The sequence below is a fragment of the Rhinatrema bivittatum genome, unplaced genomic scaffold (assembly GCF_901001135.1).
Source record: "Rhinatrema bivittatum unplaced genomic scaffold, aRhiBiv1.1, whole genome shotgun sequence".
NCBI lineage: Eukaryota > Metazoa > Chordata > Amphibia > Gymnophiona > Rhinatrematidae > Rhinatrema > Rhinatrema bivittatum.
Window position 1 is genome coordinate 276,476 of NW_021820488.1, and position 121,896 is coordinate 398,371.

The 121,896-nt window shown below is 41.0% G+C and overlaps 1 protein-coding gene and 1 long non-coding RNA gene across 2 annotated transcripts; one reads left to right on the forward strand and one right to left on the reverse strand.

Moving 5' to 3' along the window:
* Positions 1-5,331: 5,331 nt before the first annotated feature.
* On the reverse strand, positions 5,332-95,781 carry LOC115081669 (vitellogenin-1-like). Its single transcript, XM_029586093.1, is given in 35 exon segments — positions 5,332-5,646; positions 12,571-12,729; positions 16,112-16,274; positions 16,608-16,702; positions 17,028-17,125; positions 18,257-18,428; positions 20,821-20,953; positions 22,428-22,534; positions 22,537-22,565; positions 22,651-22,793; positions 24,771-24,816; positions 24,935-25,013; positions 25,016-25,069; positions 28,652-28,834; positions 35,781-36,000; positions 38,722-38,869; positions 44,320-44,505; positions 46,304-46,397; positions 46,490-46,679; positions 48,406-48,525; positions 48,619-48,726; positions 48,812-48,936; positions 52,272-52,369; positions 54,264-54,481; positions 63,040-63,258; positions 63,571-63,696; positions 68,065-68,230; positions 72,521-72,678; positions 72,782-72,935; positions 82,214-82,362; positions 82,502-82,666; positions 86,469-86,720; positions 94,285-94,436; positions 95,168-95,188; positions 95,742-95,781. Coding segments are annotated over 35 exon segments (4,689 nt in total). The 3' UTR covers positions 5,332-5,527.
* Positions 95,782-116,808: 21,027 nt separating this feature from the next.
* LOC115081671 lies at positions 116,809-121,617 on the forward strand. Its single transcript, XR_003853852.1, has 3 exons — positions 116,809-116,944; positions 118,114-118,297; positions 121,458-121,617. It is a non-coding gene; the product is annotated as an uncharacterized LOC115081671 (long non-coding RNA).
* The last annotated feature ends 279 nt before the right edge of the window (positions 121,618-121,896 follow it).

Genomic DNA, 121,896 nt, shown 5'->3' on the forward strand with positions numbered 1-121,896 from the left:
AATAATCAATTGTGAAAAAGCCTGTTCAAACAAATAAGATTTTAGTGACTTCCTAAATTTAAAAAAATCTTTCTCGAGATGAATATTAAGAGGTAATGAATTCCAAAGGTGAGGAGATAGGTAAGAAAAACAAATTACACATGAGCTTTCAAAATGAATATTACGAATAAAAGGTAGCACTCACTCAAAGTTCTTGTTGTGAAGATTGTAATTGACAGAAAAAAATATTATTTACAGAGGTTGATAGTCTATGCACATGAATATAATTCCTTAGAAAGATGCATAAAAGTACTTTTCATCTAATGTCCCGACAAAGATGGGATCTGATGAAACCTCGGGATAGACTGCTTCAGGGGAATGTGTGTGATGCCTGTTTGGCTTTACTATATAAAGAGTGGAGAATGTTCCAGTACTTGGAGTTTCTTGTTCAGCAGTGTTCTGTAAGAATGACATGGTGGTCCATTCCCCAAAGGGTGGGTCAGGGTAGAGCTGCTATAAAGGCTGACTCCAAGAATCCCGGGGAGGAGACAAATGAAGTTCTTGGATTGAATAGATATATATCTTGGAAGAAGACTGAGGAGAAGCAGCAGCGAGCTGTGCTCTGCCTTGAATTCCAGCAGATCCACAGGAGAGGGGTTCTCTCTTGTTAAGGAGAAAGAACCAATCCAGGAAGATTCAACCCAAAGGGAATGGAAGGGGATTTTGTTCTGGTCAAGTCAACCATTTATGAATAATTGTTTGTACAAGTGGAAGATTCGTTTGATAATCTTAGGGAGGTTTGAAGTTACTGAGGCCTTGCTTAGGAGTAATAATGGAGTCCAGTGTGACTTAAGCACAAAATAACTCTGGAGATGTGATTTTGATAACCTGAAGACCTGTCTTTGGATTTTTGCTCTGGGACTGTGTATTTTATTTTTCTTTTTGGACCTACAGACTTTGATTCTTCTAAGTAAAATCTATACTTTGGTTTGGAACACAACATCTTGCGTGTGGATTATTTGTTAGGGTGTGATCCTCATAGGACTCTACAGGTATATCATGTCCCCTTTTCCTTCAGTCCTGCAATGAGTGGGCCAGTACTCAGCAGGGTTGGGAAGTGTGGCCATTTCCAAAGGGTTACACGTGGAATACTTTGAGAATGATTGATGTGCCAGGGAGTACCATGTATCTTCTCCTCTGTAAACTAACATCAAAATATTGTTTTGTGCTTTAGGGCTAACGCTGGCTAAGACAGCCAGGTAAATTGTGAAGAGTTCATGCAGTACAAAGGAAGAAGAGAGATGGAGCTATGCACCTTCTCGTGTTTCTCTAGCATTCCAGTAAAATACACTGGGGTAGATTTTATAAAAGTACTCCCGCGCATACTTTTGTTCGCGCACCAGGCGCAAACAAAAGTACGCCGGATTTTAATAGATATGCGCGTAGCCGTGTGCATCCTTTAAAATCCGGGGTCGGCGCGTGCAAGGCTGCCCAAAATCGGCAGCCTGTGCGTGCCGAGCCGCGCAGCCTGCCTCCATTCCCTCCGAGGCCGCTGCAAAATCGGAGCGGCCTCGGAGGGAACTTTCCTTCCCCCCCCCTGCACCTTCCCCTTCCTTCCCCTACCTAACCCACCCCCACAGCCCTATCTAAACCCCCTACCTTTGTTGCACAAGTTACGCCTGCCCGGCCGCTGGCGCGCCATGGTCCGGTCCGGGGGCTGGTCCAGAGGCCGTGGCCATGCCCCCGGGATGCCCCCGGGACACCCCCGATGACACGCCGCCCGTGACATGCCCCCAACATGCCCCCCCGACATGCCCTCGATGACGTGCTGGCCGCGACACGCCCCGACACGCCCCGACACACTCCCGACATGCCCCCCAGGAAAGCCCCAGGACTTATGCGTGTCCCGGGGCTTTGCGCGCACCGGCAGCCTATGCAACATAGGCTCGGCACACACAGGGGGAGCTTTGGCCAGGTTTTCGGGGGGTACGCGCGTATCTTACGCGTGTACCCCTTTGAAAATCTGGTCCACTAGTTCGGACTTTGCTTAAATCTGTTGAAATTGTCTTAGTTCATACCTACCGAGCACAGCTTTAGTATTAATGTTCAACGGTATCGACAACTACATTTATTAAACAATCAACATTGCAACACCACCACTTTTTTTTTTTTTTTTAATTAGCCTCACTATCATATGTTACCAAGCTATTTTCAAAGCCTTTAGCTGTTAGGCCATACAAGCCTGAACATGTGTAATGACCTAAGGGGAAACCTCCTGATCAGGCTGCTGCTCTGAAGAACTGACCAGACATTCCCCTCCTCAGTTATCACTCAAATGCTGTCCCAAACAGCCAGGCCCATCCATTTGATCACCATTGTTAAGTTATTTGAATTTCAATTTGTTTGATTTAAACTGATTGTAATCCACCTTGAGGCCATTCTTGGTAAAAGGAGGAATCAAATGTCTATGAATGAACACATAAATAAATTCATATCCTTGCATACCCTTTTGTGCTGCCACCGTGCCACATTGGGTTGGTAATTAATTTCTATGCTGTTGCTACTATGTCAAGTCACTTCCCCGCCTCACTAAAAAAAAATCCCTTCCCCCATACTAGCTAGGGGTTTTTAAGGCCGGAAGTGGTTTGCAGCCATTTTAGTGCTATGGATCTCTCCTGTGTTCATCTCCCACCTGTCCACTCCGTTGCCATCAGCGCAGGTTAAAGTAGTAATTGAGCCATTTATTGTGTGTCTTAAGTTAATAGCTCAATGGCTTTTGGAGAGGTAGAGGATGGAGGTGACAGACATGGTCTGCCCATGTTGATGTATCTAATATCTATATGAAATTACAACACTGCGTATATATTCTCTGTAAGTAATGCTCTTTGCATATTTATAATTTGATTTTGCCATGCTTTTAATACATTTCACCAATGATGTATTTACCTGATTGGTTTATCCATTGCTAGGCATTTCTCTCTGTTGTTGATTTATAAAATCATTTTTTCAAAAGATAATGGTACCTCTATCTCTTATCTATTTGTTTTTGTACACTGAACGTGTTTTGTTCCCTTTTTTTTTTGGTTTGTTCTTATCTAATTGGTCCTTCATAGTTTATTATGCAGTCATGCCATAAATGTGGTGATAAAATGAATTTCTTTCCAGCTTCCATGCTTTTCAGACAGACTCTGGTAAAGCAAATGTACCCAAGTTTGTGCGAGGAAATAGCACATACCAGCTCTCACTCCAGTAAAGAATCTGCTGCAAGTGGCTAGGGATAGCAGGTCCCAGGTGGACTCGACGGCAATCTCTTTGCTTCATCCATTGTTATCTTTTCATGTTTTAGGTCTTTTGTGACTTGCTAATGTGAAGGCATGGATGCTGTCATTGCTGTGATCAGTTTCTGTGCATAAATTGGTTACAGTACCTTTGTGGCAATAACCACGGTTGTCCTGTGTACGTTATTTGTGCTGCACTCCTAAGATCTTGTTTTGCACTTAATGGAATTTTCTTGTAGTCATGACATTTCATGCCTTGGTTCTCTTCTGGTGCTACCTGGGTGATTCTACATTAGAATTTTGTTGGAAAGATAGTTATCCAGTTGGCCCTCTACTTGAGGGTCCGATGTTATAATGTTGCTATGCTTTGAGCTCCTCATGTTGCAGTCAATGTTTGCACATGCCATGCTTAATCTCTCTCTACCTCTTCCTTTGTCCTCCTCTGCTTGAACTAAAGCATGCTGTACTCTTTGCAGGTTCATGTTTCCTGATGGTTTAGTATTCTTCCTTAATAAATGATTTTTCCTTTCTCACCTACAGAATGACATTCCTGCGCTTAGGAGGGAGGAAGTAAGACAATTTCTCCATATTACCAAGAAATAAGCAGCAAGGCAATATGCTACTCCCAAGGCATAGGCAGAGGAATCGAAACCTTTTCTGATCAACAGTACGTCCTTGGGTTAGGTGTTTTCTGTTTGTAGTTTTGTAGTGTCCATAGTGATGCATACCTGAAAGATATAAATAATGCAAAGGAAGTTCTAAAACAAGAGCCCTTAGTATAAGGCTCAAAGGGGGCAGGCTCGAGAGTAATGCAAGAAAATATTTCTTCACAGCAATTGTGGTGATTCATGAAACTACCTCCCAATGGCAGCGATAAAGGCAAAAACAGTAAGAGAATTTAAGAAAGGGGTAGACACTGAAGATTCTTAGTTCTGGGGATAACCCTAATGAATATGCTTGAAACAGATTTGTATACAATTAAGAAAGTGTGCATGCAGATCTCTTAGGGGTGTCCTGAAAACTCGAATCGTCAGGGGTCATTGAGGGGCCAGAGTTCCCCACCTCTCTTTATCCGTGTGTGATACAGTATTGAATGCATGGAGGAAATGTGCAGTGTGAACAGGGATGAGAGAGAAGGATTACCAAAATGAATGCAGGAAAAAGAAGATTCAGATTAGGAGACTGGAGGTGGTGGCTCTGTTACAGGGGTGCTTGCACACCTTTTTTTCCATTTGGTTTTGTTTTTCTTTTTGTTTCAATTGTTTGTTTTATTGCAAATGAAAAAAAGAAATGTAAACCCTGAAAAGAGCAACAAAATGAACAAATCTCAGCTTCAGCTGCTGTGCCATCTCTCCATCTGTAGGCTTTGAAGACTCGAGAGGCAGGAGTTGATCCCCAGCTGCTCCTGCCCTGCTGATGTAATTATAGAAAGTGGTGCTGGTCAGCCCATCTGTATTAGGAATAATTGCCCTACAACAAAATGGCGCTGGCTGATCTGACACAAATATACTACAGTTATCCCTGATGGCGTCAGCCTCGGGTCCACTGGCACCATTTTCTACAATTGCATCAGCGGGGCAGGAGTGACTGGGCATCGCTCCTGCCCCTGAAGAATCTTCTAAGATTATGGATGGGGTAAGAGGATGGGCCGTGGATTGGGGCATACGTGGGGGTGGGTCCAGGATGAATTAAAAAAACCCAAAAAACCCAAAATAGAATTTATTTCCCCCCAAATCTGGCAAAGTATAAAACTGACTGTTAAAAAGTAAGTCCATGTAAAGCAATGGTGTGTGCTATTGGTGCCTGCAGTTACTAACAGCTTGCTCGCAAGAATCTGCAACTGTATAGCAAATTATACCGGCTAGATATGAAACATCTGCTTCTTTATTGTGTATAAATGTAGGTGATAATACTTTTCTGTTCATTGGTTAACAGAGAAAATTGAAAAGGCTGGAAATAAGTTATAACCTTTAAGATTTTATAGTCACATTTAGGAGAGAAAAGGGATAGCTCTGTTTTGCATGATAAAAGTGATTTGTATAGCAAGCAGAATTTCAGGACAACGTAATGCTTAACATGATTACTTTATTGTTAAAAAAAAAAAAAGTCTATTAACATGAATTAAATACAGAATTTGGCAGTACATCTGGAGCCACACAGATGCATTTATGACCTGTCAATCCATGAATCGTATTTCATAAGATGTTGCTCACATGGAACGCATTCTGTTTATTGTTCCAGTTACACGGTTTACACCTAATTACCGAGTGCTATACACCAGTACACTCAGTAGTGCAGGCACAATTAGTGTGGGCTTCCACCTCCTCTATTATATCCTCTGATTTCTGATCCCTGCTTCTCTGCCACTCAGCCAGGCTTACAGCAGAATCTGTGAAACAGATAATTAGCTGATTAGCTTTCAGCAAAATAATATTTATGATTCTGTTTAGTGTTATCAGCATCAGGGCCTTGGAAACGCAATCATTCCTTGCAGGCCTTTACCGCTTCCCCTGTTTCCAGCATCTCATTCCCCAAGGGTCCAGAATAAAGGGCCGTAACTGCAAATGCACTTGACTAAACATGCCACATATTTTTTTTTGAATGTTTGAATTACAAACCTTGAGCTGCTACTATTAATATAAATGGTGTGCATCTTCTCTCTGCCCTGACCTGTACTAGAGCTTAACCTCAGAGCAGTCTGGGGAAGGCCAGGCTAGGACTGCACACTGTACAGTTCAGAAACAGAGGTCTACATTTCAGATGCTCGGAAATATGGTACATTGTTTGAAAATGATCATGGATACTCGATGGCACTTAAAGGAGGAATAGGAAACTGTAGCTCTTTGGTTCTATCCTCTTTATTGCAATGCACTTAACCATGCTCATTGTACAGTATTTCCTGAGGGGACACTGCCAAGTGTTAATTTACCCTTCAACAGCGTGTGTTGTTAAGGCTTCATTTTAAACATTCAAAAGTATATAAATACAGTGAAAGGATAAAAGAACTTTCTCTTTTTGTATTTACACATCTATGTGCAAGCTTTGTGTTCCTTGTAGCCATATTTCCAAGGAACTCTCTTTATGCATAGAGAGAGAGAGAGAGAGAGAAATCTTTATTGCACAGAGTTTTGAGTCGGTGTTTACTATGTTAAGTAGTTACTAGGATGCTGACAAAGGTAATATTGTTATTAAATCTGCATGGACCATTAAGATGAATGCATAATCAATTTTTAGTTAATTACAAGACAAATGTTTTGTAGTTGTAAATAAATACATTAAGGGTCTGATTTACTAAAGCTTTTTTCCCCATTCTATGTCTATTGGAAAAAAAACCTTAGTGAATCAGGCCCTAAAATACATATATACTTATACAATAAGTATATCTACTGATGGGCGTTAATGCCCATGTTAAATGCACATTAAATGTTATTGTTATGGATGTTAAGCTAACGTGCATGCACTGTGTGCATTAATGTGTGTTATTTGTATGTGTATGAGTATTACCTCCAGTTTCCCTGACAGTAACACTATTTCACATGTAAATGCCCAAAAGTTAAAAATATATATTTTAATTATCTGATTAAGTATTAATGCTGTCTATACTAGCCTTCTTAATAACTAATCTATTTTAATATGGCCTACTATTAAGAACATAAGAATTTGCCATACTGGGTGAGACCAACAATCCATCAAGCCCAGTACCCTATTTCAAATCCAGTTCACAGGTATCTGGCAAGATCTCTAACAATAAACAGATCCTATGCTGCTATTGTACAGTTATAAGTAGTGACTATTTCTTAAGTCTACTTGCATAATAACAGTTTATTATCTTCTCCATGAACTTGTCCAAACCTTTTTTTAACCCAGCTAAACTGTCTTAACCACATCCTCCGGCAATGAATTCCAGAGCTTAATTGTGCATTAAGGGGCAGATATTAAAAGCTACGCACGGGCGTAGATTTGTGTGCGCAACCCGGCGCGCACAAATCTACACCTGATTTTATAACATGAGCGCGCAGCTGCGCGCATGTTATAAAATCTGGGGTCGGCGCGTGCAAGGGGTGCACACTTGTGCACCTTGTGTGCGTCGAGCCGCGCAGCCTTCCTCAGTTTCCTCCGAGGCGCTCCGAAATCGGAGCGGCCTTGGAGGGAACTTTCCTTCCACCCTCCCACCTTCCCCTCCCTTCCCCTACCTAACCCGCCCCCCAGCCCTACCTAAAATCTCCCCCTTACCTATAACTTAGAAGTTGCACCTGCTTCCAGGCAGGCGTATGTTGTGCACGCCGGCCGATGGCTGGCCCACAATCCCAGGCACAGCGGCAAATGGCCACTGAGCCTGGAGGCTCCAGCCCCGCCCTGCCTCGCCTCTGGACCACCCCGCCCCACCTCTGCCCTGCCCCCTTTTTCAAGCCCTGAGACATATGCACGTCCCAGGGCTTGTATACGTCGCCAGGCCTATGCAAAATAGGCTTGGCGCACGCAGGAGGGGTTTTAAAGGGTTATGTGCGTATATTATGCGCATAACCCTTTTAAAATCCGCCCCAAGTTAAAAATAATTTTATCTGATTTGTTTTGATTGTGCTACATACTAACTTTATGTAGTACCCCCTAGTTTCTGTACTTTTTGAGAGCGTAAATGGCCAATTTACATTTACCATTTTATTCCACTTATGATTTTATAGATCTTTATCACATCCCCCCTCAGCCATCTCTTCTACAGTCTGAATAGCACTAACCTCTTTAGCCTTTCCTTATAGAGGAGCCATTCCATCCCCTTTATCCTTTTCAATACTCTTCTCTATACCTTTTCCAGTAAAACTATATCTTTTTTGAGATGTGGTGACCAGAACTGCACACAGTTCTGGTCATCACTTCTAGGTGCGGCCTCACGATGAAGCGATACAGAGGCATTATCTACACCTTGGGACTGTTACCTATCTAGTGGTCATAGTAGGCTGCATTAATTTGGGCCTTAAGTATCTGAGTAAACTGTTGACCTCCCCCAAACACATCGGGGGGGCCTTCTACAAAAGAAAGGATGGGGGGGGGGGGTGGTTGTAGTAATGGTGATGGCTGAGGTGGGGGGGTCACAGGCTTGGAGGCCCAATTTCGGTTGGCCAGGGGTTGGGGGTAGAGGATCCAGCAGGGTCCAGAGGCATCATTCCAGCTGGCTCATGTTCAGAGGCTCAATTTTATGTTGCCAGGGTGAGGAAGTTTGTTATGGAGTAGGGGACCTGGAGGCTTGTATCTGAGTCTGTGGCTGGTGAGAGGTTTTCCCTGCATTCATTGAATCAGTCAGTGTGGGGAAACCTGGGCTACTGAACATGACAGCATTATCTTGCTCATGCTATTTTTAACATGGTCATGGTAACACTGCCATGTTCTGCGCATCTCATTAGTCTGGCACATTGGACGTTAAAGCCTGATCTAGCAACGGCATTTAAACCAGCAGGTAACTTGTGTTGTTATGCTGGTTGGAACAAAGACCCCTGAATGTGTAATTAAGTTTACTGAAATGAAGTCTACCTTTTTTAAATCAGTGTCTTGAACAGTGCGTTCTAAAACCTTGTTATACAGTGTTAAATGTTACACTCTGTAAATCGAGCTGATGCACCTCATCAGTTTTGTTTGGAGAATTACTGTACTTCTGATGCTTAACCACCCTCAGCTAAGAACCAGCCGACTCTACAGGCCTCTCCTACAATAACTACCTGTAGTTGGGCCACAAACCCAGCTAACCTTTCACGCTTACCTAAAACCAATTACTGTGAAAGAAGATGCCATAAACAAGCACATAAGTTCCTAAACATTAAACCTGCATTATCATCAGTGACACGCCCTGCAGACTTATTACTCCCTGAGGGTATCCTTCTAGTTTAATTTGGGTTAAATACGGTACTGTATATGCACTTGCTAGTACTTAGTGCCTTCATTAATTAGATCCTCAACATTGGGCAAACCTTTATATCCAGTCAATCAGTACAAGCATAAAAAGTTAGCATACATGAGTTCTCAAAACTAATAGAAAAAAAACATTAAAGCCACTTAGGCAATTATTTTCCACTGCTCTTCCTCACAATTTGGTGCTACAATTTTCTAATATGTAATAGAGAAAACTTTTTGCCTAAGCATTGAATTTGACTATAATGCCAAATTGCTACTAAACGAGAGTTAATTAGTAGGCTACGTTATTGAACGATTCAACATACAGTTTGCAAAAAGAAAAGACTAGACATGCTAAACAGAATAATTAGCAGTCCAAGTAAGGATGTTTTAACATGAGTCACAGGTGGTTATTCATTATTACAAGCAAGAATGCAATTTGCATTTCCTTTCATGATTATTCAAATGTCTGAATATGCTGCTCAGTCAAGAAATAATACAAAGTCATCAGCACCTCAATGATACGTCTGCTTTTAAAAACTCAAGTTTACTCCAACTGTCTTCATTCGGACAAAGCTTTTTGGACATGCATGCTGAAAATAGCTGGTCATACCGCTACCGCTACCCCCTTCAGTTCTCTAGTTTTTCTCACAGTCAATACTCTCATTAATAATGCAAGATATGTTAAGTAGTTTATGTAAGCTGAGGACACTGAGTGGTTTGAGAACATCAATTAAAAGAACTTGTGTCCCTTCACCAAATCTTATTTTTATAATTTTTAGAAACTATTCCAATATAAGGCTACATTCATTAAATATAACATACAAAGCAAAGGTAGCTTTTCTGCTAGAAAAGTAAATATCTCCTTTAAAATTATCTTTCGTCCCCAGTTTACAAACATCAACACCTGGAACCTGTTGACTCCTCTTTGCCTGCCTTCCCTCTTGCATGCTCTTCAAGGAATTAACTTGGACACAGCAATGGTTTACAAGGGACGCAGCCAGCCTTCTTCAAGTGATGGCAATCATGAGACCTGAGCCACCGCTAAATTCACTTTGATGCTTGGCCAAGCCAATCTACCACATCCCAGCAACGTGTTACATTCCACCCACCTAGGTTTCAAGTAACATCTGGCAGACTACTGCCACAAATTGAGCGCCTCTGCCATGTCCCAGCAGGTACTTGCCTTTAAATATGATCCCCCAACCCATCTGCGCTACTGACTCTTAGTGTGACAGCCCCTTCCTCACTGCCTATCACACCAACAGCAGCCTTGGAGGAATTACCAACCAGCCGCAATGCAAATATCAAGTCCCCCATAACAATAAAATGGCTTGGGTCTCCGCCCCCACCAAGCTGTGGCAAACAATCATATTAAGCATAACAAGAATACGATGCTTACAACAATGGATAGGAGTGGGTGAGAGGGAAGTCAAAGCTACGAGAAGCAAAAAGAGGAGGGTGTCCTCCCTTTATTTTTGCAGGGGGACAATCCCCATTCCCTTGTCTTCCTGTGGATCAGCATCAGCTAGTGTCTGCCATTCTGCTTCTGCTTTCATTTGAGTTGCTGGCAGAAGAAGGGGAGGTCAACAAAAGTGAGAAATAAGGGATCGCTCCACTCCAGAACCTCTCCCGTCTCTGACGGTGTCCCAACCAGTGCCCCATCAGACTAGATCAGGCGAGCCGTGGAAAAGTCACTCCTGCTTGATGTGCAGGTGAAGACCAGCACCTGGGTTCAGCCCTCACCACCTCGCAGTAACAGGAGATTCGAGCCGTGGCTGTTAAACATTCAGGGGTAAATTTCTGAGGATGTGTGTATGAGCCCTGCAGCTTGGGAATTAATGGGCATATGCAGGGCATGGATAGCCGGGCCCCACGCACATTGTGCAGGACTCAGCACCTCCTCACCTTCCCCTTCCTGAGTTTCCTCTTTTGAGTCCTTCCAGTCTCTATCTTATCCCCAGGCTGAATGAAATGGGGAGGGCCTGCATAGAGATCTGGATGTGACTCACTTTGAGTGTTGGGAGCAGCAGCAGTGAAGGAGCTGTGGCAGCCAACATTAAATGATCCGACTGCACCAACTTCTGCCTTCTCTTGAACTTGCTATAAAGGGAATTGGTCCACTGTGACAAACTCTTGTATATCTCCACCCCCTCTCTCCCTTTGTTTTAACATTTCAATGCATCCCTAGTTCTTTTTTTTTTTTTTTTGGGGGGCCTTCTGAATCCTCTCCAGATCTGCACAGCCTGCTTCATAGAAGATGGCATGCCACCCGACATATTTGTGAGAGCAAGCGTGCCTTGGGCTTGAAAAGACTGGGACGCACTGCACTAGGGCATCCCATGCGATGCTGAGAGGAGGATGGCTTGGGCTTGGACATCTTTATGTTTTCATCAGCTGGGATCTGGCCTGGCCTCTTTCCACTACTGCTGCAACTTTATTTCCTTGCATTTGTATGTAAACTCGCCTTAGGATGCTGTGTTAGTTTCCTTCCTTTTCTTTCACTTCTTCATTGTTATGTTTACTGCAAACATTCTGTGTTAAGCAAGGGACATTACAGGACAAGCCACGGATTCTTTTTTAACCCAGGAGTGCAAGGAAACAAAAGCAGGCAAAAGTGTTATTCTTCCTGCCACTAGGGACTAGTGATGTGAGAATAATTCAAGCTGTTACTCGAGCCAGATGAATTTCAGCCTGGTTTCCAATTTACTGGAATTTTCAGATTTTGCACAGATTCACCAGGACAATTTTGGGGAACATCCAAGCAGATCTATTGAAATTTGATTCGGCTTCAACAATTCGCAGAAATCCGCATCAGCTAAGCCTATTGTGGATTTTCCCCATCGGCAAAATCATCCTAAACTTGATTTGGGGAAATCCTCATTAATTTTAGAAAGTTTGGCTAATTAATTTGTCAGTCCTGCATAAATTCTTGCAGGACTGATAGTTAACAGTTTTTGTAAAGTTCAAGCAAGTCAGTGCTGAGACATAGTGGGTCATAATTCACTATAAGAAGGTTTTATATTGCATTGCAGCAGCAGCATGTAATAGTGACAATTTGCAGTGGATTGTGCATGTGTTTTATATGCTATAAATCTTATTGTAATGTTATATATACACTTCATATTCCCTGAAGAGTTGCTGAAGGAATTCTTGTATTTTGCATTTGTAATGAAAATTCTTAGTACATTTTCTTGTCAGAGAATACTCTAATCTGTAAGTTTTCAATTTATTGCAATCTTAAATTTGAGAGCTACCAACTAAATCCAAGTTATGAATGATAATGTAAGCCAATTCTACCTTTATTTTCTCTCTATACAAAGCATTCTGGGATTTCTTTTGTTTTATCAATGTAATTGTCCCCTTAGTTTTCAACATATAAAAACCAGATGCCTACATTTGTTAGTCTACCTTGCTTACTGCTATTTACCTGTTGGGAAACAGTGGAATCCACTCTTGAGTGAGGTTACTTCTGTTGGTGTGCAACCTTTCAAACACTGTAAAACTGGATCAATGGAATAGCAGGTGGACTCCTCTCCATTAGCAATTTGCTTCTCCAACTTCACAAACTGGTGGCTCAGATTGCACTCTGCAGAAAATCAAATGATGAGGATATGACAATTTCAATACAGTTTACAAATGAAAATTCAGCCTTTTATTTTTGAAACTTCCTGGTATATATAATTCAGTTAATTATTGGACACTGGGGACTGTAACATAGTGTATAGGAGACAACAATGACTAAGTCCAGTACTATATTCTCAGGGACACAGAAGAAGCAAACTGATAAAGTCGACAGGAACTAAAAACAAAAAGGCCAATGAAATGAAAAGGGAAACCCTGGGAAGAGCTCAAAGAGATTGAGGAACTGACCTTTGTCCTCCAGCAGAGGACCACATTGGCAGGCCTAGAAAAAGTTGGGGAAATTGCAGGCAGATGCCATTCCACTTGGAAAGACACAGAAGCAGAAACATAGGTGTTGCTGAAGAAATTCACAGCCAGTAAAAAGGAACCAGAGAGTAGGATTAGGAAAAGGGTAAACAGTGGAGTGCCTCAGGGATCTGTACTTGGACCAGTGCATTTCAATATATTTATAAATGATCTAGAAAGGAATATGATGAAGTGAGGTAATCAAATTTGCAGATGATACAAAATTATTCAAAGTAGTTAAATCACAAGTGGATTGTGATACATTACAGACTAGAAGATTGTGACACATTGCAAGACTAGAAGATTGGGCATCCAAACAGCAGATGAAATTTAATGTGGACAAGTGCAAGGTGATGCATATAGGGAAAAATAACCCTTGCTGTAGTTACACAATGTTAGGTTTCATATTAGGAGCTACCAGCCAGGAAAAAGATCTAGGCATCATAGTGGATAATACTTTGAAATTGTCAGCTCAGTGTGCTGCAGCAGTCAAAAAAGCAAACAGAAGTTTAGGAATTATTAGGAAGGGAATGGTTAATAAAACGGAAAATGTCATAATGCCTCTGTACCGCTCCATGGTGAGACCGTACATTGAATACTGTGTACAATTCTGGTCGCCGCACCTCAAAAAAGATATAGTTGCAGTGGGAAGGTACAGAGAAGGGTGACCAAAATGATAAAGAGGATGGAATGGCTCCCTTATGAGGAAAGGCTAAACTGGTTAGGACTGTTCAGCTTGGAGAAGAGATGACTGAGGAGGGATATGACAGAGGTCTTTAAAATCATGAGAGGTTTAGAAAGGGTAAATGTGAATTGGTTATTTACTCTTTCGGATAATAGAAGGACTAGGGGGCACTTTATGAAGTTAGCAAGTAGCATATTTAGAACTAATTGGAGAAAATTCTTTTTCACTCAGCATACAATTAAGCTCTAAAATTTCTTTCCAGAGGATGTGGTTAGTGCAGTTAGTGTAGCTGGGTTTAAAAAAGGTTTGAATAAATTCTTGGAAGAGACATCCATTAACTGCTATTAATCATGTTGACTTAAGGAATAACCACTGCTATTATTGGCATCAGTAGCATGGGATCTACTTAATTTTTTGGTACTTGCCAGGTAGTTGTGACTTGGATTGGTCACTGTTGGAAACGGGATGCTGGGCTTGATGGACCCTTGGTCTGACCCAGTATGGCAATTTCTTATGTTATGTTCTTAAATATAGCTGAATTCAGTATCCAGACATGGACATGTAGAGACAGTGATATGATTAGTGTGTGCCACTTAAACTGCCTTGAATGGAGAAGTGGCCAATGGTGCAGTAGATATTAGAGGGACTCTGAGCCTTAAGGATCTTAGGATAAGAGAGCCTAGAGGACACTTGATCACTTTCCCGCTATCAGACAGAAAAATTTTACTTTTGTACTCTTAACAAAAATATAGATGAGAACTAAAACTAAATTAGCTTTTCAGCCAGAGAAAATATTGCAGTGAATTATCAAGCAGCAGCAATTGTAATGACAGCAACGGTTTCTATAGCAGCTAGCCTAAAGCAACTGAACAGCCAGGGAGAGTTAATCCAGACTTTGCTGCAGTGTTCCAATGCTGAAGCAAACCCCATAGTCACTGGAGAAGCACAGCTGATGAAAATGGGATCACTGATGATATGGTGGCTTACCTCATGAACTGGTGGCAACTGACACAGCTTGGCCATTGCACTAATGGGCTAAGCATCTTGCCTCCTTTTTGATCAGCAAAGTGTAGGCTGTGTACCATGCTCTGATATACACAAAGGCTAAGGATTATTATATATTAAAAGAAGTCATTCTGGGCCACTTAAGGCTGACTCCTGCAACACACTTAGAACTAATGATGAAACTGCATGTGCTTTTTCAGAACTTGAGATCTACATTCTGGTGATGACTCAATTCCACACAATGTTCTAGAGAAGAAGTTACTGAGCTGATGGTGCATCATCAATTTATAGAAGCTCTTCCCTCATAAACGCAAGACTATGATCAGAAGAAATCCCCCCCCCCCCAATCCAACTGAAAAATGCAGTGAGGCAGATTTTTAATCCCATGCGCATGGGGTACATTTGTGCACGCTACCCGGCGTGCACAAATGTACATCCGATGGCTTTCCCCATTCCCTCCAAGGCCGCTCCGAAATCGGAGCGGACTTGGAGGGAACTTTTCTTTCGCTCCCCCCCACTATCCCCTCCCTTCCCCTATCTAACCCACCCGCCAGCCCTACCTAAATCCCCCCTACCTTATTTTATTTTTCATGCCTGCCTCTTGCAGGCATATCTCGCGCGCAGCGAACCTCCGGCACGGCGTCTGTGCTGGAGGACTCAGGGACCGCCCCCTTCCTGCCCCTTTTTCAAAGCCCCAGGACAATATGCGCGTCCCTGGGGCTTGCGCGCGCTTGCCGAGCCTATGCAAAATAGGCTCGGAGCACGCAGGGGCAGGTTTTCGGGGTTACATGCATAAGTTACACACGTAACCCTTTGAAAATCTACCCCAGTATGTTTAGCTGAGAATTTCATGGAAACTATGTCAGGCCTACAAAACCCAGAAGTAGTACAGTGCCCCAGATAGAGTGGGATGTAGAGCGAAGTCAGATGCTGGCAGACATGATAGAGGATCTAAAACAGGCTGCAGGTTTTTAGCAGTGGGATCAGGATTGTGAGGTACAAGTGCGTGGTTGATGATATGTTACAGTTGGTCACTAGCACAAGGATGCCAATTCATGAGATGTTGAGTAGTTCAGATATGCTCGAAAAAGACTACTCTGCAAGTACTTGTCAGTAAGGATTCTTTAGCACTTCAGAACTCTGGCAGTAGTCATACGATGTTAAGACCAACCCTAATGGACCCTGAGAAAGATGCACATCCCATGAAGCTATTCTGTATCCATGATAAGGCACAGATTCATTTCATTTTATTTATATGCCTACTCCTTTTGATACATTTTTTTGTGATATTGTTTCACCAACAAATGCACATTTATTTATTGGGACTTTTCACAATTTATACTATATTAACCTCCAGCAGCACAGGTACTCCCTGGCAGTACCCAGGAATGCACAAAACTGGAACAGCTCAGTGCGTTCTCCCGATTGGGCTTTTGGAGATCATTCTTCTTTTGTCCATCATCATTTCCACAAATCCCACAGGTTTTTCCTTTCATCCATGATGGAACAGTAACCTAGAAAACCGACAGGCACAGTTATAAAGGAATATGTAGATGTACAAGAAAGCTAGATATTACAATGGAATAATGAGGCTTCTCTCAGTTACAACTTGGTCTACAGTAGATGAGTTGAGGACTTGATATAAAGCAATAAATATAAAGATATAAACCCAGACAGGAAAATTTCATACTGAAGAGCATTATCAGGATTAAAAACAGCAAATAAAACAGGATTTTTTCCTCCTTTCCCTCTGTTTCCAACAATGAGCATTTTCTAATCAATAATTCTTGTTACTTTAACCTATTACAGGTCTCTTGCTAGAATACTAAACTGATAATTTGCAATACCTTTGCTGTTTCACCATCAAAAGTTATCCTTTCCAATCCAAATTCTGGGGCTTCTATGGTAATTATTGATTCGTTCCTCAAAATTTTTATGTGTTCTACAAAAGAAGCCACAATTGGATTTCTATAATGCATTTTACTTTGAAGATATTTTAAAAAGCAGAAATAAGCTAAATATTTTAAATTCACAATTGTTTAATATTCCATAACAAAACAATTCTATAATTGTACAAAACAATTCTATAATTTTAGTTCAGTATTATCGGTGTGTCTTTCATGCAACCAAAAAAACTTATGAAGTAATAGCATTACTATCTTGAGTAGATGTTCAGGAACCAGAGATACACTACAGCTTTTAAAGCTTCCCCGATGTTAAAAATATATTTAAGTTCTTTAGAGAGTAAAGAATACCCCATACTGTACCTTTATGATTCTCATAGGTATCGTTGTTCAGTAGAGTTAGCATTCCATTGAAGAGCACATGGAGAGAAGGTGAGGTAGACGGATATATTGTAATCTCGCTATTAAAAAAGTTTGAATATATATATTATTGAAATGCAGGAAATATTAAAATGAATACATTACAATATTTCAAGTAGTATATGAGATGAAACTAACGTTATGTTTTTGCAGTATTAGGCTTTCATGATGTGTACAAACACCCAAGATTTGCTGATTTAAGGCATATGTACTAGTAAAACACTGCTTGCCAAACACCTTTGGCCTTAGTTTCTAAAGGCCATTAAAGCAATTACATCAATAGTCTTGAATGGGCAAAACCTTGTCACAAGAATCCATTTCAGACAAGGCCCCCAAATCTTTAGCTCAGTGTGTGCACTTTGGCTGTGCTTATTGCACTTAAAATGACTTTTTGAAATGTTTGCTGAGTAGTAAAATATGTAGTCGTGTTTTTATTTTTTTAATATTATTCAGTATACTATGGGGTAGATTTTAAAAGGTTGCGAGTGGGTGTACATGTGTGCACGCTACCCGGCGCACACACATGTACGCCTGATTTTATAACATGCGCGTGCATATTATAAAATCCTGGGTCGACGTGTGCAAGGGGGTGCACAATTGTGCACCTTGCGTGTGCCGAGCCACACTGCCTTCCCCCATTCCCTCCCAGGCCGCTCCGAAATCGGAGTGGCCTGAGAGGGAACTGACCTTCCCACCCCTTCCCCTAACCTTTCCCCCCCCCAGCCCTACTCTAACCCCTCCTGACCTTTATTTTACCTTTTGTGCCTGCCGGTCGACTGCCGGCACATGATCCCTGGCACAGTGGCAAATATGGCCGCTGTGCCGGGAGGCTGACCCCGCCCCCCCCCCGTCCCGGACCGTCCCGCCCAAGTCCTTTTAGTAAAGCCCCGGGACTTACACGCATCCCAGGGCTTTACGTGCGTCGCCGAGCCTTTTGAAAATAGGCCCATCGCGTGTAACCTTTTTAAAATCCGGCCCTATATGTAGACACTGCTTATAATATTTCGTCAGAAAGTAAAAAGTACATGTACACAGAAAAGTGCTGCTAATAACGCATAATATGAATTTTCTCTCATTACTAATAAGTGTGTACCAAGGTGTCAGTATATAAAATTACCTAGAAACTTTTTGCTAAGAACAGTTCTACTTACAAAGAGCCCCCAGTTTAACTTTAAGTGCAAAAAGTAGCAGATGCCTGTTCAACCTTTTTCATTAAAACAAGGAACCTCAGGTCATTGGTACAGTCTTGTGCTATTACAGAATAACAGTTTGTAGAAACGATTGGACATTTCATTTTTTGTTTGTCGAATGTCTCTAATTTCCCTTCATTCACTACACATTCAGCTGTAAAGAGAAACAAAGGTTAGCATTAAGGGTTGATAGGTTTACAGCATTTTTGTTTTTTTTTTTACATAAAGCAAAATGTGAGAACAACAAATCGGTGTGAATGTCCATGAACTATAATTTCTAGCAAGAAAAGAACTAAATATACATGCAGTGAATGAGGAAAACCTCAAATATATAGAACGATGAAAACAACATACAGAAGGAAGGGAACATGAAAGATTTCTAAAAGAAGCTCTGCATAATTGACCTACAGAAAATAGAGATCCAGGCAGACCTGGGAAAGCTGATGGTGATTTATAATGAGGCCGGAACAAGCACTGCTACATAACCCATGATATATATGTCTACAAATGGATATTTCTTTAAGTCATGATGAAAAATCCAAGCATTCATCTGCTTGGCTTCATGACCTAAAGAAAAGTCTAGTTATAATTTTGACAATTATTATGGGTCTTCCTTTTCTTTTTTTGGATTCTTTGTGATAACTTTCATTAGATTAACATAAGAATTATCAAAGAATGATTTAATAAATACTATTAGAACTACTAGCAGTCTCTTTTCTCTTTCTCTCTCTCATTTATCAAAGCAATCTAACTGACTGGTGAATCATGAAAGTTAACTTGACCTACCTCAGCATAGCATAAATAGCTTCTGAATTTTAATGTGCTTTAAATACCAGTTATCATGTCCACCACGCTATAATAAACAATACTCAGAACTATTCATGAAAATATACTATGTAGAGCAGAGCTCAAAGGGGATAGTTTATTTTCCTTCCTCACTTTGACCTAGTCAACATCATCATCATCATCTTTATTTTTTAGACATCTTCCCATTTCCACAGCTAAGGTGACTTACACAAATGTATAAAATGTAACATTACATTTGTTAAAACATTAAATATCAGTTTCAAATTTATAAAGTTCAATAATCCTTCTGCCTTTCAAAATTAATTGTCTGCAATCACAGTCTACACAGCCTGATTAAATAACCAGGTTTAAAGAAATTTCTTAGAAATCTGCAAATTTGACATAAACCTAAGTTCTTTTGGCAAGCAATTCCAGAATGATCGAGCTCTACATGAAAAAGCATGCTGACGAGTCCTTGTTAAGTGAGCTAATTTAGCCTCTGAACTAGATTCAAGACTCGGGCTGGAAGACAGCTCCTAATCCATTCTCCCAAATAATTAGGGGTCAGATTATTTAAAACTGTAAAGATTAAAAAGATTTTAAACTGTATTTGAAGGAAAGCAGCCAGCCAGTAGAGGTCCGTCCACATTGGTAAAACATGTTCTCTTCTACTGATTCCCCTACCAGCCAAGCTGCACTACTCTGAATCATCGCGACCACCGGCACAGCGGCAAATATGGCCACTGTACCTGGAGCCTGACCCCGCTCCCCGGACCACCCCACCCAATCCCCGCCCCCTCCCTTTTTGTAAGCCCCGGGACTTAGGCGCGTCGGTGGGTCTTTTGAAAATAGGCCCGGTGTGCGTAACCCTTTTAAAATCCGGCCCTTAGGTTTTTAGCATTAAATTGTAGTTAGACCATTCCTCAACCTTCACTAGATCCATCCTGCCTTCACTAGATCCTTCCTGGGTTTCTACCCTGTTGCAGATTTTAGTATCCACAAAAAGACAAACCTTTTTTGATAGTTGTCCCATAATATCGCTTATGAAAATGTTGAAAAGAACAGGTCCAGGAACCAATCTCTGCAGCAAACTGCTAGTAACATCCCCTCTCCTCAGACTGAACTCCATTTACCACTACGCACGGGGCATGGGCTGTTGGTGCATGCAGTCAAGCTACATCCTGCTACTATTTCCTGTTACTGCTTCCATCACTGCACCAGGTTCTGACCCTATCACCAACCTCACATATTGGAATAGAGGAGAGGGTTGTGAGGGTCACTGTGGCAGAGGAATGGGGTATATGGAGAGGAAGGTTCTATGGTGAGAGAAGAAAGAGGAAACTCTATTAGCAGAATGGAGGGCTGGACCAGGCAGCACCATCTGTAGCTTCCTGCTGTTCCATGGATACTGGGCATTTCTGTGGCAAGGGAGACATTTTGTGGAGCTTGCTGTGGCATCAGAGCAAACCAGTGACTTTGCTAATGATGCATTTTGCCTATAAAAATTCTATAATAATTTAGAAATATTATAACAAGAATTTGATATGGATAGTTTTCTACTTTTAGCTTGAAGGATTTTGGTGAAATCAAAAGTCTAAATGCTACTGTACACTAGATTCATGATTCATTATAGACCTTAGACACAGAATGGGGAAAAAAGTCTTAATGAATCAGACCCTAAGTATTAATAAGAAGTCATCTTTTTACAGTACTGCAGTGATCAACATCTGATAGTTTTCATATTCTACAAGCACATTTACCTTGGCCTTTGCTGGCAATCATCATAGCTATTTCTTGAAGGTGATTCCAACTAGGCTGTTGAGGAAGGTGCATTGAGTATTGTGCCAATGGAAATGCAAATGGAACTGGAATTGCCTGTTTATAGAAAGTTACCTGGGAAAAAACAGAAAAATGCTGAAGTACATAATAAACTATTCTACCTCATAAAAAACAAAACAAATCCACAACATAAATTGGGACGATCCAGTGACTCAATAGCAGCGATATACACTGCTATGTGGAGGACCTGGACTTAGCTGCTTGACTAGGGCGCTCTTCCTTAGGCTAGCAGGGCTAGAGATATCACAGAGGCCTTGTGGGAGAGGACATCCCAGCCATTGCATAATAGTGACACCTAGTGGGTAGATTTATAGACCACAATTGTAAGCTGCAAGACTAAAAGACCCCCCCCCCCCATATCAAATGTCTAGTGAAAAATACTTTCACAAAACTAGAGACAACTTCTTAATATGACAAGAAAAGGTATACTCTGTGTTATAATTGGTTGAGCATAATTCAAGATTCACACAGAAAATTATTTAGTACAATATAGTAATCCTTAAAATGAAGAACTACAAGGTCAATAATAAGTAAACTGGTGAACTGCAGAGTTATCTGGGTAAAATTACACAGATAACTTTAGGCTGGAGGAGCGTGAGAAAGTAATTATGACACAAAAATGGTTTTTTTTTTCCATGTTAGGCAAAACTTATAGAATACACCCTTGACTACGGACTTCACTTGTACATTTAATGAGAGATTAGCTACTACTACTGCTTGATTTCTAAGATGTTCGACTCTGGGGATAGAACACTGTTCAAATTTGAGAACAGGAATATCATCAAAAGGCAATCTGCTTAAGACCATTAACCCTCTCTTCCCTGTTATCAGACATCCACTACAGAATGTTTGTTAGACATTTTGTAACCATTAATAATGCATTGGCCACTGTGGTTGAAAAGGGAATGAAAAATTGATTTTCGAACACATACAATCTCTGCCCCACTCCCATGTTTGCAAGTAGGGCCCAGATTGGGCAGAGGTAAATATTGAAAAGTACTCCAAAAGAACAGAGTCCTGCAGCATTTCAGGTCCTGACAGAATATCAACAAGATGATGCAAACCAAATTCTTTCTTGTTGGGAGTAGTCAGCCACATAAAGCATAAACTATTTCAATATTGTAGCTGATATTTCAAGATTCTTAAATGGGTTCTGAAAATTCAATGATTAAATGTCGTCATATGCAACAGATACATGCAAAAGAACCAGCAGATACTTTTTATCAGTGTCAAAACTTCTCCTAAACCTATCCAGGCTGGGAAGTAGTGGAATCTGGGTGCTATATGACAGATGAAAGCCCAGCTGAAATTGGTCAAGTACGTTATTTGTATCTATAAAATCTTGGCTTTGTTTAACTACTGCCCCTTTGATAATGGACGGTAGTTTCCCCCATAGACACAAATTTCATTGTACATCTGCCCTAATTGCATGAAAATTTTACCTGAGCTTATTCTAGTTCAAAAACACTTCATAATCAGAAGCGATACTTTGGCTTTAGAAAATCATATATTTTCACAAGAAACTTACCCCTGGACCTTTAACAACTGTAGCAATTGTTTGTGGAGATGTAGCAGCTACCCTTACTACAAGCTGATGAGATGGATTATTCTGGTAGGTTTCTGAAAACCCCACAGGAGGCTTATTCCAGGAACAAATGCCATAGCCCTAAGGGAAAAGGAGATGTAAGGTCAACTGGACCATCCTCTAAGCGCAGGCTGCTGTAGCAGAACTGGTCATGACGGTGAATTACCTGCTAGCTACAGCCCTCATCCAGGGTGGAATCTTTCTCCACTTCATCTTTAGCTGTGCTGCTGGATTCTCTGCGAGCTGGCCTGTGGAAGCCTTTGCTTCAATTTTGTAGTCCTGACACTCCTGACCCCATCTGATCATTGCCTGAAAGACAGAATAGAAAAATGTGAATATTATGGGGCCTATGCACTGAGACCCTCCCATGCCTGCTAAAGAGGTCCCCAGTGATGTTAGCAGGAACGCCATATTGCAAGTTAGCTTTCGTGAGCACGTGGGAAATAGCACAATATGCTATTCTCCATGTGCTATTTAGCACATGCTTGCTAAGATCCAAAATGTAATACCCACCTCTGAGTAGGTATTAACGTTTTAGCGCACTCCTGTTAGCTTGTTGATGCTCATTTTGTCATGACCTAATGCCATTTGGTGCATAGACACTAGTAGTGCATAGAAGCTGAAGTTTTATGAGAACATAAGAACATAAGAAATTGCCATGCTGGGTCAGACCAAGGGTCCATCAATCCCAGCATCCTGTTTCCAACAGAGGCCAAAACCAGACCACAAGAACTTGGCAATTAATAGCAGTGGCTATTCCCTAAGTAAACTTGATTAATAGCCGTTAATGGACTTCTCCTCCAAGAACTTATCCAAACCTTTTTTGAACCCAGCTACACTAACTGCTCTAACCACATCCTCTGGCAACAAATTCCAGAGCTTTATTGTGCATTGAGGGCCAGATTTTCAAAAGCATTTACTCGAGCAAAACTGGTTTTTGCTCGAGTAAATACACTTTACTCAAGTAAGTGGGCTTTTCAAAATTGCTACAATATATGCCATTGAATTGTCCATAGGATTTACTCAAGTAAGTGCACTTTACTCGAGTAAATAGCTTTTGAAAATTGCTACGATTGTATGTCACATTTACATGCGTAACTCCTTTGAAAATGACCCCCCTGAGTGAAAAAGAATTTTCTCCGATTAGTCTTAAGTGTGCTATCCACACAACCAATCATTCCCGACAGCGCTGGCAGCGCTTGCCAGGCCATGTTAATGTGCAACTCAAACTCACTGGGCCTGATTTTCAAAAGCATTTACATGCTTAAAACTGGGTTTTTACAAGCGTAAATGCACTTTACCCATGTAAGTGGGCTTTTGGAAATTGCTACAATATGTGCCATTGAATTGTCAATAGGTTTTACCCACATTATAGCAGAATGATGCTATATTTATAGCAGAATGAAGTCGCAAAAAAAAAACAAACAAAAACCAGGGGTGAGGGAGTGATAGTGGGTAGCTGGCTGCATCACGGCGGTGCAGTGTTGTCCTCCCCGGTGTGGCCATGCCGCACACTATTGTCCCCATATTGCCACAGGAAAGGTGGTGGTGTTTCCCGCTGTGCTACCGGCGATAATGTGGAAAACATCGGCCGGCAGCGTTGCCAGGCCATAATCCAACCCAAATCCTGCCCACACTCCTCCCCATCCCCTAATTAGCATGGCATTGCTGTGGTAACGGATCATTGCAGGACAAAGTGACCCTGTTAGTGTGTCACAAGGTGACATTTTAGTATGCAGGGCACATTTTTTAGGATGGCAAGTTAAAACATTTTTATTGTAAGTTTTAATATATGGACTCCTAGATCAGTAATTAGTAATTTTACCATTTTGACAAAACATGCTTTCTTTTTAACAAACTTCTATATAAAGTTCTCAAACATTTCTGGGTTTTTTTTTCTCTCTGTAAAGGAAGTAAGCAAAGAGTAGTGCTGGTGTGGAGTGGAGTAAGCAGAGAGGGTAGATGGCTATCTGAAAATGGATGGGAAGCTAGAACATTCCTGATAGGTGTGATGGTACAAGGTGAAAAAAATCATTTTTAGAGTAAAAGTGGGTTTTGAGTGGGGTGTGTCTGAGGGAGCTCTCCACAGAGGTTTAGAGAGCAAAGGCTCAGGGCTAGAATATTAATTTTTGTAAGGTCTCCCTCTTTCTTTCTTTTGTCTCTCACTATGCTGCTCGATAGAGCCTCATGGCTAAATAGATTTTGCCATCTGGTATACAGTAGAAATACTCCTCTTACACCTCTATTTGGCACGATCATGGGTACTCAGTGAAATTACTGTGATACTCTTCTCATTTGGTTAGGTTGCAAATAGCCTGACTTTGTCACAATGCTGATTATTAGAGACATATTCAAATGAATCAACTATATTAACACATTGCAAATAATATCCACTGTTTTTGTGGAGGAAAATCCCTAGTTTTGCTCATTTCAACGAAGTGAATTTTTACCAGCGCTTTGTGATCTCTTGCCACAATAACATCTGTACAGCTTTCCAAATGCTCTTCTTAGCAAGAGGAACTACGACCATTGCATTCGGGATTTGGCAGATTTTGAATCAAGGTATGCCGTAGCTTGGTAGCCGTCTTCTTGCCATCACTCCTAATGGCCCGAGCTAAAAGGGTTCGTAAAGCCAGGTGATACTGTATCTTCAAGAAGTGTCGACTAAAAAGGCAAACAAAAACAAATAGGCAGTCAGGCGTACATTACAGCAGTAGCCACAGTACAGGACCAAAGATGAACGTGACGTTATGAACGACTAAATTTCTTCTTGCCGGGAGCATACAGCTTCAATTGTTAATCTTAAAATAATTAAAGAAGCACTTTCACTTTTAAACTTATCATAGGTACAAAGTACCCACAGATGTTTACGGCTACATTTGTGCAGGTAGGGGTTTTGGTGGGGTGTTTTTTTTCCTTCAAAGGAAAACACTTTTGCATAGAGGTGGAAATGCAATCTACCTGCATTATTTTCTGATCCCTCCTAAAAACATTACCCTGGGGAACTCATCCCATAATGAAGTTAAAAGTATCTGCGTTGTGGATTAGCACACGGACTTTTAGCCGTATTGAAAGAGAGCTAAAAGACACTCAATTTGCATATGTAAATTGCCATTTACCTGCATAAATGACTCTGAAAATTGCCTTCTGCTTCTCACCAAACGTTCTTCACCAATTTCATTGAAATAACAATAACTACATCTTGTGTTTTTTTAAATAGTTTAAAGCCCCTGCATATCTCAGAAACTTATATAAACACACTTTTGTTTGTTTTACTATGGGCCGGATTTTAAAAGCCCTCCGAAATCAGAGCAGCCTCGGAGGGAACTTTCCATTCACCCCCCTGCACCTTCCCCTCCCTTCCCCTACCTAACCCCCCCCCCCGGCCCTATCTAAACCCCCTCCTTACCTTTATCTTAAAAGTTACTACTGCCTCCGGGCAGTAGCAACTTCCGTGCGCCGGTGCGGCAGGCCCCGACACAGGCCGCTGTGTCGGGGCACTCGGCCACACCCCTGAGCCGGAAACACGCCCCCGGACACGCCCCGGACATGCCGCATCACTCCCAACACGCCCCCCCAACACACCCCCCCGGGCAAGCCCCGGGACTTACACGCGTCCCGGGCTTGCGCGCGCCACCGAGCCTATGCAAAATAGGCTTGGGGGGGTTTTAAAAGGGTTACGCATGTACCTTATGTGCGTAACCCTTTTAAAATCCGGCCTACTTGTGTACCTATTTTTGCTACAGTGCAATTTTTTAATTTAAAGAGGTATACACACTAATAGAATTTTGCAGATACCAAAACTAAGCATTAACAGGATGCACAAGTATTTGTTTTGTCCACTTTACAAAATATAACCTAAAATCTGAATGTTATAAATGGTAATTTAAGTATCTTTCTGGCCATCTAAGGGGTGATTCTTAAGGCATTAAGGCAGCACATGCTCTATTCCTTTTTTAGATTATGTCTCTGTGCTTCCGCCTTATGCCTTTATTTCGTTGAGACATCATTTCTCTTCAGCTGTCTCCCGACTCCCTGCTTTTTTATTCTGCATATTTGGTGAAGAGAATGTTATTTTGGGTCAATGATAGCTTCCTTCCATGCTACTGTGCTTTGCTGGGGGTGGTCAGGTCTTCTGTTTTTGCCATTAGTAGGTAATGACATAAATTAGAGTTCCTGTACCATTAAAAATCTCAGTATTTTTAAAGATGAGAGTAAGAAAAAAAAAAAATGATCATGGTTCGGTGTTAGTTGTTGGGTTTAAACTAAAGCAGTCTGAATCAGAGCACAAACTTGTCTGAGCGAGAGATTCTGTCACGTGCAAATGGAGCACTTTCAGAAAATTATAATTGTTTTTGGAGGCACTGAAAGATATGGATTTATTTATTAAATTATATATTTTAAATACATTTATTTTCTGTAAAAAACAATGAGTAAGTGGTGAAATTAATCTGACAATTGCTATGAAAAGCTATTGATGTATTAAAGCATTGATACAGCTTTGAACATTATTATTATTTTTACTGCTGTAATTCCTAATGCAGGACTGGAACATTCAGGTGTTATGAAAATTAAAATCATGAATTATAAAGTCACCTCCTCTTCTGAAGTGGAACGGGAGCCACTGCTGCTACTGGAATGGGAGGAAGATGAAGATTTGCTCTTTGATCTTCTTCCTCCATGCTGCAATATAGAAGTAAATATATAATGCAACATGACAGTAATTCATGCACTAAAGGAATTACAGAAAGATACTTATTTAGGTGAAACAGAGAAAAAGAAAAATAACTGTACCTCAAGCAGATGTTTTAGGTAATGCAAAGTGCCACTTTTAATGCTTGATTCATTAAAGACTTTGGGGCCCGATAAAATAACACAGGGATGGCCAAATCTAGTCCTCGAGAGCCACAAACAGGCCAGGTTTTTCAGGATATTCACAATGAATATGCATGATATAGATCTGCGGCCAATGGAGGCAGTGCATGCAAATCTATCTCATGCATATTCATTGTGGATATCCTGAAACATGGCCTGTTTGTGGCTTTTGAGGACAGGAGTTGGCCACCCCTGTAATAAGGCATACTGAGGTTTGCACAGGTGTTTAACTCCTGTTTTAGTGTGCATTTTTCCTTGGTAAGTTAACCCTGGTATTTACCCTCTGAAAGAAAATGCATACTAAAACAGGAAGAAAAATCAGAGCTAAATGGGTGCAGGTTGCATGCAAATTCCTTGGAAAAAGAAGGCATTAGGTATTTCCCAGCAATGCAGGGAAGTGTGTTAAAGGTGGAGAACTTAAGGCACATTTTCTTAATGCTGGAAATTAAAATGGTAGGTCAGAGTAGGAGCACAATAACTCACATTTCTGGCACTATGTTATGCTTACTGCTGTGCCTTTTGTTGAATTATGTTATTATGTTCTCTTGCATTAAGAGGTTGTTCAATGTATGCACCACCATATATCTAATTTCTACCTATCAAACAATGATTTGTAGATCATTATTATTTTAAAGCAGTAGTACTAGCAAATAATTTTAGGTAATATAGGGGCCTATGCATTACAGCTTAGCATGTATTCTAAGGCCATTTAATGTGCATGCTAATTAGCGTGCTATACATAGGGATCCTAACTTTCAAACCTATCTGTAGTACAGCATTTGCAAGTTTAAGTGAACATGCAGAAATGTATTCTAGTATTTGATAAAATACAGCAGAGTTCTGTATGCAGAAAATATTTCCAATGAAAGAAAATGCATACTTTTTCTACCTATTTTATAAACATGTGCATATTATTTGAGGTGCATAAAAATAAATATCTTACATGTAATAACTTTGCCAGAGAGAAATATTAAAATAGATATAAGTAGATGCAGTATTGAACTGGACATACCAATGGCCAGGAGTTTGCTTGAACTGAAACTGATAAATTTCTGGAAGAGGCAATTCCCTGCAAAATTTAAAAACGGAAATATAAATGCAATGGATTCTTGTACTGAAGAAGAATCAGTGCGCATCCCAGTGCTGACGCTATCTCTTACCCATTCTTCTGCGCTGTTGCTGTCCTCCTGATTCTTGGGCGCATGCTTAGGAAGTTTCTCCTTGCGATACTTAGTGGCACTGCTCCTTTGGCTACTACGAGCAGGAGTCCTGCTGTTGTGCTTCCTGTCAGTTATTTGGCTGGTGCTTGGAACCTTTAGTGCTATAGCGGCGGCTGCTGCTGCCACTGCTGCTGCTGTCGCTGCTGCTGCTGCTGCCGCTGCTGCTGCTTGCTCGCTGCTGCTGCTGCGGCTTTCGCTTACTGCTCTTTTCGCTTTTGCTGGCACTTCTGCTGCTTGCTGCTGCTGCTGCTGCTACTTAGAATTTGAATGCATAGGTTTCTTTTTGCTTTTAGTGTTCTCTTTCCGGTGCCACCTATTGCTCCTCCGGCTGCTTCTTTTGTGTGGTCTTCGGATCTTCTGATTTTCGTGAACTGTCTTTAGAGGCTGTTTTTTGCCTTTTCAGATTTACATATTCACTTGTTTTGCGTATATTTTCCATCAAATTCATCTGACATGTTGTTTAACATCCCACTGGTAGTGGAATTATCAGAAGAGTTTGAAGATGCTGGGTAATTATTTAAGTTTTCCTAATGGAAGAGCATACAGAACAGTTTTATTGACATCATATGCTGCAATTTTTATTTAAATGTACACAAGTGCTGTAGAAACAATACATTTTACCTACTTGAAAACCATTATGCCTGCTTCTATCTGTGCACAGAAATGTAAAATATAATGTCAGATAAGGACCTCAAGGTCCATCTAGTCTGCCCAACTCCTTTTCTTATGCAGTGCCAGTTCACGACTTACAGTAATTGAAAAGAATAAATTTACGTTGGATGCAAATCCATTGCTACTGTATTTTGTGGTCAATAATAATTGTTTTCAACTTTAAACTTGGAGTATTGGTGATAACCATAATTAGTTCTTTTTAATTGTGAGATGTCAGCACCGTGAATTATACTATTCACAATCATATTCCATCATGAAATCTAGGGACATATAAACATTGTGTTAAAATGCTGGATATAAGTAACAGGGTTGTCCTATGTATGGAGAACTGTCTTCAAGAAACCATAGTTCAGGATTCCCATTTTGCTTTCTGTTTTATTAATTTTTACGAGCAGGACAAGTGTATTTGCATGCATCTCCTTGACGTACCTCTGACTCCATCTTCACCATTGAGGATCTCTTCAGTTTTGTGAGGCTGCTTTGTGGATAGGGGATTCACTTTCTTTTTGGTGCTCCTCTACATTTTCAGTCCTGACTAACGCACCATTTTTGTGGCAGCCTCAGGACCCAGACTGAAATTCTATTTGAATTTTATCAACTGATGCGTCTGTGAGACCTAAAACAACAAAATGTTTAGTATTATGTCGAAAATGTATTCCACTGCTTTCTAAAATGAATAACATGGGAACAAAGAAATATGCTGTAAAGATGATTTGCTCTAGCAATTTATGACTTCTGTTATATATGAACCAAAGTCTGTGATTTTGATACCAAAAAATGTTCATGATTTGGTCTTAGTGTGGATTTGTGAAAATCTTATTTTGGATTAGTTAAAAGTAAAAGAATGTATGGTATTTATCTCTCAATTGTTCAAAATGCTTCAAACTTTGTTTTTCACATCCCTTTATAGTATTAGCAGGCAGGAACATGAATTCATCAGCTGATTTCTTTGCTAGCATACCTTGTACATTCAAATGAGTAAATCATATCAGCTAGCACTAGAGAAACACTATTCCAGGGGTGGCCAACTCCAGTTCTCAAGAGCCACAAACAGGTCTGGTTTTCAAGATACCCATAATTAATATGTATAAGATATATTTGCATACCTTGGAAGGCAATGAAATGCAAATCTATCTCATGCATATTCAAATATGGATATCCTGAAAACCAGGCCCTGTTTGTGGCTCTTGAGGACTGGAGTTGGCCACCCCTGCACTATTCTATTCTACAAATAAAGAAAAAAATGAAATAGACAGAGAAACAGAGGGGGATAATTTCAGAAGACATGCTCACAGATAAAGCTGTGGTTTACCTGCAGAAATGGGCTTTTATAAAATTGTTCACCCGCTATGCAGGTGAAAAATATACACATACAGCTATAAGTGTGTATTTCCACCCCTCAGACCAGAGAGGTGTTTCCAGGGACAGGGAAGTCTGAGTTATATGCATTATTTTTTAAAATTAAAAAATAAAATAGGTGCATACATTTTGCTGGGAAAACTACTCACACACATTTACCAGGTGTAAAACATGTGTGGGTAGTTTTCCCAAGGTAATTTAAAGCGTATTTTTGCTTTAAAAATTAGCATAAAATCTGTGGGTCAAAAGTAACCATGGTCTTTGCATTCTTTGAAAATTACCCCTTAAATCACAGCAAACCTTAATTACACAGGCCCCATAATCATAAAAACATATTTAAATGTCATATAAACAATATCTCTCAAGTGAAGATACAATTTATTTTCTACCTTGGTCTCTTCTTCTCTCCTTATCGTCTCTCGTCTGATCCTGTCTAACTTTTCCAGACTCCTGTCTTGGACTTCCTTTTCATTACTTTTCCTTCTGTATCTTTTTGCCCATCTCCATCTCTTCTACCCCCTCTTCTGTCTCTCTGATATTTATCTTTCTTTCATTTCATCTCTCTCCATTCCTCTTTTCTCCACCTCTCTCTCTCTCTCTCTACCATTGCTCTTTCATTCCTTATGTATTATTTATTTATAACTTTTATATACCGAGGTTCAATTAACAAGATTAATTATCACTTCGGTTTACATTACAACCAGCAAAACAACAGAGACAAGTCTTGTTTTACAATGAACAGGGTAGAAAAATAACCTGGATAACATGAAATGGGTGAAAGCAGGTATAGAGACATGGGTCAATATAACTTGGGCGAAAGCACATCTTTCCCTTTGTTCACATCTTACTCATCTGATTTTCTTGTCATCACATCCCTCAACCTCCCTTTCCTATTCTTATATCCCTCTCCTCCCCCTCCCATTCCTTCAGACTCTCTCTCTCCCTCCCCATCCCAGCCACTCATCTCCCTTAGGAGGTTACAAATCTTTCAAAACTGAGTTCAAATGGAATTTCAGATTTGTGTGTATATGTGTTATATGAAAGAGAGCATAGGCATGAGAAGCCTGTGTGTGTGTATGAAAGAGATCATGGAGTGAGAAGCCTGTTTTTGGTGTGTGTATGTGAGAGAGAATGGGAGTGAGATGCCTGTGTGTGTGTATGAGAGAGAGAATGGGAGTGAGAAGCCTGTGTGTATGTATGTGTGTGTGTGTATATGAAAGAGAAGCATTGGGCTGCGAAGCATGTCTGTGTATTTGAAGAGCTTAGGAGTGAGAATCCTGTCTGTGTATGTATGAGAGAAAAAATTAGAGTGAGAAGCCTGGGTGTATGTGTGTATGAAAGAGAGCATGGGAGTGAGTAGCTTGTCTGTGTATGTATGAGCAAGAGCATGGGAGTAAGAAGTATGTGTATGTGTGTGTGTGTATGAGCGAGAGCTTGGGAGTGGAGAAGCCTATCTGTGTATTTATGAAAGAAAGCATGTAGATGCGAGAGACAGTGGTGTGAAAGAGAGCATGTGGGAGTGGAAGCCTGCATGTGGGAGAGGTCGTGTAAGAGAGCCTGTGTGTGTGTTTGAGTAGAAACCTTTTGGGGTAGATTTTCAAAGAAGGCGCTGTTGGCGTCTTTTGTTGGCGCTCCAGGCGCCAACAAAGTACGCGGGATTTTAGTAGATACGCGCGGAGCCGTGCGTATCCACTAAAATCCTGGATCGGCGCGCGCAAGGCTATGAATTCTGTAGAGCCGGCGCGCGCCGAGCCGCACTGCCTACCCCCATTCCCTCCAAGGCCGCTCGAAATTCGGAGCGGCCTTGGAGGGAATCCTTCCCTAACGCCCCTCCCTCATCTTCCCCTCACTTCCTCTATCTAACCCACCCCGCCCGGCCCTGTCTACACCCCCCCCTTACCTTTCTCTCCGGGGATTTTACGCCTCCCGGAGGGAGAAGTAAACTCCCTGCGCGCCAGCGGGCCTCCTGCGCGCCGGGGCCGCGACCTGGGGGCGGGTACGGAGGGCGCGGCCACGCCCCCGGGCCGTAGCCATGCCCCCGTACCTGCCCCCAAAACGCTGCCGACACGCCCCCGAAACGCCGTGACGACCGGGCCCGCCCCCCAACACGCCCCCGACACGCCCCCTCGGAGAACCCCGGGACTTACGCGAGTCCCGGGGCCCTGCGCGCGCCTGTAGGCCTATGTAAATAGGCTCACCGGTGCGCAGGGCCCTGCTCGCCTATAATCCGCCCGGTTTTGGGTGGATTAGGCAAGCAGGGCTCTGAAATCCGCCCCTTTATGTGAGAGTGAAAGCCTGTGTGTGTGATGTGGGAGCCTGGGGTAAAAGAGAGTGTGTAGGAGTGGGAACCTGCGAGTGAGATCCTGCATGTGAGAGAGAGAGCATATGAGAGTAGGAGTTTGAGTGGAAGGCCTGTGTTGTTGTATGAGAGAGAGAGCATGCAAGAGTTGGGAGGCCTGTGTGAGGAGAAAGCATGTGTTTGAGAAAGTGCATGTGAGAGAGAATCTGTGTGTGTGTCCTGTGTGTGTGTGAATGAAGGAGAAGGAAAGAAGACAAGAGGAGAGAGAATAAACAGAAAGAATAAAAGATACCCTGAACAAAGGAATTAGGAAAAAGACAGACAAGGTGCACAAAGAGATTGGACCAACCGATTAGAACAAAAATCAGAGAACAAAGGTAAAAAATTTTTGACTTTCAGCAATTGGAATATGCCATCTTTGGGAATGTGCTTTTCTTATATATTTGTATTTTGCTGTTTCTTCAGTATTCCAGTGTTCACAGAGGCTGAGGCTGATTTCTCAGGCTTTCCATTTCAGTTTTGACTGCATGTTTGTTTCCAATTTATAGCCCTTATTCTGTATTAGGTAAGGCTCTGTCTGTGTTGCACATATGTGACAGAAGTGCAGTATTTTGGTTAGCGTGTAGTTTCGCTGTAGGAATTTGTAGCAGTTAATCTTGTTCTGTATGCCCACTACGTAGAGTATTAGTGTTCTAGGGCTTGGTGTAATGTTTGCCTCTGCTGCCTTTTGTAGATAAAGTTGCTGCTGTTTGAGGTCCTGAGAGTTACAGCTATTATGGTATGGCATGGGAAGGTTCTAGGTGTTGCTTTTTTTTTATTTGTAGGGATTTGTCCTTACTTCACAGAGGGCCGGATTTAAAATAGTTACGCGCGGGGCATAGATTTGTGCGCACAACCCGGCACGCACAAATCTACGCCAGATTTTATAACATGCGTGCGCAGCCGCTCGCTTGTTATAAAATCCGGGGTCGGCGCTCGCAAGGGGATGCACACTTGTGCACCTTGCGCGTGCTGAGCCCTAGGGGAGCCCCGATGGCTTTCCCAGTTCTCTCCGAGGCTGCTCCAAAATCGGAGGGGCCTCGGAGGGAATTTTCCTTCCACTCCCCCACACTTTCCCCTCCCTTCCCCTATCTAACCCGCCCCCCCAGCCCTACCTAAATCCCCCCCTACCTTTATTGTGTTATTTGCGCCGGCCGAATGCCGGCGCACGATCCCCTGGCACAGCCGCTGTGCCGGATACCTCGGTCCTGCCCCTGGACCGCCCCCGGACCGTCGCCCCGCCCCTTTTTCAAAGATCCGGTACATATGCGCGTCCCGGGGCTTGTGCGCGTCATCGGGCCTATGCAAAATAGGCTCGGCGCACGTAACCCACCTGCGTGCGTAAATCCAACCGGATTTATGCGCGCAGGGCTTTTTAAATCTGCCCCAAAGTGTTTGGCATTGGAGGGAGATTGTTTTGCTGTCACTGAGGTGGCACCAGCAATTGAATATATATTTTTTGCACGTCCTAGTTCTGTTCTGCACCTGTTGCAGATCTTAAGTTCTTATTATGATGATTATTGCAGTTTTGTTGTAATTATGATATTCCCTGCATATTTGGAAAGAGGATTCATAAAAGAATACATTGATATTTGTTTTATTACGTAATTGGATCTGATGTTTCTGTTAAACCTCTGTTACTTCTTGTATGATGTATATTTATAAACTGCAATAAATATAAAATAAATTAAATTAATATAGATTAATAGGGTATCTTTAATACTGGTAAGTACTTGAAATAATAGAATTAAAATATTTTAAATCCACACTCATGATGAAACTACTTAGAAATCCATCGTCAGATGCACTCTAAGGCATTATTTATTGATAAGAGTACATATAGTAGACTTGTAAGTCAACTGCCACCCATGTTAACCTTGAGCACCCCAAAAAATTCATTTCTGGCTATGCCACTGCACAAGACTGCTTTCTGAATATAGAAATACCTAGAACTTAATGATGATGTGACAGTAGGGGCCATCACATTTGCTTATTTTCAAATTATCTCTTCAACATTTTTCATATCTCACCATTTTCTTATTCCTTTCTCTCCTATCAACCATTCGCCAAGCCCCCTATCTCCCCTTGAACCTTTGCCCCAATCCTCAGAGTGCTTCTTTCTCTCCATCCCACCTCTGTCTCCCTTACTCTCTCACCTCTGCCTCCCTGTTTCCTCCAGGACTTCATTTCCTCATTCACTCCCTCTACTCCCCAAAACTGATTGCCCCTTTCCTTCTGTTTTTCTCTACTCCCGCTTCCTTGATCCCTGTCGCTTTCTCCCCAAGGATTCTCTTTCCTCTCCCGATAAGGATTCCCCTTCTCTCTTCCTTCAGAGGTTTAGTTATACATTTTTTAATGAAAAAACATTTGTGAAGCTATTTTTGTGCATTATTTATTGTTACATTCATAGTTAATAAGCTGCTTTGCATAATTTTGCATCACAGGGGCTCATTATCAATGAATTTGCAGAAAAAAAATCACTTGTGAAAAAGACTACATGAAAAAAAGCTGTTTGCAAAGTCAGGTGCTAAATTTTGCATGCCAATAGGGAAATTAGTACATACTATTCCATTTAATGCATGATATTTGCCATTTTAGTGCACAAAGCCCACTAATCTTGGTTGACCAGAGTGACTTTTTTTTTTTAGCCATGATTGATCATGCTACAGTCATTGTTCATTTATGCTTTTTTTTTTTTTCCATAAGGATTTGTACAAGAAATCCCAAGATCACTAACAAAATTATTTCAGGAGCTTTAGTACCGAGCTTGCTAAGTTCTGATTGTTGTTCCTTCATATTTTGTAGCAAAGAACATACTGCATAAGTACTTACTTGGCTTTAAAGTTATTTTATAAAAATTATCCCCAGACAGAAAATAGAAAGGAGAATCTTCTGATAAATTGAGCATTGCAGCTTTCCTTTCTAGGCACACTTTCACATCCAAAGCAGTTGCTTTAAAACACGTAGAAGAAGCAACTTGAGCTGGATGATAAGATGGTTGCTCTGTGGAATCAATAGCTTCCTTAGAAATAATTTCGGAAGACAGTCGTCCCTATCAAAGTAAGAAAGAATGGATTAACATTTTTCATGTGCTCATGTGTCAAAACTGTTCAAATCTCAGACAGTATTTTACATTGTATCTCTTCCTTGCATCATGCGGTATGCTGAGGTCCACCATCCTAGATTTTACTGACATTAGATTATCCCCATGAATAAACATGAGAAAATGCCAGGTTGTCTATTTGCATCTGGCTGTAAATTACCCATGTCTTTCTATTATTCCTTTTCATAACAGTATTAAATTCCAGCACTGCAACACACAAGACAAAACAAATTAATGAAATGATATCACTTTGTAATAAGCAGTAGACACGTGACTTCCTTGCATTTGCACACTGCTTCTGTCAATAGATTTTATAAGTGAGAACCCTGATTTTCTCTCCACAGTCCTATTCTTATTAAATATTATTATATGCTGAAAAGGGCATATTTCTCAGAAGAGGACTGTATATAAATGCTCTTTAACATACAACTCCCTCACAACCCATGAAGAGCATTTATGGAATCAGTAAGGTACGTCATCTCTTACAAGGCTTCCCCTTTTTGTAATCTTACAACTGAACATTTTATAATATACTGAAACTTGTATCTTCGCCTCATACCTTTTGTTAAAAGGTTTTATTATTGCACATTGAGGGAATTTTCAAAAGCATTTATGTGCATCAAATGCAATTTTATGTGCATAAATGTTTTTGTTTTTAAATCATCCTGGTTGTTGTATGCGGAAAAGCATGCGTGGAAGCAATGTCGCATGGTCTTTAAGCCATACTTGAAAGTGGTGCTCCTGGGGGCAGGGGAAACCAGTCACACACACACTTTTGATTTTCAAAAGGGAAACATACACATTTATTGCTTGTACCCAAAGAGGCATAAATGTATGAGCGTAAGCCGCACAGGTCTATGTGCAAAGAATTCATTTAGTCTCTCTGCTATGGCTTCAGGGTCGGATTTCCCATAATGCCAACTTAGGCCATGGCCTAGGGCGCAGCAGACAGGGGGGCGTATATACAGCAGAAATAACAATCAAACATTTACAAATTTTTCAGTATTATTTTGAAAAGGCCATATAAAATGCTGTTTTTTAAATTTACATCCATATACTTTAAATAAATTGAGCGGTACATTTATGTTGCCCGTCTCTACAGTTTGCGCTGTCTTGCTCAGTCACAGGCAAAAAGCATTTGCTATTTCTCTCTCACACACTCAGCGTAAACCACGTGTTAAAGGAAAATTCCAGATTTGGCGTTACAGTAGTGATTCCAAGTGACTCATTACGCTCATATCGCTTGTCTTCTACATATCTACTGATAATAGGTACGTAAAATATATCGTTACTACTTTTATATACTGTTTTGTTAACTCAGGGCTAAAAGCCATTAGCAGAAAAAGTTGACGGGGGTGTTCGCCAAATTATAAGAGGGCTGCGATTTTTATTAAAAAACATGAAACATACACAACTTATGGCTTCTTTATGCAGCATCATTTAATGTGGTGTAATGTAAGTTTGACACAAAATGCAAAAGATTTCAATAAAATTCTATAATGTCAGATGAGAATCGATGTAAATCTTCTGCATTTTATGTCAATTTTATTCGCTGTTTTTTTGTATCGAATACGCCATCTGGATGAATAATTTGAACTAACCAAAGAAGAAATCGTCGTACCTTGTATGGGTTATATAGGCAGACATCTGCATTTTGCAGGCTGGCCTGACCCGAACCCGCGGGCCGGGTCGGGTTCAAAATATTTCAGCGCAGGTCAAGTGGGACAGAAGAACATCCGCGGGGCGATGCAGGTCCCGTGGGCTGAAATTGTTTTTACTGGTTTTGGTCCGTTTTATTTTATTTTGCTTCTGGGTTCACTCATCGCAAGTTTAAAAATGTTTCAAAAATAAATTATTACATATTAAATTGAAAATTATAAATCAACTTTTGAGGGGGAGGGGGACGCAGAATTGTGCTTTGGCCTAGGGCATAGAAATGTATAAATCTGGCCCTGTATGGTGCTCCTTTTACCCCTTGATCATCTAATGGTCCAACTGACTCCCTCTCAGGCTTTTAACCTTGAATGCACCTGAAAACGTTTTTATTATGAGTTTTTGCTTCCACAGCAAGCTTCTTTTCAAATTCTCTCTTTGTCTTTCTTATCAATGCTTTGCATCTGACTTGCTAGTCGTTATGCTATTTCCTGTCATTCAGATCCCTTTTCCGTTTCTTGAAAGATGTTCTTTTAGATATTATAGCTTCGTTCACCTCACCTTTCAACTATGACAGTAGTCGTTTAGCCTTCTTTCCACCTTTTCTAATGCGTGGAATACATCTGTTCTGGGCTTCCAAGATGGTATTTTTAAACAACATCCACGCCTGAGCAGTTGATCTTTTCAGTTTTTCCTAACCATTTTCCTCATTTTGTCTTAGACACCTTTTTGAAAGTCCTTAGTGTCCTAGTCAATTTCTTTTCCACAGAGTTTCCATGTCACCATTATTAGTCTTTACACAACTTATGTTGTATAAAGACTAATAATGACCACAGACTAAACATTTTTTATTCAAACTATGTTAAAAAGTTAAAATATAATGGGTTACTAACAGTTTCCTAAGAGTGCCATTATCCTTGATATTTAAAGAAAAATTAAGGCTAGTCTTAATAACTGACAACTGATTTGCAGAGGACAAAAAGAAATATCCAATAGTGACATTCAAACATATGTTACCATAGTTCCAGAAACTTCTCTTGCTGACATTTTTCCTGGATTGAAGGGCTGCTTTAGTACATTTGGAATTATCTCAGCTGGCACAACTGGAATCATCCTAGCAGAAGCTAAGTCTTCAGCATTTCGTACTACAGCATATGCACTGGACCTGGACAGAATATGAAGGACAGTAGTATAGTTTGCAGATTAAAGTGTAATTCTAAAACAGTGTTTTAACTTTGGTTTTCCAAATAATGCCAATAAAAGGTTATTAGATGTACTGAAAGAAAAAACCACTTTTATCACAAAGTAATGAAGAATTCAGTATTATTGTTGAAATTAGATGCTTTTCTTTTTAATTTCTTGAGTGAACCTAATCTATTGTTGTAAACATTCATTTTTCTTTTCTATATTTCAGAAGAAAACTTCATTACAAATACTGTCTAGCATCAGGAGACAGTCAAGAAAATACCTGTGCATTGGGAGGGTAATTTTCAATAGTCTGTGTAAGTCATCACATACATGCTTAAGTCAGTGTGTTTACAGCAGGGGGGTAGGCAACTCAACTCCTTGAGTACTGCAAACAGGTCTGGTTTTCAGGATATCCACAATGAATATGCATTATTGGTGGTGGGAGTCACTTAGTTTATAAAATACCACATATTTCTGCACCAAAAGTATGTGCATATGTTTCAATAAAAAAGTGAAGATCCGTGTATGTAAAAAAGCCCTTTATTGAAATTAGCCCGACTCTGGCCGAGTTTCGATCTTTGGTCGAGAGCTGCCTCAGGGGCAACTAGAAACAAATATATATACAATATTAAGAAATAAATAAACATACATAAATAAATAAGAAAATTAAAAAACAACATACATGGGTGTTCAAATGTTAAAAAATGATACAAATGATAACATGTATGTGTTTAGACAACACAATGGAAAACAGAAACAATGTGGAAAGAGGAGAAGCAGGGCACAATCTGTATACAGGTGTAATTACAAACAATAGTGGTGGAAATAGATGGGAATGCACTGGAGAGGATTGCCTTGGTGTTAGTGTAAATCATGATGCAATTATTATGATTAAAATGTGATAGAATACCAGGGAGTAAGGTGCTTCGGATATGACATGGAAGATAAAAAATGAAAAATAAAAGAATAAAAGTCGCTTACTATGTGTGGGCAGGACTTATTGCATACCTGCAGGGCTAAAGCCACAATATTAGTACATCCACTTTGGCTTTAGCCCTGCAGAAGTTACTGCCATGGGAAACTTGCTGGGCAGACTGGATGGACCGTTTGGTGTTTTTCTGCCGACAATACTATGTAACTAATGATCTTGGACAGTCACTTTGAGACTAGGTTATTGTAAAGTCTTATATGCATGACTTCCAAAGAAGGCACTTAGATGTCTTCAGATTCTCCGCTGCAAAGATTTTGTTAATAAAACATCTGATCTCCTCACTCCTTTTATTATGGAGTTTGCATTGGTTACCAATTGGTAGTCAGATGAATTATTGTCTATCTAGATCACTCCATTCATCAGATCAAACTTTACTCTCTTTGCCAATTCTTTATGAGATAAATTTTATTTCTACTAGGAATCATGTATTACGTTTTTTGGGGCCTTATCTGGATTTACAAGTGGAACTGAACAACTTTACATTCCAAAACAGCTGAAGACCTGACTCTTTTCTAGGGAAGATAGCTGATGTAGAAGGCAGGGCTGGATTTAAGATTACGGGGCCTATAGGCAGAGGACTTGGGATGGAGGTTTTTGGCCCTCTGGAAATCAGAAAGCAGCAGGGGGAGTCCCAGGTTTTGGGCACTCAGAATTTGGTCCCCTAGGAATGAGCCTGTGATGCCTATGCCTAAATCTGGCCCTGGTAGAAGGAACAGAAGCCTGAGGATTTAGTGGTAGAAGTCCATTTGATCTTTTTAGAGAGGATGGGTTTCTTTGAGTGACAAGTGTGGGGAGGAGAGGAAGTGGTTTGTTTTTATTACTATTGTTTTATGTGATTAAATGTGTTATTTTGTATGTCTGTAATAAATATTGATTATTCACTCCATTTATTTTTTTTAGAATGAAGACGTTACTCGCTCTGAGGCCCTGGTAGTTAGACCATGTAATAAAATGGAACTAATTAACTAAATAAATAAAGTGTAAAAGGAAAGATCCCACTAGCACCACTCCTTGGAGAGTTGGCACCCTCAGATTGCAGTGGGCAGACAAGATTCTCCAGGCTCCGATTCCAAAATCCTACCGCATCACAAAAGTGCAAACGTTTATCAAACCTAGGGCACTTCTCAATGGGAGTGCCAAACCTCCTAACACACTTACTGATCTCACTAATAGGGGCAAGACCTGTTCAGACCACTGCTCCTACATTACTGGCACACCAGGTCTGTTGAGGCCATTGTGGCCATAATTACTTCATTAGTAAGGGGCAAATTTTGGGGTTCTCTTACATAAATATTTTGCCTTCAGATACAAAATGAGAGAAAACCCTTAGTACACCTGGCCAGAGGGGTTGAATTAGCATAAGTTTTAAACAAGGTGAGCAAATAAAAGATTTACATTTATTTTAATAGATGTTTTGTACTTTTTTTTAAAGATACCGTAATTGAATTCTGAATGATTATGAGAAAAGCATGAATGGACAGTAGCTCAGGTTGAAAACTCTGATTATTGGCACTATGGCTCACAAGTTTCAGACTTTGATTAATTCAACCTCCTTTGTAGGAGTCATATTGTCATATTGAAGGCTAAGATTCCAAAGAAGGGCCCTGAGCTAGTGGGGCAAATGGTACAATGACTGACACAGTGGTTGTCTTGGCCATCCCTCTCCTTCTCCTCACCGAGTGCCTTTCTTTGGGCTTGCACTAGCAGGAGGATGAGCTGTGTTGGATGGGGTGGCCAACCCTGGGCAAAGAACTAGAGCCGATTGTGGAGAAAGAGCTAGAGCAATTTCCTAGAATCATCAGCTGGGGAAGGGGATTAAGGCAAATGCAGATCAGCAGTATCCACGCCAACAGAGAAAGCCATCCAAAGAAAATCTTTCCTGTGCAAGGAAGAGAATATTTCGCTGGAAGCCCCAATGGAGAAAAGGCATGCACAAAAGAAGCTTTATTCCTTTCTCTTGGAGCTCAGAACTTGCAGCCATTAGCAGTGGAAGGTGAGATCATGTTCACTGGATGGGCAGAACTCAAAAAACAATTGGCCACATTCATGCTGGCTCGCAGGATGGAGACGTCAAAGCATTCAACTTGCTAGATTAGCCTCCATTAACACCCCATCAGCAGAAAAGAAGGTTGCTGCTGAAATACTAAAAAGAGGGCACTAGAGAGCCAATGGGGAGACAAGTTGGGCCGGCCCTGAAGGGGACCTGGATCAAATTGTAGAGTCATATATTAGGACCAACTGGGAGCTATGAGGACCATATTCAGTGAATGACTGGCTAAGAAAGCTAGCTAGATAAAAATATCCAGCAAACGTAGCTGGGATATTCAGCAGCATTGTTGTGCCACTGAATATACCTGGATACGATTGAGTTAGCCAGATAAGTTGGAGAAGTATATGAGGTAAATTATGTGCTCAAACAAATGATGCTGGTTGAAGCCCATTGCGGGCAAGAGCCTGTGGATTAGGGTTTGTGAGCACTGTTAAATCTGATACTTTGCCTATTTGTGGTGGTCCTTTGGATGTTGTGGGATTTTTCTGTTATTAGGAGAACTGTCGAGCTCAATATATCTATGGTTAGTCTGAATAATGCCACATATCCAGCTAAGTTAACCGGATAAGTAGTCACACTTCAGAATGCCACCAAACAATGTTCCTTCTAATGTTTGAAAGGCCACGTGCACAAAAATGTTCTTTGGTGCAGCTATTTATAAGCTGTGAGCCGGTATAATGCAAATAACATCAGGATTTCTTGTGTGCACTATAGCCTGAATTTTAAAAGCCCTGCACACACAAACTCCCGATATGCGCAGAAGTGCCGGGCCAGAAAAAAGGGGCGGGCCAAGGGGAGGGTCTGGGGGGCAGGGGGCAGGCTGGCATGCGCAACTTACTTCTGCTCATTAGAGCAAGTAAGTTAAAAAATAGGGGTTAGCTAGGGTAGATTAGGGTAGGTAGGGGTGAAGAGGGGAGGAAGATTAGGTAGGGGTAGGGAACTGGGAAAGCCCAATAGCTTCGCCGTGCGTAATTGAAAATATCCCCCCCCCTGCACATGGAGGAGGCCACCTGCCCGCACTTGCACACAAGAACATTAAAATCTGGCGTGCGTGTGTGTATGGGAATCATATTTTATAACATGTGAGTGCTGACGCACCCATGTTATAAAATAGCCGCGTCCAGGTACGTGCGCAGGGAACGCGCGTGGCCTTTTAAAATCTACCCCTATGTGTATCTGTGTGCACAGTTTTCATGACCTGTGTGCATGCACACATCTTTGAGGCAAAAATGCCCTGTCCCACCCACTACTTAGATGGATAACTAAGTTATCCAGCTAAGTAGCGGCAACCAACCGCGACCAAATATTTAAACGCTACTAGTTAGCCGGATAAGTCCGAACATCAGCCAAGCAGCACTGAATATTGAGCCAGATGTAAATTCACTATGAAAATCGAGGTCCTACCTCTCAAACATGACCTCATCACGCGGGACTGTGTGTGTGTGTGTGTGTGTGTGTGAATCTGAATTCTATTTTCAGTGTATATTTGTGGTATAGTTTATATAACTAGGAGTGGGCAGTAATCGCAGATGTGTCAACTGCTTGTCTGTCTGCAAAGTCCAAACATGGATACTTTTATGACAACTAGAGGCAAGCATGCAAAAAAAATTTGGTTTCATTTCGATTGCATTTTATTTCATTTGTTTCATGTCTCTTTTATTTCTTTTTGTTTCACTTTTTTTTTTTTTAGCATGCGCTATTTGCAAACAGCATGAATAAAGTAACAGAAACAAAACAAAAACAATTGTTCGTATGCTCTATCATTTCATTTAGAAAATGACATTTCCTGTATTGTTTCAAATGATTGTACATCCCTACGGCTTAGACGAAGGCCTGTTTGCATGCACTATCTGAAGAATATTGCTCTTAAATCAGGGAAGCTGGTGCATCATGCTCCTGGTCTTGCCTTATTTGATTGTCATCTAAATACCCACCTTTCTGAAGCTGCTTTTAAATCTTAACCCCTGCTTACAGCCTCATTTAATTTTTAACCATTGTCGTAATAAATGAAATTTCCAGTCTTCTTTGCCCTATATGTTTTTCTTGCACATTGTAAGTTCTTCCGAGCAGGAACTGTCTCTCAGATATTTTTTGTAAGGTGCTCCTTATGTCAAAATAGTGCTATAGAAGTGATAAGTAGCAGTAGGAGTAAGTTCTGAATTTTGACAAATCGACCATTTTGAACTCTGTTCTCAGAATGCATACATTTTAACCTTAGATTTTTAAGTATACAAATATTTAACAAAAACAATAATATTTTGCTTACGTACTTTGAATATGCTATATGTTTTCATGGGATTCATGACATATTTTGTGTGAAGAGCTGTTTAAAAGCAGCTAATATAATTTTATAAGCTCAAATGTTGCACAAAAATATAAAACAAACCTTATAGAAAAGACTTCATTTTCCTGGCTGCATGGTGCAATATCAGCTTTGAAATTCTGATCTCTAATATTCACCGCAGCAGCAAAGTTCACAGGGAGCTTCACACGAATTTTCCCCTGTACTTCCACTCTTGTCTGAATCAGGTTTGTGTTTATTCCAGTTACTGCTACTATATCTTTGGCGATGCTGAGAAAGGAGGAGAAAAAAATGATGTTACTTACTATTAAAAAATCCCAAATTTGTGCCTTCTTTAGCGCCCCATTAGGATCCCTACTAAGGTGAGGACTTGTAGAAAAGCTGAGAGGCACCTTCCATCTGTGCCACAACACCCCCATGTTAGGCTGCTACAATGGTTGTATCCTGTGTCTATAGAAGTCAGAGTCTCCCAGAAGAGTTGTAGCTTTCGGTGCAAAAAGTCCTTTAAGAGATCCCCTTTTCCTGGAAAAATCCTAAGCCTAATTCAATGGAACATGGGTTTGTGGAGGTTTAAGAGACTTTCTAACCGACTTTACCTCTTGAGGTTTATTATGGAGTTTCGGTTTGAAAGGAATTTTTTCCACCCTTCCTTTCACCTTTAGGGTTTGGTTTTTTTTTTTATTTCCCCGCTAATTCATTCAGTCCACGAGAGTCAGCGCTCACACTGAAAAAAATCTTGGAAAAGGTGAGGATACTCATCCAGTATCCATAGGAAGCAGGAGAGAGGAGAAGTGGTGGCATCTGCAAGGTGCCCTCTCACAAGCCTACACCCACCCGGTATATACCAGAGAATCAACGAGGCTTCCAACTCACCCCAGGTTGACTGAGCAGGCTGATCCAATCCTGGTTTCACCCCATTACGATTCTCATTGATTTCCCTACAACTCCATGCATGCAACGAGGCAAAACCAGGACTGGGGTAGCCTGGGGTGAACTGACAACCCTACACCTAAGCAATACAAAACAGAAACAGGGGAATGGAAGAAAAGCATCCAACCAGAGATACACCATTACTCGGGTACTATTTATGGGGAACCGTACACTGTTAAGAGTCCTGTAGGCCCTACATTCCAGTTGGCATAGCTGGTGGAGGCCCTAAATTTCCAAAAGGAATAAAGGGGACTCTAGTAATAGAAAGGAGGGATCACACAGTTACTGATTTATGTATTTATTTCTGGATTGTGAATTTACCACAGGAAAAAGTATATTTTATGTCAGATCTTTTTTATTGCATAAGTGAGTCAATAAAAGTGATATGTTGGAATACAAAGCAAGTGACTCTCTGGTTTTTTTTTTTAAGTGCAGTTGAAAATTGACACAATCAATGTATTAGGCCCTGGAAAATATCTTCCCTTCCCCCACCCCCAATGAAGAATCCACTGAAAGGCGCTTGAAGAGAGTGGATTGCGGCTGTCTATGTGATGACTTAGTCAATATGATGTCAATATTCAGCTGCTATATAGCTGAACGAGTTAGCTGGATAAACATATCTGACTAACATGTCTGGGATAGTCAGTAGTGCAGCTGCGCCACTGAATATACCCAAATAACGAAGAGCCAGCTGAAAGTTAATCTGGCTAACATTAAACCTGCTCAATAGCAGGTCTAAAGTATCCAGCTATCTTACTGCCTGATTCACTGAGGCTTTTCTCCCATTCTTTGTCTATGGGAAAATACCTTGATGAATCAGGCCCTTAGCCAGGTAAGTCTGAATATTGCCCCTTATCTGCTTAAGTTAGCCGGATAAGTAGCTCCTCCCAGGAATACCCTCATCCCACCCACCACTTAGCTGGATAACTATTTAGCTGGTTATGTAGCGGCTGCTGAACATGGCCAGATATTCAAACAGCGCTGTTTAGCAGATACATCTGATTTGGTAAAGTGGCATTGGATCTTGGGCCGTATATTTTATGCGACTGAATCTTCACGTATTCCCTGAGTTTGGGGTTACACTTCTATTCAGCGTTATGAAATTCTTAAACCGGATGATAAAAAAAAAAGTCATTACCTGAGAGCCACTTTAGAATGCAGTTTAATGTTGGCATTGAGCAACTGAGCCAGGCTGAAATCTGGAGCTGGAGTAGGTGAAATCTGTGCTTTCACTTAGACAGAGAAAATAATTTAAAAAAAATGGGTTCATGCATAATATTTAGCTACGTGTACATTTTCCAGGCACATTTTCAGTTTCTCTTACCATTTATTGCAGCACTTGTGACAGATGTATAGTACACGCTTGTTTCCAGTGGCAGTCCTACGCATGTAGGTATAATGTGCCGAATTTCAGTAGAAAACAGAGATTTAGACCAATGAGTGTCCACACCTTCTTGAAGCTGGTTTACGAACTTCTTTACTGGGGAAAACTTTCCATCTGGTTTGTAGAATGCCTGTAACAACAGTGTCTCGATGTCATGAGAAGTGTCTACTTCTGATAATGATTTTGAAAAATAATTAAAGTTTATAGTTTGGAAAAAAAACAAACAAAATTCCAGGACAAGAAGGCATGATAGAGAGGTGGCACTCCTTTACTGGGACTCTGTCCTTTTAAGTAGGGTACCCTCTCCCAGATATCTAATTCAGAAAGTTTAATTCCCAGATAGCTAATTCATTTAGGTATGCTCTTCGTTTATAGAACTCTGCAATGTCACTTCTTCTGTGCAGGGACTTCTGGACTTAATTATGGAGGTGATTTTATTCCCTAGGTTTGTGATTATGAATACTTTATGATACTTATGATACTTACTATAGTTACGTTTTCTAATAATGTTTCTTATCACTCTGCTTTGCTGAGATGTTATTGTTAATACTGATGTTTAAGTTTATATCCACTGTTAAAAATGTTTAATGTATGAAGTTGTTCATTGTACACCGGAGTGAAGGCTCCTCGCTATACTTCGGTATAAAAAAAGAATCTAAATAAATAAATAAATATGAATAACCAATTTGCAGAGTTCCCATCACCCAATCCTTCTGCTGATTTTTCTCCTACTATAGAAACACTAGGATTCTCAGCGGTAGCCCCTTCTCCAATCCATGAGAAGAAGCACATGTTAGTTCTGATATTCCTCTTGGGGATTAGTTTACCAGAACCTCAGATTGACGGTATTGAGATGATGCCACTATTGTAGACTCATCAATCTCTAATTAAATTTTCTTTAAATTTAGAATAGCTGGACCCTATGAGAATCTCTAAAGAGATCCGATACAAGAAAAATCTAACCACTGTGGCACAGAATCCCCATAGAATCAGGTTGATCACCTAGCAGAACCTTGAAGTTGACTCTATGAGCTTTCTGCTGGCTGACCTGGAGACAGACATTTTGGACTAACCCATATCTTTGGATGTATGGGACTTCTTTAGTCTGGTAAATGAAGAGAGAAGCTATAAAAGATTATAGATGGTTTGCAACCACCATCCTGCGCCCTCGATCCTTGCCAGTCCCAGTGTCTCCTGCTCCTTCATCTCTCCATCCCTGGTAGTACCCTTCGGACTGATCTCACGGTACTGATCTCTGCTTGTTCTTGACTACTCCTTGATCGTTGCCTGATCTGACCTCTGCCTGGAACTCTGACTATTCTTGATTGCTGCCTGCCCTGACCTCTGCCTGGAACTCCGACTACTTGATCGCTGCCTGACCTGACCTCTGCCTGGAACACCATCTACTCTCATCTGTCACCTAGAATCCGACTTCCTGCTTGACTTGACTATGTCTGATCTGACCTCTGCTACCGACCCTGCCTGGCTGACCACTCTACTCTAAGACTCTGGCCTTGATTCTCGCTATATACTTGGACACTCAGTTTTGGCCTTCTGCGACCTCTGGACTTCCTTGTCTGAACACCGACCACGCACCCTTGTTCGTGGTGGGCACTCCCTTGAACTTTCTCTCTAGGAGACCCTGCGAGGCCCATCTAAGACCAGGCAGCCCGGGTAACCAATGGCTCAACCTGAGGGATCCTCGGGTTGCTATTGGTGAAGCTCCAGCTAGCCTCTGTCTCCTCCTGTGGTCCGGCGCTCTCTGGGTCCGACCGGAGGGCCATACCAATCCTGCACCTGGCCAAGGGTCCACTCCCAGCACAACACATGCAGTCTGAAGTTAGTGTAAGAAGTACCTGCACTGCATACTGTATGACATCCTTATCAAACTCGTCATATAAAAGCTCATGTTCAAAAGCCTTGATGCTGGCAGTTATGAGAGGCTTATCTGCTGGCAGCGCTTTCCATCCAGATAACTATAAAGTAAGAGATAATGCATTAAAATAAAAATGCTGAAACATGATTAAAATAATTGTCAGCATTTTAAAAGTATTTTTATGGTGTCCTACCATCTTCATAATGTCCATAAATTTGTTTTCTTGCTGTGTCTCACTTGTAGGTGAAGATAAGCGTCTTTTCATTATCAACTCTTGGAGCCTTTCAGCTCGAAGCCCAACCTAATTTTGATGGAAATATACAGATAATTTTTTTTTATATGTAAATCTTATTATGAAAAGAAAATTGTAGGAAGCCCTTGTTTACCTCAAAGAGATCAAAGGACATTCCCATGAAATCAGCTCTGACATTGGTCATTAAGGCTGTCGGCAAAGTTGCTGCGGCATTGTTGAATACAGAAAGTTTTGCTGCCAGTCCTGCCATGAGAGAATCTGAAAGAATAGTCAAAAAAAGACATAAAAATAATTTCAAAGCCATATTTTTAAATATATAGGGGTCATTTTCAAAGCTATTTATCTATAAAAACAGGTTTTATCCAGATAAGTGGCCCGTAACTGCTATACCCACATATTTTTACGCCTAACTTTAAAAATACACACGCAGAGATTTTACCTGCATAATTTACATGCATTTTACATTCCCCCTCCATACGTCGGTTTTTTTACGCGTTTAAGATGGGAGATTCTCTAACATATTCTCTAACAACATATGTGTGGCAATGGAATTACCAGGGTTACAAATGTATCTAGCAGTTCACCCAGGTCCATCTGCAGATCATTAAGAACATAAGAAATTGCCATGCTGGGTCAGACCAAGGGTCCATCAAGCCCAGCATCCTGTTTCCAACAGAGGCCAATCCAGGCCACAAGAACCTGGCAATTACCCAAGCACTAATAGGATCCCATGCTACTGATGCAATTAATAGCAGTGGCTATTCCCTAAGTATAATTGATTAATAGCAGTTAATGGACTTCTCCTCCAAGAACTTATCCAAACCTTTTTTGAACCCTGCTACACTAACTGCACTAACCACATCCTCTGGCAGCAAATTCCAGAGTTTAAATGTGCGTTGAGTGAAAAAGAATTTTCTCCGATTAGTCTTAAATCATTGGCACCTTCCTGGCTCTTCAGTCTCATCTCCCCCAGTCCGTATTTCACTTTTAAGACATTTACTATCGCTTACTCCCGATAGAGAGCAGGTATAAATATACAGGAGTGAGCTGCCAAATCTACAGGCATAAAACTCTTAGGGCCTGATTTTAAAAAGCATTTACATGCGTAAATCTGGGTTTTACGCATGTAAATGCACTTTACTCGAGTAAGTGGGCTTTTGAAAATTGCTACAAGATATGCCATTGAATCGTCCATAGGATTTATTCGCATAAGTGCACTTTACGTGAGTAAATGGCTTTTGAAAATTACTACAATAGTAGTTACATTTATGCGCGTAACTCCTTTGAAAATTACCCCCTTAGTAAATAGCGATTAGCATGCATAAATGTCAGCCCTACCTGGGGACACTCCTGCACGACCCCTTTTTTACATGCGTAGATTTACTCATGAATCCTTTTGCACATAGGTTTGAAGTTTACAAAATACCTTGTATGCCAGTATATGCTATTGACATGCATCTGTGCCAATTTTTGAAATCTCTCGCACCTTTTGAAAATTCACCTTTAAAGTAAAAGTTGTGGGGGATTTAGACTATGGGCTAAGGAAGGCTGGGGGTTTGGGACTGGGGGTGGGAGCATTTAAATGCCAGAATATTTTACACTTATTTAAAATTCCTAACAGGGAGGTGGGGCTAGGAGTCTCATTTGACTTCCAAGGTTTTTTTAAATCTATGGACAATGGTGGGGAGGCCACATGGCCCCTATAAAGAAGCAGCCTGGGAGCATCAGGGCATGCATTACTGTCCTAATGCTCCCAGAGAAAGTTGGCCTCATCTCTTGAGCTACCGCTAATTTTTGATCAAATACCACAGCTTGACTATTTCATTGCAAGCCATAATATTCGATTAGCATATGTATAAGCTGATTTGCATGCATTCCTATGTATTTGCATGAAAATAAGCTCCCTTGAATTCCCACATTGCACCAGATTTGCAGTATTGCAGATAACACATTGTATTTGAAATTTTGCATGCTGTCTGAGGGGGTAACACATTTACCATGCAGTAGATGCTTACTGTGGCTTGTTACATCACACCCTAAGGCCTAAATTCATCAAAATGCTATAATTTTCACATGAGCAATGCCTGCAATAACGAAAAGGGGTGTGGCTAGGATAATTTTTGAGTTACTACACTGTACATTATTTTAAATAGTGAGAGAGAGACTCTTTATAAGGCTCCTATAGTAGTCAACTATTTATACCACTATAGAAGGGTCATCTAGTAACTCGAGGTGAGGTTTTGGTGGGGGACTAGGGTTTTGGGGCCAGTTTTACATGCACAGTCAGACGTACGAACAGCACAGTACACATCATCTCACGAAAATGAGATTTCTACAATGTTCTCTCACCCTAGCTTCATGCACCTCTACCTGGTTACTATCAAGCTAGGGCGAGAGAACATTGTGATATACTGTCCATTCCATGGCACCTCATCCTCCTTCTCAAACCCCCATCCCTTTGTAGCAAAATTTACCCCTGATCTCCTGACCCCCCCCACCCCCCCTTTGCATTATCTTAAAATCCCTGGTGATCTATTGGGGCCCGGATTGTTCCTTTGGGCTCTGGGCCAGGTGCTGCCATTTTGAAAAATGGCAGCACCTGGCCCAATTTGAAAAATGGCACCAGCTGGTTGATTTTATACTTTTGCCCCATCACTTGATGGGGCAAAAGCCTGTATGTGGCTAGCTGATACCATACTGAAAATCTAACAAAGAAAAGGTGTGTTCCACTACAGCTTAGGATCTGTAGGTCAAATGATCACACTGTTGTAAAATATTTAAAATTTATGAATGGTTGTTCAAACATTCAAAAGAGCAGTCATCAAGTATTTCAGAGACAAATTAAATCCTGTCAAAATTCAGAGTCAGCTCCCCAAGATGGACTGTGTTTCATGGGAAGCGACATATATTTTTATTTATTTATTTATTTAGGTTTTTTTATATACCGGCATTCATGAACAAGTCACATCATGCTGGTTTACATACAAACAAGGGGTGCAAAGAACAGTAGAACTAAACTGGTGCAAAGGGGAAGCAGTTACAAAAACCCAGGGGTGGAATAACTGGGATAGAGAAAAAAGAGGAACAGTGGGGAGTAGAAGAATTGTATGGGGATAAAATAAATAACTTAATGAATATTTACATATATTCCACAGTTCAATATCTTTACAGACAAACTTATATGAGTTGTAGCTAACTTTCCATAATATAACCTGTCATGTGACTTTTCATGCAAACTGCATTATTTTATTTACATTACATTTACTAATATGAGCTTAATTTCAGTCATTTGAATGCAAATAATCTTATTTCCATTACTTCTTTGTAGTGGGGGGTTTTTTTTGGGAAGGAAATATCACGTGGTATTTAAAATACCTTGGGTTCTCTCTATGTTAAGGCTTTTACTGCATGGCCTAATAAATGACCCCGTTAGTTACCTGAATAACACCAACATTCAGCATTATCTGGCTAACTTTGCTCCACTCCCAGAACTAGTGAAACTGGTGCGATTTTTGAAACGCAAGGGTTTGTCTGACAAAGTGCCAATAAGGATCTTTCAGTTCAGAAAGTTGTTAAGGAATTTCCAGCTTTACCTTTGAATAAATCAGCCTTGATGACACAGCTGTTTGGATAACCAAGTTTGTCAAACTTGGGGCTTAGAATCTTCATGGCTACTCTAGAGGCAGCAGCCCTAGTAAAAGAGCAGTGTGTTAAATACTGAAGAACTAAAAACGAACAAACCCCCAAACACATTAAAATGTACTGGACATCATACATCAGTAATGGAACAGTAAATTAATTTTTCCTTTCTATTCCCATCTAAGCTAATTAAACCCAATGAAAGTAAACTTAGTGAAAGAACACTTAGTTAAATATTGCATAGTTAGAAAAAAAAACATAATAAACTGCTGTGCTGGGTGCACTAATAATGAAACAGTAAATTAATTTGGTCTCGCCTCTCCAAAATCTAAGTTAATTAAATCCACCATTATATATTAGTTGTATAAAAATCCTCACTGACAAGGGTGATTAGCAAAAATAGCAACAGAGTGGAAAACAGTTAAATATTGTTTAATTCCACTTGTACAACCACAAATGCTCACCATTTCAACTATTTCCTACATCACCTAGATCACTATATTATACTTCTGTTGTTGGCACAACATCTGTTGAACTACACAGTCTGAAACATTCAATTTCTATCACTGAATAGCTGTTAAACTTCAAATGCATCTGCCGTGGTCCATATGCAGCATCAATTCAGAGGCTAATTGTTCCTAATTTGCTGCCCATATGACCCAAGCTATTTCCAATTATGCACTATTCTGTGACAGATGTACATAGTAAAACTGAAGGAAATAACTCAGAGTGCACTGTAAAGATTAAAACATTACACACAACAATAAACACAATGTAAAACTAGGCTTATTGTGTTTTCCTGTTGTTCCGGAGTGTAGAGGTAAGCCAGTCACACTGGAAGATGTGTGCATTTGAACCAGGACCTTGCAGACCTGAGTGACAAACTAAACCAAAATGTAGCCTTGAGCAACACAAGATGGAGTCTTCAAACATGTGATGATCCTGGCAGTTTAATAGGGGACTGTGAATAACACAGAAGAGGAGAAACTGCCATTGTTCTTCCTATCAAATATCTGTCTGCACCTTACAATTTGCTGGTACGGTCCGGATGCATGTTTACTGAGTATGCAGCCTTGACCAAGCTTTGTATCCAGCAAGAAAGCCAGCATTATTCACGAACGTCTCCTCTATCTCCTTGTGAACATGCACATATTTTCTGACTGAGACGAAGTCACCTTGGGAACCCACCAATTGCATGTCTAGAGATGGTGGTAACATCCAATCAAAATCAACTTTTGGACCATAACCAAATGTTTGAAGTCATAAGGAAAGAAAAGGTTGCTGAAATTTACAGATGATGAAACTTTTTCTCTATTCCAATGCAAGAAATTGTCCCTGTTTTATTGCTGGCACATAAGACTCTTTTAATGAAACAAAGCTAAGCTTCAAGACTTGGCATCTAACTCAGCCCAACCCTGCTCCATAGCTGTAGACTGCTTACTGCTCTTGCACTAGCCCAAGCCCTGGTAGATTAAGCCATCCCTCTTGTTCATGCCTGTGCAGCTTAGAGGCATTAATTTACATGAGTAGAAATGTTGGAGGGAGAGGAAGGTGGATAGAAAGAAGAAAAAAAAATGTCACTCTACTCTGGGTTTTGTTTTTTTTTTTGGGGGAGGGTGTCTTTTTAAATGGATTAGAGACATTATTTTGAAAAATTAACCTGCAGCTAGTAATTGTGAAAATGTCAGACAATGCACCTTGGCCTGTCAGCCTCTTTTCAGCTGTTTCTTCCTATCTCTATGTGCTTTTGAAGTATCCCTCCACTGACCTCTAAGAACTGATACAAGAAGAGTACAGCGGGAGCAGAAGAGGGAAAATAAGTAAATACATAAGTAAATAAATATATTTCTATCTATCTATATATTATTGAAGTGAATTGTTGTGACTGCTGTGTTAACAAAGCTTAAAAAAAAACAAACCACCAGAATTTTGATTTAAGTCCTCACATTGCTTGGAGATCTGGAGTAGTGCTTCTGCTCAAAGCCTTCAGCTGTGAATATGTGAAACTTGCTACTTGCAAACTGGTTTCTTTAAGTAGAGCATTTGCTACGTTCATTAGTATGACGGTACTGGGCTTGCAATCCAGCAGGACCATAAAGGCTACCATTCGAACCTCAGGGTGGACGTCATGGTTCACAAATATCTGTAGAGCAATGTCTTGCACCTAAACCAGAACATGAGAGATTTCCAGATGGTGATCATTAAACCATGTTTTTAATTTTATCTTTAATTAATTGCATTAATCCTTCATTTGATTTAAGCCTTGCTTTTGTTATTTGTCTTGTGAAAAAATTTTAAAATCTAGGACAATATTTCACCTGAAAGACAATTTTTCCAAGAATTATGTAGTGGTATTCTTTTTAAATAATACAGCCTGCTGCAAATTATTATTTCTATTTTTACATTATGACATATAAAATCAGCCAAATTGCTACACTATTCACCCTTCATTTGCAACAACAGAGAGAACAGCTCAGAAATATACAGCAAAGGCTTTACTTTTATAGATAAGAAATCAACGGGCTCTTAAAACTGCAAAGCCAGAGAAAAATAAAACTCCAGCTTAACAGAATACAAATGTCCAATAAACCAAAGCTTCAATGCAAGCCCTGGAGATGTATACCTTTATTTTTATAAAGATGTACACGACTCTACCATACACATCGCAAGATTCCATATAATACTTTGGTTTTATACCATAAACAATGTGCCCTACCAATATGATATATAGGATCTTCATATATATATATAGGGCATACTGTTTCACATTTTGCTCTTGAAGTAACGATTGTTGCAAGGCTCTGAATTATAATCAATCAATCCACCTTTAGATAATAACCACACATTTTTTAAATATATATATGAATTTTTAACTTTCAATTAAAATTTACTTATTGTATGTCACAGAAGTAAGGGGCCACTGTACGCAGTTTGAATATCTTAAAAATCAATTCAAGTACTGTATAATCGACACGGTCCATTTTCAGAAGTTACTACTTCTTACTTCAGGGGAGCTAGTCGCTCAGACTTCTTCTGGGTATTCCAGAAACACAGCGTCTTTGGAAAGCCCCATTACTGCACACAATATATGGCCTGGCGTCTTTCGAATGGTAAGCGTTGTTCAAATGATTCTAACATTCAACCTTTATTTTGACCCATACCTTATAACTGGGACCTTCGCTTTCAGATTTTATTTTATTTTTCATGGGGATTTCAATATGATAGAGGATAATTTTACACTTTTTGTTCCATGTGTTATAATAATATTTTCCACTGACTTTTTTTCTTTTTCCCATTGAAATTCCCAGGCAAAATGAAAACAAACAGTAATTTTAAAAGGGAGGCACGTGCAAGAGGAAAGACGCAATTTTAAATTGTGCGTGCAAGTATGCGCGTATAATTTAAAGTACCCTTCCCGCACGTATTATGGCTAGGGCTTTAGTGACTTTTACGTGTGGATGCAGGCGGGAGTTTAAAACATGCTTGCGAGAGATAAAACAGTTTTTCCAAGCAGTCCACCAGTTTGCCCAGTTCATATCAAGTCTTCGAGAGCACTCTGGTTCTCCAACCTGTAAGCCCACCACTTGACCCTGAACCCTCACAATGTGCTAAATGCCCTAAACCTCAAGATCTCCAGACTCGCTCCTCATCAGGACCAGAAGTAAAGGTATGCGGATAACCAGTCAATGCGTGCCATGGTCAGCTTTTTTAAAATGTAAACTTAGGTGCATAAGTCTCGGCCCCACCCCGGAACACCCATGCTCTGCCCCTTTTCCACCCCCTTCTTGTTGCCCACACGGGTATGCATGCACGTACTTTGCATCTTAGAATGTGTGTTGCTCACGCGAGGCCCGCATACCCGCAGATGTGGCCATTTTTTACGCAATTGACCCAAAAGATTTCTACTTATAACAGATGGGCTAGAGCCCATTGAATCAGGGTGGTCATGGTTGATAAAAAGGACAGTTGACAGTCTTTCGACTTTGGTTTCAGAGTTATTGCAACCTGTCATGCTTTCTGTATTTGGTGGATTAGAGATAACACTGGGAGAAAAGCAGGTTGCAATCTTCTGTTTGGTGAATATACACTGAGGCCTTGCTTTGGCATTTATTTTCAATGAACACATAGACTTTGCTTTAATATTTAATATCACAGCACAAAACTACTAATCTGTCACTGTCTGTCATGTCATTAATACTATCACTGTTTTTTGCATATAAAAACCAACAACCAGCAAAAACACGAGTCACATAAAAAACTTAAACAGAAAGTGATAGACTATGTCAAACCTAGTGCAAAGATGTGTCATCATTTTCAAAAGGTCCCCAGAGATATTTTCTCTGTTTCAGAAATCCTGACACTGTGCTGTGTTTCATTAAAATTGCTTCAGGGGTTTAATGGATCCTTTTATAATCCCACACATACACAAAAAAACTCTTCAGCATTTCATTTTTGACTTTGAGTAACTTTCAAACTTAAGTGAAGGACCGATGGAAATGAAATGACACAGCATTCTTTCGTGTATGTGTGCGATTACAAAAGGATTCACTCTCGGCCCTCAAGGGCCTCAAACAGGTTGGGTTTTCAGAGCAATCCTAATGCATATGTATCTAATAGATTTGCATGCATACTGCCTCCACTGGATGCAAAACTATCTTAGGCATATTTATTAGGGATATCCTGAAAACCTGAGTCCCTCGAGGTCTTGGACTGAATACCACTGAAATAGTCTTTGGTGAGAATGTTGTCTGCTGATCGATTACTGTATGTGTCATGAGGGCAATCTGATGTCCTTACATAATAAATGTAAAGAACCTTTGCGCCAGATTTTCAAAGCCTTATGTGCGCCGGGCCTATTTTATAAACGCCCGGTGATGCGCGGAGAGCCCGGGTCGTGTCTAAGTCCCGGGGCTTAGAAAAAGGGGCAGTGTGGGGCGGGGTGGGGCAGTCCGGGGGGGTGGGGTCAGAGGCTCCCGGCACAGCGGCCATTTGCTGCTGTGCTGGGGGATCGCATGCCGGCAGACTGTCGGCGTGCACAACCTGCACCTGCCCGGAGGCAGGCGCAGAAGGTAAAACAAAAGTCAGGGGGGTTTAGGATAGGGCTGGGAGGGGGGGAATAGGTTAGGGGAAGGGGTGGAAAAGTTAGATTAGGGGGAAGGGAACAGGTGAAGGCTGCGGGCGTCGGCGAGTGCAGGGTGCTCAATTGTGCACCCCCTTGGCGTGCCAACCCCTGATTTTATAACATGCATGCACCAGCGCGCACCTGTTATAAAATCGGGCATCCATGTGTGTGTGCCGGGTAGCACGCGCACATGTACACCTGTGCGCTTCTTTTAAAATCTACCCTTTTGGTTTTTCCTTATTAAAAGTACCTTAACTAAATGGGGAGGTTCAGAGAAAGTGTTAGTAAAAAAAGAGGTTTGGGTTTTACTCCCTCATGTGGGAGCTGAGGTGGCATGTCCAAACTCTTTATCATCTTCAACCAATATCAATCCTTGTAGATTTTAGTTTGGATTTTGGTTAGGCAGGAGCTTTCTGACTCCGGTCTTTTATTTTTTCTACTTATTAAAGGAGAGGTGTTGTTTTTTTCCCCTTGAGAGTCTGTCTTCCAGTTTGGCTTAGTTGGGTTTTATTTTGCTCTTGTAAACCAATTTTTGGAGACTACCATTGTGAGACCCTTGTGTGTGGTTAAATCAAGGATAGGGAAGATTCTTTAATGTGCTACTATTCCTCCAGGATGTAGACCTGACAGTAATCCAAAGCAGAGGAGTTTCAATTTTAAATTATCTTCCTTTATTGACTATCTCCTCAGTTGGGAACAAGGACGTTTTTCTACCTTGTCTCTATTGATTTTTTTCCCCTTTTTGGAGTTAAAGATTATTTTTGTTTTCTGGAACTGTTCCTTTGGTACCAGTACATCACTTTCCATTCTATTGGAGAGAGTTGTCTTTCACCCTAGAAGAACCTGAAGAGTGGAGGAGTTATCTGTGAGGACTGGAACTCTACCAAAGGCTAGAAAGGGAAGAAGCTAATGGTATTCTGTGAGAACTAGGTTTATTGTGACTCAAGTGAGATACTTGAGTGGGCAGTGCCCACCTGGTACTTTGAAAGGAGTTAAGAATACTTCAGGAAAGGTATGAGGATTGGGATTTACATTCTGATAGATAAATAAACCGAACTGATTTGTAACCTTTTACAAGAATTTCGGTATATAAAACTGTTAAATAATTGGGACTTTATTCTAACCATCTCAAAATGGGAAGACAGCTGATAAAACTGGGACTGAAAAGGAGGATTGAACTATCTTCAATCTGAGTAATCTGAGAAACTGGGAAGAGAAAGCGATCAAGTGTAGGCTTTCAGGGGAATTCAGAGACTTTGACAGAAGAGTGAGGTCACAGGTTTATTCATCTTTCAGCTATTCTATTATTTATTGACTTTGAAACACACATTTACTGCTTTAAATAGTCTTCAGTCATCTAATCGACTATCAGTAAAGAAGTGGAAACCACATTGTTTATCAGTGTGACTTTTGAATGCAAGAGACTATTAACATTACAGAGATGGAAAAAGGGCAAATATTGAGTTGAATGCAAAAATGCCTTTAGGTTAGGTCCCCCTCCCCCACAGAGAGCCCTGGACATTACACTGGAGAAGCTATCCGAGGTGGAACTGAGAGATTAAGAGTGATTGAGAGCAGATAGGGTCCATCTCTCTTTTCTATGTGCTCTTGGGTGCAAGTTGAAGGTTGTGTCCCACCCACAAAGAAACTTGAGGACATGTACCACTATGGGTAACTTATGCAGGGAATACACACATAGGTTATACCAATTTTTAAGGGGCATGTACTTCCACAGATTTCCTTTTGTCAGGGTTGGGGAGACTGGTTAAAGGCAAACTACTGGCTTGAGCAGAGCAGAACACAAAGCACAGTAGGGCAGGGTCTTCAGCTAGCTGGCCACCACTTTCTTGGGTTGACCCTCAGGTTCTTGTGGCCGGTAGGACTTAACTGACAGGAGACTAAAGACAAAGGTGAAGGCCAGCTGTGGTCATGGCTGAGAAGTATGTCAGAAACAAGGAGTTGCAGGACAAGCAGGAACTGGTACAGGCAAATAGGAGTGGACCTAGACAGGAAACAGGGCAGACCAGGGGCCAGGAACTGGAGCAAGGTGAAATATGGCAAGGATGCTAGGCAGGGATGGACAGATCAGAACAGGGCTACACACAGACAAGGAAGGCCACTGGGAGGCCCACAGAGGATAAGGGAAACAGACAAGCAGGTACAACACAAGAAAGCCTCTTAACAGACCACATCAGGAGCAAGAACAAGGCAAGGGACACAAAGGCAAAGAAGGCTACCAGGAGACCTAGACAGGACAGAAACAAGGCAAAGAATACAAGAACAAGTATTAGGCCACCAGGATATCCAACAAAGCAGGAACACAAGAACACAGCAAAGCTAGGGCACAGGCGGACATTTGCATGTGTGCGTCGACCCTTGCTCAGGGACACTGCGATTTTATAATTTGCATGCGTATGTGTACACATATTATAAAATAGCCTGGTCGCACGCACCTGTGTGCCAAATTTTAAGTGGGTGCACGAATGTGCGTGAAAATTCCGCTTCTATCATGGAAGGTGTGGGATTTTAAAAGGGGCGTGCGCCCATGCCATTCCCAGTTTACCAGTTCATCCACCAGTTTACCCAGTTAACAGCTAGGTCCTTCAACCCCCCCTGCTTTGATAGCCTACACTTCCCCCAGTTACTCCAGACCCTTTAAACTCCTCAGAAATGGATCAATCCTTTTATTTTATGACTTACACGTCATCCATAGCAGAAGTAATGTTACACGGCAGGGAAACTCGGCATTTGCTGGGGTGCATAATATTTATGAGCGTATCGTTTGGTGAGGCCCTGAAATCCCCACGCCCTGCCCATTTTTGGAAGTGTTTGAGATGTGCACACTGTGGCATTTAAGTATCTGGGAGCTTCCTAAAATACCAGCAGCATACGCAAGCCCAACTTATTCGCATATCCCCTGATTGATGCACGTACCGGGCTTTTAAAATTCACTTTTAATAGTTTAACCCTATAACAAAGTTTTTGCAAGATTCCCAGCTAGTCCAACTAACCACTAGCAGATGAGATCTCGCCTTCAGGACTAAGACTTAGTTCTTCCCTTCCTATGAATCTATGCTTCTAAGGAAGTTAATTAAATAAAATATTTCAAAGCAATCTCCTTTGAGGAATTTACACTGCCAGTAGTTCAACAATTGACCCTCTCTCCTAATCTTCTTTCTTGGTTCTAGCAATACTTGCCTTTAATACCTTGTCAGATCAAACAGTAGTAACTACTTGCTCAAGAACCATTTCTCTCAGTTGTCAAATTAAGTACGTGACTAGTGCAAACTCATAATTACAAAGTTTAGAATTAAATGCTAACCTTAAACTAGCATACAATGTACAAAGAAAATAATACATTAACCCTCAAACAAAACCTTTTGCAAGATTTAAGCACTTATTCCCACATGTCCAATTTACCACCAGCAGATGAAGGTCCTGCTGTCATTAGGTGCTTTGAAGAAAATGCAAAAATTAAAATCTGAAGGAAGGCAGATTGCTTTTATAGCATCAATTTTGTGCTTTCATATTTTTTCTCCTGCTTTTTTGGGCCTCTAGCTCCGTTGGGATTCTAGCACCATGAGCTTTTACTTGCAACTATGAGAGGGATTTTTCCCCGATTTTAACCACCACCATTCCCCTCCATGTGCCTAATCATCTGTTCATTGTATCAACAGCCCTTTGGCTTGGTACTATGTACCAGTGCTTCTTCTGGAACCCTATAATCATAGTCACCAAGTGTCACTTAAGATATGAGGAGGCCTTTTTTTTCAGTGAGTACTTGCTGATTCTGAGTACTGGCACCTTTTCTCTCCACCTGCTTGATTTGCCCTGTGGTCCTCAAAAATCCCCATGCATCCTGCATGTGAAATCTGGGACCTTTTTTTTTCCCCCCAGAAAGATAGCACTGGATATTAGAGATGTGAATCGTGTCCTCGATGGTCTTTACGATCGATTTCGGCTGGGAGGGGGAGGGAATTGTATTGTTGCCGTTTGGGTGTTTAAAATATCGTGAAAATCGTTAAAATCGTGAGCCGGCACACTAAAACCCCCTAAAACCCACCCCCGACCCTTTTTTTTTTTTTTATTCTTTATTAATTTTTCAAATAATTACAAGCATTTCCATCCTTGCACAGAAAAACAGAAATAAAGTTATACATAATTATAAATCATTTCTAATATAAAGTAATATATCTCCATTATTTAGTCCACAAATCTATTTTAATAAGGGGGGCGGACAACAAAGAAATAAAAGGAAGCTTTACTTAAGAAATCAATCAAAGAAAATGCCAATTGCTTGCACTATTTCAATCTCCTGCCCCCCCAAGCTAGCCAAAAGTCCCTGGGGGTCCAGCGGGGGTCCGGGAGCGATCTCCTGCCGCGAATCATTTTCCGTACGGAAAATGGCGCCGGCAGGGTATCGACTGCAGGAGGTCATTCAGCGGGGGTTCCCCAGGGACTTTTGGCCAGCTTGGGGGGGCCTCCTGACCCCCCCACAAGACTTGCCAAAAGTCCAGCGGGGGTCCGGAATGACCTCCTGCAGTCGAATCGTGTTGGTCTATGGCCGCCGCCATTTTGCGGCCGCCATTTTGCAAAATGGCGCCGGCTGAAGACAACACAATTCAATTGCAGGAGCCCGTTCCGGACCGCCGCTGGACCCCCAGGTAATTTAAGGCATTTGGGGGGGGGGTTCGGGAGGGTGGGGGATTTAATTTAAAGGGTCGGGGTGGGTTTTAGGGGGTTTTAGTGTGCCGGTTTTCCTGCCATTGGTTTAGGGCAAGTAAGTAAGTTCCTGCCCTCCCCCTTCCCCTGATTTACGATTTTTTAACGATAAATCGGGGGAATTGGTATTGTATCGTGGCCCTAACGATTTTTGATGATTTAAAATATATCGGACGATATTTTAAATCGTCAAAAAACGATTCACATCCCTACTGGATATGTGTATGAATCCCTCTGCACTGGGGGCTGTGAGCATTGCCTTGGCATCATCTCCTGCCCCAGTTGCCCCAGTCCCTGAGAAGTGGAGGCCATGATTTGGGGATTGAACTGGGGGTTTTCCACATAGAAGTACTCAGCACTGACACTGAACCATTGGGCTGGTCCCTCTAGTTTCATTTGAAAATTCTCAGCTAGTTTTGATACCTTAAGAGAAAATTGTATTATGTTTATAACTTTGTGAATTGCTTTGGGCGATTTATTGAACTATGGAAAGTGATTCATAAATTTTATTGAATAAATATAATTTGTTTTTTTAAAAAAAACTTGCATCATCCAATTTTCATATTATACAGTGCAGACTGTTAAAAAATGTCATATTCTCACTGAAAATCTAATCCCATTGGCATCTCTGAGAAATTATATTGCTTCACATGGAACCACCCAAGGACTACCTGCAGCTCTTTAGTGATCTGCTCTCTTGCTATAACTTAAACATTGGTGCTAGAGCCAAATATGTATATACTGGGACTATCATCAATGTGTACGCTATGTATAATGTACATTTCAAAGATTGCTTTCATTTTTCAAAAATTAGTAATTCATACTTTGAGAATGTTAAATAGCATAGTATGCTCAGAAGAAACTTCGTATATTATTACCCGTCTATGGTCTTTCTTAGCTATGTTTTTCATGGCCAACATGGCATCAACCTGAACTCTGACTGGAAGATGGGACGCAGCAGATGAAAACGTTGGCAGAAACTTCTGGATGGGCTTGATACTTGCGGGCTGTCCTGCATTCCCAATAGATTTCATGGCTAGGACCATGTCCTTTTCATTGCCGTGGCTGAGAGCCTCAGCCGCAAGATCATGGAGTAGCTGAACAGCAAGAAGGAAAAGGTTATGCAATGCATGTAGCTCTATAAACTCTAACCTCACACATTCCCTTTTCACATCTGTACTTGAGAAATGCTTAATCATTCACATTGTAACTGGGGTTTAGTGCAAGCCCTGCTTGCCTAGTTTGACCTGTGCTAACAGATATTTGAAGAGAAATGCCACACAAAATGGACAGGAATCTCTCATTTCAGGTTTGAAATTAAGCCAGAAGATTTCAATACATAGAGATCTTAAAGTCCTTATTTTTCACTGTAATTAGCTAAAAAAAAAATAAAAATGAAAGTGACGTACTTGGAGAGCCGCTTCTGTGCTGGCAGCATTATTGATACTGTACTTTTGAATGAAGGAGCCATAGCAGAGATATGCCACTTTTCGAATGAAAGAATTTGGTCTTAGATGAAGTTTGGTTATTATTGCCTAAGAAGAAAGCACTTTGTTATTTCAAACTATAAAAAACAGAAAGAAACATAACAAACATTAAGCAACTATATGTAGATGTATGTACTGTATGTTATAGTAATAAATAATCCCTACTTCTCAGAGTTGTAAAAAGGGATTCCTAAGCAAATTACTTAATTCTTTGAAATTTTATAGGAAACACATGACTTTCACTTGGGTCTCCAGCAGAATAAACTGTGATTCCACTAGGAATAGGTGAATTAAAAAAAGTTTGCAGACTCAAAAATTGCATTGCATTTTTAATAGTAAATGTATGTAGTTTGAAGAAATATTTCTATAGGAATAAGCATCCAAAATTTATTTAAATGTCCTATAGACACACAGATCTAAATTTTCAAAGGCTGCAATTATGCATTTAAACTCAAAGTTTTGAGATTGATGATCAAAAGATTAATGCAACTAAAATGGACTTTACCCACATATATCTAATAAATTCCCTACATCTCCACTCCTGACTCCCTTGTACAACTAAAACTTGTACATACAAAATCACTGCATGTACAGATTTAGACTTTCCTCACTCCAAATGATGTCAAATCATCACCAAGGTATACTGTGCTGTTCGTACGTCTCACTCTGCATGTCAAACTGGCCACAAAACCCTAAACCACCACCCAAACCTCAACTCCAGTTATTAGCCGGCCCTCCTATAGTGATATAAATAGTTGAATACTATGAAGGCCTCCCCAGAGGTTCTCTCTCTCTCTTTCTCTCTCTCTCTCTCTCCCTCCCTCCCTCTTTCTCAACATGCAATTTTTATCACAAATTGCATTATAGTAATTTTGGGCATATTGCACAACACACCACTAGGAAAAAAGGTGTAGTTATTTCCGGCGTTAATATCGTATCGTCTGGCGCGATAATGCCCCTCATTTTCATTAATCCCACCCAAACCCCTCCCCAATCCTGCCCCTTTCAAAAATTTGTATTCGCAACATGCAGTACCACGATTATTGCATGGGTTAACGCATGCATCATGGCGTTAACACCATAACGCATTTTGATGAATGACCTTGTTAGCTGTTTATGAACTATAACTGGTTAAGGGCAGGATTTATTAAGGCTTTTCTTCCATTCTGTCTTTGGGACAAATGTTAAGTCAATGGGGCCCTAAATTAGTAGGATAACTTTAGTCCTGCTTAGTTTCCAGCGATGATAGAAGAGTATCATACAAGCGTTATACAACTGTTGCATTTAACAATCTCATTTTCAGCTAGTTTTGTTTATCATTTTACCTTGTTCTTACTTACATATCCAATTGTATGTTATCCAAGTGTTATACAATCATTGTTTTTTACAACATAGTTTGCAACTAATTTTAATTATCAATCACTTTGTTCTTAATTACTATGGCTACCTGATCTCAATACCCTGTGTTATCCAATTGTTATATTTGACAACCTTGTTTTCCTCTAGATTTGTTGATCAATTACCTTGTTATTTAATTTTTCTATTGTAAAGCTCTGTTGCTAAGCTATGGTAAATGGAAACCGATAGGATATTTTTCTAAATTAATGTCGGTATACAAAAATACGTAAATAAATAAATAAATAACCAGTGGGCAAATTACACTTCCAGTGCTGTTTCTGACAGAATCAGAGCTAGAGTGCCGGGAGCAGGTAAGTTTATATCTCGCTTTCGGCAAGGATTAATAGGAATTGGGGGAATGGAGGAGGAGTCCAGGGAAGGGGGTTTGAGGGGGTGGCCCAGGAGGGCCGGGGGGGGGGGGATTTAATTTCTGGTTTTAAAACTAGGAAAATGGTTTTATTTAGACTTACACCTCCTCAATAGCAGAAATAAAATTGCATGGCACTAGACCTGGGTGCACACCCAAACACGAACAAATTTATGTGCACATTTCTTGTCCCCACCCCAGAATGCCCATAATCTGCCCTCCTTGCCCACACCGTCACCGCACCCTTTTTTTTGCCTGAAGTAAGATCTTCATGCATTTGGACTTGTGGGTGCCTCTTAAAACTGGGAGGACACGCATATGTCCTAAATGCATGCACATCCCCCGATTTTGGCAGGCGCATCACTTTTAAAATTCACCTTTTACTGAATATGGACCTGTAACTGTCTCATAACAATCGTGATTTATGTATTTGATTAATAGTAAGTGATACTTTAAAGTGATTTGGGAACTTTCGAGCTAGTGGAGGCCTGGAAAATAAATATATTACATGTTCTTAGAAGTGCTGATCAAGAGGAAACCATACTGTAGGGCCTAGAAGAGACATCTTAAAAACAAAGAATCCACATGGACCACGTCGCGCCCAGCGGCGCGCGTAAAGCCCTGGGACACGTGTAAGTCCCGGGGCTTGAAAAAATGAGCAGGGGCGTGGGCAGTCCAGGGCGGGGCAGGGGCATGGCTAGAGGCCTCTGCAGGGCCGCTGGGCCACTGGGCCGGGAGATTGTGCGCCGGAGTTGGCCAGCGCACACAAGTTGCACCTACCTCTGGCAGGCTTAACTTCTACAATAAAGGTACGGGGGGAGGGGGCGAGAGGTTCTTTAGGGCTGGGGAGCGGGACAGGTAGGGAAAGGGAGGGGAAGGTGGAGGGGGAGCGAGGAAAGCCAGCTGGTCTCCCTGAGGGCTCAGCGCGCGCAAGTTGCACTAGTGTGCACCCCCTTGCGCGTGCCGACCCCTGATTTTATAACATACCCGTGGCTGCGTGCGCAGAAATGTAGGCTGCGTGCGCAGGTTTTAAAATCTGCCCCTTTGGTGAATATAGATTGGACACATGCTTGAATGACTGGGAACGTGACAACCAGGAAAAGATAAGTTAGAAAATAATGCAGGGAACATGGGGTATAATGCATTGAGCTTTTGCAGTAGTGCAAAGCACTGCAGTGCCACTTGCACCTCAGAATAACTTGCATGAAAGCATCGTACCTGTTGTCATCGGCATTTGAAAAACAGCACCAGCAGCAGTGGCCACAAGGAGGTGGAATTGGTACATAAAATGTTTTAACTGTTCTTCTCCTTCTGTGAAACAGACTTAAAGGCTGATAAACCTCAGGGGATGGCCATTTCCACCTTCTGGGCAGTGATAAAACTGGTTTCAAGATATGGTATACATGCCATTAATGTTTTAAAAAGAAAGTATAATTCCAAAACCAGTCTCTGCTGGTGAGGGGGAGGGTTGCTTCTCTGTTTAGAGAGTGGCCCACCAGCGCGAGTCATTGCACCACAAATTCTTATGGCACAGGCAGTTTTGTTAGAAATCCTCTCTTCTAGCTGTCTGCTCAAAGATGTGTAAAACGAAGGCATTCTGCTGACATGTTGTCGCGGATCCCAAGCAATTCATAGACAGCTCGGTTGAAGCCAGTGGAGCTGCTGCAGATTTGCACAGCTATTTAGTATACAGGCTCGTTTCAGACAGACTGTTGTGCAAGGTCTACTGCTCAGCAATTTACACACCAATCAGATGACATATCCTGTCAGAGGTGTGCTGCAGGCCATGGCGCATAAAGGCTTAAGCGCTATTGTCATTGTTAGGACCCCATGAATACATCCACCCTCTCATCTGCTGGAAAGGGTGTGATGGCAATGGCCCAGGTTTCAAGAGTTAGCTTGGGATTTCTAATTCTCTGGTTTATGTCACAAAATTGATATTCTTGTGGCCTCAAAGGAAAGCATTGATTTTTGCTCTTCTTTAGTGTCCCACGAGGGCTGACTATCATTCTACTAAGCAATCCTGCAGGTATTGGAGGAGACAGATTCTGACCACTTGTGTGAAGGGTAAATACATATTTGCAGACAAGCTCATTAGCTGAGAAGTAAATGAGAATAATTACTGCATACAGAAATCACTAATTTCCAAAGAACGGGTCATCTTTGCACGCATTGCCCATGGACATGTGAGAGTTCTCAATGTCAAAAACAAAAAAAGATACCATGATTGTAAATCCGCTTAACACGAAAGTTTAAGAAGCCTTTAACCATTTCAATTCATCTGATCCTATCATAATCATCTCATTTATAGTTGATATTTGCCATGTAACATTCCTTGGTCCTTTGGTTCACTTTGGAGTGGCAAACCAGTCACGAAAGATGGACTGTAAGTCTCAAATTATGTTAAACTAAATTATATGATTGATTTCTACAATGAACCTTAAAAAAAAAATGCCACTTTGGATATTAGATTATGGAATCTACTTTTTATGTATTTTGGATAATTTTTTTCATAATTGCATTTTAAACATTTGCAGATTCATTTTTTTCCCTGTGTTGTTTAAAATGTGCCTAGGGAATATTGCTAACTTTTAATGTGTTTCATAGTTGACTGAACTGGTGAAGAAAGATTAGGAACTGTGAAAGTATACCTTAGCTTCTGCTAGAGCATCCCGATCTGCTTTAATTAAATGTAGGCCCATGAGCAGTGCCTGGGCTGCTTCTAATTCAGTGAGCTCTTTCATTTCAATTTTCTCTCTGATGAATTTTATAGCCATAGGATTAGCAATAGCCGGAACTGCATCCAAAATCCAAGCTCTGTAGGAAGGAAAGCAAGTCAAGAGAGAAGATATTTTCCCTTTCATTGTTTTTAATTTGCCAAAATTACTTTTAAATCACCAATTATATAAGCAGTAATACTGATTTACTAATGTAAACACGATATCTTCTGCTTCCGAGATTGGAAGTGCAGAGATGGGGTCCTGGAGAAACACTGAAAGTTGTCTTCTCTTTTATTATACCAAAAATAAATTATTCAAAAGGTACTGTTGTAGTGAACTTTTGAGATCGTACAGGACCACTGCAATTTTTAAAGCTCATGCACACAGTGTTCATTGGATAGTTCTTACCCAATAAAGGTATATTTCCATGTGGTATGAAAATCTGGAGTGCTCGTGAAGACTGGTTTATATTTCTGGTACTCTACTACCTGGTGTAATAAGAGCCAGTGCACAAGCAAAGACTGTTTCATAGAGCATCCTACTGGAAGACATGATTTGTTTTCCAGTCAATAATGACCGAGTCAACTGAACAATTGCAGGCACTGGAGTGAATTTTCAAAATGTCATGCACAAAAAAGTTAGCATATATGTGCCCAAGTAGCCTCTACTCGCATATTCTAGATTTTAGAAAAATAGAAAATATGCGCATATTTTCACTTTCCAGCGCACATATATGCGCGTAAAAAAGGTGCGGTCTAAGGGCATTCTGGGGCGGGGCCTAACATGATTCGCGTGCAGCTGCTATTTTAAAAGACATTTATGCAGGTTGATTTGCCATCTTCATAAGTGATATTAAAGGTGTTTATTTTGTATTATTGGCCAAGTGGGAGGTTTGGGCAAATTGGTGGTGGTAGTGGGGAGGGGGAGCTCAGACTGAAGAAACAGAAAATTCTCAATGTCCTGGAGAAAGGCTGGGCAAACTGGTGGACAAATTGGTAAAACTGTTAATTTCCTTGTTTTAAAGGTCAACAATTTACATGGCAAAATCTCTCTATACACGAGCAAGTCCTACTTTATTTTCACGTGTAAAATATGCATGAATATATTTTTTATAATAGGTAGCAAAAATACACATGTTCAATGCATTGAGATATGTGCTTTCAATGCATTGCATGCATTTGCATGTAAGCCTGCTTACGCACAAAGGGGTAGATTATAAAAGAAGCGCACGTGGCCTACATGTGCGCATGCTACCCGGTGCACGCACATGTGCACCTGATTTTATAACATGCACACGCAGGGTCGGCGTGTGCAAGGGGTAAATTTGAATGTTCTGTGAATTGGCCTGGATAAATGTAACTTGTTGGGGGGAGGGGGGGCATATTTTAAACAAGGTAGATTTATTAGGCCTAATACCTTTTCAAAGTTGACTCCTAAGCATCTAAGTTACTTTACCTGACCTAACTCCTCTGCCCTTGGGGCACCCACTTTTTGAGTCTGTAGCATCTGAGTGGTGGAAAATCTAACTGCTGAAAAGTGATCCCATATTAAAAAGAGAAGGCTAAAAATGGCAGAAATAAATGGGGAATACATTCCTGTGCATTCTTTTGAAAACAGAGTCTAAAGTGACTTTGAAACCTGGCTTGCCTTTGGATCATATGCAAACTATTTATGAGCCAAGTTAAAAAACAAAAAACAAAAAAACAATTTTTTTGAATGCAAACATGAAATCCAATAAATGTTTTAATGAGATAAACTAGAAGAACTGACCATAAACACTTTTTAAAACTAAATATTATTGGATGAATTTTTAATCGGCCACGCCTGTTAAAAAGAGGGATTACGTGCTGAAGTGCCGGGCCCAGAGAAAGGGGCGGTCCGGGGGGGGGGGGGCGGTCCGGGCCGGTCCAGGGGGTGGGGAGGGGCTGGAGGCGGCCAGCAGTCTGCCGGCACGCGCAAGTTGCTTCTGCTCCAACGGAGCACTAAGCAATAAAACAAACAAAAAGAAAAGGTAGGAGAACGGGTTTAGGGAGGAGAGGGGAAGAGGGGAAGAGGGGAGGGAGAAGGGGTAGGGGGATAGGGAAGTTCTCTCCCGGTCTGCTCCTTAATTGGAGAGGACTGGGAGGGAATTGGGAGAGGCTCGAGCTCGTCGCCGCATGTACTTAAAAAAAAATTAGGCCCCCCCCTGCGCGCGCTGCCCGCACATGCTTGCGAGGATTATAAAATCCGGCACGCATGTGCGCATGGCCCATGGGATTTTATAACGCCGGCGCGCACATGTTATAAAATCGGCGCGTCCATGTGCGCGTGCCAGGAAGTGCGCGTCCATGTGCGTGCGCCGGGAAGCGTGCGCACCTTTTAAAATCTACCCCTAAGCTCTAAGCCAGAGCTTTCCAAACTTTTCATGTTGGTGACACACTTTTTAGACAAACATAATTTCACGACACGGTAATTCAGTCTACTAGTAAACCAGAGGTTAAAGGTTAAACGAACGAAACATATTTAGACAATTTATGTATGTTTCCTTAAATATATACATAAATAAAATGTTTCACGACACAACCTATCTCATGAAAACCTTAAATTTATATTAAAAATATATATTCCAAGATTCATGTTATTGTTATAATTTATGAGAAACAATAATAAAACAAATTGTCTGTCCCCCACACCCTCATCTCTCTCCTCCCCCCAGCACATGTCTGGCCCCCACACACTCATATCTCTCCCCCTCAAGCACATGTCTGTCCCCCCAGCACGTTTGCCCCCCACTCACTCATCTCTCTCCCCCCAGCACATGTCTGGCCCCCACACTCATGTACCTCGTCTTTTTGATTGTTGCCAGTTAAGTGCTTCACTCCCTTCCATGATCACCAGGCACTGCTGCTTGCAGTCAGTACTCCTCATGGCCAGGCCTCATCGGCAGCAGCAGCCAATGCAAGGATGGCTGGGCTCGTTCCACCCACCAAGCCCCCCAAGAAAACGCAATTGACAGCAAAAATCACCCAATAATAAGCAACCCATAAACTGAAAAAAAAAAGTGAATCTCTAGAAAAAAAAAAAGCCCAAACTTGCATCAGAGTTGACCGGGCTTGCGCGACACACCTGCACACTGCAGGCGACACACTAACGTGTCCCGACACACAGTTTGGAAAGCTCTGCTCTAAGCAATACCATATCATTATATTTAGCTTTCTGATGTTTAAATGTAGTTATTAATTACCCTTTATTGCCTCTATCCCCTGTTTCAATTTCCCTTGTTCTATGTAATTTCTGGTTTCGGTTAATATTGTTCGATGTAAACCGGCATGATGTCTCTACGAATGTCGGTAGATAAAAAAACCCTTAAATAAATAAATATTTTGTCTGACTGATATAGTTTCATCTTCCATGTCTTGCAGTTGGTCTTGCTTGCACAGAGGGACTCTAGGCAGTACCTGAAATTGTTCAGTTAATTAGGCCAGACATGATTCAGACATTTAAATACCTGAAAGTTATTAATGCTCAAGAAGTAAATCTTTTTCAATGGAAAGGAAGTAGTGAGGGGTCATGATACTAAGCTCCAAGGAGGTAGACTCAGGTACGTCTGGAAATATTTTTTTCATGGGAAGGGGAGGGGGGGGGTAGATGGATGCTTGGAATACTTTCTTGGAAGAGGTAGTGAAGACAACATATAAAATGATCCCTAATGTGAGAGAATAGCAGTGAAGCACTAGGGTAACTTGCATGGAGCAGAAGTTACAACCCTAAAAGAGGCACAGGGAGAGGGTATGTTGAGTTCTATGTGGGAATTTGTGTGCACCTCTACCCAAAGTGGGTCAGTTGGTGCTAGGCAGACTGGGTAGGTCATTTTGGTCTTTTTCTTCCATCATTTACTATGTTGCTATCAGTCTTTAAAATTAGATATTTATTGGATGATGCACCACACACGGAAAAATCATATTTTCATTGGTATTAAAGTATTTGTCAAACCCCCCCCCCCCACCATAAATATTTGTTGTCAGTTTAAAATAATTTTAGTAGTGTCGACACAATTTCCTTTGTGGTTTACTAAATTAGATTCCCTTCCATATATACCCAGTTACTACTCTACCTCTTTACAACTTGCAAAGGGAATTTTTCAAAGCCATTTCCATGGAGAAAGTGGCTACATCAATAGCCAAAAAATAATATGCTCTCTCAATATCTCTCACTGAATAGACTATTATTCTCTGAATAGACTTTTGTACTCATATACAGTTTTCAGAAAAAAAATTAGAGGTATCAGTGGTAATCAGATAATTCAAAGGGAAAACAGTTCAGGAACAATATAATAGAACTTTATCTTAGACAAACAATTCATGTACAAAATCATAAATCAGAATCCTTGCTGAAGACTGAGTGTTACCTGTAATCTTGCCTGCTGGAAAACTGCCTCCAAATTGTTTGTACATCTTCAAAGCTTGCTGAACGGAAAAGCAGTACTAGTTTCAGAAACTTAGCTGGAGCATCTTTAAGAGACGTTGCTTGCACATATTCTGCTAAGTGGTGAAGTGTTTCAATGATCTAAAGAAAAGTAAGCCAAAGACACCAAGCACATTTCAAATGCCAAGCAATATTTATGTTTTCTTGATTTGTAATTGCTGAAATTATTATTATTATTATTTACCTGGGTCTTTATATTTCTGGTTCTTACTAACTGGATGGGAGTCTGAAGCAATTCACTCGTAAAATGATACCGAAGTGATTCTTGGTTCTGGAACTCAGGCTCGGAGACAGTTGCAGGAGGATTTTTCTTCACATCAACCAAGTCAAGTTTCTGCCTGTTTAATTTGGGTTGAATTTCAAGATCAGTAATTAGTAGTAAGCACAGGAAAGAGAGGGGATTCACGGCCTTTTAGATATTTTCTTGTAGATCTGTTTAAGTCTCCCGAGTTGAAATTATCAGTATGACAGGATAGTATAGCAACTAGGATAATTGTATGTACTGTTCTTTAGTTCATTACAATGCAACTTTTATTTTATCAGCTCATTTTATAATATAAGGAAATAACCAACGTGACAGAGAAGGTTTACTACAGCTCTGAGCTGGCAGTGGCAGTAGAACTTAATGGTTGGAAATGGAACATAGAACTGTGCAATCTGAACATTCTGGTTTCCTTCTCTTACCCATCACCAGCAGTATGACCTTTAAACCCAATGTACTTTTGCTCAAATAAATACTGTTATATAGTAGAATGTCATTTGTAATGTGCAATACTGAGAATACCGATGTTGTATATGAAGACTGATAATTATTAAATGCCACTTTCGCATATGTATAAAAGGTAGTATTTGCTCAAGTCGCAAACATTGCTTATTTTCAGTAAATAGGTTTGTCAGATGGCTATCATTTTAAGGCTGCATTTATGAAAGTTTTCTCCGAAGATACAGACTGATGAATTTAGGCTATTGTATTTCTTGGTTGAATGTTGCATTTACTGTTCTGTGATTTTATTGTTTCCTGTCATTGTAAAGCTCCTATGGGCTTTCTCTGACATAATTTTACTTCATCTTGACATCTCAATGTCATCTTCTTAAACCTGAACTGATATCAATGAATCTTTATCTTGAAATACCTATGCCATTCCTTTGACATCCTCTGTTGTCACCTTAAATTTATCTTGATTTTATTAGAGCACAATCTTGACATTATAAAGTTGTCTTCTATGATGTTCACTGACATTTTGATATTGTATAGTTGTCTCTACTGAATTACATGTGCATCAGCACTGATTTATTTCTTAACATAGGTTGTATGCCCCTCGGGGTAGATACCTACAATATGATATACCTGCTTACTGCTTATTTTGTGTATCTCTCCTGTTTTGTATTCTTGGCATTTTGTGGTATAACCTCTTCACTTGAACAGTGCCATGTATTTTATTTTCATTGTAATATATTACTGGTAGTAATAATATTGATATAGAGACAACCTATATTAATATTAATAGCCATAATACAATTAATTGGATGTTACACAACAGAAAGTACTCTTTGGGAGAATGGTGATTTCATTTCATATACTGGGACTTGACACAGGGCAATGAAAGGATAGAAATAATTTTTGAGAGGCTGGGCAGAGGGACCATGCTAGTAGAATGGATAAATTGAGGGGATTTCAAGAAAGAAGGAGAAAAATCAGACAGAAAAGAGGGATATGCGAAATTGATGGTCCTCAGAAAATTAAAACCTTTATTAGAATTCGCCAATTTTAGAACATTATTACAAGCTCTCATATTTACTAGTACTCATTATTGTAATTCTTTGCTGTTAGGATTGCCATATTCCACGATCAGACCGTTACAGATTTTAATGAACTCCGCGGCTAGAATCCTTACAGGAAAAAAGAAAAGGGACCATATCACTCCAGTACTGGCAGAACTACACTGGTTGCCAGTTGAACAGAGGATTCATTTTAAAGTACTATGCATTATTCATAAGTTAATTTACGACGAAACAGTGGATTGGCTTAACACTGCTCTACGGTTGCACATACCACAAAAAAATCTTCGATCTGTTAACAAAGCTCTACTACCAATACCCTCATTAAAATCAGCACATTTGACACAGGTCAGGGAGCGAGCCCTGTCACTCGCCGGTCCCACAATATGGAATGGAATGCCCTTAGAATTAAGAACTCAACAGAATTAAAAATTTTTCAAAGGAATGTTAAAAACATGGTTGTTTAAGCAGGCATTCTGTAATAAACAGGAATAACAAAGAAAGGCTGTGTGCTAAAGTAATCCAATTGTTTAGCTCTGATGTGAAAACTTTTTGTTTTTTAGAAAAATTAGTTTTAATATGATTTTTATGATTATTATACATATTGTATTATTTTAGAGATGACTTAGATTTTAAGTATAGATACAATAGAAGATATCGATTTTGTTTTTAAATTTTATTTTGTAATAGCTGATTTTCGTATGGCACTGTTAATTTTATATTGTTATTATTGGGATCTCATTGTAAACTGTTGTGATTGTCCATACTTATACGATGATATATAAAAGCTAAAAATAAATAAATAAATGTGCTTTTGCTCAAATAAATACTGTTATATAGTAGAATGTCATTTGTAATGTGCAATGCTGAGAATACCGACGTTGTATATGAAGACTGAAAATTATTAAATGCCACTTTCGCATATGTATAAAAGGTAGTATTTGCTCAAGTCGCAAACATTGCTTATTTTCAGTAAATAGGTTTGTCAGATGGCTATCATTTTAAGGCTGCATTTATGAAAGTTTTCTCTGAAGATACAGACTGATGAATTTAGGCTATTGTATTTCTTGGTTGAATGTTGCATTTACTGTTCTGAGATTTTATTGTTTCCTGTCATTGTAAAGCTTCTATGGGCTTTCTCTGACATAATTTTACTTCATCTTGACATCTCAATGTCATCTTCTTAAACCTGAACTGATATCAATGAATCTTTATCTTGAAATACCTATGCCATTCCTTTGACATCCCCTTTGTCACCTTAAATTTATCTTGATTTTATTATATTTTATATTTATTTTATTTATATTGATTTTATTATATTGATTTTATTCCCTTCCCTCATTCAGTTTATAAGGTTTTACATTTGTTCCTGTTTCCCCAGTGTTTCCCAATGTTCTCATGCTCCAATGTGTTATGTTCTATGTAATCGCGCTCCTTGCGATAGTTCTGTTACACTGTAAACCGGTATGATCTGTATACTTTACAGGAATGTTGGTATATAAGAATTCAAAATAAATAAACAAATAAATAAATAAATAAAAATTAAAGTTTAAAATGTGATTAGAGATGTGAGAACCCAATACAAAGAGCTTTTGGCTTTCAGAAATCTCTGGGAGCCAGAGTAGCAGAACTGGGGGAGCTGAGGAAGAAAGAGAAGTATATAAAGGAGACCTTCAGGGACATAGTTGAGAAATCCCAAATCTAGTCTAGCAGTCCTTGTGTTGCTTTGGAAGAACAAGTTAACCTGGCAGGAGACTATTACCTTGGAGTGCCTGGAAGTAATTCTGTAAATAGAACCTTCCCTCTAGGGGATGCCTTATCCTCTTGCACCAAGGATGTTTTTTTTTTTTCCAGAGGCTGTGCCCAAAAGGGAAGGGTTAAGACTGTCATTGTAGTAGGCCATTCAATCATTAGGGTTGTAGATTGCTGGGTAGTTGCTGGACATCAAGATTGGTTGGTAACTTTCCTGCCTGGTGCTAAAGTAGCAGATCTTATGCAACACCTAGATAGGATAGAGTGATATTGTGGTACATGTGGGTACCAACAAAACAGTTAGGTGCCAAAGGACATTTAGGAGGTTAATCTGGGCTTTTAGGTAGGAAATTGAAATCCATAACTTCCAGGGTTGCATTTTCAAAATGTTTTCCATTCCATGCACAGGACCCCAGGGGCAGGCTAACCTCCAGAGTTTTAATGCATGGATGAGATGATAGTTCAGAGAAGAGGGCTTTAGAGCATTCTGGGGAAGGGGAAATCCTATTCTGATGGCTGGAGCTCCACCTTAACTAGGGTAGAACCCAGCTGCTGGCACTAACACTGAAAAAGGAGATAGAGCAAGTTTTAAATTAGACCATGGGGGGGGAAAAACATGAGGGATGCATCTTCCACAGTTATGTGCAAAGCAGGGAGGTTAGAATATCCCCGTATAGAGGTTGAGGATATGGCTGAAGTATCCCAGATGGATATAAATAAAGATCAAACAAATATAAATTACTCTAAAGTACCTGCTAATGAGTAGGTTGTGAATACATATAGAATACAAATAAAAAACATACTTTAAAATGTCTGTATGTGAATGTCAGAAGTCTGAATAGTACAATTGGAGTGTTAGAATGCATGGCATTACGTAACGATATAAACATAAATCGTATCTCAAAAATGTAATCAATGGGACTCTTTGATACCAGGGTATAAATTATATGACATGACAAGGCAAATCAAACTGGTGGAGATGGTCACATTATATGTAAAGGATATTATAGAATCAAGCAGGATAACAATTCTACAGGACACAAAAAGCACTGTGGAAACTTTATAGATAGAAATTCCATGTGTGCTGGGCATGAGTATAGCTGTGAGTGTTTACTGCTAACTACCTGGCCAAGATGAAAAAACAGATGGTGGAATACTATTAGAAATTAGAAAGGCAAATACATTTGGCAACACAATAATAATTGGAGATTTCAATTATCCCAGTATTGATGGGACAATATCTCATCGGATCATGCATAAAAAGTTCTAGATGCTATAAATGACTGCCATCATAGAGCAGCTGGCCATAGAACTGATGAGAAGGGGAGCTACTTCAGATCTAGTACTTAGTGGAATGCATGACCTGGGTTAAGAAGTTAGATAGCAATAGTGATCATAATGCAATCAAATTTGACATTAATCACTGGAAAAAGGACATTAAGAAAAACTACTGCAGTAGCTAAAAAGGGAGACTATGATGTTATAAGGACATTAGAAGAAAACAAAAGGAGCAGTTGCAAAGTGTTACATTATGTGATCTGTGGGCTAATCCCTCAAACTGCTGCCCTCACCTTCAGGCCCGGGCTAGTCACACCATTAATTGCAGGATGCCACCACTGGGCACTCCAGGAAACTGCTGGACCTTCATGCGGCAGAACACCACCAACTACAGTGCGCCATGCTTCTCCTTAGGTGTGTGTCATGCTGGGACTTTTTAAGGGACCTGTGGTCCTGGAATATGACATCACTGGTACTGCCCTATAAAAGGGCAGCTTCCCAGCTGCAACATGCCCCAGCAACAGGTCCTACTACCTACCTTGTATAGAGCGTGTTTCTACAGCATCTTGTCTTCAGCACAGCATGACTTTAACATCTTGTCTTCAGCCCAGCCTGTCTTCAGCATCTTGTCTCCAGCTCCTGCATTGTCCTCATTGTTCCTTACCTTCTGTGCTTTTCGTCACCTGACCTCCCTGCCTACCCATCCCTTCTTCCCTTTGGACAGATACCTGGATTTACCTCGGCCTGACCTTAGACCACACTTGACTGCTGCCTGCCATCAAACTCTGCCTGATCTTGACATGCTTGATTGCTGCCTGCCATCAACCTCTTCCTGCTTCTCTACATGCCTGATCACCACCCTCCTACCACCCTGCTATCCAAGGACCTCATTACCTGCTCACAGCAGAGACCCCACTTAGACTTGCTGGCCTCAGCAGCCAAAGGCTATACTTGAGGGGAATGAGAGCTGGTATAGGCAAAGCTCCAGCTGGTTCTCTGCCTTGCTCGGGTCTGCCTGCTGACAGTGGGAATCTATAGGGCTCCTCCCTGCAGGTTGTGGCAATCCCGCCTCAGCCTAAGGGTCCACGAACGTAACACAAAGGTTACAAGTTTGCATAAGGTATGAATATTTTTTAAAATACCATATTGGAAGCCCAGATAAAATGTATTCCATGCATTAAAAGGTTCAAAGGAAGACCAAACAACAACCAGGATGGTTTAATGGTAAGGTGAAAGAAACAGTTAGTCAAAAAAGTGTCTTACACAAAATGAAAAGCAGGACCAAATAAAGAAAACTGGCAAATGTGGCTTTTGCTTTAAAATTGGTTTATGCAACTGATTTGCCAAAGTCACAGAATTTTACTTGTTCATTAAATCAAATGGTGAACCTGTTTTTTTTTTTTAAAGATATTCAATCAACACTAAATATGACCATAGATGGACTAGGAGGCATTGAAGATAGCACAGGACAGAAATAACATGGGCAAGCAAAGGAATGTGAGACAAAGCAAGCAGTAGAACTGAGAGTTAGCTGAAAGGAGTGAGGGAGGTGAACAAGTAGGGCGTTATATTAGCTTAGGTGAGAGACAGTGTGGGTTTGAGAAAGAAGGTAAATGGTAATAGGGTTAGGAATGGGTGTATTTTAAATAGGTTAAGCCCAAATGATTTTGCAGTATTGTTGATATGGATGAAAAGGATAAAAAAGGATCAGTTGTATAAGAAAAGTAAAAACAGAAGTAAGGATTGTGAGCTAGTATATTTACTGTGAAGGACCCTCCAGTCACATGACCAGGAGGACCTGGTTGAGCCTTTTGTTCAGCTAGAGAGAGAGAATAGGTAGAGTGAAGAGAGGATCCATTCAAATATAGCTCCTCTTTCTGCGGGGTCTAAAATTAGCCATCCCACTTGAACAATACATAACCGAGCCCTTGCTACAGCTTGGGAGGCAGACCATTTAGGTTATCACAGAGTGCAGAGGTGTCAGGAGTTAATTTTTGTTGTTTTACAGACCCAGTCAGGAAAGGCGGGCTAACCCAGACTGTTAGTCCTGACCAGGGTCTGGAGGGATTTCCTCTTCCAGTACACAACCTGTCTGGTTGAGTTCCCCCTGGGTTTTGAGATTTTTTTTGGAGCCTCACTGGACACCTGGGCCTGTCTTACATGTAGGGATTGGGGAACCCTGCATGTGAACCGCCCAGGGACAGGGAAGATACACCCCTGAAGTGGTGGTGACCTAATGTGAGGAGGGGACTCCGCTGTTAGCTTCTGTTCCTTTTTGGGGAAAGAACACTTTTGTTAGATTCAGGAGGGTTTTGATTGCCCTTTCCTTCCTACTAGAAGCGAGAGAACTGCTTATTTCAAGGAGGGTCCTTTCCATCGAGGATCCAGAGGGAGCACTAAAGAGACTGTGTGAGATCAAGGAGATCCTGAAGATCTGCTAACCATGAGTAAAGGAAACAACCTCGCTGGGGACACCCATCCAGTGTTCACCACGCTGGGGAGAGAAAGAGAGGATTTACTCTCTGTGCCATGGACTTTGCTCTTTTCATAAGCTTGGAAGGTGTTTTGACCATCCTAAAGACCCTGCCCATCTGGGAGCTCCACTTCAGTTTAAACCAAAGAGTGGATGTTCTCCCTGCCTGATATAAGTGAATCCTGCACAGACAGAGGGAAGAGACAGTAATAGAATACATAACAGTGAGCAAGAAATAGCATAGCAATAAAGAAATAGCAGAGTTACCTTTATCCACGAGCTAGTCAGGATTCCTGCCCCAAAGAGTATAAATAACTTTATGGACTCACTGTGCTAGACTTGCATACTGGGGTGGGGTTACATTACTATATTGTGCTAATGCACCTTATTAGTCAACAAAGCCTATTGAGATTAATGGAGCCTATTTATTAGCAATGCATATTAATGCATAACAAAACATTTTACTGCAGACTGATAAATACACATTCTAGTTAGGAAAGTGTGACAAAGCATTTGCAGTTGTCATCCAGGCTTCGATAATCTTCTGCCTGGATTACTATAATGCCCTCTACGCCAGTATTCCTAACACCCTAAACCAACTCCTACAGCTCATTTAAAACACTGCAGCTCACATGATAGTGAAAGCCAAGAAACCTGAACACATAACCCCTATTTTGAAAATTCTGTATTGGCTCCTGACACTCTACCATGCTATATTCAAACTATTAACCTTGGTTTATAAAGTACTTAAAGGCTTGGTACCAAACTCCCTCATGAAATCTCTCACTTCCTACACGTCTGCCTGCTCACTACACTCTCAAAGCCAAGCATAACTGGAAAATCCCCAATAATCATGGGCCTCACTAACAGGAAAGGAACCTTTGCAAGCTCAGTCCCAACACTATAGAACTCCTTACCACTATACATCAAACTTGGCCCGGATCTCACGGCCTTCAGTAAAGGGGTGAAAAGGTGGCTCTTTGAAGCAGCCTTCAGCTCCAACTAGAGTCGGAAAGTGCTTCAGAGTCTAAATCCAACTAAGAACACAATTCCTACTCTAGACTGTTCGCCAGTATTTATGTATAGTATCTTAAGGACACAAACCTTCCCAAAGATTTTAGTTTATTATGTATACATATTGCTCTGCTGCACTATTTATGTGATACACCTTTCCCCCCGCTAATATGTAACATGCTTTGCACTCCCTGGCTGGAAAGATTCATCATAAATAAACAATGATGATGATGGAAAATAATCAATGATCATGTTCAGCTGGAAGTGATGGCCAAGCATCCAGATGGATATACTGTAGTTGTGAGACAGCTGGAAATGTTGTAATTGATAGGTGAGCAGATTGAAGGGAAATACTAAAAATATTTGTAAATCTTCTTAATATAGAAGATAAAGAAAGCCAAATGATGAGATCTAGGGATCCAGAGAGTGAATGTACAGTGAAAGCAGAAGTAGACTGAGCAAGCACAGATCTTTGGTCCACCTCCATTTTCCACAAAGATTTCATTCCTAAATTTGTGTTCAGCATAAGACAGCTTGAATCTTGATCTAAATTATGAGCAGACATGGAGAGGGACATTTTCAAAGGCATTTCTGTGGGTAAAGCAGTGCTTTCCATGCAGAAATGGCCTTTTATAAAATTGCCCTGGGGGGCTTTACGCACATGTCATGTTCGTGCGTAAATTTACCAGGACTGGGCAGAGGTATTCCTGGAGGCAGAGCTGGGGGAAGGGTTTGGCACATATGTTTTGTCTTTATAAAACGTGTGCACAAATTTTCAAGGTGTGCGGGCATTTTAACAGGTGTGACCTGTGCGGGTAGATTTGGTGGGATAATCTTCAAAGCGGATTTATGCTCATAAGTGCGCTTTGAAAGTTTGTGCAGCCTATGCCCTGATTTGCTGGCTAACCTGAGCAAAGTCACAAAATGACCCCCTCATTGTCACAAAACGGGAAAAATTCCTTGTTAAATCTGATCCCTTTTCATGCTCTTTTACTAAATGACAATGCAAATGAGGCACTTGGATCTGGAAAGTAAAGTAAACTCTTCTGTGCCAGCCGTAGATCCTCCACAGCTTTCTGTGGCCAGTCCAGGGCTGCATTATTGCTACTTGAAGTCTGCAATGAATTTCTATCGCTAGTATTTAGCTGTCTGCACCATAAATAAAATAAAAAAGGGTGGTTAATTATTTGGCAATTGGATTAGATATTTAGCATCTCATTTTCAAGAGTCCTTTTACCCTGTGGGTGAGCAGAGCTCCAACGATTATGCACAATTAAACGGTAGGCATAACACCTGTCGGAAATGCATCGAAACATGTACCTTGCTTCTGTCACAGCCGCCCCGTCCCTTTCGTTAAATGGTGTGACCTGATGGACCTCGAAGACACTGGCATGTTGGATGTGAGCACCAGTCTGGGTTGCTTTGATCTTGTAATTGTAAGTGGCACTGGTACGGATATTTTTGTTTCTCTCAAGAATAGAAAAAAAACAAAATAAGATAAGAGTGTGTAAGAGAGGGAGAGAGAGAGAGACAGCGATATCCCTAGAAATCAGTTTCAGCTTTGTGACAAAATAGGTCTGTCTGCATACAGCACCAAGCCTTTCTTACTTGCTCACAGCTGCCGCTGCTCCTGTGTGCGTAGGCATTGCCCATAACCATGTGAATTCTCTCCTCACAGTTGTTTCCATCCCTTGATTTGGTGATAAAGATTTCATTTGATTTCTTATTTTCTTGGATGATATAGTTTGTCTGGCAAATACCTCCAATTCCCAGCTGCCAAAAAAACATTGTATATGGATTAGAATGAAATAGCTATCTATTTATCTGGCTGTCTGTCTATCTGCACTATGCATGGACATCACTTTCATCGATCATAGTTATTATCTCTTTTTAACAAATTTCCTTTTGATAATGTTAAAATAATAGCAGGAATAAACTGAGTGGCTATACTGCTCCACTAGTACAAGTTCACTGTGCCAGAGTTGCAAAGGTCTAGCCAGAATCTCTTTTCAGTGCAAACTACTGTATTTTGGATACTATTTGATAAAGATGCTTTTCCGTAGGCACGGAACAGAGAAAAGTCCTTTCTGAATAAGGCCCATTAGTTCATCTGCACTGTACAATTCTGTGATAAATGAGGAATGATAATCACACTGCCCGCATTGGTGCAGACATTGTGGGTACTGTTTACTCGTGAGATTTATGTCTGTGATAAAATAGATTTTATGTATGTTTTTCGTAAACCACTTAGAAATTCTTGATTTGCGGTAGATACATTTTTTAAATAAAAAATAAATTAAATAAAAAAAATTTAACAGTAATCAAAGCTAAATTCCATTATTAATGTATTTTATTTTTGGCTTTGATTATTGCCAGGGTACAAAGTAGCCTGCTGTTTGTGTGGGGAAAATTTAAAGGCAAACAGCGTGCATAGATTTGAAAATGTAATCTACACGTGTTCATTTCCTTCCTGGCCTGCACACAACTTCGGGAATGCCCTCTTGACAGGGCGGGTAAAAGTCCATGCATTGTTGAACTACACAGGCATTTTTTTATTTGCATTGAGGGCAGGCAATAGTTCAAAAGCAGATTATATAAGTAAAAAGCATTTTACTTGTGGAATTTGGCTTTCCGAATTCCCTCCCCATATGTTCTGCTGCCCTTTGGAACCAAGGATATTTGTAGATATCATGACGGTAACCATTGCTAAGATTATATTCACTGGTGACGGTCATGGATTGTTTTAAAGTGTCAGCATAGTACTCATTTTCAGAAGAAGCAAAGGAGGAAATCACTACATATTGTATCTCAGAGATGCCAAATCTTATAGCTGCAAACATTTAGAGCTATGGTTCTGATAACATGGCTGCTTAGACTGCCGGTTCCAATAGGCTGGTGAGAGGCAAGTTACCTAGTTAAAGCTAACAAAGCAACTTTAGCCGGTATATTCAGTAAGACACATCTCCCAAGAATATACTCAGCTAGAGTTACCCGGGTAAGTTTACCTGGATAACTCTAAACCTTATCTGAATAATACAGGGGTGGCCAACTCCAGTCCTCAAGAGCCACAAATAGGCCTGGTTTGGAGGATATCCACACTGAACATGCATGATACAGATCTGCATCCAATGGAGGCAGTGCATGCAAATCTATCTTATGCATATTCATTGTGGATGTCCTGAAAACATGGCCTGTTTGTGGCTCTTGAGGACCAGAATTGGCCACCCCTGGGCTAATGGCTGTCTCCTGGGTAAGTTTACCTAGATTGCCTGAATTGTAACTGGCCGTATTAAGCACACAGCCGGTTAAGTAAAAATAAAGATAAAAAATGTTTTAAATAGGCAGACAAGCAAGGCAATCCACGAACCTCCCACCCCACAAAATAAGTAAAGCATTGGTGGGACCTCCACCCGATCCCTGCAACCCCTCGACTTCCCAAATTAGTTAAAAATAAGTAGCAAGCCGTGGCAACTCGAGACCCCTTTAAGACATTTAATTTCAAACCAGGTTCTGGGTCTTCTCCTTCCTTCGTCTTCACCCTCCCTACAAACTGACAACCCCCACTACCACTCTTCCAACCCCTCCTGGAGCCCCCAGAACCCTGAAGGCCAGCCAAAGTGATAGACCTGTTAGCCTTGGGGTTTGGAGGGGGGAGGGGGTGTGTGGGGATGGTGAGGGTGGCAATGGGCTTCTCATTTTTGGGAGGGTGGGGAAGGTGAAAAAAAGAGACTAGATGCTGGGTTAAAATATCTCATGGGGGGGGGGGGGGGACTTGGAATTCCATAGCCCACTACTTGTTTGTAATTAATTTGGGAGGTTGGGGGCTTGGGAGGGGATTGCTAGTCCCAAAATTGTTTTATTTATTTATTTTGAAGAGCGAGGAGTTAGGGGATCACCCTGCTTGCCTGCCTTTTATATCATTTAATTTGTATGTACCTGACTATATGCTGAAAATATAGCCAATTAAGTTTCAAGTTATCTGGATAAATGACCCAGATAAGAATAGGATTGTTCTAGGAGAGTCCTAAACTTAGATAACTTAGGCCTGGATTCATCATTCATTGCAGAATGATGAATCCATCGAAAATGGGGGGCGGGAGTTGGCCTGCGAAAGCCCACAGCCTTCACACCACGGCCGTGCACAGGCTGCCGGCTTTCGCACCGAATAGCGCCACCGTGAAAGGTGGCGCTATTCAGCGCGCTACTGCCGATGATAACTTTGGTAACGTTATCGCTGGCAGCGAAGACACCGCCGACTCCTCCCTCTCCTCTCCCCGACTCCTCCCCTCCCCGCCCGACTCTAATTTGCATGCTAGCTCACGCGAAATGGGCCTTTTCACGTGTGATAGAGACTCATCGCCCGCAATACGGCCGGATTGCGTGCAACAAGCCTTTAGAAAATAACCCCGTTAGCTGGTTAACCCTGAATATTGGTGTTATCCAGCTAACTCATCACTTAGCCTGTTAACTTTGGGTGTTCAGACTGGTGAGAAATGTAATACTTTGGGGTTGGTCCTGTTAAGTCCTAATTTAGCAGGACAGATCCCTTTGAATATGGATCCCTTAGAGGTCATGTTATTTAGGGAAGAATAGGCACTAACCAGAACACAGGACCACTTAACATGGCTCACCCTACTGGCTCTATGCACAGCTAGACTGATGGTGGGAATGGGGAGAAGGCGTAACAAAAAGAAAGGGACTTTAAGAATAAAGGGGATGGTTTAGGCAAGGAAAAGAGAGGGAAAGCCTGGAGGGGAAGGGGAAGAGCAATTTTCCATCGGGTCCTAGTAAGTAGCATCAGAGGTAGTGGGGTATCGGGTCAAAAGGGGGTTTTGTAAGTGCATAAAAGGGGCAGTGAGTTAGGGGAAGGAGCAATTTGCAGCCTGCCAACAGAAAATAACCAACCTGTTACCTTCTAATCCAGGACAGTCAGGTAAACACGAGCAACAGTTGTTGAGGGTTATCATCATTGCAGTAGTGCCTCACCAAAGGCAACAATAAGAACAATATGGATGCCCAGGACATCAAAAACATGACTGAGGAAGAGAGGATCAGAGAGAAGTGACAGAGTTCACTTGCATGGAGTGGCAGGATGATCCTGGTACTTCCTGAGGCTTCTCAGTTGGACAGAGCCCTTCCTGCAAGTGGGCAGCTGGGGTGACTGAAATATGGAGGCAATGAAAGGTTGCTATGGCAATGTTTATTCTGGTCGTTATTAATCTGTAATCTATTTAGGTATGTTAGCACCCTGGTGATCTTATTTTGCCACTTAAAATGAAGGTGTGAAGGAAGGAAGAGCCACTGCAGTGATACTGCTCCTGCCGTGCTTTTAATGTTTCACTTGCTTTACAGTAGCCACATCCATTTCTTTGGATTTTGTAGCTGCCAAAACAAGTTGACTTTAAAAAGTTCACATAAAAACGTAAAAGCATATTAGATTCAAGTGCAGTTTCGTGTTGCTGAATCCAATATCCTTAACAATGGCTTATAACTACAGGACCAGTAATACATGCCCAGCACTATTTTTAAGCGGATGACCTCATGCTAACTGCTAAGAATGATGTAAAGTGTTCACCTCCGGTAGGCTATACGTGTTGTGAGTTTTCTTGATGTATATTTGGAAGATATTGATAATGCCTTTGCAGAAATTAACAAAAGTGTCTATGACACCTTTAGGAACATAAATAGCTCCAACATGACCATTGCGATATTGAAATGTGATGGGTTTGGTCAGTTGTTCTTGAAGTAACTGAGTCAGTCTAGGTGATCGAGTAAATGGATCTTTGGTCCAAATGCCAATGTATTCTTCTGCCTCTGGCTCAGAAATCTGTGAAAAAAAAAAAAAAGAAAAAGATTTTGATTGCTAATATAGGAATTTATTTTTTTGTAAAATCATTTGTGTACTTTACTGATTTATTCGGTCACCGAATCATTTGAATGGCATGAATAAATATTTTTCCAGTCTGAATTAACCATTTCAAATGAGAGGAACCAGTTATTGAGGAGAAGCAGATCACATACAAAAAGGCTGATGTACTAAACTATAGTCAGCTCTGCAAGAATAACCAGGGACTGTGAGCAGTTTTTCATATGAAAAATACAAAATATGCAAATAGTTTTGAGAGGGCATTTTTTTTCAGGTAAAATATATGTGAAGTCACAGACTTTATCACAAAAAAACTACCACATCTCCCTGAGGTATAGTTCAGGTTTGTGGGAAATCATAATGGTTGCTATGCCAAAATCACTCTTGAGCTGATTTGCATTATTTTTCAACTCATAGTGATTATGCAGAAATTTTGCTAATGACTTCACAAATGCAAAATTACATACAGACAAAAGGCACGCATTAACATTTGCTAACAGAAATGAATATGCTATTTGACATTTTTATTGCATGGCTAATTGCATTTTCAAAACCATTCATATTTAGTATATTGGCCTGGCCTCAAAGTATAAATTTAACCAACCTGATATATTATTTTTGGACTCAACAGTTTCAACTCAGTTGGAACCAGCACTTGGCTCTGGGGATTTCCCCCCTATTTTATATTCTCCTCCCCCACCCACAATATACCTAATCTGGTCTTTGCAGTCCTGATGATGGGCCAAGGGCCATGCAGCAGGGCTCCTTCAAGAACCCTGCAGTCATGAACCCAAATCCACCCTTAAGCGATGACTATGACTCCCTCCTTCTCTGACGGCCGTCAACTCTGCCTCTGTAGCAGCCCCAGCCTCGTCACCCCCAGGGAGCGGGAGACACATCTTGGGGACTGCGCTGGGACCTTTTGCATGGCCATGCACAGCACTTGCCACCTGAGCCAATGGGCCAAGCCTGGTGTTTGTTTTAATTAGAAAGTTTGCCATAAATAGGGCAATTTTTAAACCTGCATGGGGCTTGAAGTCCCATGGCACAGTGTACCTACCAGATTGTAAGCTCGTTTTTAAAGTGAAATCCTACATGCCCTAACTGCTAGAACGGGCCTCAAACTTCAGCACATACAACTGCACATGCTCTGCAGTAGGTGCAGATTTACCCACCCAATGGATGCATGGAGGCTTTCAAAATTCAAACCCCAAGTGTGCACTCTCCCTCCCCTACCTTTGCCATGCCCCTTCCCCAGCCCTTCTCTGCTATGTTGCATTTGGGGGTGGGAGGCCACTTACCTCCAGAAAAAACATTGAAAATTGCCCTCCTTAAGTTTTATTGCAACTTTTTCTTCTGATCATGAAAGTAGAACAATGTAGTTAAAAAAATACTTTATATGCAACCGGTTGATACTGTTCCCCTTTGTCAGTTTATAGTACAGGGTTCATGAAAACAGGTAGGTACTTTGACTCAATAAGCAAAAGAAAAACATGCCTCGAAGGCATTTTTATAACCTGCTGCCCCATGACATAATTTAGCTATAGTGATGACATCTGAATTTTGCTTAAAAATTGTTTTCTGGTCAAATGACTATTAGAAAGTAAACACTCTGCTGTTCTTATTCTCACGCTTTTGATTAGTTATGTGCTATTGACTATTATGTATATATATATATATATATCTCCTCTTTTTAGAAAACTCATGTATGTATATCTATCCATCTATCTTCATATGAGGTCCATATTCAATAAGCTGATGAGTGTCAAAGTTATTTGGGTGAAGTTACTCAGATAACTTTAGTGAAATATTTAGAAGGACCAGTCTCCTGATGAATATACTCAGGTAGTTTATCCAAACAAAGCTATCCAGATAAGTTTGCTAATCCCTGGTTGAAAAAATATTTGTTTTAAAAATGGCTGTTTGTAGCACCTCAAACCCCCCCCCCCAACTCCCCCAAGTTAAAAGAAAAGAAGCCACAAGCCGTAGTTCCCTGCTTGCCTTCCCAAGCCCTCCAAAATTAAAACAAAAATGGAGCCGTAGCAGCTTAATTCTCTTTTCTTATGCTTGAAAAAGTAGGGTCATTGCCCCAAAGCATTCTGGTATCCCAGCAGGAGGAACACAAGCTCTTCCCTCCACCCATGGGGTGAATATTAGGATTGGGAGTATTATTGTGCATTTTTATATCCTTTCACTCTGCACATTATATAAGGAAGGATTTTGTATTTTGTGAATATTTAAATGCCAGGACAGTAAACCGTTACTGGCACTTAGATATTAATTTATTCATTTCACTTTGATGTGGATCGGTCAGCTTCATTGACAGTTGCCCAATCCCTGTAACGTCAGGAAATGTTTCTTCATGGAGAGAATGGTGGATGCCTGGAATGCCCTTCTGGAGGAGGTGGTGAAGATGAAAACAGTCAAAGGGGCATGGGATAAACACTGTTGAACTCTAAAGGCTAGAGGATGGAAATAAGAAAAGCATGCGGGGGGGGGGGGGGGGGTGTGAGGGAGTGTACAGAAAACTCCCTCAGACTACCTTAAAGGACCGGGCACAGCTGTCTCGCCTGGTACCTCCTTAAGGTTGAGACCCGCAGGGAATCCTGGGAGAAGGGAGAAGCCCTTCACCAGAGTATAAGACCTCAGGGCCTAGAAGGGTTAGATAGGCACCAGGAAGCAGGGAGAGACATACCATATGCCAGAACCTGTTATATCTAAAGGTGAGCTGCACTAAATGTTTTTGAGACCTGAAATTAATGTGAACTGTACTAACAGGCCGATGCAATAATGTGTGCCCAGCCCAGCGCACAGGTTAACATGTGGTTGATTGTGCATTTTGGATGCGTTAGACTAACTCCCAATGCAATAAGGGGATTAGTGCATCCAAAACGTGTGCCCAAACAAATGCATAGCTAATAGTGCTCATCACATGTAAATTCCATGTAGATGATGCTATTAGCTATTACCCCCTGTTGCAGAAAATCACCAGTCACTCAACGCCCTGGAGCTGGTGTTAAGTCATACCACGAGTCAAGTTTGCGTGCACAGCAAGAGAGGAGCCTGGGGTCTCCACTTGTGACAGCATTCAGCAGGCATCTGGCGACCCTGCACATGCATTTCAGAATTACAGGTTCATTCTGGCACCTTTCGATAACTGCTACCTTCCCCCAGTCATGAGACACATATACATCATGAGAAAGCAACAGTCCAATCCTCCAGGTTATGAAAACTATATTTCGAAAATCACTATACAGAAAAAGTCCAAGTCTCCAGTTGGCTAAACTTGGGTGCAATTTATGAAACTTTGAATTTAGAAACTGAAAATGGTTTTCCTGATTTGTAGACAAATGGCAAGACTAACTTTGTGCAATGTTGCCCCAAACTCTATAGCTACACAAAATACACAGACATCATGTACACTTCCCCCCAACCTTCACATACATGTCTCCTGGGGCCCGATGCATAATTTCTCCCTAGCACATTCTTTTTTAGCATGGCAGCTCATTATAATATAGCATCAGGCGCCCAGGATAGGTGGTTGTGAGCGTGTTAGGAAAACAGGCGCTCAATACATTTTACTGTGCATGATATTGCATTGGCCCCTAAATGTTGTGACACTTGAAGTTAAGTTGTCCTGCCCTTTTTGTTTCTATGTTTGTTTTTCACTGTAAATAAAGTGCACTTAAGGAACAGCCAGAGTCTGCCTCCTTTTGACTCTGGCTCTTCCCAAGCTGCTACGCTCGAGTTACCATGGGGGTAACTTGCTGGTGCAGTGGGTGGTTATTTCCCTTACTATAAGGCATGGAGATTACTACCGTTAACCAATAAGCCTTGATGCTTTAATGCAACTTCAACATTGCTGCCTGCTTTGATGGCAGGGGGAAAAGAGAAATTGGATTCAAACAACAACCAATAGGGCCCCCAAGTTCTACGATCTGAGGTACTGATACGCAGACTTAAGGGAAAAAGCACCGGACTGCTTCTATGGCCAAGTCTATAAGCAAAGCACGTCAAGCAACTCTGTCTGAATTTTCAAGAAAGCTCACCACCCAGTAAAAAAATGCTGTTAGCTGCAAATTTTTATGGGTTATCATAAGGCTTGGGGATAACTGCATGGAGCGGCAGCTGCTACCCTTAAGAGAAACATGGTAGTAACCTGCACAGAGCGGCAGTTACTCCCTCAAGAAGCTTGCTGGGCAGACTGGATGGACCATTGTTATTTTCTGCCGTCATTTTTATGTTTCTATGAGAACTGAGATCCAAATGAAAATTGGTCTGTGATGAGGGACTTACCTAGCTAAAATTCTGTCAGCTTGGGGGTGGGGGGTGGGGGGGAAGATGGTGGAAATATTTAAAAGCTGAGATTTGTCTGGGTAAGTCCCAAATTTAGCTGGACAAACTCTTTAGAATATGGACTATGACAAGCTCATTGTTGCATATGGTCCATATCGGTGTCCCAAAGGACTTGACCCTGTCGGCATTTCTTTTCAATATTTACATATCATCTTTATGTAAGCTGCTGGCTGGGCTCTCTGTGGGATATCGGTTGTATGCTGAGGATACTTTTTGTTCCTGATTGTACTTCATAGGCCAAGACTGCTGAATCAGTGGCTATTTGCCTGACTGCAGTCTGGCAATGGCTTAATCATAATAAGCTTTCTTTGAATCTTTCTAAAAATGACCCGATTGTCCTTCAGCATTCCTCAATGGAGATTTCCTTGGCATCTCTCACTATTGAGAAGGTTGAGTTGCCCATTATCACCCAAGTTAAAAGTCTGGGTGTTTTAATTGATGATAATTTGACATTTTGACCTCAAATTAAGGCAGTTCTTAAAAATGTTTTTTTAAGCTCTTTCATTTATTTATTATTTTTATATACTGACATTCATCTTAATTGAGATATCACATTGGTTTTTTACATTCAGGTACTGTAGGTACTTGCCTATCCCCAGAGGGCTTACAATCTAAGTTTTTGTACCTGAGGCAATGTAGGGTAAAGTGACTTGCCCAAGGTCACGAGGAGCGACAGCAGGACTTGAACGTTGGTCTCCTGGTTCATAGTCCACTGCTCTAACTACTAGGCTATTCCTCCTCCCTCCTTTTGTGTGACCTTAACCCTCTATTGAGCAAGTCTGGTTTTAGAGCTCTTGTGCAGACATTAATTATGCCCCTTATTGCAATCCCATTTATTTAGGACTACCTGCTTGTACTTTACAAGCCCTTCTGACATCCAGAACCTTGCGGCTTGGTTGATTTCAGGATGGAGTATGGAAGATATCATTATTCCTCTATTATGCAAGCTCCTCTGGCTGCCTAATCAGTATCGCATTACTTACAAAACTGCAATCCCAGTGCACAAACTTCTCAGTATATCTTCACTGCCTTACATAACATAAATCCACCACATGCTTAAAAATATATTTACAAATATGAATACAAATATAACCATGAACAAACAAAACCAATCCATCTACAAGAACCCAAGAACCCAGCATGTCTTCCCTTTATCTCCTTCCAACTCCTTTAACCCTACCTATCCTTCAACATCCCTCTACTCTAATCCCACCCCCTTAACCCCCATCAAGCCTTCTTCCAGCCCCCCTCCAACCCTTTCAATTTATCTATATCCTAGTACAAGAGGACAAGGGAGAGAAGCAGGAGAATCAAAAAGCATGAGAGACCCCCTTTCACCCTCAGGGGTAAAAGCTGGAAGTCTGCCTGTCGATAAGAGAAACATAGGGGTAGCCTGCACAGAGCAGCAGTTACTACTTAGGGAAGCTTGCTGGGCAGACTGGATGGACAATTTGGCCTTTTTGTGCCATCATTTCTATGTTTCTATGTTTGATAACTTTATGCACATAATGGGACAGATTTTCAAAGGGTTATGCGCGTAAGATACGTGCATATCCCCCGAAAAGTTGCCCCTGCCTGCCCCTGCACATGCCGAGCCTATCTTGCATAGGCTCGGCAGCGCGCACAAGCCCCGGGATGCACGTATGTCCCAGGGCTTCGAAAAAGGGGCGGGAAGGGGGAGGGTCTGGGGGCATGGTGGCGGTCCGGGGGTGGGTCCAGGGGATCAGGGGCAGTCTGGGGGTGTGGCGGAGGTTTGGGGGTGGTCCGGGGGGTGGTCCCAAGTCCTCCGGCACAGCGGCCTGTGCTGGGGGATGGTGAGCCGGCGTGCACAAGTTATGCCTGCCTTGGGCAGACGTAACTTCGGAAATAAAAAGTAGGGGGGATTTAGTTAGGGCTGGGGGGTGGGCTAGATAGGGGAAGGGAGGGGAAGGTGGGGGGATCAAAAAATAGTTCCCTCCAAGGCCGATCTGATTTCAGAGCGGCCTTGGAGGGAATAGGGAAAGCCATCGGGGCTCTCCTTGGGCTCGGTGCGCACAAGGGGGTAGATTTTATAAATCTATATGCGCGCGCATACTTTTGTTCGCACACCAGGCGCGAACAAAAGTATGGCAGATTTTATAAGATAGATACACATATAGCCGCGTGTATCTTATAAAATCCGGGGTCGGCACATGCAAGGGGGTGCACATTTGTGCAACTTGCGCACGCTGCCCGTTCCCTCTGAGGCCGCTCCGAAATCGTGGACACAGCATTGCTGTAGATAATTCGCAGTCATGATGTCACTGCCCCCTGAGTTTGCTGAAGATCACACAGTGATTGGTAGCTTATGGGGAACTGAACTAGAATCATCACCCATGATCATAGCTCTATTCAGTGCCAATTGAAAAGAGAAGGACTTTGAATTTTCTACATTCCTCTTCTCTTTGGTTTATATACGGAGTGTGGACCTAACTCCCTTCATAGCATTTTGAGATGAGAAGACACATGACAGAGCCTGGCAAAGAAAGTTAGCATCCCCTGTTTTACATCAATCCTGGAGGATGGGACGAGAGGCAGAGAAAGCCCACATTCACCATTGCCCCCCACCTAATGCCCCTTAAGAATGAGTGGTTGGGACCAACCGAGAGGGGAGCACTATTGATGATTTCAACCCAGGGAACTAGCCCTTCAGATAGATTCTCAAACGTACAGAATTCAAGCAACATCTCATGCTATCAGACAATAGTGCAATTTAAATGCAGAGCTAAAATGCTACATCTACCCCACCACCCAGCAATGAAAACATCAAATAAAAATGAGCAATGACAGATACTGATTTGGCTTCGACTTAATATGGAGATTACTAATTGTTTTATGGTTGCAAAACCAGATGTTTAGTCTTAGGTTGTACAGTTTTTGAACATGTGGATTGATCCAGTAATACATTATTGTACATTTCAAATTATTTTCTTTTGTTTTTCTGAGCAGAAAGCAGAAGAAATCTGTCAGTTGGTTAGAGCTGAGAATTATTAGGTGTAAGTGAGAAACAGAATTTAGGGACAGCATAAAATGATCGTTACATTCTTTCATGAGTAAGCAAAACCAATGATGAAACTTTAATGTCCCCCAAAGCTTGAAAACATCTTGGAAGAAGATAATTTCGGCCTCAGAATTCAATATATTTCCTTACCCTGAGACGACAGCGGTTTGGCCCAGCTCCACTGATTTCCACTGTGCATTTAATTTTTAGGCCAGACCTTGTAAAACTTTTCTCTGGAAGTCCACTTAGAACAAGACCTTCGTAGTGATAGATGTAAGCTCGGTCTGAGGTGCAAACTGGTTCTAAAACAAACAGCATGTCATAAATAGTGCAGAAACTGTCTATTTGTTGGAAATAGACACCCTGAGGTAAGGAATAATCATTTCCATAGCTATGTCTGTTGTGAAACTATTTTATATAATGTAGCAACATGGCTTGGTTGAAAATGTAATGTGATATTTTGCAAGAAGGATGCTTTTGAAGTAAGTCAGTATAACTAGGGGTGACCTCTATTCCAGGGTTTTCCAAAACTGTTCTGGTGGCCCCAGAGCCAGTTGAGTTTTTAGGCTATGTACAATGAATATGCATGAGATATTTCACATGTATTAGCAATCTAATATTTAAAAATTTATCTCATGCATGTTGATTGTGGATAGTCTGAAAACTCGAATGGCTATAGGACCATGGAACAGGTTGACCTATAGGGAAGACCTGCTCTATTCTATAAAATTCCTGAGCAACTTAAATTGCTGAAGTTCTGGAGATATTCTACTACCAGTATTTTTCTTATGTTACAAAATAGATATTCATCCTGGCCAAGCGACATCCGACCGTGTCCTATGGAGAAAAGATCTAGCTCTGGTATTTTATAGAATACAGGCTAATGCAATGATTTCCAGTTCATTGAATTTAATGAAATCCATTACAGAATACTGTAAACACATTAACCTATACCACCACTATAAATTGTTTTAAGCATCCAAAACCCAATACATATTTTTTTTATCAATGTTTAAATCAATAATGTACTTACCATAATTAATATGCTGACTCCCTAAAAGTGAAACAAATATTTGAAATCATTGATAGCATTTCATTTTGTTTGCAAAAATGTTTAAATCCTGATCACGTAATATTCTACATGCAGTATAACATTATTTTTGCCATTTAAAAATGTTTTGTTAAAGATATAAGGCACTCATTCTAAGCAATATGTATTTAAGGGTCCTTTGTCTTAGTAATAGTGATAGTATTAATTACTTAATGTTTAACATCTTTAAAATATATGCTTTATTTATACATCTTTGACAATAGCTAAACAAACCTGGCACTCATGGGGAAGTCCAGGTGACAGCAAAATTTAGTGCCTCAAGTCTCATGCAAATTGTCAATGTTAGCAAAACAAACTCATCCTGACAGGTGCTCAGAAATCAAACAAAAGCTGAACTAGTGGAGGTCAAATTTCTCCATCCAGCTGTTTAGGTTTATAACTAATATATTTTTGGTAGCTCAAATAAGTTCCCAAATTTTTAATTCTTAATTTTGTATGTTTTGGGAAGTAGAAAAAACTCCAAATGGAAGTTAACTGAAATGTTTTCTGAACTTACCTACAAGGGATAACGTCAGTAGTAGTATTACGCCCCTCATAGTGATAGACAAGGCGGAGATGCCCATGCTGTGTTCGCTTTTATATTAGAAGCACGTTTCATCAGCTGATTACTTTGGAACCTGAATTTCATGAGAGTAAACAAACTTGCTAGGAACTGATCAAACAAAGGATAACTGCTTTGGTAGCATTTCTGGCAATAAAATGAGTCTTTGTAGGCTGTGATACCTTTTAAAGGACCAATAAAAAAAATTGTAGTAAATGAGCTTTCAAGACCACACAGGCCTTTTCTTCAATTGAGACTGCAGTGCTGACAGAAGGAAGTCAATGTGTCTAGCAAAGCTTGAGAGGTGGGAATTCCCACAATTAGATTTGTCAGGTGTTATTAGGTGGAGATTATATTAGGGTTGTGCTGTTGTTCCTTCTTTTTAGTGTGTGTTAATTTTTTAATGTGTAGAAAGGGGTAGATTTTCAAAGACATGCTGATATACGACACCCGTGCATGCAATGGGGGGGGGGGGGGGGTGGATTTTATAAAAAAATCGAGATAGTGCATCCCCAGTTCCCTAACCCCCTACCTATCCTTCCTCCCTTTTCCCCTCTCCGTCCTGAACCCTAATCCCCACCTTTCTAATCACATGTGTTTGTTTTAGAACTTACTTCTGCTCAGGAGCTGAAGTAAGTTGTGCACACCGGCTGGCTGCCAGCACGTGCTTCACTGGGACAGCACAAAATGGTGCTGACCCGTCCGGTCCCCGTCCTGCCCAGATCCCGCCCCCAGCCTGCCCCTTTTCTCACAGCCGGCTCTTCCACGCTTACCACAAGATACGCGCGTGGCCGCGGCCGTTCTAAAATGCCCGCGGCACCCGCAGCTCGGCCACGCACGTATCACGTGGTTTTTCCGTTCGCCTGCTTTCTAAAATTTACCTGTAAATGTTTTAGCACTAAAATGATTAACATGCACCAAAGGGTTTTAATATGTGCCAAATCATATTAACATGAGCTCCTCCTGGTTCTTCACCCAGACCTCCCACCTGGCCAATAGTACTCAATAAACATGTTTAATATTACTTAGGCAGGATAATTAGATGTAAAATTATTAAATTGGCAAATCTATGTCTGACTTTTTAAAAATTGCAACTTACACCCCAGAACGACCCCAAAATGCCCCTTTTAGGTGGTATGTGTGCATGAGAAAGCAAAAATATGCACAAATGTTTGATGTTTATATGATAGCATATACACGAGTAGATGCTACTTACATACTTTTATGCTAATTTTTACATGCGTAACTTTGAAAATTCCCCACATTATAGTCAAGTCAATAAAAGGTATATGTGTATCTGGATGAATAAGTGCTTTTGCTCATGTCTGTACGTGAAGTGAACATTAATAGAGTATTTATAATGGTTGATTCTTCTCCACAGTCTGAATAATTTTCATTGGGCCATGGCAAATATTTTTTTTATCCAAATATGAAACCTAGAGACCAATGTTCAAAGTTGAGTTGCATTTTGCAAAAGCATTAATATGTGATAAAAGGCCAAATAATGTGTACAATTTTATCTATAAAATATTGCACAGATTATTTTGCACATAATATATCTTTTGCAAGGCGCAATGCAAACTCTTTCCAAAATAAGTAAAAGCTGAATAATTATGAAATAGGAAATTTCTGACATTTTCTTTTTTATTTCAGACAAATGCATGTCTTTAACCTTGATATGTTGTCTATACATATCACATCTTATGAACTCCAGGAGGTGGCTCTGTTAGACACATTGTAAGCAGTGAGGTGAGTATTAGCAGTGAATTGGAGAGACTAAGATCATATCCAACATGCCCTGACTTATGAGGGAGATTCATGCCTATCACGGGATGCTTAAAATTAACCCATCTGGAGACACTTCCCCCAAAGACAATTGGACATGGTATTCATAATCTCATCGGACTAGATCCAGATGGCAGAAAGAGTTGAATAACATATTTTTGTATTAAAAGGCCAAGAGTTTTAAATATCTGACTGATATGATTCAAGTAACTATTAAATACAACAGGTGACAAAGTTGATCCCTGTGGAGCCCAAGTTATCTTCAATTACCTACCTGTATTTGTTGTACTCTCCCTAGTAAAAAATAAAAATGAAAGCCATTGCACAAGGATAGACCCTACCCCAAACAAGACAACAGAATGGAATGATTCAAGGTGTCAAAGGCAGATTAAATGCCCAGCAAAACAAAAAATACAGAACCTCCAATATTCAGCTTCTTAATAGGTTGTCCAGCAAAGACAGGAGCACTGGCTATTTTCCATGACACCTTTGGAAGCCATATTGGAAAAGGTCTAGAATGTTATCAGCTAAAATAAACTCAGCAAATTCAAAGAAGGACAGTTTAGAAATATGCCTATATCTTTCCAGAAAAGATGCACCCAGGCATAGCTTTTTCAAAAGTGAGTAAACAATTGCTTTTTTCAGAGTTTCTGGGAAGATGTCTTCAGTTAAGGAGGAATTAATAACTAAGGTCAAATGGTTAATCATTGAAGCTTTAGTAGATTTAATTAACCAAGTCAGACATGGTTCTTTAGAACAGTAAATGGAATTAACCAGTGAAACTAATCCAGTGTAAATCACAGAAATTGTGGCATATAAACCACACACCAAAATCAGTCTGCAAGCAAGGAGTGTGTGAAGCAAATTAAACTGTTCAGTAAGGAAAGTGTTCAGTAAGGAAAGTGTTCTCAGTTTATGACAGGCATATTTATTTGAATGCTCTCTACAGAGTAGTGCAAATCCCCCAACATGGCCTTCTTTTGCTGGAGGAGCTCTGTCGGGAGGGACCCAGAATACAGAATCTGATACAAATTGGGTATCGATCTTCAATAAAAAAAAAAAGAGCAAAGGCAGGGGTTTAGCCCCTACTCCACTGAGTATCTGATCTGAGTCATGTTTCAATACAAAGGCTTCTATTCAGAACAGGGGTAGGACAGGAATAGAGGGCTAAACCCCTGCCTTTGGTCTTTTCTCTATTGAAGTTCCTGGACTGATACCTGATTCATATCGGATTCTTTATTCTGGGTCCCTCCTTCCCTCCAGCACCACATATTTTTTTTTCATATCATTTTGCTTTAGCGCATGCTAAATAACGAATGCATGTTAAAACTCTTTTAGGTTGTTTATTGCACATCGTCTTGCTGAGCATGGGAATTATATTTCCTCAATGTAAGCATCAAGTTGTATTGTAAAAAATCTTGTCAAATAAAACTAAACGATGAATGCATTTTAACATGATTTGGCACATATTAAAACCCTTTGGCACATGTTAATCATTTTAGTGCTAAAACATTTACAAGTAAATTTTAGAAAGCCAGGCGAGTGGAAAAACCACGTGACACGTGCGTGGCCGGGCTGCGGGTACCGTGGGCAGTAGCATGCTCAATGTGTTTCCTTTGCCTAATTTCAGATGTTGACGATAGGCCCTCCACACAACCGGAAAGGGGTAATGATGATGATACGTAATGCAATGGAGCTGATAATGTAGCTGATAATGATATGATACAGACTTTTAGATTCTTGAAAGGTTTTAATGATCCAAAGACAACGACAAACCTTTTCCGTTGCAAAAAAATCAGCAGAACCAGAGGTCACGATTTAAAACTCCAGGGAGGAAGACTCAGAACCAATGTCAGGAAGTATTTCTTCACGGAGAGAGTGGTGGATGCCTGGAACACCCTTCCGGAGGAAGTGGTGAAGACCAAAATGGTGAAGGATTTCAAAGGGGCGTGGGATAAATACTGTGGATCCATAAAGTCTAGAGGATGTGAATGAAGAGAAGAGGCATGGGGGTGGCTTGCAGGAGTGACGGCTACTACCTGGAGATGAATATCCTTATTCAATAAACATACACATGGTTAATGCGACTCCAATATTGCTCTATGCTTCAACGGCAAGAGGAAATGTGGAAAAAAAGGATTTGCATCCACATAAAAGCATGGGAGTAGCTTGCTTGTTATGGAAGTTACTACCCCAAAACCAAAAATGCCTGATACTTCACTTTCAATGCATATCTAGTATAGCTCTCTGCTTCAATGGCAGGGGGAATGAAGAAAAGATGTTTTATATTCAGACATCTACCAACAAGGACTGAATTACATAGTCTGGGTAAAACAAATAAGCATGGGTGTAGCTTGCTTGTTACGGCGGTTACTACCCCAAATCAAGTCTGATACTTCACTTAGAATACACATCCAGCACAGCTCACTGCTTCAATGGCAGGGGGATGAAGAAAAGATGATTTATATTCAAACAACCAACAAGGACTGAATTGCACAGGCTGGGTAAACAAGCATGAGAGTAGCTTGCTTATTACGGTGGTTACTACCCCAAACCAATTAGCTGGATACTTCAGTTAGATGCAGCTCCAGCACTGCTATCTACGAAGGCGGGGGTGGAAAGGAAATAGAACCAAAAAAATTATTTAAAGGGACAAGAGTAACAGAAAAGTATGAAAAAAAAGTGTAAAACCTTGCTGGGCAGACTGGATGAACCGCTTGGTCTTCTTCTGCTGTTATTTCTATGTTTCTGTGTTTCTATGTAGTCTATTATTACAAGCATGTAAAAGGGATTTGTTCAGTTTTGCTTAGATGCATGCAACCTTGAGAGCAGTGATGTGGACTGTATATTTCAAATGCTGGAAAGTTTCCTACAGTGTTAACATTGATATCTTGATGCAACCTCTCTAGAAGAATCAAGGATGCTGTATAAAACTTTAATTTTCAATTAATTATTCAAATTAAATGCTAAAGTGTGGTAGTACCTGGTTTATTCATGAAATGGAAAACAGTTAGATTTGAGGGCATAAGCACAAAGTATACTTTGTGCATAATAAACTGTTTGACATAAAATGCTTTATTTTTACATCTGTAGGTCATTGTGACATCAGGTCAGGATAGATAAGATAAGCCACTTTTAACTTGCACTAGAAGTACTATTTTGTAGCACCCTGTCTGCAAATAGAAATGATAGATAGTGACCTTTTCCTAAAAAATGCCAGCTCATCCATGCTATGTGCTAAGGACCAGTGACTTTTGGAGAATATCATTTAATAGGTTTACAAAAATGACAAAAAAACCCTGAAAACCTAAGTTTTTGGCCCACTGTTTTGGGTAGTTAAACTATATTTTGGTTCTTAGCTGTTTTCTAGAGCAATTTGAAAGGATTCCTACTGGTATATAAGGGTTTACCTGCAGAAAACTCTTTTTCAAAACTGCCTTTTGTGGGTAACAACCTACCTGCACTGTGCTCGGCATGGGGAGATTTTCCCATCAGGGCACTGGGTGGCACTAGGGGTGGGGTAGGGCAGGCTGCCAGAAGCACATGAGGGGTTTTCATTGTGATAATTCCTGCGCCTGCTTTCTCCTCGTTTTCCCCCGTATGCTTTGGACCTGCAGCACCAGCGGCCAGTCAGTTTTTGAAAGGGAAAGCTCCACTGGAGTTTTCTCTTTCAAAATTTTCTTGCAAGCCCGTGGGTACCAAGTGCCTGTGGGCCTGCAAGCTTTGCTGACTGGCTGAAAATGACCCTCAGATTAAGATTTCAGTTCGGAGAATGGGCCAGTTCACTCTGTATTAATCAGCATCTCCCCATGACCCATGATCCACACATCACTAGTTGGTATCAGAAAATACAAAGTAATGGATAGTTGGGAAATATGCAGATCATAATCTGTGGATCACAAATTTTAGTTCATATTTCTTGAAAGGCCAATAAACAACCTAGAAAAAGTTAAACTTTAGCCCTCTGCTTTGTGTTTTCCAAATACCTGTTTTAGATAAGCCTAAAAGTTATTTACCTAGAGGTTGATATTCAAAGGTTTTTGTCTGGATAATATTTTGAATTACCTGAACAAACACCGAGTTTTCAATTTCCTGCCCTGCTGAGCAGATACGTTGTAGCCAGGTAAGTCATTACTTGGTTAAAATGGGATCAGATTTAAAAAAGTAGGGTAGGGGGCATTCTGGGTGCATGGTTAAAGTTTATTCGGCTAGCACTAGTATTCAGCAGCACCAGCCAGGTAAACTTAGCTGGGGAAGTCTGGTAAAAGAAACCACTATCCAGGTAACTTTGGCTGGATAAATTCAGCTGAACAATTACCCAGGTATGTTCTGCTGAATATCCAGGTAAAGAACCCCAGGTAACTTTCCTGTCCCTAGCTTATTCAAAGTGGACCACTTGGAATTAATTTTCAAAAGATTTAGCCACCTAACTTCAGGTGATGGACCGTAATATTAGTACCTTTGAAAACTTACCAGAACTGAGTAATTGACAATTGCTCAAAAAGGGTAGATTTTAACACATGGACGTGCCAATTTTATAACATGCGTGTGCCAGCACACGCATGTTATAAATTGGATGGCGTGAACATGTGCAGGTGGTGTATGCAGGGGGGGGGGGTGAATTTATGCAAAGTCAGCGCGGTGATGTAATAGGGCCTTCCGAGTTCCCTCCCAGTCCGCTCCAATTAAGGAATGGCCTGGGAGGGAACTTCCCTAACCTTTTGCCTAACCTTCCTTCCTCTTCCCCTCTCCTTCCTGTCCCCTAAAGCTAACCTACCTGGCCTTAAATATTTTTATTTTATTACTTGCTGCTCCTCAGGAGCAGAAGTAATTTACATGCTCCGGCCGACTGCTGGCTTACGCTCCCCCAGGACAATGGCTAATGGCTCCTGTCCCGGCCGGCCTCCATCCCACCCCACCCCACCATGCCCAGAACATGCCCCCCCCCCCCCAGCCCGCCCCTTTGAAGAGACCTGGCACTTGTGTGCGTACCGGGGTTTGCATGCGTGGCCGGGCCCCTATGAAAATCCATACGGCATGCGCAAGGCCTGGCCACGCGTGTAAACCCCAGATTTTACGCTCGCAGGCCTCTTAAAATCCGGCCTAAATTGAACAGTGTTGTAGAGCGATGGGAAAGAAAGGGCAACATCTGGAAATCTATGTACACTAATGCTCATAGTATGGGAAGTAAAGTCCCAGAATTAGAGGCAGTCATGGAAGCGGCTGATTTGGATACAATGGCAGTCACAAAGATGTGGTACGTGGAGAGCCATGACTGGGAAATAGTTAAACCAGGCTATAAACTATTCAGGAAGTACAGGGTAGAAAGAAAGGGAGAAGGAGAGATGCGATATGTTAAAAAAAAAAAAAGGAGGCATTGTGGATTCATCTGGAAAGAGAGAATGAAACATTCATTTATACTGGCATAAAAGACAGACCTCCATTGCAGGCAGAAGAAACGGAAATATATTTAAACTGAAGGCATTCACACATTTGCTATGAAAGCTGATTGCAATTGGTTGAATGCTGATTGGGGTATCCGGGCTCTGGTGTCCTCTAGAAGCAGGAATATCCTGGATTCTCAGCAGGCAGAACTGTTCCGCTAACCGGTAATGGGACCAGCATGGGTGATGCTGAACCTACTGCTTAGAAACAGGGAGAGTATTTATAATAAATCCAAACCACTGGTGGTAGAAGAAAATAAAAAAATGGGAGAAAACTCACCACTCAGAGCTCACATAATAATAGTGGGACTGGAGACCTTCATAATTCAGAGCACAACGCCAACATATTTCATGGCTCAATTCTAATCATAGCTATCTCATAACCATGTCTCAATATGGCCCTCAGGCTGAGAAATTAGCCCACCCCAGTTTAACCTTTGCACATGAAAAGGAGGTGCAATTGCACCCCTTCAGCAGGAGAACCTTAATAATTTTGTTGTTCCCATTTCTAAAATTTTGCCTTTTTAAGACTTTGCCATAAACTGCCCACTGTAAAACATCTCCAAAGGACAGGCCCTTAAAATCAAGGCTTTAGTCTCTGTAAATGCTCAGAGTCTTCTTGATCTTCTTTCTTCTCAGAATCTTCTTGATCAAACCTCTTCTTCTGAAGAAGATAACAGCGCTTTCAACTACCAGCGACTTCATTCAGTCTTCCTGAAAACTTGAAATCAGCTGATTTATTACCATTGTGTCTTTCAGAGCATTTGAAGAGGACAGGTTCTACACAGATCTTAACATTTTTTGTAACAAAGAGATAATCTATTATGTAAAAAATAAAAATAAAAGAATATAAATGCTATACAGTACAAAAATAACCTTTAACATGCACATGCTTTTGAAAACTTCTGAAAGACTTCTTGGATTGGATAACAAAGTACTCGTATTTTGTTACACCATATGCCTTCTTTTTACTTTCCACATAAAAGTTCTATGGCAGGTTAAATCACAAACATTTTTTCCTCATATCACATATCTGTTATAGTCAAGGGGATGCTACATAATAGATTTGGAAAGGTACTACTAATGTCATACAGAAGACACAGCAGCAAATCACATGAACTAGATCCTGGAATCTGATTCTTGTTATATTACTTACAGCAATGGTTAAAATAAGACTTTTCATTAGAGCTATTTTTACATAAAGTTACCTTAACTAGAACTTTGTGGTAGCCATCTCAAAACTGATTGTTCAGTGTTTTATTTTTTCCATGGTGTAATTAAAATATTGGGTGTATTTTCTTTTTTACTGGTCACAGTCATGTCTGATACAGAGGTATATTTATTAAAGTTTGTTAGTGCTAGAGCAAGGGTTGACATTAGATGCCTTTGTTACTTAAAGTGGCTGCCTAATTTGCATTATACCCACATTAGCACACTAGAGTTAACTTTAATACAAACATTTATTATAATGAGGTAATGAGATGAGAAACTATGCAAATTAATCCATTTTCTATTACCACAAGAAATCAGTGTAAAGTTTAACACTAGTGTATTAAAGCAACAAAAAAAAATTAAATACACCTTCAGAAATGTACATTACTTTTTGTGTTAATTCTGCCATTTTAACATGCAAATGAATTTTCACATTTTGGCATGATTTTCCATATCATTATTTTGTAAATGCCTCATTAACATGGCTGTAAGCATGCATGTTAAAATCCAGCATTAATGCTCATTAATAAGTCAATTTTAATGCAGCTTAGTAAATAGACCCCCTAGTGTCCCATTGCAAACAGACCCAGACAATTTCATTTGGAATATCATCATCATCATCATCCTTTTCAGATTGAATAGGAAACACAGCAGAAAAGCAAAAGTCTCAAAGCTTTAACAATATTAAGTTATTTAAACTTGTACTGAAACATATAAGAAAACTCAGACAAGATTAAATCTGTTTCTCAATTAACTTTGCATAAAAACAATTGCAGAAGTCTCTGTGCCACTACTGCTTGCTTATTGTAGATGCTGGGCAAGCGATTCTCTCAGGGTTCCCACTGAATAGCAGTGTGCAGATGCACACTTCTGTTGTGTAGTTCACTGCGGAGAGTGTTATGCCGCAATATGTCTGCAGAAGGAGCATGTGGCTAGAAACATCATAGCCTGACAGTTCAGTGCTGGTGGCATTGCTCTCGGCCAGTGTTTCCCCAACCAGTGTTGCCTTCAGATCTGGTCAGGTGTGCCACGGAAAAGTCACCACTGTCTGATGCTCTGCTCTCAACACCTCGCAGCAACAAGAGTCACCAGCGGGGGTTCTCAACCATGGAGGAGCTCTATTCTGAGACTATTTGTAATCCCGCAGCCATCTTCTTTTTAGCTACAGCATGAAACCCAGAGTGGTAATTACTGGGCAGCAATGCATGCAGGACCCCACTTCAGGCGGCACACGCAGTACCTACTTATCTCTTCCCTCCTGGGCTTCCTCCTTTGAGTCCTTCCAGTCTCTCCTATCCCCAGGCTAAGTGAGACAGGGAGAGCAAGGACTGAGCACTGGAGGTAACTCATTCTGAAGGTTGGGAGCAGCAGCAGTGGAGCACGTCTGGTAGCCATATGTGACAGCCAAAGTAGCTAACTGAGCTGGCTGCCCACATCACACTGACTTCTCCCATCTTCAGCACGTGTATATAGTCTATTCTGATGGGTTCATATGTCTCCACCCCCCTCCCTCTCTTCCTTTTTTTTTTAACGCGTAAGAGAGACTGGTGATGCTTTCAGTGCTTCCCTAGCTTTTCTTTTGGTGAATTGAGTCCTCTCCATGTCCATGTCCTGCCCTATGAAGGCTGGTGTGCCACACAACATTTTTGTTAATGTAGGTGTACCTTGGGTTTAGAAAGGTTAGGAAACACTGCTTTATGCTACTGCCGCCACCCCCCCCCCCCAGTCCCACCCCAATTTTAGGCCTAAGCTCTATAGCAGGGGATAGTGGAAGAGCTCATAAAACTGTCGCCAGCTACCAACTGACTGTGAGGCGGGGCTTGTGATGAAATATATTCATAACATCTGTAAGCACACATCTGCTAGCTCTACACAGATGCACCACCTGAGGTGCCTTATAACATCTACCAGTCTATCAGGACAGCGCTGAATATTAAACACACACTTTCTCTTCCATAAGGTTTAAACAGAATTTGAATATATATATATGCATTTATGATTTGTATTTTTATTTTAAAACTTTTTTAAAAATTGAAGCAAGAATAAAAATGTGACAATACCTAGCACATGTTTGTTTATTAAGCGTGTTTATATAAAATGATGTTGTGCAATGGAGGACAGCTAGAACAGTCAAATACTGGAGACCCCCCCCCAAACAACCACTCTTACTATTTAATGATTAGTACCTAAAGGCATTATTATAGGCTTTCTCACCTTTATTTGCCTTATGATAATTCATAGGTCACAGTTCACGGTATATCCTTAGGGTTGGATTTTAAAAGGAGCGCGCACACATCCTTGTGCTCAATGGATGTGCCGATTTAATAACATGTGCGGTGCCGGCACGCATGTTATAAAATCCGTTGGCCGCGTGCACATGCACGCTGGATTTTAAAATCCGGCTGCCGGTGCACATTTCCCTGGAAGAGTGGCTAATGGCTGCTGTCCCAGCCAGTCTCTGTCCTGCCTCACCTCTCCTTGCCCAGACCACATCCCCGGCCAGCCCCTTTCTCAGGGCCCGGCACTTGTGCACGTAAGTCTCGATTTTTACGCGTGCGGCCCTTTAAAAATTCGCCCAATAGCCCTTATCTGCTAAGCAAATAGCTACACCACAGTTCCTCTAACAATGAGTCCTGACACGAGTCCATATTTCAAAGAAAGGAGCTGCATCAGGAGAATATAGTTTTTTTTATATGCTTCCATGTTGAACTTCAAAATTTCAACTTTATGATCTTGATTACTGTAATAAATAGAACAGCTGTATCAAAACTAAATCAACTACATATATCTGCGTTCATGTCAGTTAAAACTATATTATATGGAGCACAAGCTAATACAATCTATAAAGAGAAACATGCTGCTTACCATATTCAAGTTGTCATTTTTATTTATTATGGTGCCATAGCCTTCACCAGAAGTCAACCCTTTGATTGGCATCACGAGAACTTCTTCTAACCAAATCATCCCAGCCGGCTCAATTATTGAGTACCATTCAATTTCTAAATTTAAACCTTGGGGTTTTGTAGTATTTCAATATCTAAAACTGCTCTCTAAGATTTAGATGATTGCCTCTTCTAGGGAAATCCAGAATTTGTGCAAGAATGCCCCATCACAGGTCACTAAATCTATGTCCCTTATCTAGACAGTGCAATACCATTGGGGCATGTATTTTATTAGTAGACAAACAGCTTTTATGATCTACCAATATATTCTTTGGAACAAAGGCAGACAACAAAATAGATGGCAAAAGATGAAGAACAGGTTGTAAAACTTCAGTTATTCTGCTTGAAAGGGGATCTTGCCACTCAGTACCTACTATGGTTCACGCACAGAATGAACAATGACCACAAGGAGCATGGCCTATTGAAGGTAGCATTTGTGAGAAGAAATGGAAGGTAAATTCTATGAACCAGGAAGTCTTTCTCTTTAATATTTTTGCTGCAAGAGTAATCTATAGTTGGAAATGAAGAAAAGGTCATGTGAAGTTTCAAAATGTCCCAATTTTTAAAAATAATAGACACAATAGTGGCTGACATATGTGTGTATATCAAAATACCAAACTCAGACCATGTGACTCATTATAGACAAGCAGTAATCAAGTTCTGTCTACATTTGAAGCTTTCTTATAAACTTTTTTTAATGATTACAAAGGGATATCCTTGTGCCAAAAACTGTGTACTTAAATCCTGTGCTTGTACTTTAATTGCTTTTGTTGGAACGCATGCTCAGAAATTAATCCTCAGAAATTAATCCACTGGTATTTTAGATCTAAGTCTGTACAGGTAGAACCTGGAAAAATGCAATAAAGTATTCCTTTCACTTGGTTTATGGTGCAATGAAGTACCTAGCTTGTGATGAATCTTGAATATCAATATGTGTGTGCAAAATGAATGATCTTTTAGAGGAAGGTACATAATTGGTGGTCAGCCATTGACTTGATGGGGGCAGTTTTCAAACTGTCTGCATTGATACAAGGTCCATAGGCACTTTCTACCCACAGACCTTGCTCCAATTTTCAAAGAGAGAACATGCACATGCTGCAGCTTTCCAACTTGCCATGGATACAATGTACCAACAGATGTTTGCACCTGCATTTTTCTGTGGGTGCTTTTTTTAAAAATGGAAAATAATGCTCATAGACTTGAAAATGCTATTGATGTGTATTATTTTCTTTCCCCAATCTAAACACGGCTTCTCGATGTTGCTACAAATATGAAAACGAAGGAGTAACACAGACTTTTAGCTACAATGTGGGAAGACCATTTTCAGAAATTCAATTAACACATTAAAATGCTTTATACTGTAGATCACTTTATAAACTACTCTCCTATGTAAAGAAATATGTCTTTGCTGGAGTTCAAGCTTGCAATCTTGTACTCTATAGGAAGCCGCTTAACTGATCAGATGAAAGGTGGCCCTTCTGTTGGTGGAACTTTGAAGACATTTCTTTTAGTTGTAGTTTATTCTCCTTGCTACATGGGGCTCACAACAACTATATTTGCTTTTCTTGATATTTAATGAAAAAGGTAGGGATAGATGTGCTGATTCAGTCTCCTTTGACACGGGCTAAATAAGCATCTCAAGCTTTATGGGAATATCCAGTTTAACTTATTGCCCTGAGACATGCTTGTTCATGAAATTAAATGCTTAAGACATCATCAAATTCTCTATATGCTTGACATAAACTCTCTGCTTCAATGGCAGGGGAGAAAGACCGATACTTCACGCATATCCAGCATAGCTCTCTGCTTCAACGGCAGGGGAGAAAGACCGATACTTCACGCATATCCAGCATAACTCTCTGCTTCAACGGCAGGGGGAATGAAGAAAAGTGGATCTATATCCAGACAACAACCAAGGACTGAATTACATAGTCTGAGTAAACAAAAGCATGGGTGTAGCTTGCTTATTGCGGCGGTTACTACCCCTAACTAAGCTAGATATTCATTTAGATGCAGTTCCAACACTGTTATCTACATTAATGGTGGGGGTGGAAGGGAAATAGAACCAAAAGGTTACTAAGAGCCAAGACTAACAGAAGTATGAGAAAAAAAAAGTGCAAAGCTTAATGGGCAGACTGGATGGGCCGTTTGGTCTTCTTCTGCCGTCATTTCTATGTTTCTATGTTTCTATATAAAAACAAAACAATTTAAATTGCTTGAGGTTCAGGTAAGATCCAGCTCATAGTCCCATTCTTCTGTACTACGATGAAGAGCAGAAGGTGCAGATGGAATTAGAAGAGGAGGAGAATGGGAGAACAGGATTTTAGCTAACTCTATGCTAGATGATGTTTTACTTCCTTCTAAATAATTTGTAGCAATTCTTTAAAAATAAGAAGGATGGCATTATCGATTTCCCCAAAATGTTGTTTTGTCTTCAAAAAGTGAACTGTTAAATATTTTTTCACTTTCAGAGAAAAAGAATTTCGACTTTTGGTACCTGGAATATTTTCTTCCAAAAATGTAATGTTAACCAAACCACCAGAAAAAAATGTGAAGGACATACATGGTGCTCTCATGCTATTTAATTGCATGTCTTGTTCCCTATTTCTATGCAGAGATGCACTTATATTACAAATGTTGAAATGTTATGCAAGAGGACATCCCAACATCTGCAGACTAACATATTTTCCTTTTTCTTTTACTAGTTTAGAAAAATCTCCTTTATGCCATTCTTTGTTTAATTCTGTCATACCATGTAGAAATCTGGCATGGAGAAATTGGATTCTATAGAATTTTAGAAGCATTTAAGTTGCAAAGGATTAACATGACAGGCTTATGATGCTATATTTCAGAAGAAGATAAAGTGGTTTAACTATATCTGCTTTGAAGGGTCTGGAAGGCTGAATATAAATCAAATAAATAAATAAATACATAAATACATATATATTGCAATATACAGGATGTTTGACCTTTCTTTTTTGTTCTGAGTTAGAAGGTAGTAAAACAGTAACTTGTAGTAATATATATAGTTCCATGTGAACACACACATGCACACACAATGTTGATGTAGTGATAGAAAAAGTGACATTGACAAGGTCCCTTTGTTTTTGTTTCCAACTCTCAATCAAATCTGAGTTGTTTCCAAGCTGGACATTTTGCTCTGTGAATTTGCTCTCATATCTTGCTGGAGTCAAACCATCAGGCTACCTAAATCTGGACTACACATTAAGATATAAAACAAGCTGGGCCTCACCGCTTCATTTAAATTATAATAGTTGGTTTTATCTCTTCTGTAGCATGAACAGTATATCACATACGGTAGCTCACAGAGATTCATTGTGTAAATTTCCATAGGTTTTGGGCAAACTCACTGATGCAAATTTACAATGTGTGGTCTATTTTAGTTCAGGCCATTTAATACCTAACAGCATCCTCAAAGATAGTCAAAATGACAATTGCAAATATATTGCGAACGTGTTTATGCATTTCATCTGCAGAGGTTGGACCTGTCTAGTGAAGACTTGAATAAAGCATGGGAAAGGTGCATATGTAAATGAAATTTGTAAGAGTTAGCTTCTACAAAGCCATTGTGCAAATCTGTTTCAGCGTGTATTATGCAAATTATCTAAGTCTTTAAAATAGTTTGTATGCAGCTTAGTTATAAGTGGAACAGTACATTAAAGGTAAAAAGTAAGATGCAATTAAAGCGAACAGATAGTCTTCTTAGATAGAATTTGGGACTAGAGGGCAGCTGGAAACTTGGGTTCAAATTCTTCTTCTAGTATGCATTGTAGTGGTAATTTTCTAACTGATTGTTACCATTCGGCGATCTGCAAGGTGGGGGGGCTCCTTCTAGTATCGCCGCTCAGCGGCGTTTTCCGGCAGCAGCATGGCCCAGCGTGAGTCGCGTTCAGGTTCCGCCCACTGGGGTGCGTCATCAGCCCTCCCGGAAGTCCCCGCGTTTGCGTGGGAAGTTTTGAGATTTAAAGCCCTGAGCCCAGCACAGCACTGCCTCGGCTACAGGCTTGCTAGTGCTGGTGCTCTCATTGGATTATTCTTTGTTTTGGCGTTTCTGACTCTGGACTGTGCCTTGGATTTGTCTTCTTGCTGCCTACCCACGACCCGGATTGGATTTGGTTCTCCTCAGAACATACTCCTTTTTTGAGTAGATATGTGCGTGAGAAATGCAATTTACACGTGTACTTTCGATATTCATAAAATATGGATAATATGAGTATGCAGGATCATATGGCATTTTGTTGGTTGGTCACCCATGCAAGCACCTTCCCCCTCACTCCCCTGAACAAAATCAGCATGATAACTCGAATTGAGATTAAGAAAGCTGCAGTTTATTGACTTCAGTCAAACATAACCCAAGCCTAGAATATAGATTAACTGTGCTGACAACAACAGGCTTTATCTTCCCTAAGAGCCCCTTTAATCCCTTGGTCATCTAATGGTCCAACCTACTCCCTCACTGCTTTCTTGCTTCGGATATATTTAAAAAAGTTTTTATTATGTGATTTTGCCTCTATGGCGCGTAGGGGGGGTTACGCATGCCAGGCCTATTTTACAAAGGGCCGGCGATGCTCGTAAAGCCCCGAGATGTGTCTAAGTCCTGGGGCTTCAAAAAAGGGACGGGGAAGGGGCGGGGAGGGGGTGGGGTAGGGCCAAAAGGCCTCCAGCACAGCGGCCATTTTCCGCTATGTTGGAGGATTGCGTGCCAGCAGGCTGCTGGCACGCACAACTTGCAAGAGGTAAATCAGAGGTCGGGGGGGAGGTTTAGGATAGGGCTAGGAGGTGGGAGGGTTAAGGGAAAGGGGAAGGGAGGTTAGGTTAGGGGTTAGGAAGTTCCCTCCAAAGCCACTTCGAAATCAGAGCAGCCTGGGAGGGAATGGGGAAGGCTGTGGGTGTCGGTGCATGCAAGATGCACTAGTGTGCACCGCCTTGTGCGCGCCGACCCCTGATATTATAACATGTGTGCACCTGTGCGCACCCATGCGTAGGTATTAAAATCTACCCCTAAGTGTGGAACTGTACTCTGCTATATAGCTATATAGTTGACAAGAATGAAAGAAAACAGGTCTATTGAGTCCAACCTTTCTCTGATTGCTTAATAGTTTTTCTACGTGGTACATGGAAGAAGGCGGGCAAAAAAAAATATTGGCGCTGTGCTATAAATGAGTGCGGTAAATGGGGGCTCAGTGTTGAGCGCCCGCTTTCCTAATGCGCAACCAGCCACCTCTCTTGGGTGCATGGTTCAATATTTAAATGAGGGGTTGCACTGCCAAGGAGGCGGTAGGGACAAATGTGTGCCTCTAGGGCCTCCTTGTCAGTGGGTGCGCAGGAGAGGTGGCTGTCAGTGGGATAGAAAAACAGATGCTCAATTTTACGATCATCTGTTTTCCTAACCTGTGCACAGCCATGGGTTAGGAAAATGGACGCTCATTAATTGAAAGTCTGTTTCTCTAATCTGACCACCAGCACTTTAAAAAAACATTTCTTTTTAACCTTTTGGTTCCTCTGACTTAATATCGCCATGATATTAAGTTGGAGGATGTACAGAAAAGCAGTATTTTTGCTTTTCTGTACATTTTTTTGGGCTGCTTAGAAATTAACACCTGCTCTGGGCAGGCAAATTTCTGAGCATAAATATGTACGGGTCATGCGCACAAATGTTTTTTAGATCTGGGGAGAATAACTAATAGCCTCATCAACATGCATTTGCATGTGATACGCACTATTAATTTCGCGGGGGGTTGGACGCGTGTTTTGGACACACTAATCCCCTTATAGCATAAGGGGTAGTGGATGGGTTAAACAGTGCGCTATCACCAACTCTGCAGCAGTGATACACATCCTTCCTGCCGCCCATGGCTCAGAATTGCTGGAAATACTCTAGTGGTATATTGCATTTATGGTAAATCAGATTGCTCTCATAAAGAACTATGACTGGGTTATATTAAACAATATTATATTACTGCAATTTAGTCACAAAATATCATGGAACATTTGCAATAAATATCATGTTTACTTAAAGTTCAAGTGGCATTTGTTAGCAATAGGTAGCAGAGGGGTTGCATGCTGGAAATGAAGTAAAACCCTGTGAGATACAGTCCATCCTTTATTATCCAAAGACGACATCATCTAGATTTATCCTTCTCCCTTATCTTCTTTGATTAACAAAACAGCTACTTGGCCATATACTAAAGTGTAATTTCTGAAGAACATTTATTAACATTTTCAAAGAAAACTCATGCTTACTCTCAGTCTCTTTCTCTCTGAACTCTTTATGTAGAAATTATAATAAAAAACAGCAATTTCTTTTTTACTTTGACATGCCAAACAGTATTATTCTGTAAAAGATTGTCTTTAGTTTTTTAAAACATATATTGTGCTACCTTTTCTTAGTAAGCGTTGCTTTAATGGAGTTTGAAAGTAATTGATGCATCTTATACAATAAATTGAAAAACATACACATTTTTGGGGTGAATGCTCGTGTTATTGAAAGTGCACAAGGACTTGGCCTAGTCAGAGAGTGAATTGCTTTATTCAGCTCTGACTTATGAGTGATACCAGTGGCTGCAACTTGAGCTACAACTCTCTGCCCCACCACTAACCTCAACCATGCCCTGGAGGGTATCTTATACCCCATCAATCATAGTCTAGAGCATAGATGTAAGCTGTGGCAAACAGTATGGCATGCTTTGTTTTTTCGCTATTTAGGTTAATGTCTGCTGGGATCTGAACTAAGACCAACAAACTGATTGTGTAGTCTACAAATGGTCCTTATTAGAATGAGATTGTACGCTTTTCGCACAGCTAGCCCAGATCCTTGACTTGATTTGAAAATAGCAAGGATAGAAAATTGAGAAGAATGAGAAAATTGTGAAGGTGTGGGGAGTTTTTCATTTTGAATGCCATGAAGGTGTATCTAATTCAGATACAATATGTGCATTTCATTCAGCCTAACATTATTCAGTGCATTATTACAAACTATAATTAAAAGCATAGAAAAGTCATATTTAGAAAAAATAAAAATGGCTTTTCCATAACAATTTCTTTTTAATGCTAGATGTATGCTACAGTAGGCTTTTATTGTCTCTCGCATCCTAAACCATTTGGATATGAATATCGTTAATAGTATCTAAGCTCCATGAGGCCAATTACTAATGTGTGTTATCACTATCGCATTACTGTGCATTAAAAGCACTGTTAGCATGCATAAGGCAGGTTTAAGCATGAAAACAGCACTGTTAACATGGATAAATTAGCTTGTAAAAGTTTTAATGTGAAATCAATGCTGAGGTAATGAGATGCAAAAATATGCAAAATAACTCATTACCTAGGACTGCAGTGAAAAGGTATGCAAGCAAACTGCTTCGCAGACGCATTAATGCAAAAACCTTACACCTCAGAGAGTTGTCTTTTTGTGATACCATCCATATGTAAAGTACATGTGCACTTTTCCGTCTGCTTCATTTGCAGACACCATGTTTACATGCGTTAATGACCAGTGTTGGTGCACTTTAGTATATTGGCCCCTGCATGTCACGCCAGAAAGGAAGACTATAAAAAAAAAAATAAAGCTTGTCAGTAAAGCTATGTGTGTGTGCTCCTTTGATAAGTAGTTGTTTGGTTCTGTTGTCTGCCTTTGGGCACCAGCACCATTCACCATCCACAGGTTTTCAAACTCACTCCTTTTAACTGTCTTTGTCCCCCTTTTTTCCTAAATTAAAATCTTCAACTCCTATTTGCCTTGAGCAGCTTTGCAAAAAAGATAAAACAGGATATTTGAATATTGTGCAATGAAAGCAAATAACCCTTTATCCTGCCATTGTTCTGTGCACAGCGAAATAGCAAACAATCATTTTGGCAAGAAGACAGACTACAGAAAGAGAACAGGTCAAAATGGCCTGCTGAAAGTTTGTCTTCTGCAGAGGTCAGCACGGTGAGGCTCTCTGGGTGGTGACCCTGCAGTTTTTTGTAGACATGAGGCTAATAAAATCAATAGTTTCATTCAGAGACAAAATGCTCTTTCTAAACGCTCCAGTCTCCATGGAAAGATTGTCTCCTGATTCTTTTTTTTTTTTAAAGTGAACTCTGGGTTTATTTGATGAAAATGAAGTCTGGAATAACCAGATAGGGGCATTTCCTTCATAGCTTTGCTTTGTTACTGTTTCTTATGGTGGTGGATTTTCTTCTAGCAGCAGAATGCATTATCTGTCAAACTAGTAGCTGAATTAACACAAGATATCATGGACATGGTTTTCAGAATTATTTCCCAAGCTTCCCCAATAAGTCTGCTTTCCAGAGTAGCCAGCCAGAATAAATATTTGTCAGGTAGACACGTGGACCACCAGCAGGTTAATTTGCAGTTTGGCTATCCTTGAAAGAAGCTGCTGGGGGACCCGAGGATTGGAGTTGAGCATCGCTGGGCTGCATTGTTGCTGCAATTCGACTTTCTTGTGCCATGCCCTGTGAAAAATCCTTTTTCTGTGGCCTGTTGTGCCCGTGACTACAGTCAAGCCCATTGCTTGTACTACTTACTGTCACTTCATCAAGCAAGACATGAATATCCTTTACACTCTAGGCGTCTAGTTGAAAGCTTCAAAAGGTCTATATAATATTATTTCAATAACTTGTGTTTCCAGAATTAGAATTAGTGATTATTTTTAATGTTGCTAATAATCAAAAACTGCCCATATGCCTGCTGCACTTCAGTTACAAATATTACAAAAAGAGCAGCCCATAAATATTTTATTTATGGATTTAGCTCATTAATAGCTTACATTCAGGTACAGTAGGTATTTTGCTGTCCCCAGAGGTCTTAGTATCTTAAGGGGGCTATTTACTAAAGGTTTTTTCCCATTTTGAGGCAATGGGAAAGATACTTAGGGCCCTAAGTTGGTAATAGAAGCTATGGAGGGTAATAAGGATAGTCACTGGGATTTGAACCCTGGTTTCCCTGGCTACAATCACTAGGTTATGCCTCCATGGAGCAGACAGGAAGGATATACCTGGTTTGTAATATTTGTTTTGTAAGGCCATCCAAAAAATAGGTAGGGGCGCTTCTGTTATGAGACAGGGTAAGGCGGCAGAATTTTGGAGCAGGAAAAAGTGCCCCTCCAAAACACCCCTGCTGTGGCCACTGCCTCACCCTTCCTGCAAAGACAAAAGCCGCCAGTGCCTATTGATGACATCCCACCGGATGATGGGAACCCCACGGACAGGAAATAAAGAACCGCGGTGATGCGGTTTTAGTGACGTGCCCGCAGGGTACCTACCCCCCCCCCCACCCCCGTGGGCAAAAGAAAAAAAAGTGGCAGTGGTGTTTGTGACCTGCCACAGGGTCCTGTACTCCCCCCGCCCCCATGGGCAAAAGAGAAGAAAAGCAGCGAAGGTCAGTAGCTGCAGCTCGCGGTAAGAGGCAGTATCAGTAGGAGTCTCAGGATGCGGGTGCCGGCTGAACAGGAGGCAATGGATGGAGTGTCCTTAGGCCCTGAGAGCACATCGTGCAGCAGCTCCTGTAGTAGCCACCAGCACCACTCCCCTCCCAGTTGGTTCTATTAGTTTGCAATTGAACCTTACAGGGCTCCGTAGTTACAGAGCACAGTGCATGGCTCAAACAAAAAGCATCAATGAACTGCACAGGAGGGGGAGGCGTGGCACAGGCTGCTGGAGTTGCTCCCGCATTGCATGCACTGAGCCCCGGCACAGGATTACAAGAGGTGGTGAGGTGGGAAACCAGGTCTAAGCTCCAGGAAGTAGGAGGGTAAGTGGGGAAATGCATGGAAATATGGGGCCTCAGGGAGAAAATGGAGAGATGAGGGTTTAAAGAAAATGTTAAGGGACTCAGGGATTTAAGGGAGGGAAGAAGTGGGCGCTCAGGGATTGGAAGGCAGGGGTGAAGTGGAGCTTCCAAGGGATATGGGGGGGAGGGGAGTAGGATTGGCTGGCTAGGTGGAGGGGGGTCAGTTATTACTCGAGAACTGGTTGAGATTGGTGGGAGAAGGGGGACCTGGATTAAGTATGGATTGAAGGGAGAGTAGGAACTCTAAAACTGGATAAGGATTGAGGGGGGGGGGGGTGTGTGGGAGATTAGGTGGGGGCAGGGACGGCGATTGTGTGGGGATATGTTGGAAGGGGTGTTACATGAACTGGTAGGGTATGAGTGGGGAGGTTGAGATAGATGTGATATAGGTGGGGGGCTTAAGGGTGGAGAGGGGATGAGAGATGCTGTGAATGATGTGGAAGGATGAGGGAAGGGGGAGAGAGACAGAAATGAGGCTGGAGAGGAAGTTAATGGGGTAATGGGAGTTTGGGTAGGAGAAAAGAGACAGAGGAAAAGGGGCTATGGGCAGAGGAGAGGTGTTGGGGTTAGTGAGGGGATGAGAGGCAGAAGAACATAGATGAGGACTGGGGATGGAATTAGGGGACTGGGAGAAAGAGAGGGGTGAAATGGGAAATGGGAGGGCTGGCTAGATAGTGAAAGAATGGGGAGAAGGGCTTGGAAGGGATGAGAGAGTGATGGAAAGCTGAGAGTGAAAAGAAGGAAACTGGGGGAGAAATCTAGTGCTGAATGGATAGAAAGTAGAGAAGAGAAAAATGGAGAAAAGACACAAAAGGGAGAGATCAGTGTCAGAGAAAGATGTGGAGGAGGAGGAGCTGAAGAAGACAGGAGAGAAAACATGGGAGAGAGAGGCCCTGGAAAAAGAGTTAGAAGAATGACAAGAAGAAGAAAGTGGGACAGAGACTGGGACCAACAGAACTAGAAAAATAAAATGCTCAGACAATAGAGGTAGGAAAAAGCATTCGATTTTCAAATGAGTGCTTGGAAAATGTCAGCTTTGGGAACGTGCATCTCTGACCTCTTTATCATTTGCACAGAACAGGAGGAAATGCATTTCTGTTTCTCTTTTTCCGGTGCTTCACTCCCTGCAGAGTCTGTTCATCCAGTGTTTCAAATTTGTGGTCCCTTATTCTGCGTGTGATCAAGGTGCGATTTCTGCTAGCGAGTTGTTCCTGAACAGCGGTCTATAGCAGTCCAGCTTGTCTTGTTTTCCCATCAGAGGTGTATCGGTGCTCTAGGATCCCTTGCAGTTTTTGCAGTGCTTCTTTTTCATAGGTAATATCAATTTTATTTAATTCCAGATTTGTTATATTCCTTCCCCCCTTTTATAACTGACAGAGTTAAACAAGGTGGCCCCTGCTGTGTGATCACTGGGATTGGGGGCTGTTATGGTTTGTTCTATAGGTCCTGAGCGATTTCTTTGCAGGGTTTTGGGTTAAGCGTGCCCGGCGGTGGAGGGAGTTTGAGTTGCCGTTACTGAAGCGACTCCAGAACTTGAATATTCATTTAAAGTTGTACATTTAACAGTAGAGTGGCCTATTACATGTATTTTCAAGATCATTGTTGGGGGAGGTGGCTTATAAGCTCGAACCCCCAAGTCTTTTAAGCACCCAACGATGCCTCCGGGCGGACACAGCAGCAGGAAAGGAGGAGGTTTGACAGAGATATTGCTGGGGACAAGATGGGACTGTGGTGGTTTGAGAGGGAGACTGAGAGACTGCTAGGGACAGGGGGTGGTGATGAGAGACAGGCTGCCGGGGACAAGGGGGGTGAGAGAAACAAGTGGGGATAGATAGGGCACAGGGTTTGAGTCTCTTTCCCATGCCCCACTCTGTCCCCGTTAGTCTCTCAATGCCCTTCTCTCCACCATTGTCTGTCTCTCTCTCTCTCTCTCATATCATGGGGAAGAAGGGCACTGAGGGAGAGAGAGAGAGAGAGAGATTGCTGGGGGGAGGTGATTGTTGCTAAGAGTTTAACTAGCACGGCTCATACCTGAATCCCTAATGCCCGCCCAGGCTAACCTTACGCCCTGCCAAAACATCAAGTCTGGCTATGCCACTGTTCCCTAGCATCTCAAATAGTCAAAAGAACTATGCAGCAAGGTGAATCCTCCCTATTTTTCTATCTAGCAAATTTGCCCCGTGCCAGACCCGGGGAGGGGAGGGGGCGGGCACTGTAGCTCTTTCCTCACCTCGGCATCAGATTGTCTTGAGCCACTGCTGAACATAGAGGTATGGAATAATTTCATATAGTTAAGTTTGTAATGATCAATCCCAATCTTATTTTTAAAGGATTTTTTCCCCCTGAAACATTCCAAATTAATAATAATAATAATAATAAATAAAATACTTCCAAATACTGTTATATGGTACCTAAGATGTCCAGTCTAAATGGATTTCTCCACTTTCAAGTTTACAATATCATTTGCATTTCTAATGGGATTCCGGATGTTTCCGTAACATTTTCAACAGCTGGCTCTGCTCCTGCTGAGTCCTAACCACTATTCACATAAGGTATTACTATGAATGGTATTAAATGGTCCATGCTTCTCCCTTGCTCTTTTGGCTTGACCCTGAAAAAAAAAATTCAAACCACAGTACAGATAAACAAGTCATTTCTTTTAACCAATTTTTAAAAGCTGGTCCATTTGTTTCATCCTGCTTTTTATGGCTTCCGTCTCAATCAAAACAGTCTTTTACTTAGGCTATCGTGCCGTGACTCATTATTTGCAATAACCCAAGGTATTCAAACCCCCCCCCCCAATATTTTTTAAACCTTCCTGTATCTAATGCAACCATCCCAGCAACAGCCCTCAGCCCAGAGCCCCAGAAGGTGAATCTTTCCAGAACTCAGAGCATATACATCGAAAATCTGACCTCCCAGGGCAATCATGAAAGTGGCTGCGGGACTGAAAGCTCATTTTCAAAGGGAAGCTCCCCATGGAGTTTCCCTTTGAATATCTGGCCAGAGTGCATGATGTGCCTGCATGGTTTTCAACCTTTATTGAAACGGGTGCAAAGCATGCACTGGAAATTCCGTGCGGAGATTTCATGAGACAACTCTCCCTGTGCAATTTCCCCCTCCTCCAAGCTGGCGCTGGCCAGTTCTCTTTTGGCAGGTGAAAGAGCTCATGCTGTGAACACGTGCGCGTTTTTATCTGGAGGGAGTAGGGCAGAGGGCTGTCATCAGCTCACGATTTTATGTGGGTGGACACATATTATAACAAGATAGCAAGTGATGGCAGCTAAATCTGAACGGACCCATCTAGCCTGTCCAGCAAGGTGTTTAGGGTTTTTAAATGCCGCACCCTGCAGGTTATCCATTCGACTTCTTGCTCAGGGTCGTAACCACTGTTCCGTGATGGCTGCCCCATGCAGAAACGTTACCACAGGTTACCGCAGTGCTGCATTCCCAGCCTCTTGCCACTAAGTATCCTCTGTATTTATCCCATGCTCTTTTTAATTCCATCAGTGTTTTTGTCTTTGCCACTCCGTGTGGGTGAGGGGATGGGGGGGGGGGGGGGTGGCAGAAAGAGGGAAGGAGGAGAGGGAAGGAGGAGAGGAGATCTGCAGGCATCCTTCACCCTTTCTGTGAAAAAAAAATATTTCTTTAACATTGTCCCTGAGTCTAAACCACTCTCCCTCCCCTTTTCCCAGGGCTTCTTATCATGACTTTTACGGCTTCTTTACCACATAAATTGCCTGTTTAGGTATATTTCCCTTGATTGTGGCACTCTAATGTGCTGCTGTTCTGCCATGGCTGGGATTCATGCCCCTCCTGTACCACCCACAGAGGCTGTGGTCGCTTGTGCCCGCAGAATCCTCCCTGCTGGCTGGGCTGAGGAGCAGTTATTATTAATCGTGGTAAGGATAAGCTCAAGATCAACTCGAAATATAATTCTCAAAATATATATATAAAAAAAGAAATAGTTAAAATAAGCAGCACTTCTTAATGGATTACTCCATTATCACCTCAAACCAGGTGGATGCGTCAGAACTATTTTGGAGAACAAAGGAGTGCAATCTGTTAAAATGGATTCGAATGATAATGCACGCGTTGTGATAAAGTGATATATATATATTTTTTTTAAAGTACGATCTGCAGACCCTGCCAAGTTAAAAAAAAAATATTGATGGGTATTTTAAAGACTGGATACTATTTGTTCAGCCCATTAAAACGTCCAGCAGGTGGTGCTGGGGTACTATTGATCGCAGGCAGTCACGGGCAGGACTGAGATACCAGCTTCTGGAAAGGCTCTACAAGGTTACAGGAAGAATGGCACAAACTTGCAAAGATAACACCAGCTCACACTCTCTCCCCCCTCCCCCCCACCTTTCCTCGTATTTGAGACATCAGAGCGAGGACTAAACCCACCATCTAATGTTGTGCTTCCTTCATTCTGTATGCATTCTTATGTTTCCTTTTCCTTTCAAAGTGTTAGATTTCGTCATTAGCGTTCCGGGGACCAGAGCGCAGAAGCATGTGGAGGGTGCACAATGGGACAAAGGATCTAAGAAGCACCATCTCAAGAATAACTATACATGCCAAAAAAAAAAAGGGAAAGCTTACACTATTTATTGTCATAAAGTGTTTTATAAGTTCCCTAAGGATAAGTATATGCCTATTAAAAAGTGGCTTTTTTTTCCCCCACTTTTTATTTTTACTTTCAGGATTTGTACAGTTTTGCATTTAACACTTTTTAAAAATACATTTAAACTCAATAAAAATAAAGAGGATTTGCTTTTGGCATCTATGATTATCGTGATTGGAGAGGAAAAATGTCCCCTCTTTTATGTGATGTTGATCCCATAATTTCATATTTTGGTAATGTGAATGATATAATAGTCTAGAGAATGGATCTTTTTTTTTTTTTT